The sequence below is a fragment of the Lathyrus oleraceus genome, chromosome 6, assembly GCF_024323335.1.
Source record: "Lathyrus oleraceus cultivar Zhongwan6 chromosome 6, CAAS_Psat_ZW6_1.0, whole genome shotgun sequence".
NCBI classification, from domain to species: domain Eukaryota; kingdom Viridiplantae; phylum Streptophyta; class Magnoliopsida; order Fabales; family Fabaceae; genus Lathyrus; species Lathyrus oleraceus.
The window spans coordinates 236,285,879-236,430,057 of record NC_066584.1 but is presented as its reverse complement, the minus strand read 5'-3'; the positions used below and the strand labels follow the sequence as shown (position 1 = coordinate 236,430,057).

General features: G+C 36.5%; 1 protein-coding gene across 4 annotated transcripts; it reads right to left on the bottom strand.

Annotated features, from left to right (window-relative positions):
• Positions 1-24,710: 24,710 nt before the first annotated feature.
• LOC127098514 (serine/threonine-protein kinase TIO) lies at positions 24,711-141,541 on the bottom strand. Of its 4 annotated transcripts, none has more exons than XM_051037123.1 (22): positions 141,286-141,541; positions 49,428-49,502; positions 48,898-48,990; positions 48,641-48,715; positions 48,472-48,564; positions 47,704-47,767; positions 47,509-47,593; positions 46,990-47,062; positions 46,833-46,901; positions 46,647-46,727; positions 46,443-46,524; positions 46,173-46,316; positions 39,393-39,531; positions 38,983-39,154; positions 32,057-32,155; positions 31,314-31,841; positions 29,935-31,092; positions 29,154-29,387; positions 27,413-27,556; positions 26,991-27,071; positions 26,647-26,835; positions 24,711-25,201 (listed from the first exon to the last, which is right to left on the bottom strand). In XM_051037123.1, the coding sequence occupies exons 1-22, from the start codon at positions 141,376-141,378 to the stop codon at positions 24,956-24,958; spliced, it is 4,017 nt and encodes a 1,338-aa protein (XP_050893080.1). In that variant the 5' UTR covers positions 141,379-141,541; the 3' UTR covers positions 24,711-24,955. The 4 variants fall into 4 exon arrangements, with proteins under 4 accessions (XP_050893080.1, XP_050893078.1, XP_050893082.1 ...); XM_051037121.1 differs by lacking the exon at positions 141,286-141,541 and adding an exon at positions 49,582-49,791; XM_051037124.1 differs by lacking the exons at positions 24,711-25,201; positions 26,647-26,835; positions 26,991-27,071; ... (16 more) ...; positions 48,898-48,990; positions 49,428-49,502 and adding exons at positions 123,369-123,996; positions 124,931-125,119; positions 125,303-125,383; ... (16 more) ...; positions 140,042-140,134; positions 141,132-141,206 and having other exon boundaries at positions 141,286-141,526.
• Between the last annotated feature and the right edge of the window lie 2,638 nt (positions 141,542-144,179).

Below are 144,179 nucleotides of genomic sequence, written 5' to 3'. Positions count from 1 at the left end.
TTGTTTAAGTCATTCTTTGGAGAATACTCAATCATCCACTCACAAGCATAAAGATATGAACCAAGACATCATCCATGAGAAGGGCTCCAACTTGGATAAATCAAGAAGTATGCCACTAGCTCTCACAAATGTAAAAAAGGTTAAATCTTCACACAATAGCATGAGAAATGGGAGACTTACAATCTCACTTACAAAAATGATATGCCTTTGGGACAAATTTAGCTCTATGTTAAGCAAACGTAATTGGACTTATGTAGAAGTCACAACTATCTGAGGATGAGCAATAATAATATTGGTGTTAATGCATGCTAGAGACAAGGTATAAAGACCAAACTCCTAAAGAATACCACAAACAAAAATAAGATGAGATAGACCTATCTCAATCAAGCTCATGTTGATTCATCTAACACAAAATCATTGATGAATCAACTAAAATTTTGATCCTATGAGAAGTCATTGACCAAGGAGGGAATGGGGAATAAGAGAGATGAAGATGAGAAGGTGAAGTGAAATATAACCCCAAATTGATTAAGGGAGGAACTTCATCTAATCAATACTATTCATTCATCTTAAAGGATGAAGTTTACACTAAATCAACCCCCTAAATCCAATAGTATTGATCAAATTAGAGATCAAATTAACCAAGATCAAGGCCAAACACAAGATGAAACAACACAAAGTCAATTAAATAACTTAACATAATTTTAAAGCAATTAATCAAATTAAAATCAATTTAAAAATGAATAAAAATACATTTAAAAAGGGGAAAACCCTCAAATCCCTTCAAATTACCAAATATATGATCAATGGATTTATCCTAGGTCAAATAAGGTCAAAGGATCTTAGACAATTTGTTTTGGAATTTTTGAAAAGTCAGAAGTATTTAAAAGCAATTAAAAACAAGTCAAAAATAAGTAAATTCATAAAAAATATCAAATCCAATCCAAAAAATGATTTTAATTCAAAAAATGGAAGAAGAAATCATTTAATAATTTTTTTTGAAAGTCCCATATTTTTTGAATTAAAAATAAAATTAATATGAATTTAACAAGAAAATGGTATTTTAAAAATTAAAACAGAAAACTAATTAAATCCAACAAAAGCAAGGGTCATTATCAAATCTCCCTCATTAATTGAGGTGACAGATTTGATGGCCATGCACATCATGTCCATGGTGTTCTACGGTCAACGCATGTGTACACATGGTAATCAGAATGGAGAGACGGGATTAGAACATGGACCAAGGATCAGATGGCCTGGACACTGCCAGCGCACCACGGGAGCCCTAGCTTCGGTCATCTTCTCCGGTCACCCTCACCGGACTAGTCCAACAAAATGCTCATAAAAATGAAAGAACCATACACTATTTTAAAGAGAAAAATGCCAGGATTTCGAATCTGACCTCCATTTTCTCCAATTCTCACTATATAAAAAGATATGTGGAATTGAAAAATGAGGTTCCAAAACTGAGTTGCTTCGATTCAACCTCAAAGCAATTCAATCTTGTTGCTTACATTGGTAGGACTTCAGCCAACCACAAATCAAGCAAAAAATGGAGAAATGAGAGAGAACCGGAGACTTGAAAATCTGGAAAAATCACCTACGGGTTGCAGTGATTTGGCTTGTTCTCGATGTAATTCTTCTTGGATTTGCTTCCTCTTGCTTGCTGGAGATGATTAGAACAAAAATGGATGTGAACCCTTAGAGTTCTAGCTCAAAAACAAAAAGTTAACTAAAACTTGATTTCAATGAAATCTTCAATATTGTTCTTTCAATGGAGGTTAAGGGAATTGTAGGGCATAACTTGGGCAAGGGTCCTCCAATTCTGAGGCAATGGACATGTATATATAGCCTCTTAAATTCATTTCCACGCCAATTCAAAATTTGGCCAAAAATAGCAATGTTGTGCATGGGTGCATGGGCATGTAATTAGGCCCAAACAATTATGCAATCCACTTCCAATTCGTGTACAAATGTTGCTGAAGTCACTACATAGAAGCATGCAAAGGTGTGTAGCAAATGAGTTCAAATGTTTCCAAATAGGGCCATGCAAAGTAACCATACGCAAGTCCCTCAATTTTAATCCAAATGCAATGATCTTGGACTATTTGGAAAGATATCATCAAGGGTAACAACTTTGTTGTTGGAACTTTTTCCATTTGAAGCTTGGATCATGATGAATTTTGGTGTTGAAGTTGGAGGAATCAATCATACTTGAAAATTTTCTAAGTTAAAAGTCAAACGACCCCTTTTTCCACCTTGAATAAATTTTGCTATGAACTTTAAATAACTTTGGTTCCTTCTTTAAAGTTATAGCTCTTTCAATCATCTTAAATTTGGTCAAAAATTTGACACCATTTGGTAGCATGATAGAGTTATGTATATTTGAAGTTGAGGAAAATTGCTTGTTCAATGGTAAGGACCCAAATGGATCTATAATGTTTCCTCATGGCACATGACCTTACAAGTGGAATTTGACCTTTCTCAAAGAATAAAAGTTGGATAAGACATCTTTAAATTAATCTTGAAACTTGGATGACCTTCATATCATAAAAGTTGAGGAGGTTATGGCTCTTGGAAGTTGACCTTCTATCTAGGGCACAAACAAAATGACCTATAATCTTTCACCATAAAATATGAATTTCCAAGAAAAATTAGATCTTGATGCCAACATGGAAGTTGTTTGGAATATCATAAAGAGTAAATTTTCTCTTAGAATAATTTTCATATGATACAAATTGTAGGAGATATGGTCTATGGAACCCTAGATTTGACTAGTTGACTTTTCTGGTCAAACTCCTTGAACTAACTTGCAAACCTGAAGTTCTCTTGCTCTTTGGGGCTCATGGAAGATCATATATGCTTGTGATGATGTTAAATGGAGTAACCATTTATATCTTTGACTAGTTGTTGAAGAAACTTGTTGAGGAAGGCACACAAGATACCCAGATGAATTAGGGCTTCCTTGACAAATAAGCTTCAAACTCTTGATGAATTATTGATCAAAATGACAAATAAAGAACACGGGGATCCATATATAATGCTTTGAACCAATGTGGACCTTTGCTAACTTAGTCCCTTGCATTGAGGGTCTCAAACCCTAATTGTGGGCGTGATGAGGCACAGGTGGACACACACACTACCTACAAAAGAAACAAAGCTACACATAGACATATTTTTGGTATTTTGGTTAGTACACAAAGAAAAATAAAGTATGATACAATCAAATATGCTTGGTAATCTCTCCCAATGCAAACCCAATGAATGATAGGTGGGGAGGATACCAAGATGTGATCCCAATGTTAATGTGAAGTTATAAGATGTCATGCGGTATCTTAGGGGTCCCCTATTTAAGGTCATTCTATCCGGGGATGTGAAGGTAAAAATCTTTGTATCAACGCGGTAGAAGGGACTTAAATAACAACAACAAGAAACAAATTTTGGCCCGTAAGAGACTTCATGATGCATATGATATGAATGCAAAAATAATATTTGTCGGGAATATATTGCCACAAAGGAAAAGAATCCAGGAGAGACTGAAAGTCCACAGGAGTATAATGCGTTCCATAAGGAAAACTCGTTGAGGAGACAAAGACTCTGGTGGATAAACGTTATGTGTAGGTCAAGCTACAAATTAAAACTACTGTAGACATGAGGGGATTTCCATTAAAATAAATCAATGGAAAGACTCAGACTAGGGAGAAGAAGAACCTGCATGTATCGGAATAAAACAAACACAACAAGAAACAAACACTAGGGCAATGCATAAATCAGAGCGAAGCTGAAATACCCAAACTCCAAAAGGAAATTCAATTTCACAAAGAAACATGAATCCAGATTCAACTGGGGAGGCAAAAACTTTAACACATGAGTAAAGAGATATATTATCTACCACCTGTTACTAGGTAGGAAGATAATACACTCGGGTAGAGAGACATCCATTACCGGTTAAGGTAAACATATCAAGGATGACTCACTGAGGAAAATGAGGAATATTCATTACCGATTACTGGGTAAGAATAGCCTATTATGTAAAATGAAGAAATAGGACTTACGACTATCTGTGGGGATAGAATGCCAAAATAGAGAATATTTGTCATCGGCTAAGATGAACATATCAAGGATAAACTCAACATGAAGCATATTCGTCAATGGTTAAGATAAACATATCAAGGATAGACTGCCAGGGAGAAAATGGGATTTACAACTACCAGTTGCTGGGTAGAAGATCGAAAAGAGAATATTTGTCACCGGTTAAGGTGAACATATCAAGGATAAACTCACCACAAATAAAGTCTATTACCAGTTAAGGTAAACATATCAAGGATAGACTTGGTTGAAAAGAAGGATTTACAACTACCGGTTACTGGGCAAAAGACCAAAGATAGAGAATATCTGTTATCGGTTAAAATGAACATATCAAGGATAAACTCAGAAGGAGGAATATATGTCACCGGTTAAGGTGAATATATCAAGGATAAACCACAAGAAAGAAATAGGATTTACAACTACCAGTTACTGGGCAAAAGACCAAAGATGGAGAATATTCGTCACCGGTTAAGATGAACACATCAAGGATAAACTCGTTGTAGAAACGAAATGAATCCGCAGGGGAAATCAAAGAAGTAAATTATCTTTTACCGGTTACTGGGTAAATTAACACAAGTAAAGTACTCAACATCAAGAAGTATATTACCAATTACTAGGTAATAAACTCTCGGAGGACCAAAAGATCTATTTATGTAAAAACTAGAAAGAAACGGTGAAACAAGGCTCAATCCAATGGGGATATAACTCAAAGGGAGCGGTTCCATCCAGATAATGAACTGGGGAGAAAACAAAAATAATAATCATCCATGAGGAAATAACTCAGTGGGGAAGAAGAAAGGATAAACTCTTTCTACTTAAGGGGTTGACACTCTTCATTGAAGGAAGACAGACACACCAAATCTGCATGGGAAATGATATTACCAGAGCAGGGGATCAGAAAAAAAAGGTTAATGTGTAAGAAATGCACAATGAAATGTCTGATGCTATGTTTATGTATGTTTATGCATAAGTATGATTATGCTGACGAACGAGCACAGATGATACAAACATGAAAATCCAATCATCATAACTAGATACTCAGCTAATCTCAACAAGATTGGAATACCGACTGGAGAGCCTGCTAGGGATGAAAATAAATCATCAAGGATATAAATCATATCTTCAAATATTCAATTCCCTGGGATAGCATACAACCACGTACTCAAGGAAGACTGAGGATATAACAATCCAAAACAAAAGCTCAACTTCGGTTGGGGAAAACATGGAGAACATGCATCCAACCACAAACTGTTGAGAACTCAGCGCTCAGAGTAAATGAAGAATATATATCAGCAGCAATCAAGGGGATGAAAACAAATCCAATTCAAAACTCAAATCTTGGGAGAGAAGGAAATAACCTCTAGGATATAAGCAAAGATTGACAAAGATCTTGCTTAAAGCTCAAACTCTCTTGGAGAGGAGAAAATATAGCTTGGCAACTCCGCGGGGAACGAAAGCAATGTTGAGGAAATCAACCAATATACTGAGGATAAGAGAGATCTGTCGAGGATCCACATCTCATATATATAGTTGATATATATATATATATATATATATATATATATATATATATATATATATATATATATATATATATATATATATATATATATATATATATATATATATATATATATATATATATATATATATATATATATATATACTTCAAAGTCACAAGTCAACATTGCGGGGTATTTTAGCTCAACACCATATCAAATGGGAGACCACCCTACAAGGGACAACTTCATCAATACTGCTCAAAATTAAACACTATGTTCAAATCAGAATATGGAAATCCGATAGGGATCCACGTCACAACAAGAGGCAAAACTCTAAGTGTCGAACCAGACAACCTACTGGGGGTTCCATATATTAATATCAACTATATGGGTACCTCACTGGGGAATAAAAATTTTCTAGGACAAATCACAAGCCACACGAGGATGCAATCAACAACATATTCCTCAAAGGGAAAACATCAGCCATAAGACTCTTCTTCGAGATTGAGAAATAAATCAATTCCAAGGTACTAAAGATAATCAGCCAACACCTGCAGGAACTCACAAAGGGGAAATACTGCCACGACTATGTAACAACCAAATAAAGGTGTTAGGGATCTAGAAAACCAAATAAAGGTTTCACTGGGGATCTAAGGTTCAATCACAAATAAAATGCAAATTGAGAATGAAAATTACAAAGTCTCAGCCGGGGAAGGATGATGAACAACACATCAACTTCCACGGGGATAAATGTTAAACTGCTGGGAGCAAACATCAATCATGCTTGGGGAGAAATGATGAACTGTTGGTGAAACAAAGTCACCAAACAAATGATTCGGGGAATAACAATACTTCACACATCAAGACTTACTGTTCTTAGATTGCTAGTGACACTCCTTTATGAATTCAAAGTTCTTAAAGTAAATGCCTTATGATTTCAGAAAAATGTTTATTCATTGATTTATTTATTTCAAAATTATTATCATAAAAATACAGTTTTATTAAACATAAATAAATAATAATAACAAATAATTAGATAAAGGCTCAACTTTATTTAATAGAATGGTATTCTGCAAATGACAAGACTCCATCGATCTTTACAAATTTGAAATTGGTAATTTACATGGAAAAATGCTACATTGAATGCAATGACCACTAATTTTCCTACCAACTCTGTAATCCATTGTGCTCTTGTTTTCGGATGAGAATAATGAATCAGAACCAAACTGACTTGTTCAAAACCGTTTCAATGATCGGGTCTAGCCGAATGCAGTTACTTGCCATAATCCCTCATTTTTTACTAGATTTCCCCAAGGTGGGGTACTCAATCTACTGGGATAAGTTTTTTGTTTTATGTCTCTAACTTTTGCGTGGAACACCCTTTCGGGTTGTCAATCCACCGAGACGCTCATTTTTGCCTAAGCCGCCCTTTCGGGTTTTCAACTTAGCGAGTTGTTCTTTTCTTTTTCAGGCGAAGTATTTCTTGACTGCATCAGCGTTCATAGGACGAGTGAACTCTTCACCATCCATAGTTAGGAGTCCATTCCCCCCACAGAATTAGGTTTGAAAGATAAGATCTTCTTGAGCACGATGTTACCTTCTCGGAACACACGTGGCTTGAAATTATTATCAAAGGATTTCTTCATTCTCTGCTGATATAACTGACCATGCCACATGTCAGTTACTCTCTCCTCTTAAATCAAGTTGAGCTGGTCAAACTTGGTCTGACACCATTCAACTTCAGCCAACTTGGCTTCCATCAGCACGCACAATGATGGGATCGCAACCTCCACGGGAAGCATAACTTCCACGCCATAAATAAGAGAGAAATGGGTTGCCCATGTTGAAGTACGGACGGATGTACGGTACCCATGCAAAGCAAACAGGAGCATCTCCTGCCAATCTTTGTACGTCACAACCATCTTATGGATAATCTTCTTGATATTCTTGTTCGCAGCTTCAATAGCCTCATTCATCTTGGGTCTGTAGGAAGAAGAATTACGATGTTCTATCTTGAAGTCTTTGTAAAGAGCTTCCACCGTATTGCTATTCAAGTTCGATCCATTATCAGTAATGATCTTACTTGCCACACCATACCAGCATATAATCTGATTCTTAATAAACCTTACAACAACTTTCTTGGTCACATTTGCATATGATGTCGTTTCAACCTACTTTGTGAAGTAATCAATATTCACTAAAATGAAACGATGTCCATTTAAAGCTTTGGGCTCAATCATGTCAATCATATCAATTCACCACATTAAGGAGGGCCTTGGAGAGAAAATGACATTTAATTAGTGTTGGAGGAACATGAATCTTATCTGCATAAATTTGACACTTGTGGCATTTCTTCACAAACTTGCAACAATCAGATTCCATTGTCAGCCAATAGTAACCTGCTCTTAACATCTTCTTTGTCATAGCATGTCCGTTGGAATGAGTACCAAAGGAACCTTCATGGACTTCTGTCATCAATAGGTCTACTTCGTGTCTATCCATGCATCTGAGCAAAACCATATCGAAGTTTATATTATAAAGCACATCATCGTTCAAGTAGAAGTTGCCAGGTAATCTTCTCAAAGTCTTCTTATCTTTCAAAGATGCCCCAGGCGGGTAAATTTGACTTTGTAGGAAACATTTGATATCATGGTACCATGGCTTATCATCTTTGATTTCTTCAACAACAAATACATGAGTTGGCCTATCAAGATGCATCACAGTCAGATTAGGAACTTCATTCCAAAACTTCACCATGATCATGGAAGCCAATGTTGCAAGAGCATCTTCCATCCGGTTTTCATCTCGAGGGATATGATGAAACTCAACCTTTATAAAGAAAGTTGATATCCTCTTCGCATAATCTTTATATGGTATCAAACCGGGTTGATTCATCTCCCATTCACCTTTGATCTGGTTAACCACCAGAGCTGAATCTCCATAGACGTTAAGATATTTTATCCTAAGATCAATGGCTTCTTCGAGCCCCATAATGCAAGCTTTATGCTCATCCATATTATTTGTACATTTGAAGGTCAAGCTAGTTGTAAACGGAAAATGAGTGCCTTAAGGAGTAATAATCACTGCCCAAATGCCATTACCATACAAATTAACAACTCCATCAAATACCATGCCCCAACAGGAACCAGGTTCTGGGCATTCTTCAAGCAATGGTTCATCACAATATTTCATCTTCAAATACAAAATCTCTTCTTCAGGGAAATCAAACTACACTGACTGATGATCATCAATAGGTTAGTGAGTCAAATGGCCAGACACTACCTTTAGTAGCCTTCTGAGCTCGGTAATCAATATCATACTCAGATAACAACATTTGCCAACGGGAAATCCTCCCAGTTAAAGCAGGCTTTTCAAATAAATACTTGATTGGATCCATTTTGGATATCAACCAAGTAGTATAATTCAACATATACTGGCTCAGACGCTTAGCAGCCCAAGCTAAAGCACAACATGTCTTCTCAAGCATAGAATACCGAGACTCATAATCGATGAACTTCTTACTGAGGTAGTAAATAACATATTCTTTCTTACCAGATTCATCTTGCTGACCAAGAACACGGTCCGTACTCTCTTCAACCACATTCAAATACATGATTAAAGGTCTTCCTTCAACAAGCGGAGACAGAATCGGAGGCTCAAGCATATATTCTTTGATAATGTCAAAAGCTTTCTGGCAATCCTCGGTCCAATCACAATACTGATCTTTTTGAAGGAGCTTGATAATAGGCGCACATGTGGCAGTCATATGCGATATAAATCTTGAGATATAGTTCAAGCGGCTAAGAAAACCTCTGACTTCCTTCTTAGTTTTGGGTGCAAGCATCTCTTGTATTACTTTAACCTTAGCAAGATCAACTTCAATACCTTTTTCGCTGACAATAAAGCCCAACAACTTACAAGAGCGAACACCAAATGTACATTTATTAGGATTCAAGCGGAGTTTATACTTCCTCAAATGCTGGAATAACTTCAATAAATGCTCAACATGCTCATCTTAAGTCCTTGATTTGGCAATCATATCATCAACATGGACCTCAATCTCTTTATGCATCATATCATGGAAAAAAATGGTCATGGCTCTCTGGTATGTTGCACCAGCATTCTTCAAACCGAAGGGCATCACTCGATAACAGAATGTTCCCCAAGGTGTAATGAATTTGGTTTTCTCCATATCTTCAGGTGTCATCTTAATCTGATTATAACTGGAAAATCCATCCATAAAAGAAAAGATATTGAACTTAATTGTATTGTCTACCAACATATTAATGTGTGGCAGAGGAAAATCATCTTTCGGGCTAACTTTGTTCAAATATCTATAATCAACACACATGCATACTTTTCCATCCTTCATAGGAACATGCACAATATTGGCCATCCACTGTGGATACTCGGAGGTGACAAGGAAACCAGTATCAATCTACTTCTGCACTTCCTCCTTGATCTTCACTACCATATCAGGATGAGTTCTTATCAACTTCTGATTGACTGGCGGGAATTCTGGCTTCAATGACAATCTATTCTCCACAATATCAATATCAAAACTTGGCATATCTTGATAAGACCAAGCAAACACATCAGAATATTTTTGGAGAAGCTCAACCAACCCCTTCTTAACATTTGGACGAAGCTGCGACCCAATCTTGACTTCCTTGATATCATCCTCAGAACCCAAACTGACTAATTCAATCTTCTCTTCAAACGGCTGAATGGTTCTTCCCTCGTGCTCCAATAGCCGGGACAACTCATCAGGAACTTCTTCATCGTCATTCTCTTCCCCAGCTTCAAACACAAGAAAATCAAAGTTTGGAGAGGGAGTAGGATCATTATGTTCAATGGGTTTGAGAAGCAACCTGCATAATGATTTGATATTTTCATTTTAGAAATATGAAGTACAATCAAACATTATGTAGATATGGCAAAAAAATTATTACTTATTTATGTTTTTTGTGATTACCATTTTCAGAAAAAGCAAAAAGGAAAAACAACATAAATTTGGATGAATAAAATTGTATTTTATTGATGATAATTTGAAAATGCCCAACAATGTTTCACTTCTCCCTTAGGCATATGGGAAAGATTTTTCATAACAATAAGCCATATTACTTTGAATGAAGTACTACAATAGGAACATCAACAACAACCTAATTGTTGCAAGTCTGTCTATGTGTCACAAAGTTGGCGTTGTCTCATTCGTCTTCATCTTCAATGATAGCAGCTGAGTGTTGTTCTTCTTCATGAATGAATCGTCCACTACGGAAAACTTGTTGCATAGCCTTCGCATCGCCTTTGAGCAGACCTTGCTAACATCCCAGACCAGCCCTATTCTTGTTCCCAATAACTTCTATGACACAACCTCACTTGTTGGTGGCACCAGCCTGAACAACTTCCCTTGCATCTTTCAAAGAATACATGGATGCCCCCGTCTTCTGAACTTCATCATCTATGGACAAAGCTTGGAATGGAGTTCCAACTTCCTCTTCAACTTCAACATAAGTGAAGGAAGACAAATGGCTAACCAATAACGCTTTCTCTCCTCCCACAACAACGAGCTTTCCGCTCTTAACAAATTTAAGTTTTTGATGCAGAGTCAACGTGACAACACCAACTTCGTCAATCCACGGCCTTCCCAGTAAACAGATGTAGGCCAGGCGAATGTCTATTACTTGAAAAGTAATCTGAAACTCACTTAGACCAATCTTAACTGAAAGGTCTACTTCTCCGATGATAGTTTTACGAGAATCATCAACCGCTTTCACAACCACATTGTTGTACCTCATAGGTGCGCCTGGATAAGGCAACCTTGCCAAAGTAGATTTGGGTAGCACATTCAATGACGAACCAGTGTCTACCAAAACATTTGATAAAGAACCTTATTTATAATTCATGGATATATGGAGTGCCAAGTTGTGATTTTTGCCTTCCTCAGGAAGCTTTTCATCACAGAAACTCAAATTGTTGCAAGGAGTGATATTAGCAGCGATATGATCAAACTGATCCATTATGAGATGTTATTCCACATATGCTTACTCAAGCACCTTCTGCAACGCCTCTCGGTGTTCCTCAGAGTTCATCAATAGAGATAAGACAGAGATCTTTGATGGTGTTTGGAGCATATGCTCCATAACATTAAACTCACTCTTCTTGATCAACTGGAGAACCTCATCATCATCATCCTTAACCTTCAACCTGTTGGATTCACCAGACTTACAAGTTGGAGCATTCACAGGAACATCCGGTGTCTTACCTACCACAACATCCTCCACAACCTTCGGAGATACTGGGCCAAATACACAACCACTACGAGTCACCTTTACAACATCTGCAATGCTTACTACTGAATTTGCTGTTGGAAGAGGAACCTCTTTCCCATTCTTAATCATAATAGCATTATTTTTATAAGGTATAACTTTATCGGATGCATATAATACTGGGCCCGCTAACCGTATTACCAACATCGAAACCGATTTATTATCTCTTTTGCTGATGCTGTCAAATTAGATCACTACTGGCTCCAGATTCTTAAATACCGGTACAATTATATTCACATCATTACTCATGTCTCTGGACTGTTGACTTTAGATCACATCTTCATCCACCAACTTCTGAATATCTCTCTAGAAAATCATACATCCTCGAGGGTTGACACTGCATAGAACACAACCATCATGGTCATGTTCACAATCACTGATCAAACACAAAGTCCTATGTATCTCCACCAAAGATTATCGTATATGACGAACATCAAAAACCCTGAAATTACCAGGACATCCATCTACCATATTCACAGAAGCATTGCTATGAGCAGGCAAAGGATTAGCTTTGACATTTGGCGCGCGGTCCTCGAAGGACACCATACCACTCTTGATCAACTTCGGTACCTCATACTTCAAGAGATATCAATTCTCGATGTCATGGCTGGGAGCCCCTAATGAAAAGCACAGTGCAGATCGGGCTTGTACCACCATGGAAGAGGTTCGGTTGTATGCGGAGGATTCCTTGGTTGAATCAAATTTTTGACGACCATGGAAGGATAAAGTTTGGCATATGTCATCGGAATGGGATCAAAAGTGACCTTCTTCCTTTCAAAATTTTGAGGTTAATTGTTGTTGTAGTTATGGTTGTTGTGGGTACGTTGTTGTTGTTGTTGTTGAACTGGTATCGATTGAATAGAATTGTTGGTAAATACCAGAATAACTGACGATACTTGATGATGTTGGAGAGATCTGGAATTCTTCCTCACATGAGGCCTCTTTTGCCTCCCTACATATATTGCATTGGCTTCTTCCTCCTTATTCTTGGAGAAACTACCACCATACTTCTTGCTCGTGGATGCTTTTTCTTTAGACAAACATCCCTCTCAGACACCCTCTTCTAACCGTATCCCTATGTTCACCATTTCAGTGAAGTCATTAGGAGCACTTGCAATCATAAGTTCATAATAGAATGAACTCATGGTTTTGAGGAAGATCTTAGTCATTTCCTTCTCCTCCAATGATGGGCTAGTTTGAGCAGCAAGCTCTCTCCACCTTTGTGCGTACTCTTTGAACGTCTATTTATCCTTCTAAGACATAGACCTTAATTGATCACTATCGGGAGCCATGTCTATGTTGTACTTATATTGCTTGACGAAGGCCTCACCGAAGTCATTGAAAGTACAGACACTAGCACTGTCTAAACCCATATACCACCAAAGCGTTGCACCAGTCAGACTGTCTTGAAAGTAGTGGATGGGCAGTTGATCGTTATCAGTTTGAGTAGATATCTTGTGAGCGTACATTACAATATGACTCAAAGGACAAGTATTTCCCTTATACTTCTCAAAGTCAGGGACTTTGAATTTGACAGGGATTTTCACGTTGAGCATTAAGCATAACTCAACAGTACTCTTTCCAAACAGATCTTTACCCCTCATGGTCTTCAATTCTTTTCTCAACTTTAGAAATTGGTCCTTCATCTCATCCATTTTCTCATACACATCAGGGCCCTCAGATGGTTCAGAATGATAAACGGTTTCCTCAACAAGAGGCAAAGTATGTACAACAGGAGGAGGAACTGATATGACTGGGCTAGATGCCGGCATATGAGCAAAAGTTGGAGCATAACCTTCAGGCATAAAGTTTGGAGGCATTCCCCACGGGAACCCGACAGGCATAACTGGTGCAAACTGGCCGACAGGAACTAAAGGCACTGACGTTGAAATAATCTCATAGATGACAATCATTTAAGGAGGAGTTACAGGAGTTAGAGATGGTTGATTCTGAGTAGCAATGACAGACTCCATCAGAGCAGTGAGTCTGACAACTTCTTCCTTGAACTCTTTGTTCTCTTGTTCTAGATGATTCATTCTTCTTTGACGATTAGTTCGAGTATCGTAGTGATGAGTCAGCTTGTCTGATACAAAGATGAAGAACAATAAGACATATGGATGAAGAAACCTGCTATGAAAATGATGCATGAAAATGCAATGTTTTTATTTTAATTTTCAAGGAACATTTAAGGCCATTACTTGCAAATATTTTAATTATAATAATTAATAATAACATTTTGATTGACCATAAAAATCTTTTTTTATTCATGTAAATTTGGAAAGATTACACTGAGTACAAATTTCAGAAACCAAAAATACGAATACAAGATAAAAGGAAAGTATCATCCTAAGGATACCTAGCAACTGAATCAGCTGAACTGGCCAAGGGAGTATACTTCCTTCAAATGCGTATGATCTCTAACTCATAAGAGGTTTTCATCTGAGCTTTCTCAATGACGAGTTAATCGATGATCTTCTTCCAAGCACATGAAGGCTGAGGAATATTATACGAAAATAAATCCTCTGGCTCTCTCTGGCTCTTCATTATATGCTCCTCAAGGATCTCAATGAGTGCATCTTTGTCTTTCAACTGAAGTTGCAACTCCATTTTCTTTCGGTTCAAAGCATGGAACCGTTCTTCCCACAGGTCCCTCTCTTGCTTCATCTTGACGAGTGCGTCTTCCAACTCCTCTACATCATGTTTAGGGAGAGTTGATGGCTCATCCACAACCATAAACGTAGGTCTTTCGCAGGCGTATGGCATCTTAAGCTCCAAAGCTCTCTTCTTCACCCAACTAGTGTAAACTTCCAAAGGTACACAATTGCGTGGACCAAGCTTGGCTATTCCCTTTCTATGAACATTATGCAAAGCATGCACCATTCTACTCTTCAAATTTTGGGGATATTTACCCTCTTGATAAAACAGACCTTCTAACTTAACGTTATTAGGTTTATCCTTCAAGGGGAACCCAAGCTGACGACGAGTCAAAGCGGGGTTGTAGTTGATTCTTCCTTGTGTACCAATGAGAGGCACATTAGAGAACTCACCGCATCTGTCAATAATCTCCAAGCCATCCAATGCATAATCATACCAAAGAATATCATCATTAGTGAGAGACATAAGTCTCTGAGACCACCGTAGACATTGTCAGTTCTCCAAGAAGATTGGTGTTTGCGGCAAGTGTGAAATAAACCACTTGTACAGAAGAGGAATACATCCCACAATGGTTCCTGCACCCTTAGAATTCCTTAAATACGGAGAGAAATACGTGTCACCCAACAAAGTCGGAATAAAATTCCCAATCAAGAAGATCCTAATGGTGTTAACATCAACAAAGCTGTCAATGTTAGGGAATAAAGCTAAACCATAAATGAGCAAGACAAAGATGGATTCAAAAGCGTCCATACTACCAGCTTGAGCAAAAGCAGTGTCTCTACTAATGAGAAACTCAGAAGTCAACCCCCGGATTCCTCCTTTCTTCGTCATATTAGCATCGATCTCGGACTTCTTCAAATGAAGGGCATTAGCAATGATTTGAGATCTCAGAATCTCTTCTAATCCATTGAAATTCACTTTGTTAGATACGGGTATACCCAAGAGATGGACATACTCTTCTAACATGAGCATGAGCTGATAATCAGGAAAAGTGAAACACTGATAAAGAGGATCATAAAACTGGACCAAGACACTCAAGAGTCCTTCAACCACATGAGTAGACAACACGGATAAAGACTGTTGGTGTAAGCCCTAGAGGCCAATACTTTTGGTACTTGTATCGAATTATTTATTAATAATAAAAGGCTTTTTCTTTATTACGTTTGTTTAATAAAGTCCCTAGAATAGCTAGTCTGTTTAATGTATTAAGTATGACTTAATCATGAGATCACATTAAACCTAAGGACACTATTCTTAAAGTATCCGTAGTCGAGCTTTATTGTGAAGTGGGATGACATTAAAGCATTAAGACTATTATGTATATAGACTGATGATCACATCTCATGGATCATGGATAAGGAGTTATCAAGTCTTAAACATAGGTATGAATATTAAGAGTAATATTTATACCGGATTGACCCGCTATGAGAATACTATATAGAAAGTTATGCAAAGTGTCATAAGTTATTCTCATGGTGATAATGGTGTATACCACTCTTCGACCTGAAACCACTATGGACCCTAGATGTAGAGTCGAGTGCTTTATTGCTGATCAAACGTTGTCCGTAACTGGATAACCATAAAGACAGTTGATGGGTACTCCACGAAGCATGCTGAGGGACATGAGTGACCTAGATGGAATTTGCCCATCCTGCATAACAGGATAAATGTCTATGGGCCCAATATTGAACTAGACAAGGATGACACGGTCTATGCCTTGTGTTCAATATAAACATAAGGGCAAAAGGGTAATTATACACATAAGTATTATCACAGAAGGAATTGTCAGATCACTTGACATTTTCGTGTCTTGGGTAGCAGTGATGTGTTGCTAGATACCGCTCACTGTTTATTATGTTAAATACATGATTTAATATAATTGCCAATGCCGCGAAAACCTACAGGGTCACACACAAAGGACGGATTGATGAGAGATAGAGTAACTAAGGAATACCGTAAGGTACGGTGCCCTTAAGTGAATTATAGAACATCGTAAGGTACGGTGTACTTGAGTAGAATACGAAATATGGTAAGGTACCATGGGCTTAAGTGATTTTGGGCATATTATAAGATATGGGCCAAAATACACTTAAGTGGGCCTTTTAGCTTGAAGCCCACACAAGTGGTTCTATAAATAGAACCCTTGTGCAGAAGCATTCATTGCGGTTGCATTATTTTCGTTTTCTCTCTCTCTCTCTCTCTCACACACACACACACTCAAAGCCTTCATTCGTACCAGCTAGCACTGAGATTGAAGGAATCCGTTCGTGTGGACTGAGTAGAGACGTTGTCATCGTTCAACGTTCGTGATCGCTCCGTGGATCTGCATCAAAGGTTTTGATCGTCACAAGAGATTTGCACCAAAGGTTTCAATCGACACAAGAGGTAAATATTTTATCACTGATCATGACCATTCGTAAGGATCTCTAAAGGAGAAAATTTTAATTTCCGCTGCGTTTTGGATCATAAAACAGACCAAGACACTCAAGAGTCCTTCAACCACATGAGTAGACAACACGGATAAAGACTTCCCATGATGTTTCTTGAAATCCAAGGGATCAACTACAAAGGATGCTAGCTTCCTTAGCTCTTTCAAGTCGGGACATCTGAAACTGTACTTCTTAGTGTTCCTTCGTCCACAATCCAGAGTCTGAAAATATTTGCATACAACCTTAGTTCCTTGAAAATTTTATTGTTGTGATGAATGTTATGATGCACATGTATGCATGAATGCAACAATCACACACAAGGCAAACACAAACAAATGTCAAGGGATGGTTACACCGCACTTTTATTGTTTCCAAAGGAAAAGGGAAAAAGTATGAAAAAAAACCCAAAGATAAGATGTTTTCAAATTAAAACTAATAAAATGTCAGAGATTACATGTAAGGGGGTTGGTTACACAGAGGGAAGGTATCAGCACCCAAAGTGTCCTAGGTATTCCTAGAGAGCCCTTTTTTGTTTGCAAGTGTTTTAGTTGAAAAGATGCTTGTTGAAAATTGAATGTGGGGATGATAAAAGAATTCATTTATTATATTTTTGTGTTTGACAAGACCTTTGGTGTTATGCCTACGTACCAACATAAAAATGAGGGATCAAAACCTCGTAGTTCATGGTAAAAATTTCGAAGATTGGTGGATTGATTTTAACAAAAGCTTAAAGATTTTTTGTTATCAATTGGAGAATACTCAACCAAACATCCACCGATAATGAGGGCTTTATAACATTTAAGAGGGAGGGCTCCAACTTGGATTCAATCAACAAGTATGCCACTAACCCCTAATAAATGGAAAGACTTATAATCAAAATATCATAGTATGGGAGAATTATATCTCAACCAAAGATAACTCAAATCTAAATGCTCTCTTTTGGAAAGTTTAAAAGAAAAAGGCACAAAGTGGCCAAAAGGATTAGATGAGGTTGTTATTTCTATTTGTCTTTTTAAAATTTAAGTCAATATGATTAAGTTTATTCACAAGCTTGATTAAGAAATGTTTTGAAAATCAATGGGATAAGGTCAAGGTTTCTACTCATTAAAACAAGTCTAAGTTGAAAACACAAACAAAGAAGGTTTTGAAATGAGAGAGAGATTTTTAAATTAAAGAAGGAGAGGAGAAGATGAAGGGACTATCCTAGACAATATTTAAAAGTTTAGAGTTGAAAATATCTAACCAATGGGATGCATCCATAAGACAAGAATGTCAGATAGAAATCCATATCCTTTGGACTTTTAAGCAAGCAACAGGCATAATCATCCAATCAAATAATAATAATACCAAATGGCATCAAATAAAGATAGCCAAACATCCAAGCAAGCAGTCTTCAATGTCTTCAATTGTATCAGATGAATATTCCTTGTAGCAAACTCATAGAGACAATCATCAGATAGAAACAATAAGATCAAAATAACAACTTAAGCACAGAGACAAAGTAACATATAAATCAATGGAGTACTCAAGGCTTTTATTATATGAATGGCATTGGCCAAGAAAGGTCTCCAATAATGGCATTGGCCAATTTTCCTTCAAAGCATAGGGATGTTGCCTACTATAGGTCCAAAAGTTCAGATCAAGTCAAGGGCAGAGGTCCAACAATCCACCAATATATTTTTTTAAAGTTTTTGTTTTTATTAAGTATTTTAAGGTGATAAGACCACAAACAAAAAAAAGTCACAAACACACAATATAATACAAGCACAAAATATGGCTCAGGTGAGAAAAGTGAAAATGACTGAAACATAAACAAATTGCATGAATGTAAATGGAAATGAATGATAAAGTGCAAGAATTGAAATTGCATTAAAGTAAATGACATTAAAAATAAAGTCAATACAAAGAAATGTTAGTGGAATGAGCAATTATTTACGTTATTCTTTGGATAAGACTCAATCATCCACTCACAAGCATGAAGATATGAACCAAGACATCATCCATGAGAAGGGCTTCAACTTGGATAAATCAACAAGTATGCCACTAGCTCTCACAAATGGAAAAAGGGTTAAATCTTCACATAATACCATGAGGAATGAGAGACTTACAATCTCACTTACAAAAATGTTATGCCTTTGGGACAAATTTAGCTCTATGTTAAGCAATTGTAATTGCACTTATGTAGAAGTCACAACTATCTGAGGTTGGGCAATAATAATATTGGTGTTAATTCATGATAGAGACAAGGTATAGAGACCAAGCTCCTAAAGCATGCCACACACAAAAATAAGATGGGGTGAACCTATCTCAATCAAGCTCATGTTGATTCATCTGACACAAGGTCATTAATGAATCAACTAGCATTTTGATCCTATGAGAAGTCATTGGCCATGGAGGGAATGGGGAAGATGATAAGGTGAAGTGAAATAGAATCCCAAATTGATCAAGGGAGGAACTTCATCTGATTAATATTATCCATTCATCTTGAGGGGTCAAGTTTCACTTCATCAACCCCCTAAATCCAATAGTATTGATCAAATTGGAGCTCAAATCAATCAAGATCAAGGTCAAACAGAAGATGAAACAACACAAGGTCAATCAAATAGCTTAACATAATTTTAAAGCAATTAATCAATTTAAAAATGAATAAAAATACATTTAAAAAGGAGAAAAACCTCAAATCCCTTCAAATCACCAAATCAATGGCCAAGGGATTTATCCTATGTCAAATAAGGACAAAGGACCTTAGACAAAAAAATTTGGAATTTTTGAAAAGTCAGAAGTATTTAAAATTAATTAAAAATAAGTCAAAAATCATTAAATTCACAAAAAATATCAAATCCAATCCAAAAAATTAGTTTAATTCAAATAAATGGAAGACAAAATTATTTAAGAAATTTTGGTGAAAACCCCATATTTTTAGATTAAAAATGAAACTAATATGAATTTAACAAGAAAATGGTATTTTAAAAATTAAAACAGAAAGCTAATTAAATCCAAAAAAACAAGGGTCATCAAATCTCCCTCATTAACTGAGGTGGAAGATCTGATGGCCACGCGCATCACGTCCATGGTGTTCCAAGGTCAACGCGTGCGTACACATGGTAATCAAAATGGATGGACAAGATTAGAACATGGACCAAGGATCAGATGGCCTGAACACTGTCAGCGCACCACCGGAGCCCTAACTCCGGTCATCTTCTCCGTTCACCCTCATCGGACTGGTCCAACCAAAATGTTCATAAAAATGAAAGAACCATAAACTATTTTGAAGAGAAAAATGTCAGGATCTCGAATCTGGCCTCCATTTTTTCCAATTCTCACTATATAGAAAGTTATGTGGAATTAAAAAATGAGGTTCCATAACTAAGTTTCTTCGATTCAACCTCAAAGAAACTCAATCTTGTTGCCTACATTGGTAGGACTTTTGCTAACTGCAAATCAAGCAAAATTGTGGAGAAATGAGAGAGAATCGAAGACTTGAAAATCTGAAAAAATCACTTTCGGGTTGCAATAATTTGGCTTGATCTCGATGCAATTCTTCTTGGATTTGCTTCGTCTTGCTTGCAGGAGATGATTAGAACAAAAATGGATGTGAACCCCTGGAGTTCTAGCTCAAAAACAGAAAGTGAACTAAAACTCAATTTCAATGAAATCTTCAAGGTTGTTCTTTCAATGGAGGTTAGGGGAATTGCATGGCAGAGCTTAGGCAAGGGTCCTCCAATGCTGAGGCAGTGGACATGTATATATAACCTCTTGAATTCATTTCCATACCAATTCAAAATTTGGCCAAAAACAACAATGTTGTGCATGGGTGTATGGGCATGTAATTAGGCCCAAACAATGATGCAATCCACTTCCAATTCGTGTACAAATATTGTTGAAGTCACTACATGGAAGCATGCAAAGGTGTGTAGCAAATGAGTTCAAATGTTTCCAAATAGGGTCATGCAAAGTAACCATGCGTAAGTCCCTCTTTGGAAAGCTATCATCAAGGGGAACAAATTTGTTGTTGGAACTTTTTCCATTTGAATCTTGGATCATGATGAATTTTGGTGTTGGAGTTGGAGGAATCAATCATACTTGAAAATTTTCTAAGTTAAAAGTAAAATGACCCCTTTTTCCATCTTGAATAACTTTTGTTATGAGCTTCAAATAACTTTGGTTCCTTCTTAAAAGTTGTAGTTCTTTAAATAATATTCAATTTAGTCACCTTTTTTACACCATTTGGAGCTATCATGATGGAGGTATGGATTTTAGAAGTTGAGAAAAATTGCTTGGTCAATGGTAAGGATCAAAATGGACCTATATTGTTTCCTCATTGCACATGATCTTGAAAGTGGAATTTTACCTTTATCAAAGAATAAAAGTTGGAGAAGATATATTTAAATTAATCATGAAAGTTGGATGACCTTCATATCATAAAAATTGAGGAAGCTATGGCTCCTGGAAGTTGACCTTTTATCTAGGGCACAGACAAAATGACCTATAATCTTTCACCATACAAAATGAATTTACAAGCAAAATTAGATCTTAATTCCAACATGAAAGTTGTTTGAAATGTCGTAAAGAGTAACTTTGATCTTGGGATTATTTTAATATGATAAAGAGTGTAGGAGATAGGGTCTAGGGAACTCTAGATTTGACCAGTTGACTTTTCTGGTCAAACTCCTTGAACTAACTTGCAAACTTGAAGTTCTCTTGCTCTTTGGGGATTATGAAAGATCATATATGTTTGTGATAATGTTAAATGGAGTACCCCTTGATATCTTTGACCAATTGTTGAAGAAACTTGCTAAGGAAGGCACACAAGATACCCAGATGAATTAGGGCTTCCTTGATAGACAAGCTTCAAACTCTTGATGAATTCTTGATCAAAATGACAAATAAAGAACATGGGGATCCATATATATTATGATTTGAACCAATGTGGACCTTTTCTAACTTGGTCCCTTGCATTTATGGTCTTAAACCCTAATTGTGAGCTTGATGAGGCACGGGTGGACACACACGCTACCTACAAAAGAAACAAAGATACACATAGACATATTTGTCGTATTTTGGTTATTACACAAAGAAAAATAAAGTATGATACAATCAAAGATGCTTGGTAATCTCTCCCAATGCAAATCCAATGAGTGATAGGCGGTGAGGATACCAAGATGTGATCTCAATGCTAATGTCAAGTTATGAGATGGCATGAGGGATCTTAGGGGTCAAATTTGAGGTCTTACAGAAAACATGTGAATTATTAGTGTGCGCAACCAAAGTAGTAAAACCTGAGTTCTTATTATTTTGACACCACCTAAGAAAATCTTTGTAGGTTGATGTAAAGCTACGAGGAAAAAATGTTGTTTAAAAAATATATAGAGGATCAACTTTAGTCGCATTCACCTAACATGGAGTCAGTTATAATGGTCACACTTGGGACGGGTTTGGGTTTAGATGGCTCTCCTGCCATGCGAAATTGATTGTTGACAGGTGATGCAATGGAAGTAGTTTCATCTAGTACATTGGCAACAAAAGGCTCAAGTAAATTCTTGGCATGCACTCAGAGAAGGATAATATGTATGGTAGATATATCTGGAACAATGGTTGAACCCAAAATATGATATAGAACAATGAGTATAAGGTGTTGCATTTTGTACGTGTCTTCTCTTGTTTAACGGAAGTGCTTCTTACAAGAGGTCTACGCTCATCATCATTATGAAGTGCATAATAAACATTACTAATATATGTAGACATGGACTCAACTATCTTTTTCAGAGTAATAATATTTATCAGTTTGTGACAAACCCCATAAAGACATTGAGTGTCATTAGTGTAGAGTTATTTTGCCTGTTTTCAAATTTATTCACACATGATATGGGGAAGGAATATTGATTTAATATCAAGTTGAAGGGTGGACTTGATAACACTACATAGTTGAGCATTAATTTGTTGCCAATTTGGTTTTTTAGCAATATCCACACTATCGGACATTGTAGTGATATGATCCTTGTAGTCTTGACCAAAAACCCTTAATTTAATGTTTGAGGCCCAACTATCATAATTGGAACCATTAAACTTCACTCTAGAGAGTGAAGATGGAAAATAATTGGTGAAAATACTCTTTGAACTGGAAGTTTCTCCAATACCAGCAAAGAGTATTTGAGAGAAAAGTAATGCGTGACCTATGAAAATATGAGTTGATTAAACATGTATTTTTCGTGGATGAAAAATAAAATGAGGATAATGTATGTAACCAAGAAAAAAAAGGAGTGAACGACAAAAATGACAATAGAATCTATAGTCAAGTGTGTTGTCACGCATAGCATGTATGGCGGCACATGAAGCTCACATGTTGGCGTTGGGTGACACTTGAGAAGCATAGATAGGTAATTGGCAGCATGATTTTGATGACAGGTTAGATCAGAGGAGGAAATTCGGATGATGGGGTAACTCACCAAAAAATCAAAGGAATCATCTGACAGTTGCGGTAGTAATGACGGTTGTGATCCCAAAAAGAAAAAGAAAATAGTGTAAATGAACCATGACAATGAATGAGGCAAAGTAGAGTTATAACACACTTTGTCATAAAAAGAACTCGCTAGAAAACAAAGATTCAACCACCGTCAAATATTGTATCTCAATAAACTCTATATACCATATTGAAATAAGAGAGAACGAAAATTTAAAAAACTCGTACTATTGAATAGCACATCAAAAATTCTGTTATATAGTGAATTACCCGGTTAATTAGATTAATTACGTAAACAATATAGCAATGTTTTAGAAACCGGACTGAACCGCTCAGTTCAACCGGTTGGACCGGGAACCGGAGATAATTTGGTTGGGTCAACCTTTCAAAATCATTAGTGGGTCAAAATCGGAGTAAAACCGAAAAAATCAGATTGAACCGTCCAAAACCATTTGAACCAAAGAACCGGAATCGGTTTTAAAAAACCGGCTGGTTCAAAAAAATGCATCAAATTGATCATTTTTAAAAATTTTAAAATTTTTTAATATTCAATATCAAAATTTAACCTACATTCTCAATCACAAAAAAAATTATGTATCTTTTTATAACCATACGAACTTCTAAGTTGTCATTTCATTATAGTTTTCCTTTCAATCATACTCCATCATCATCACATTGTCCCTTTCAAACGTAGTCACAATATTCAATTCAATATTGATTATCATTTAACTCAATATTGTTTTTTTGTTGTCAATTAAGATTTATTTATCGTAATTCAACTCAAATTCATTTTTTTAAATAAATTATATTATATTATATTATATTATTTATTCTTGGTATTTTATCTTATTTAATTTAGATATTCTTAATTATTTGAATATTATTTTAGTTATTATATTCTATTATTTAAATTTTGGTTTGAATTAATTTAACTTAGTTTATTATAATTCTTTAATTTGGTTCAATTATTCTTAAATGAATGTTAAAATGAAGTGTATAACTATGTTATGTTATTATATATATTATTGATATTGTTGTATTAAATTTATAATGAATTTTTGAAATAATTATTTTATTAACTTGTGAACATATAACTATGTGTGACATATTTATGAAATTTAATTTTATATTATTAGTTAATTTAATAAAAAGTTCGACAGTAAGTTTAACCGGTTGAACCAATTGAATTTTAAACTGAAAGTTTCATCGGTTCAATCTCCGATCCGATTTTTAAGATAATACAATATAAAAAAATATTTAAGGAATATTATATAAAATATTTTATTTTAAATATATTTACAAATATCAACAGAAAGACTCAATTAACATACTATATTACTGATTCTTTCCATCTACCAAAACAAAGCATAACTTGACAAAATCACTTATGTGCAGTTTTACGGTCTAGCTACAAGTAGTCAAGGGTGAAACGAATGACTTCAGTGGAAGTCAATCAAAATAGTGATACAACCATCATCGAGACTTTGAACGTCAAGGTTCAGCAACTTTGTTAATGATCACTGATGCATATTTGGCAATGGATGATTCTGGAGACTGTAGAAGCCTTCCAATTACAGGGAACAAATGTGATGAACTGATGAACTGCCTGCAGAGTGGATGAGCACACATCTTTGCAAGGGAAAAGAGAGCAATCTTTAAAGGAGACTCGTTTGTTGAATCATTTCTGCTTGGATTTAGTGCTGATACCGCATAATCGGAAATTAACTTCAGGAGAGACTGCAAAGGAAAAGGCCACATCAAAGATATACATCAAATTGGTTACAAAAATAGCTGGTAGTATTGGCAGTAATTGATTGTTGTAACATGTCAAAGCTTGAAGGGAGACATATAAGTAACTTATCATCTTTCATCCTCAAGAGGAATGAGATAAAATCTGCACATACTCTTCAAAGTTACTGCAACCATTATATTCTAACTATCCCCTATCTCAATTTTTTATTATAAGTTGTTTTGAAAAAATATTATAAGTCGTTTTATAAAAATATCAATGAATCATTAATGATATTTTTCCTATTATACCCTTAAATATTTATTATTCTCTTTTATTCAATTATGTCAATTTCTCTTTTCAATACCATTAATAAAGGATAATTTTGTAAAATCCTTCATAATTTCTCTTTTTCATACCACAATTATTATATTTCTTAATACGTGTGAAAAATCAAAAACGACTTATAATAAAAAATGGAGGGAGTAACTATTAAACTTTAGCTACTGCAACTACTTGATAATGCCATTAGGCACTGACAGTGTAAATTACATTGTCAACCAATAGCAACCATGCATTCCGTCAAGTCAGACTGAAAATTTTAAAATAATTGTATGACATGACAAAATGATATATTCTTATTGAATGACATGTTAGAGCATCATCATTAAAACCATAATTATTATGTCCAACTAACAGCTGCAATTTCTAATTAAACTTTTTTGTTCAGGCGTGACTGGCTAGTTGCTGGTAGAGATGGATTTACATCAGCAAGCAGTTAATTTTAAAAACTTATTTTATTATAGGATAGAATGGTCATAGTATAGTAACTGCAAACTTAAAACTAAAATGTGATATGGAAGTCAAAAGGTATAAAATGAGGAAATTATTAGAACAACAACTTTATCATTTGAACCGTGTAACCATAATTTTCTCTTTAATATGCAAGTGTTTTTCATTTTAAAATTAGAAAACTTTTTATGATTACGAATTAATAAAAATTAAAATTGAATTTGCATAAATTTTAAAAAGAAAATTTGTGTAATCATCTTAAATTCTAAGGCTCTGTTTGCGAGTTAGGACGGGAGGGGAGAAGAAGGGAGGGATTCAGAAAGAGAAAATAAAAATAAATAAATAAATAGAGAAATCTTTAAATTGAAAGAATGATTTTTTATAGAATGATAAATAAATATTTATCATTAATATATTTTAATTTTCAGAATAATATAACAACATAGATCATATCTAAACTCCAAAACAAAGGCTAAAGGAAACTAAAAAAAGTTTAGGTAAAAATCTAAAGTGAATCTGACTAAATTTGATGATTCAGGCGAAAAACAGTTTAGTGCTAACTTATTTAGATGTGAAGACTAATGAAGTTGCATTTGACTGTATAACCAGAATAATAGTGTAAATTATTTCAAAATATTTACAAAATGCAGTGTGCACGTACCTGAACGGCTCCTTCAGACAAAATGTCTTCACAAAGTCTGTCAGAGTTGCGAACCAGATTGCTAAGTGCACCTGCTGCATTTGCCTTGGTCTTGTCCTCCTCTGTTTTTTGCAACAAATTTGCCAGATGAGGAATCGACCTCCTCAGCTCTTCATACAGCACATCATTGTGGTAAGCCGCATTTCCGATCTAAACTCGGGTATGGGACAGAAGATTAGAAGACAAGAAAAATTATAATTACAGTACATACATGGTATGGAAAAGCATATGTGTGATGGTATATGTTCTAAAAACAGGGATGACAACATAACATAACATATGCTATCATACAGTATAAAACTTACAGCAAAACAAGCAAATTTCCTTGTTCGTTTGTCCGGATCAGAGCATCGGTCAATAAGGATACTAACTATTTGATATCTTGCCTGCAAACTCCAAATATATTATAAATGAATTCAAAATATGATAGCTGCAAAAAGTTAAGTGTCAGATTTTGGTTTTTCATATTTGATTCAGTATCTGAATTTTTGTGTAATGAAACTGTGTGTTCACTCATTGAAAAAGGAAAACTTATTTTTCCTTTTAGGTAAGGGCTATATTGTAGATCATAAAAAAAATTGTCTGTATTTAGGATTTAAGCATGTCATGATAGGCAAAAAAATGAGAAGGATGACATAAAAATTATAAAAACAAGTCCACATATTTGCTTTGATAGTTTGATCATACAAAATACATTGTTTATGTATTCTTCATTTATTATACTTACAAGAGAACTGTAAAAAAAGGCATTGTGACGGCACATGTTTCCAAGAGCACTGCAAGCTTTGGCACGCATATTTGGATCCTCGTGTGAAAGAAAACTTTTTAAGAACTCCAAAACAGAAGCACATTTAATGTATTCATAGAACCCCTGAACACCAGGAAACAGAATAATAATCATTTTGCAAACTATCATTATGGAACATCCAAAAAGAAAATACATGTGACACAACTATACTGGTCCAAATAAAAAATAACCCAAATTATGCTATGCATTGTATGCCAGAAACCATAAAGAATGTTTCTTCAAATGGACATTTTGACATTACAAGAACAAATTCCTTAAACTAAGCCTTAAAACACTAAATGGATTCATCTATAAGGGTTGAATGAGATCATTGGAGCTATATATATGTAGAACATATTATAGGAACTTAGGAGATATCTTATTCTAATAAAAGAGTCCTCCTTTTATAGGAGAGAGTACACAAAGTCAACTTCTTAAATCAAGGAGTGATATACAAAATTGAAATAAAACAAAATAGATAACTAACTGATATCAATAATTAGATTGTTAAACTCGGCCGGAACGGCCGACAACACAGTTGCCAAAAACGCGTCAGACCGCGCCGGAATGGCACAGCCGGGCGATGCGGCTGGAAGGGCTGAGAAATCAGTAACAGAAATGGCGCAGAACAGTGGTGACGCGACTTGGAATGGCCGAGATTGCCATGATTTAATATATGGCTAAGATTCATTCCCCTCACTTTCAGGTTATCAGTGAGCTCTAAGAATCAACTCCCTAATACCTTCACCAAATCTCTACTGGAACCTCGCATAGCACAACAAATTGGATGCATAAGCTGTATATTCTCCAACTTGAGTTTTTGTTATAGTCATAATTATAATTATTCTCTCTATTTCTATTATCGTTGATACGATTTCCTTAGTTTCTTATTTTTCCTTTTTTTTTAGAGATTCTCCCAAGAATATATATTTGTTTGTATACATCCCCATTGTGTAATTCCTGTTTGTTATTCTAAACTATTTAACAATATATCATTTGGGAATCAAATTTAGAATGACGCAACAAGAGGAATACCAAAATGAGGATTATCTAATATAACACATAAAAACACATTCCATTCCAACAATTCGTTACTTTAACATGATACATTTTCTTAAAATAGTCTCACATCTGCTTTTCAAAACACGGTTTATTCAAATATCTCTTAGTCTCTTGTATTTCAAGATTTATAAACACAACACAAGTCATATTTCTAAATAATGTGGGACTAAATCCATCCCTCAAACCAAACACAATGTAGGTGTTGGAGGCTGCAAGGCAATACACAAATGCCCCAATTAGGCAAATAGGGGCAGACTACACATTTTTGTTATTTTTGATAATTATTTTCCCTTTTCTTGTAATACTCTTAACTTTTAGTTATCACATTCTACCATTTCTCTCTCTATGATAAATAGTTAGAGGTAACTTTAATATAACAATTATATTACTTTGAACTTTGAAAATGAAAAAGTAAATAAGAAAAAAAAAACTTATAAAATATAATACTTAAAAAGGAATGGAGAGAGTAATATGTTCCGTAATATGTCCACAAATCTATCTCTTTCCTTTAATGTGTCCACTACCTTTTGTCTCTAAACTGAATAGAAATAATAAAGGCAATAACCGATCAATTTAGCACTCACATAATGAAACCATTTGGTGAAGAATCAAAACTAACCTTGTCCATACGAGCAAGATCGGAAATGATCATAAGAGCATCCAGCATAACCTCTTTTGGTGCCGAAAGGTCGAACAACCTTTTCATCCTATTTGGATCCAAAAGACCTTTACTCACAAGTTGGACTGCTAAAGGTCGTTGGCACACCATTTTAGCAAGAAAGGCCACAGGCCTGCCCAAATCATTCAACTCCATATGATCTAGGCATTGAAGGATAATACTAGGCACACCAACCTGTAAACTTCAAAGCAATTGCTTAGGAGCATGGATGTTGTAAGATAGCAATTCAACTAGTAATCAAGTGCAGTATTATCAAATATCCGTCATGGCAGCGCTATGGTGGATATACATTGCATTTTTTTGGGCTCACGGCAATGGCAAATATTGGCCGATATTGCAGGTTTTTCCACTATAACGGTGCTGCAAAGCGGTATGGTGGGATTTTGGCTCTACCCCACGGACCACCGTCCGCCATCAACAACACTTAAAGTAAAATGATAAATAGCAGGCCACTGAATCAACTATAAATTTCTATTACTGAAAACGACAGATAAAATAATGCCAAAGATAAAATTGTCATCACAGAAACTAGTAATTGGTGCATTAGATAGTGTACTAGTGTGCTTTTTCAAAAAAAAGTAACCTGCCATCAGCTACTGCTTAATAACAAACATAAATAGCATGCAGTTGCATATTGGTAGCCCATGAAAAACAGTATTTGTTTGAAGCCACTTCCAATACTCCGAATAAACTACCAAAGGGGATGGAAAGAGGATTGTACCTCCATAAGGATCTTAATGTATTTTCCCATGTCTTCTTCTATTGCCTTAACTGTATCATTGTCTTCCACGCATACTCTCTGACCAGGGGAACCAACATTAAGAAGAAACCCACTGCTAACAGAAGCAGTGGCTGATGGCAAGCCATGTGCATTTTGAAGAGCAACAAAAGGAAATGCTAAGAGATCTATGACTGCATTTATTAGATCTCTGACTCCTGCATTCCCTCCACCAGGTCCAGTCCAGAATTTTATCAACTTAAGATGAACATCGCATATTAAGTTGGATATGAGCTTAACATGTTCACTCCTAATTAAAATCTGACGAAAAATCAAAGTGCCGCCAGAGAGACAACGACATAATGACGAAATTGTGCACACAACACCAATAGGAGACAATCCACCTTTATCGTTTTGGCACTCGTTTTCTTGATAAGCATTTAAAAACCCATTGCTTAATAAGCCTATAAGAAGAAGAGGTATACCACTTGCACACAACTGCTGAACAGCTAATGGTCCTCCCCACTTGAGTTTGGAATCTAAAAGACCAACAGACCCATCTTTTACCCTTAGCCAATATGGGAGCTTCCCATTAAAATTTCCATGGTCCTGTTGATTTTCATTTCCTGGTGAAAACTTAAGATGGTCACTTAGTGTAGAAGTTCGGGGAATTAAGGGCATGGCAATTTCAGATATCGAAGACTCAACCGAAGTTCCAGATTCGAGGGAAAGAATGGACGCCAAAGCCAACATAGCTGATGCACTTTGAAGTTGGAAAGAGGCTTTTGTTTTATCATCATAAGAAACGTGACGAGCAAGAACAGAGAGTCGAGCAAGCTGCTTCTTTGGTGAGGTGGTGAGCATAAAAATTGCAGAATTTCTTCCAGTTGACTTCAAACATTGTGCAATTATTGTGAGAATGGTACATGAATGACAAATCAGAGCAGAAGGATTTGCTAATTTGCATTTAGTGTTACTTGGTTCTACAGTGTGTGCATCTTTGTTGAGAGAGGAACTGCATATTGACAAAACTGAGAAAATCTCTGAAACAATAGTTCGGTCACCACCACCACTTACAACAGTAGTCACAGGAAGGGAACCGGGCAGACCACAAAGGACGGATGGAACAATTCCATTATGGAGGCAGCACCTTGACAAAAGCTGAAAAGGAAAAAGAACTATGGAATAAAAATTTGGAATTACCTTCAAATATGCCATTCTACAACTATAACCTTTGTACCAATAACAATTAAGCATTATAACTTTATTAGAGAAACAATAAAAAAAATGTTGGAAAGGTCTACTTTATGCAGCCAATATGAAACATCCAACTCGATGTCATAACAGTAATCCCTAAAACAAGGGCAGGCGTACAGAAGTACCTGAAGACCACAAATTGTTGCAGACTCAATCCGTTGGTGAAAACAGTAGTACACAGCAACCTGAACAGCTTTGGATCTCAGAAATGCTCTTGCCATTACATCAACCATTTTTGTTGATTCTTCATCAAACAAGGGATCTTTTATGTGATCCATAATTTCTGTCCTCTGCGAAAAATGACTCTGCAATGCACTAATGGGAAACAAAATGGCACTTTTTCTCATAAAAAGGACATCCAGAGCATCAATCAAAGACCACGCAGCCCTGCATGCTTCAGAAGCAGCCTGTAGCATATTGGAAGAACCTGCAATAAGACCCGAACCAGAAGTTGCTAAGCACGAGCACAAATGGTCAATTAAACCAGATGTTTTTGCATGCTCTATAATTCTGTTAGCCGTTTCGTTCAGTGTCTCTGAGCTTGAAATTTGAGATGATCTAAGCACCTGAGCAACTTTAGACAACATGACTGTAATGCAGGCACTTGACTCATACAGAACTCTTCCAGAAGCATCATTTGTCAAAGTTACAACCTGCAATTACACATTAATAAATGAGTGCTGCAAAATATTTAACAAGATTTTTTTCACCTATCTGTTGCCCAAGCTAACATTTAAGGTAAGCTGGGAATAGGTTATGAAGGTATGAATACTGAAAAAACTAAAGCATGTAGTTTAGATTTACATTGTCACTTTCAATATAAATTTCCAACAAGTTGAAAATTTTTACATGATAGTAAGAGTATCACCTGAGAATAGATTTCAACCAATTCAACCCATTGATTTAAATATGAGTTTGAAAAGAATTTCCCACCATTATCTAGCAAAATTTTGGTGATAGAGAAACCCTGCACAAAACAAAATGCCTGAAGTTTAACTAGCTAATCTTGGGAGAAAAGGTTGTCAATTAATTTCACAAAAATATCCACCAAAAAATAGGGGAAAATTGATTAATCAAAGAGCATGAAATGAGAGGCACATACTAAATTTATGTATGTTGTAAATAAAAGTTATTAAAAGAAAACAATGCTAAAATAATGTAGGCTCTCCAACAAGTTCATTTGTAATCTCATCTATCTCTATATCTGAGGTGTTGCTTACAGTTGTATGATCATCAATAATCAATCTATACAGGTTCATTTTACCCTCTCTATATCTGTTTTTGCATTTACGTCTCTACCATATTTGTAATAATTTGATACTCATGCTGAACAGTCAGGTTACCTACGCTACGCATAAGGGAACCCTTCGCAGTATTGCTTGTTCAATGAGAATAGCTTGTAACAAGGACATTGTCAAAAGTTCAAGTGCTGAAGCAAAATATCAAGTGAGAACTCATTCGGCTCAAAAAGTTGCTTCAGAAAACTAGATTTGAAGAGGTTTCACAACTGAAACTTATTTGTGATGTGGGATAATCAAGCTGTACCACATTTCTCCTATAATCGAGTGTTCCATGGAAGGGTCAATCATCATTTATCTTTTAAGGAGGGATCATCACTTTCTTTGATGATTCAAATTACCGGTAAGCATTGTTTCACTTGCATGATATCTTCAAATAAGTTAAATATTTTAAAAGCTTGGTAGTGTGAGAGGTCCTCAAATGACCAGTAAGCATATGCTCTAGCTTGAGGGATTGTTGAAAAGCATGTAAATATGTTCAAATAAAATGTGAGGAAACCTATGAAGCACGGATACCGGAAACACGACACCTACACTGACACATTGACACCGATAATAATTTAAAAAACAAATAAACTAAACGTAATCACAAGTATCGGTGTCAATTTTGGACACTGGCACAGACACACTTTTTTTAGAGGTGTTGGTACTACATAGGAGAGGAGGTAACACGGTATCATGCAACTTCAGTAGCTAAAGCAACTGATGGGTATATTACTATTATCAGTCTACATATTCAGCTCATCGTGTAGTTGAGATATATAGACTTAATCATGAAGCACAGACACATCAAATACTAGGTGTATCCCTGTGTTAGATAAGTCAGTTATAGTTTTCACACTTAGCCTGTAATTCAGGCATGTGCTAAAATTAGTATGCCAGCCGTTGTAATTGCCATAACAGAATTAGTTATGGGTGGCATAGTCTATAAATAGATGCTATTGGATCATAACTCAATACAATGTAATAATTTTATCTTTTCAATCAATAGAATTTCGGATTCTCTCCTCAATTCAGTTGCACTTTAAGACCCTGTGTCCGATAAGTGTTCCAAAAAAGATTTTTTCTTTGCTTCGACACACTTTAGACACTTCAACGGGAGTTAAAGATGCGTTAAAGTGATGACTAGTGAGGATTTGAAGATATTAAATTTGATTGCATCATTTTTAACTTTTGAGTATGAATGAAGATGAAAAATGTCATATTTTGTTTAACTTTTTTTCTAATGAATCAAATTGATCAATTTAGAGTTGGTATTCCTAGTTTTAGATTCAAATAATTTTCTAAATTGAGCAATTTATCACACTTCTTAGTTTTAAATATCATATAAGAGGAAAAGAATACAATTCTTAAAGGAAGAAAACAGTAGGTCGGTTGAAATGCGAGAGACTAAGAGGCATTTGAATAAACCGTGTGTTTTGAAAAGCACTACGGAGACATTATTATATTTAGAGAGATTACAACTAATTATATGATATAGGCGATGTGGGATATTCTATATACAAATATTCTTTAACACTATATATTTACAAATATCAATACTCCCCCTCAAGCTTGAGCATATAAGTCAAATGCACCAATTGATCATTAAAATTGACAAAGCTTGTGAGGATGTCACCTGACTCGATCTTCTCTCTGACAAAGTACCTGACCCGATCTTCTCTTTGACAAAGAGACAGTCTATCTCAATATGTTTGGTCTTCTCATTAAAGAATGAATTTGAAGCAATGTGCAATGCAGCTTGATTATCACAAATAATTGTTATTGGTCTTGCTTCTTCAATTTGAAGTTCCTTGAGCAACTATTTTAACCAATAAGTTCACATGTTGTCATTGCCATGGTCCTATACTTTGCCTCGGCGCTTGATCTTGCAACTACGTTTTGTTTGTTACTTTTCCAGGATATAAGGTTTCCTCCAACAAATACACAATACTCAGAGGTGGATCGTCTATCAATGGGTGACCCTGCCCAATCAGCATCGGAGTATCCAACTATCTAAGTATGTCATTTATCTTCATACACTAAACCTTTTCCTAGAGTATATTTGATGTATCTAAGAATCTGGATAACACCACCATGTGTTCCTGACAAGGGGAATTTAAGAACTGACTTACCACACTGACTGCAAAAGAAATGTATGAACGAGTGACTGTGAGATAATTAAATTTTCCAACCAATCTCTTATACCCTTCTGAGTCAGATAGAGGCTCCCCCTGATTGGGTAGTAGTTTGACATTTGGATCCATAGGAGTATCAACTGGTTTAGCATTCAACAAACTTATTTCTTCCAAAATATCCATAGCATATTTCCGTTGAGAAATCACCGAACCATCTTTAGATTGGGCTACCTCAATATCCAAGAAATAGCGGAGTCTACCAGGATCTTTTGTCTGAAATTGATTCGAGAGACGTTGTTTTAACTTGAGTATTCTCTGTTGATCACTACCAGTTATGACAATATCATCTACATACACAATAAGATAAATACACTCTTGGGCTGAATGACGATAAAAAACAGAATGGTCAGCTTCGCTACAGACCATACCAAATTGTTGTACTGCAATGCTGAATCTCCCGAATCAAATTCTCGGAGATTGGTTAAGACCATAAAGAGATATGTGTAGCCTACACGCCATATTCGATGACTCCCCCTGAGCAACAAACTCAGGTGGTTGCTCCATATATACTTCCTCTTCAAGATCACCATGTAAAAAGACATTTTTGATGTCAAGTTGATGAAGAGGCCAATGTCGAATAGCTGCAATGGCTAGAATAAGTCGAACAGATGTCATCTTGGCTATAGGCGAGAAGGTATCACTATAATCCAACCCAAAAATCTGAGTTTATCCTTTGCCTACCAAGCAAGCTTTAAATCGATCAATCTTACCATTTGGGCCAACCTTCACTGTATAAAGCCAACGACAACCTACTAAAGATTTCTCAGGGGGTAGAGAAACCAGTTCCCAGGTACCACCGCTTTGAAGAGCACACATTTCATCAATCATTGTTTGCCTCCACTCAGGATGAGATAATGTTTCACCTGGAGTTTTAGGAATAGAAACAGAAGACAAAGAAAACAAACAAGTATACTACAAAGGGGAAAGACGATAATAACATAGATCAATATAATGTGGAGAAGAATTTCGTGTTTAACGTATACCTTTTCGAAGGGCAATCGGAAGATTGAACTCAGGTTGCAGGATCGGATCCGGTGATGGCGAGAGCGTCCGAGGAGAGTCTGCAATGACCTCAAGGAAAGGTACGACCTCAGGGATAGATATGACCTCAGGGACAGGTGCGACAGATGTTAGTTGACGACGGTGATATGTTTGAAGTGGGCGAGAAATTGGGGGGTTAGGGTCAGGTTCCCTAGAATGATTGGGGACAATGGCAGATGGGACTTTCGAAAGAGGTGTGGGAGTACTTTCCTGAAGGGGTTCCAGAGTTGCTTGGTTGGACTCGAAATATGGAACAGACTCGAAGAAGGTAACATCGGCCAATACGAGGTATCGTTGTAGAGTAGGTGAATAGCAATGATAATCTTTTTAGGATCGATGATAACCAAGAAAGACACTTTAATGATCGAGTTGATAGTTTATCAAGTCCTGGGGAGAGATTGTGTACAAAACATGTAGACCCAAAGACTCGAGGAGGAATTGGGTGAAGGTGAGAGTGTGGAAAAAGGATTGAATGAGGGGTTTTATTATTAAGGGCATGCCATTTATAAGGTAATATGTCGTGAGCATAGCATCTCCCCTAAACCAGAGTGGAACATTACCATGGAGAAGTAGGATCCGAGTGGTTTCTACGAGATGCCGATTTTTGTGTTCGGCTACCCCGTTTTGTTGAGGTGTATGAGGGCAAGATGTTTGGTGCAGAATACCATTGGATGACATAAAAGTTTGAAATTGTTGGGATAAAAATATTCACGGGCATTGTCACTTCTTAAGGTACGAATAGACAAACCAAATTGGATTTTTATTTCTCGATAGAATTGTTCAAAAATAGAAAATAATTCAGATTTATTCTTCATTAAAAATAACCAAGTGCACCATGAAAAATTATCAATAAATGTTACAAAATACCTAGACTCAAAAGTAAAAACAGTACGCGAGGGACCCCAAACATCGGAGTGAAAGCAAAAGGGGACGAAACCCGTTTATTGACTCGATCGGGAAAGTGACTACAGGTATGTTTCCCTAACTGACAAGACTCATAATGTAAATTAGATAATTTTGTTAAACTAGGCACCAACTTTTGTAATTTGGGAAGACATGGATGACCTAACTGCGCATGTATAGTGAGAGGAGAATCTGTTGTTGAGCATGTGGTAGATGACGCAGAGAAGTAGTAGAGGCCTTGAGACTCACATCCGATGCCAATCGTCTGTCCCGAACTCCGATCCTGCAGGATAGCATTACTGTTAGTAAAGGTGATAGAACAATCAAGGGGACGAGTTAAACGACTGACTGAAAGTAAATTAAATAGGCAATTAGGTACATATAGAACAGAAGTAATAGAGAGAAAGAGATGGTAGAATTTGAACAGTACCAATCTCTTGGGGTCGGGTTTGAGAATCATTTGCAGCAGATATACTAGGTAAGAAATCAGAGGTAGAGAGAGAAGAGATAAGACCTTTATTACCAGTAACATGATCAGACGCACCAGAATCAAGGACCCAAGGGTCAAAAGGAGATGATTGAGAGAAGCAAACAGACGAATTATCAGTGTGTGCAACCGAAGCCGTGGAACCAGAGTTCTGATTAGTCTGACACCACCTGAGAAAATCATCGTAGCTTGGTGTAGAGCTCTGAAGAGAAGGTGAGGTTTGCAGAGTGTCAGAATGACCTATTTGAGTTGCATTCACCTGGCGGGGAGGTTTTCCATGCAACTTCTAGCAACGGTCAATAGTATGCCCAAGCCGGTTACAATGGTCACACTTGGGACGAGGTTTGGAGTTGGATGACCCCCCTCGAAAGTGATTTTGGTTGTTGCCAAGGGACGCAATGGCAAATGTGTCAGGGGGTCGGGCAACAATAGATGGAGGGGAGACCGGACAAAAAGCATGAGGTGTAGTCAAGCGCAACAGGTTCACTAACTGTGTCATAGTTAGGAACAGTCGTACCGAATAAAATTTGGTTACGAACGGACTCGAGTTCTGATGATAGTCCGATAAGTGTCATGATCATGAAAAACTTACTTTGTTGTTCGGCATGAGTTGTTGCGTCTTTTGTGTAAGGCAATAGGGTTGCGTAATTTGCTTTCAAGGCATCAAGCTTACTCAGATAAGCTTGCAAATCCATATTCCCCAACTTCAGAGAGTTGAGTTTGAGGATGACATTGTATAGACAATGAACATCGTCGGAGAAGACTTTCGTAGTTTTTTCCCATACCTCATAGCAAGTGGTGAAGGCTTGATATTGTGCTTGGAGATTAGGTGCTATGGAATACCATAACACAATGCATAGAGAGGCATCGGTTTGTTTCCATTTAGTGAGTTTTTCGGCGGCAACAACATCCAATTTTGTGGTTAGGTGATCTTCAAATCCTTGACCGTGAAACCACATCTTGACAGCATCAGCCCATATGTTATAATTAGTTGTTCCGGTTAGTTTTTCACATAGGATAAGCGGAACATTTGTAAATGAGTCTCCCATAGTTTGAAAATATCAAAAAATTGTATTTTTGCAGATGGGAAAAATATCGGAGGACAGATCTGGAAGCCTAACGAAAAACTGAGTCACGTGGTGAAAGTGACAAAAGCGGAATATCACACGAAGGGCAGATTTGTAGCACACTTTCGGTGAGTCGGAAATAAAAACTGATGCCCGGTTTGGAACCGGGCAGAGAGACGACCGGGACAGCGAAAAACGGTGCAGGAAAACGACGTCAGACGCGCTGGTACGCGCGCTTCAAATGGTGACGCCTGAATCCCACACGCGGAGGTGTAGACGGCGCGTGGTGGGGTGTTTGGAGGCGTGGTACTGAGGGTGGGTCGGATCGGGGAAAACGCTCCTATTTGCAGGGGTGGTTTGCCGGAAATCGCCAGAATCGATGGCAGGAGGTGGTGGTGGACGAAGGTTGACGAAAATCTAATGTCAGAAAAACAAACCAGAGTGATGACACGGTTTGTCAGAAATTTTTCTCACCGGAAGATAGTGGATCAACCGTGTAAAGCACGGTATAGAAAAACAAACCAGAGTGATGACACGGTTTGTCAGAAATTTTTCTCACCGGAAGATAGTGGATCAACCGTGTAAAGCACGGTATAGGGTTGTCTCTCAATAGACTCTGGATACCATGTTGAAATTCAAGAGACTAAGAGGCATTTGAATAAACCGTGTGTTTTGAAAAGCACTACGGAGACATTATTATATAGATAGAGATTACAACTAATTACATGATATAGTCGATGTGGGACTATTCTATATACATATATTCTTTTAACACTATATATTTACAAATATCAACAGGATTAAATGCGTAAGTGACGTACCTTTGTTAACAGGTCAAAAACTTCAGCAGATTTCGTTGATACAACAGATCTGCTAAACAAAAGAAGCTCGCTTATGAGCTCGTCTATTTGCCCAGTAGAACTGAAGACACCGGCAGCAACTAGTTTTGAGAGAATTCTTAATGACTGGTTTGAAGCAGGAAGATCTTGATCACTGTAGATTATAAAAGAAGACTTCAGAGATAAATAATTTTGAAATAAAACAAAAAACTTAGTAGGGCGTTGAAGTCAAAAGAAGGTTCCCTATAAGATAATGAACAAAATCTCATTAAATAAAAATATTCAATAATGTTGAGTAAGCTCAAGACATTAAAACCAATTCAATTTTAAGTGGAATTCATGAGGAGACCAAATGCAAAATCAAAGTTTTTGAGTCTGCCTCACAAACATACCTGCAAATATTTTGAGATCCCTTCGACCATCTTTTCAGAGGTTGCAGAACAAATCCCAATGCTTCATTGTCTTGACCAATTACTTTTGCACCTTCGACAGTTTGAGAGTTACTTTCAAGTCTGTCCAGTCTTTGGCAGCCTGCTCAGAGTCATTCACAATCACATCAATCCAGGTGTTTATGTAAGATAAAGAGTATACTAATAATGATAATGTATATGTGTGTTTATGTGTGTTAAAGGATATATTTGAGAATTCACTTTGCAAAGCAAAAAGAGCAAAACTGCAATTTGACTCCATACTAAAGTCAATAAAATCCCTAAATGTGCACTAATCTGATTCTTACGTCCATTATTCATTGATTTCAGTTCTACACAAAAGGAGAGAAAGTTTTAGGAGGCTTTAGCTTAATATGCAGAATTATCTGATTCAATCTTGTTAAGGAGTATCATGCCATTCTTTTCCCAATTATCACAAGGACCAGTACAAAGGAACCATGGGCCAGATGCACGAATATTTTTATATTTTGGATTTAATTGACCGTTAGACATTATGTGTGGTTCGTGAAAGTGTCATTTCCAATTCTAAACAGCAAAAGCTATGACACAACTAATACATTCATTCAAATTAAAGGATACGGAAAGAAGTGCAATCTTGACTGTAGAAAGCACTTGCAAGTGCCATACTGTATAAATTTGTAATTGTGACACGTTGCATGCATTCGCTAGTATTAGTAAGAATATGTATGAGAATGACGCCTTATCTATTTAGGCCAGGATTAGTATATATTTATTGGCCAGGATCAGTTTGATGCAACATCTGGTTTACAGCTGAGATTAATTGTCATGTCATTAGAAAACAGATGCAGCGCTGATTCATTCTACCTGTTTGTGAAGAATGGAAAGCTGCTGCTAAACTTTTTTATATTTCCAAGTTAAGAATGATCAACACTTATGTTCTGGCTTGAGTATAGGCTGAGTAATTAGAATACATGAGTTTGACCATTCACGTTAGAATTAGTAAATGCTAAGGGCATGCATGGGTATATACAAAATACTGTATCTGATAATATAAAAACCAGTTATATATCTTCACCCAACAGCTGGATTTTGTGATATGTGATTAATGGTATCAAAGTCATTCCTAAACCTTATAATGACTGCCTAAAGCCTCTCATAAAGGTAAACATACTACACATAATCCGCTTTTTTTAATGGCAAATTGTTAGTTGGTTTGTGTTAACTCAGAAAGATTTATTCAAAAAACTGTATATATTTTCCATTCTGATGTATGATATAAATAGTATAGTTACAAGCTGTCAGGTTGAATTTAAACCCACTAAATTAGCTAAACTGTCCTAGGTACATTTACAACTAATTATGTTAATTAAGAGAATAACTATTACAAATAAATGTACAATCTCAACAGAATCATTTCTAATAATAGCTAATTATTACCAATAATTTTGTTGACATCCCCCCTCAAATTGATGCTGGTAAATCTACAAGCATCAATTTGCCAAGCAAAAAATTGTGTCACTGACGTGTCAAGGTTTTAGTGAAAATGTCAGCTATTTGAACAGATGTTGAGACATGTGGTAGATAGATAACTCTTCTATCATAGACTTCCCGAATAGAGTGACAATCAACTTCGATGTGTTTCGTCCGCTTATGGTAAATTGGATTTGCTGCAATTTGAATGGCACTGGTATTGTCAGCATGAAGCGGAGTTGGTTGTTGTTGAGAGAATCCAAGCTCAGTAAGAAGACCACGCAACCATATTATTTCAGAACAAGTGGCAGACATTGCGCGATATTCTGCTTCAGTGGACGACTTTGAGACTGAATCTTGTTTCTTACATTTCCATGAAATAGGAGCATTCCCTAGGAACATACACCAGCCGGTAGTAGATTTTCTTGTATCTGGACATCCAGCTCAATCAGCATCACTATATGCTTGGAGTTTGATTGATGAATCAACAGGAAAAAATAAACCACGCTTTGGGGTGCCAAAGAGGTATCTAATGATTCGTTGTACCGCTGAAAGATGGAAATGTCGTGGAGCTTGCATGAACTTACTAACTGTGTGTACAGCGAAAGAAATATTTGGGCGAGTGATAGTTACATAGATAAGACTTCCTACCAATTTGCGATATTTAGTGGGATCATCAAGAAGGTCACCTTCATCTCTTCTATATTTAACATTAACTTCCATGGGAGTGTCTACAAGGGTTGCATTTGTGAGTCCAGCTAGTTGGGCCAAGTCTTGAATATACTTTTGTTGATTTAGAAAAACACCCTCATGATGATAATGCACCTCCAAACCCAACAAATAAGTGAGATAGCCTAACTCTTTCATTTGAAAAGTTGAATGCAGCAAGTGTTTGATTCTAGAAATAACATCTTGATCAGAACCTGTCACGACAATGTCATCCACATAAACAAGAAGCACCATTATGCCTCTAGGAGTCCTTTGTAGGAAAAAAGATGGATCATACTGACTTTGATTGATTCAAAACCAAGTAGTGTCGATCGAAACTTTTCAAACCAAACTCTTGGTGCCTGTTTCAATCCATATAAAGAGCGTTTTAGTTTGCAAATAGTATTAGGTGAAGGTGTAGGCATACCATTAGGAAGTTTGATGTAAACTTCCTCCTGAAGATCACCGTGGCGGAATGCGTTTTTAACATCTATTTGATGTAGTGGTCAAGCTTGTGACGCAGCAATAGCAAGAATAGTGCGTACGGCTGTCATCTTGGCAACCGGAGAAAACATCTCCTCATAGTCAAGTCCATATTCTTGCTTATTTCCAAGCACAACTAAACGAGCCTTGTATCGATCTATGGATCCATCTGAACGCAGCTTTATGGAGAACATAAACTTATTGCCTAAAGGTTTAACCGATGAGGGACATGGCACTATATCCCAAGTTTGATTTTCTTCCAGGGCAAGGAATTCTGTTTCAATAGCTTTCTGCCAACAATCATTCTCCATGGCCTGTTTATAAGATGAAGGAATAGGAATCGAAGATAAAGATGTTGTCATGCAATTGATATACCTTTCTGGGGGCTTTTTATCGCGCAAGTTACGTCGTAGAGGAGCTAGTTCTGATTCTTCTTCTACTGGACCAGCAACCAAGGAAATATCTTGAGGGGGCCCATCCATTGGTTGATTTTGAGTGACAGTACGTCTTTTGTAAGTCAAGAGAGGTTTAGAAGATTGTTGACCTGAATGAGAGTTAGAAAACAATGGCAAAACAGAAATGGGAGAAGAGACGAGGTCATGATGTGATGCAAAAAAATATATATTTTCTAGAAAAATGACATTTCTAGATACACGAATCCTACGAAGGTTAGGCTCATAACATAGAAAGCCCTTTTGATGAGGAGAATATCCGAGAAAAGCACATTCAACTAATTGTGCAGTGAGCTTGGTGCGTTCTTGTGGAGTAAGAAGAACATAACACACGCAACCGAAGATACAAAGAGTGGAATAATTTGGTGGGTGACCATATAACCGAATGAAAGGGGATTCGTTACCTATTGATGGAGATGGCATTCTGTTTATAAGATGGTCAGCGGTAGAAAGGGCTTCACACCAAAATCGTGAAGGCACATGAGACTCCAACAAAAGGGTGCGGACAACATCGAGCAAATGGCAGTTTTTTTCTCTCCGCTACTCCATTTTGTTGTGGAGTTGAGGGGCATGACCTTTGAGATATAATTCCATTGGATTGCAAATATTCCTGAAATGAATGTGACATGTATTCCCCTCCATTGTCAAAGCGCAATATTTTTATTTTTGAAGAAAATTGGGTCTGAACATAAGCATGAAAAAATTTGAAAGTGGAAAAGACTTCATCTTTTGATCGCAAAAAATAGACCCACATGAAACGACTATAATCATCAATAAAAGTTACAAAATATTTGTAATTAGCATGAGATAAAATCGGTGCCATGCCCCAAACATCATTGTGGATGATATCAAAAAGTTGGGTTACATTAGACTGATGTGCTGGAAAAGGCAAAATTTTACTTTTACCAAACTTACAAGGAATACAATCAAAATGAATAGAATTAAGAGAAGGAATGTGTTTATTTCCAAGAAAATTAGATTTTAGCAAGTCATGAAGTGCATTTGCGTTTGGATGTCCAAGACGCTTATGCCACACTTGGTAATCAACAATAGCAGAGTTACACGAAATTAAAGGTAAAGAAAGACTTAGAGGTAGTGAGAACTGAATTGGAAAAAGACGTCCAACTTTAGGCCCCTTCGCGATTATCTTCCCTGATTGTTGGTCCTGCACAAGACAACCAGATTGTGAGAATTGTACTTGACAATCATTCTCGACTAATTGACCAACTGAAATGAGATTACTAGTGAGACCAGGAGAGATAAAAACATTTGTTAGAGATGAAGAAATATCACCAATGACTGTGATAGGCAATTGATTTCCATCAGCCGTATGTATCTTGAGATTTCCAAAATATTTTTTGATATTAGTAAGAAATTGGGCATTGCTGGTCATATGTGGTTGGAAGTCCCCGAATCAAAGTACCAAGAGGAAGAGGATTTACCTGAGAATCGTAGAGCAAAGAATGCTGAAACGATCATTTGTTGAACCATTTCAGGGGTCACCGTTGAAGTAGTAGTATAAGCATTTTGTTGAATCGGTGTTGAATTGGCTGAATTGTTAGGAATAGATGAATCAACCGAGGCTGTAAAAACTGTGACATTTCTCTTTGGTGGCCTTATTGGGGATTCCTTAAGAATATGTCCATCTTTTTTGCAATAGTTGCAAAAAAAAAATTGGGCAGTTTGAAGCATAATGTCCCAATTGCTTGCAACAAAAACATTGAACAGCACTCGTGTCATGACTTTTTGATTTTCCTCTTGTTACATATGCCACTAGAACAGTAGATAATTTTTTATCTTCAATGTTAGACTGCGTAAGGAGACGTTGTTCTTCACGTAACAGATCATTGAAACACGCATCCAATGATGGTACAGGGTTTCTAAGCATGAGATTGGATTGAATGCCTTCAAACTAGGATCTCAATTTCATAAGAAATTGATCTCGTTTAGTAGTTTCATGAACAGATTGTACAAAACTTAGACTTTCAGAAGCCAAGTCTGCATAAACTATATCAGTGTATTCAACCCACAGATTCATGAATTGAGAGTAAAAATCAGAGATGGAGAGACTATCTTGTTTAAAGAGAGCTATGTCGTGTTCAAGCTGGAATCTTCGAGCGGCGTTGTTCTGATTGTAAACTTTCTTCAAATAATTTCACATTGTGGCTGCTGTTTTGTAAGGTCGAAGATTTAGGACAATGTTGGGATTAACAGAACCTAGGACCCAGGACATGACTTGAGCATCTTTGACTATCCATTTGGCATGTGCAACTTTATCTTTGTCTTTGTCAGGGGCTGGAATGTTGCCATTGACATGACCCCACAAATCTTTTCCTGTGACGAAAATCTCGAAATGGAATGCCCAAATTTAGTAGTTTTTGCCATTAAGACGAACCAACAGGACTTCATGCTTTTCGGTAGACATGGAGCTATGGAAATAGGAATTGAACAAGAACGAGGAATTGAACGAAAAACAAGAGAAAAAACGAGAACAGGAATAAAAGTGAAACAAGATCGTGAAAAAAAAACAGACTAGGTTCTTGGATTTTAACCTAGGCTGATACCATGTTAACTCAGAAATATTTGTTCAAAAAACTGTATATGTTTTCCATTCTGATCTATAATATAAATAGTGTAGTTACAAGCTGTCAGGTTGAATTTCAACCCACTAAATTAGCTAAACTATCATAGATACATTTACAGGTAATTATGTTAATTAAGAGAATAACTATTACAAATAAATGTACAATCTCAACAGAATTATTTCTAATAATTAACTAATTATTGCCAATAATTCTGTTGACAGTTTGAACCCATGACCTCCAACTCCTTTAACCCTTAGCTCAACTAGCTTAAACAAATTGAGCTACCCCTCCCACCCCCATATAATCCTAATTTAATTTATAACTTCCTAAGCTGTCACTGTTTATCCCCAACCCATTTTCAGTATACCTTTGTTTTATTATATATTCTATTTGTTTTGATTTTGATTTGTAAAATTGTCCATACAATGTTCAATCCAGGACTTGTGCCATGCTATGATTAAGAGATGACCGCCCTTGATTTCCATCACACATGAGCTCCTGCTCCTTCAACTACTAAGAAATTTTCAATTTGTAGTCACTAGTTCTTTTGGACTCAATGTTGTATGTAATGCAAATGTAGATAGCACTGAGTCAACAATAGTTTTCAATCCCTTCATTTGAAATGGAGTATACATGCTACCTCCCTTCATATAAGCATGCATGTAAGGTAGACCAAACCATAATTACAAACCAAAATCAATAATACCCTATTAAATTTAAATCAATTACGAGATCATATTATTTAAATTTTAGTAAATGTTTAAAACAGTAAATACATGTGTAGTTGGAGCACTTCATAGATTTTCAAGAGTAGACTGAAAAAGCACTTTATAGTTAAAAGTATTTCCCCTTAAAATAAAATGCAAAGAGACAATAACTGAACCTCTCATGAGTATTTGGAGTAAAAATATTTCTAATTTTAAGATTAATTTGAATTTATTTTAAGAATGCAGCCAATATTCAGAAATATGTAAAAAGGGTTAGATGTCTTCTAACAAGTTACAACCAAAAAAATATTTACATACAAATAAGCATTAGAATGGAATAAAAGAGAGACGACAAACCTGACTCTACTACATCATTTTGATTTGAAAATCCAGGAGACTCGTCAAGCACTTTAGAATTGGTTTTTTTCATGTTAGGACCATTTAACTGAGTTTCATTCTGAAGTGGTGAAGCAATATGCTCCACTAAACCTGTTGTGCGTTCTGTGACAAAGGTAGATTATCATATTAAGTGAAAGGGGGAAAATGTGGAGAAATCTAATAGACAATTTATTGATACATAATAGTAGAGTAGGTACTATCGGCCTGCAATACTAGAAGTTGCTGAACCTGTTGAAGTTTGAATAATTTTTCTTTCGACCCCCTGTGTTGTATCGCTGTCCTTTGGCGAACAACTTATCTCATGCCGTTCCTGAAGTAGTTCGATCCATATTTTACTAAACTAATTAACTGAGAATACTCAATTGTGTTACGATTCCAATGTGCATCTTTGCCCAATGCTGAATTATCTGGATTAAAGTTTAGTATACCTACCCTGGCCTCAATTTCGTTGTTAGTTTCTTTAACAAATGGGTGTTCAAGAAGCGCAGGCCAAGTTAGTCGACTTTCGGGTGCCTGCTTAGAATAAATTTTGGAAATCAAAGTGAATGAATTCATTGTGGTTAAAGTAAAATCTCACAAGGTAGAAATGAAAATGAGAAATGGTCAGTAGTGAACAACCTTGTTAAGCAAACCCTTTAAAAAGCTTTTGAAATTTGGAGTCATGCTATCAGGATATTTAACCGGATCCTGGATTATTCAATTAGTGAATAGTCAATCCTTCAGTAAAATAACATAAGTGATTGTATAACAAATCTTGTCCGATTGAAAAATGTACGTTAACAATGCGCCTGACGAGAGTATAAACATAATTTGTGTAAAATGGTGGTTGGCCTACAAATAACTCGTACCTGTTATAGGCATAAAAAAGCAGGCTTCAATTCAATGTGAATAACAAAGAACATTGAGAGTGTGAAAGCCATGTTTAAACAACACTTGCTATATAACTAATAGTTAGATAATGTCATCAATCAAAACACTTGCAAATTGCAACAGGTCTGGTCCATCACTAAAAATGGGAAAGGCAGAGTTTGAGTTACCACAATTACGAAGTTTGGTAGAGAATATGATGTTAGAAAAAATAAATTTAATGCAAATAGAAAATAAACTATAAATAAAATTAGGGTCTATTTGGTTTGTGAGAAAATGAATGGCCAACTTAAATCATGTAAAGGCATCTGATATCAAGACATTAGGCCTTATTTACATTGATAACTACCATCTCCAAATGAATAACTGAATACCAGTAAATGAGTTATTAGATGCATATAAAACTAGATAGAGATATTCAACATACAATATAACACCAAGAGACCATAAATCTACTGTGTGGTTGTAAGGTTGTTCCCGGACAAGTTCTGGAGCCATGTATAATGGAGTGCCTGAAAAACATAAAACAAATTCTGTTCCTCATAATACAAGCAGCTACACACAAGCTACATTACTACAATTGAGATTAAAAGCCATTAAATTGTGTTCTAATGAGCCAAACCTTTTATAGATCGCAAAACAACTGTGTTTGTGGACATTGCACGTGCAAACCCAAAATCACAAAGCTATTGGATATTCAGAAAATATATATAAATCAGATTGTGATCAATTGTACTTAAAGAAAACTAGAAATGAAAGCCATACCATCAGTGAGTATGATTAAAAATTAATATGATGAGTGTTTGAATTAACTTATCAACTATCAAGAGATGTACATTATATTCAATTTCATTCCTTGAAATAACTTCCCCACGTTAACAATGATGGGATTCTTATTCCTAGGTATTTTTCAAAAAAAAAGTGTTTGGGTAACACTTTCAACATTACACGGAATTATTTGTGGGGTATAGAGGTTGTTACACAAATTTCATTCCCCCATGGGAATCTTGTTTCCCAACCCCTCCCTTGAGAACAAAACCATAGGAATGTGTAAGTTACTTCTTTCATGAGAATCATTCATACTCATGGAATGCAAATTTTGCAGCTTTGTAATAAACATGGGAATACACATTCCCTACCCATATATTCCTGAAAATATAGTCATGATACTTGAAACAAGCATTCTGATTTAGCCTTCTTAGAGAGATTTCGAAGACAAATATAATTTCACTTTAGAAGATGAAAAGAAAACATGTATGTGATTCCCCCATGGAGGAAGTGTGTTTACAGGAAATCGGTGTATTATAAGTCGTAACAATAACAACAGAGTGTGGCAAATTTCTCCTGCAACAAGCAAAAAGAAATGTCTGGTGTATAGAGTTAAATCAACCTTGACAATAGATTCAGAACCGATGAGGATATTTTGGGGCTTCATATCACGATGGATGATCCGGTTGGAATGCAAATAATGTAAGGCTCTTACCTGCATAACCCAAACCAAAAAGATAAGACACGTATCCTTGTGATTCTTCCCCTAAATTTTGTTAAGACAAAAGTACCAATTGCTTTGCAATTGCTTGAACTTGTTCTTCGGGAAGGCATTTGTCATCCTCAATTATCTCAAATAGCTCGCCCTGATAAATATAAATTATGATCAGCATGTCTCGTGATTCAAACTTCCTTGTTCCACTATCTGCTGGTTGTGCATACTTAAATCAACCATTAAGGTGGTAACTTTCATAGATTTAGAGTACTGCAAATCCAAAATCAGTCAAACAATAAGCTGAAAAAAGGGCAGAACATATAGATGGTTTACTTGTGCGAATTCTGTGACAACACAAAACTCTTGCGGGCTTTCAAAGGAATCAAGCATTTGAATAATATTTCCATGCTTCAACTTCCTTAATATCTGCAAAATTCATGAATATCAAATGTCAACAGCTACCACAGCAATATATAAGTAGTAATTAGAAACAATTGTTATCTATGTGGAAGAGACAAAAAACCGCCGTCAATATCCGACATGGTCGACACATGACATCACTGGTAGAACAATGATCATATTATTTATGGAAATCACTAATCAGGACAAACAATAATGGCAGACCAAATCCATGAACTCGAAATTAATTATGATTTTTATTTTTACATTTTTCGGAAACATTAATAATGATTTTAACGAATTACACATACATTAATAGAAGCCCTAACTACTGCAACCCAATTGGTATCGAGGCTTCCAATAACAAATTACACAAAAATTTGTTAACACGTATGAGTTGATAACAAAGAGAAAACAAAGAATCAAAAACGAAAACAAAATTTATGAATGAATTAACGAATCACCTCGATTTCTTGCCTCAAATTGTGAATATCCTTTTCAGTTTTACCGTGCTTCATTATGAACTTCATCGCAACAGTCTAAAACGAAGAAGAATGAAAATCAGAAGTTAGAAAATGGAAGGAAGTGGGAATGGTTGGTTTTAGAGATAGGAGTAACCTGTCCAGTGTGCTTGCGTCTCCCTTTGTAGACTTTGCCGAAGGAGCCTTCGCCGACTAGCTCGATCACATGATAGTTCTCCACCGAGCCCATTGTTGAATCGGATTCAAAAAGAATGTGGAACTGTGAGAGAGATAGAGATTTGAAAATGGAAATGTAGAATCAGAGATGACAAACTTCGAATTTTCTTTTCCCGCTACACTGAACCCTTTTCCGTTATTATTTTTTATTTTTACTCTTTTAAAATAATACAATAATATATATATATATATATATATATATATTAAAAGAGTTAAATATATGTCACCCCGTCAATGTAGCGAGTTTTGATTTCATAGCTGTAGCACCTCAAATTTGCACCCTACCATTTTGTACATTCATTTCATATTAGGTCATAACATAACATAGGCCACTGCATAACATTGCATTGTCCATTTGCCCAAGTGCAAGCTCAGCTGACCGATTGGGTCAAACTGATCAGGAGAATCAGTCAAACAAGCAAGCATGTGCTATTTTCATTGAGACAAAGCCCTAGGGTGGATTTATCAAGCTCATATGGTCTAAGGATCATTGTGAAGTGATTTGGCCAAAGATTGGATGCTCAGAAGTCATCGGTCATTGTTCAGTCAACCAGAAACCCTAGAAAGTCAATTGTGGTCAACTGTGCCTGATTTTATGAATTGGAAGGTGGGAGATGGTTTGAAAGGCCTCATTCATGTCCATACAAGATGGTTTGAAAGGCCTCATTCATGTCCATACAAGTCTCATTTGACATATCAAAGACCAAGGTTGAAGATTTGGAGGTCAGATCAAAAGTTTCCAAAAATGGCAGGTGACCTGTAATTTCAGCTGCCCAAAATGGAAAGTTTTTCTCCTCAAGATTACTTCATCATACAAGCTTCAAATGGAATTTTGTCCAACATGAAAGTTGAAGATCTTGATCTCACCATTCCAAAAAGTCCAAGAACTTGAAATTCCCATGTGTGGTTAGCAAGATATGGTCCAATCATTTTCAGAAAATGCCCGAATTCAAAGTGGCATAACTCTCACATGGAGTGGCCAAATTGGATGGTTTTTCTTTGAGCAAATCACATTTAATGTGTACTTTTATAATCCATCATCACATTTTGCCAAAAGCCTTCACGCAAAAAGGCCATTTTTCAAGTGCACTAATTAAAATCCAAGGGCAAAATGGTCCAATTTGAGAAATACTTGGAATTTTGGCATGAGGCTTTTTGCAACACTTTCTAAATGTCATTTGTGACCTGTTGGAACCAAGTTTGGACAGAAAAATCAGCTGCATTAACCAAGGGCATTTTGGCCAAAAGTGGTGAAATTGCACATTAACACTAATTCTCCAATTTTGCTTAATCTTAATTAATTTTGGATTAGGGAGAGGTATAAATAGATAATTGTAACTGTATTCATTAAGCACTAATCATTTTTTCAGATCCAATCCAAAAACTCTCCAATTCTCTCAAAAATTTCACAATTCTCATTCACTTTTTCATCAAATTCTTCAATAATTCTCCATTGTTTTGGCAATTTCTTGGTGATTTCTTCATGTGCAGGTGATTATGTGATTTTGTTTTTGGAGATTAAAGCAAAATTCGTGCAAGAACACCAACTGTCCAAGCATCACTCATCAATGGCAATTGGCGAATCTTCATGATCCAAGCATCGTCGAGCTGAAAGTTCTTCACCAATCATCTTCTTGAGCAACATTCTTCATCTGTTTTCAAGAATTGAAGCCAAAAACATCATGAATCGCGAGCTGCTCATCCAAGAGGTAAGATTTCGAACTCATTAATTCACGCAATTGTTATATGGATTTGATAGTGCGTTGAACGTAGAGTAGTTTGGCATTCGAATCATGCGATTTCATTGAATATTCATCAAGATATTTGAGATTAAAGTTTGTGTAGTAAAACTTCATTCGATTGGATCTTCGTGTACATTGATCTTTATATATTTTCGTCGCCATAACTGTGATCTACGTTGAGAGACGGAGAGAACGGTATAAGGCTCGTGTCGTTTGGTGAAGAAAATCTCGTAACCGCATCCGGCAATGATGAATACGTTGAAGCTCGCGAAGAACGTGAAATTTCTGGAAAATTCTGCTGTTCAATCTGTTAATTCGCATGGCCAATTCAAAATGTGTTTCCCTCCTAAGTCCACCAACCACACAGCGCCACGTAGTTAATGAAGTATTGTACCGCGTTTTGGACTGGCTAGGCTAATTCACGTTACTGCTATTGTTATAATTCATTAATCCATAATTAATTCGTATAACAATTAAATAATTATTTCATGATATTAACAAATCTTTAAAAATTCATAAAAAATCCATTATTAGTCCAAATTAGGTGGGATTTTTTTGTTAGTTTCCAAATTTTATCTACTTTTTTTTAGGCATAGTAGTGTAAGTTGTGCCTGGTAAAATTTTGGAATGGTATATTGATCTTTGACATGTGTGACATAATTGTATGTTTTACCATTTTAATCACCAAATGCTCATACATTATCCAAAATTAATGAAATTTCATATGGTGATTCTTGACACATTCCTGGAGATTTTCATGTATCATTTGTGATTTTTGGACCTCTGGATTGGTAGATATGATTTATTCAATTTGAGTGTGACAATATGTGTCACACTATGCCATGCTGAGTTCATGAATTAATTTATCATGCTTCCCCTAGGCCTATGGCCCTGATTTTTTGCATGAGATATGTAACACCCTTCTAAATACCCCAAATATTTAATTAAAACAACAGCATATAAATCAATATCAGAGTAATCATGCACCAAGGGTGTCACATAATACTTCACATAATTCACCGTAAAAATCAGTCATGCTCATTATTTAATCCAACATAAACACTTCTTTAAAAATTCGCAGCGGATAGAAACATTCAACATCTGTAATATCTTAAAATTAACATTTATTCAACAAATAAAACATCCCGTCCCGATGTTACATCTATCAGAGCATGACCCACTAAAACCACTCTAGACTTCAAGCACTAGCTTCTACTCAACTCACTGCTCGTTACCTGAAAAATATAACTGTAAGGGTGAGTTCCTCAATCGACATAACAATTATTATAAATCATCATGTTATGTTAAGTAACTTTACACGTTAATCACCCACATCATATCATGCATTCGGTAGCAGCATATGCAACTCAACATCATATTCAAACACAACGTAAATGCAACTCAAATGAGACTCGACTCTTCATGCATGTGGTACCATTTGGAGTAAAACTCCCAACTTAAAATCATTGCCAGTTTAGTGGGCATCAAGGCATAAGCCTTCAACTTTCAACTTAAAATTTTTGCCAATCCAGGCCAACGTGGTGTGAGCAAAAGCCCCATAATTTTGCCAATCCAGGCCAACGTGGTGTGAGCAAAAGCCCCATAATTTTGCCAATCCAGGCCAACGTGGTGTGAGCGAAAGCCCCGACTTAATGCATATGAATGTATATGGCATGTACGACTTGAAAGTTCCACAACATAATAACAACGACAACATAACCGCTTTTTCAGCAACAACAACTAAAAAAATCAACTTTGGCTCATCAGCCTACAACTCAGCATTTTCAACAAAACAACTTATATTCAACTTTGGCTCATCAGCCTACAATTTAATATTTTCCACAAAAACAACTTATCAACATATTTGCATCAACATTTCGCAACATAGACTCCACGAATTTATTTATCACAATTGGATACAATAGGCCAATCACCAATTACACTTACATCATAAAAATCAACCATTTTTACATACTGCAACAGTGTTAACCGGTTAACGCTATAGGTTAACCGGTTAACGCAGGAAAATTACACTTCCAGGCAAAACGCAACAGTGTTAACCGGTTAACGCTATAGGTTAACCGGTTAACGCAGGCAAAACTCAACATTTTTCACAATTTATAACAGTGTTAACCGGTTAACGCCCTGGGTTAACCGGTTAACGCAGACAAAACAGCAGTTCCTGCGCTAACACAAGGCAGAATGCAGAGTTTCCGCATTTTCCGCCGTTGGAGGACTTCCGGACCTCCGATTCAACTTCCGTAAAAAGCTATACGCTCAGAAATTCACAATACACTCAAACACAAATTCAATTTCAGCTTTAATACAACTTATTCGACATAATTTCTCAGCATTCTAAATCCCAATTAGGGTCAATCGACGGCTTATCACTACCCATTACATGTTAATCGATAATACCCATTAAACGACGATAAACCCCCTTACCTTAACAATCCGGCAACTCTTCGAGCTTCAAGCTTTTCCGTTCTCCAACCTTTGCTCTTGCTCCTTCTCTTGCCCTTTTCCTCTTTCACGATGCTTCTCTGCTTTTTCACGTAAACCCTTCTGTTCCAAAATGAGACTCTTTCTCTTATTTCCAACTTATATATATTTTCCAAATAATTATTATTCCAAAATAATAATAATAATAATCCAATAATTCAATTTATTTAATTAAATTATTAAATATATTATTAACTTAATTAAATAATTCTTTTACTTTATTTGGGGTGTTACAACTCTCCCCCACTAAAAGAGTTTTCGTCCTCGAAAACATACCTCAAACAAATAACTCTGGATAGGACTCCTTCATCTGACTCTCCCGTTCCCAAGTCACATTGCCACCTGCTGGTCCTCCCCAAGCTACCTTCACTAAGGCAATCTCTTTACCCCGCAACTGCTTCAACTCTCGATCCTCGATCCTCATAGGCGATGTTTCAATAGTCAGGTTATCTCTCACCTGTACATCATCCACTTGGACTACATGCGACGGATCATGAATGTACCTCCTCAACTGAGACACATGAAAAACCTCATGCAAATTCGCAAGTGACGGCGGTAAAGCGATACGATAGGCTACCTCTCCTATCCTCTCTAAAATCTGATAAGGACCAATAAATCGAGGTGTCAACTTCTTCGACTTCAAAGCCCGACCCACACCTGTTATCGGAGTAACACGAAGAAACACATGATCTCCCTCTTGAAACTCAAGTGACTTCCTCCTCTTGTCATGATAACTCTTCTGACGACTCTGAGCCATCCTCATCTTCTCCTGAATCATCTTAATCTTTTCTGTAGTCTGTTGAACAATTTCCGGTCCGACCACAGCACTCTCACCGGACTCACACCAACATAACGGTGTCCGACATCTCCTACCATACAAAGCTTCAAACGGCGCCATACCAATGCTCGAATGAAAACTATTGTTGTAGGTAAACTCAATCAACGGTAAATAACAATCCCAACCACCTCCTTTTTCCAAAACACAAGCTCTCAAAAGATCTTCTAATGACTGAATCGTCCTCTCAGTCTGACCGTCAGTCTGCGGATGATATGCAGAACTCAATCTCAGCTTAGTTCCCAAAGCTCTCTGCAAACCTTCCCAGAACTTCGATGTAAATCTAGGATCTCTGTCCGAAACAATACTCGACGGAATACCATGCAAACTTACAATCTTCTCAATATACAACTCAGCCAATTTTTCTAACGGATAATCCATTCTAATCGGAATGAAATGAGCCGACTTTGTTAATCTGTCAACAATCACCCAAATAGCTTCAAAATTCTTACTTGTCCTCGGTAAACCAGAAACAAAATCCATACTGATACTATCCCACTTCCACTCTGGAATAGCCAACGGTTGCATTAGCCCAGACGGCTTCTGATGCTCAATCTTTGACTTCTGACAAGTCAAACAAGAATAGACAAAACTCGCAATTTCTCTTTTCATTCCCGGCCACCAAAATAACTTCTTCAAATCATGATACATCTTCGTAGCTCCAGGATGAATACTCAGACCACTACGATGTCCTTCCTCAAGAATACTCTTCTTAAGCTCGGTAACATCCGGAATACACACCCGACTACCAAACTTCAAAATACCATTCTCATCAACTCTGAATTCGCCACCTTGACCTTGATTCACTAGAGTCAACTTATCAACCAAAAGCATATCAGATTTCTGACCCTCTCTGATCTCATCCAGAATACCACTCGTCAACTTCAACATTCCCAATTTAACACTATTGTGAGTACTCTCACACACCAAACTCAAGTCTCTAAACTGTTCAATTAAATCCAATTCCTTAACCATTAACATAGACATATGTAATGATTTTCGACTCAATGCATCAGCCACTACGTTTGCTTTACCCGGATGGTAATTCAAACCAAAGTCATAATCCTTCAGAAACTCTAACCATCTTCTCTGCCTCATATTCAGCTCTTTCTGATCAAACAAATACTTTAAACTTTTGTGGTCACTGAAAACCTCAAATCTTGACCCGTACAAGTAATGTCTCCATAACTTCAGAACAAACACCACAGCTGCCAACTCTAAATCGTGCGTCGGATAGTTCCTCTCATGAACCCTCAGCTGTCTTGAAGCATAAGCTATAACCTGCTTATTCTGCATCAACACGCCACCCAAACCCAACAATGAAGCATCGCAATAAACTTCAAATGATTCCGACGAACTCGGTAATATCAGAATAGGAGCAGTAGTCAACCTTCTCTTTAGCTCTTGGAAACCTTCTTCACATTTTGAGTCCCAAACAAACGCTTGCCCCTTTCTAGTCAACATCGTCAACGGTAACGCCAACTTAGAAAATCCCTCAATGAACTTCCTATAATAACCAGCCAAACCAAGGAAACTTCGAATCTCAGCAACAGACTTCGGAGCTTCCCACTTAGATACCGCTTCTATCTTAGAAGGATCAACAGCAACACCACCTCTTGAAATCACATGACCAAGAAAACTAACCTCTTCTAACCAAAATTCACATTTGGATAGTTTAGCAAATAACTTCTTTTCTCGTAGAATTTCTAAAACCACTCTCAAATGTTCAGCATGTTCTTCTTCAGATTTCGAATACACCAAAATATCATCAATAAACACCACAACAAACTTGTCTAGGTACGGATGGAAAATCCTATTCATATATTCCATAAATACTCCAGGTGCATTAGTCACACCAAAAGGCATTACAGAATACTCATAATGTCCATACCTTGTTCTGAAAGCAGTCTTCTGAATATCCTCTGTTTTCACACGGATCTGATGATACCCAGATCTCAAATCTATTTTACTGAACACACTTGCACCAACCAACTGATCCATCAAATCATCAATCCTCGGCAAAGGATACCGATTCTTGATCGTCACTTTATTCAGTTGCCTGTAGTCCACACACAACCTCATAGTACCTTCTTTCTTCTTAACCAATAGCACTGGTGCACCCCACGGTGACACACTCGGACGAATAAATTTCTTATCCAACAGGTCTTCCAACTGACTCTTCAATTCAGTCAACTCAACAGCAGACATACAGTACGGAGCCATCGATATCGGCCTAGTACCAGGTACCAAGTCAATAGAGAACTCCACTTCACGCTCTGGCGGCAATTCATTCACTTCTTCCGGAAACACATCAGGAAAATCACACACCACAGCTAGATCGCAAATCACCAGTTTATCTTTAGCCTCCAAAGTCGCTAACAGCATAAACAACTCTGCCCCATCAGCTACTTCCTCATCCACTTGCCTTGCTGATAGAAACAAACTCTTTCCCTCCTCAATCTCAGGAAAGGCCACCGTCTTATCAAAACAGTTGATAGAAACTCGGTTAAACACCAACCAGTTCATACCCAGAATAACATCAATCTGCACTAGTGGAAGACACACTAGGTCCATCCCAAAGTCTCTACCAAAAATACTCAAAGGACAATTTAAACAAACCGAAGTAGTAGTCACTGAACCCTTCGTAGGAGTATCAATCACCATACTACCAAACATCTCAGATATCTCTAACTTAAGTTTCACAGCACAATCCAAAGATATAAAGGAATGAGTCACACCTGTGTCAATAATAGCTACAAGAGGAAAGCCATTAATATAACACGTACCTCGGATCAAACGATCATCTGCAGAAGTCTCAGAACCCGATAAAGCAAAGACCTTGCCTCCTGACTGATTCCCTTTCTTCGGCTTCTGACACTGACTTCCAATATGCCCCTCTTCTCCGCAATTAAAACAAATCACTTCCTTGTGCTTGCAATCAGCTATTGCATGGCCAATCTTACCACAGCGAAAACACCTCTTTACTTCAGCAGTGCATACATTACTCTTATGACCAGCCTGACCACACTTGAAGCAAACTATACCAGTAGGAGCACCTCCCCCACTAGCTCTCTGAGCCGGAGCAGCTCTTTGTCTCCCTTTTCCAGCTGGAACATCATACGGCTTGCCACGGTTTTGATGTTGCCTGCCTCTGCGGTCACTGACAATCTTGTAATGAGCATTATTGTCTTCTTCAAATATCCTGCAGCTATCAACCAAATCAGTAAAAATGCGTATCTTCTAATACCCAACAGCCTTCTTAATTTCAGAGCGCAATCCGTTCTCAAACTTGATGCACTTCGAAAATTCAGCACCACCACCAGTGTAATGAGGATAAAATTTGGACAACTCCACAAATTTCGCAGCATAATCAGTGACAGACATGTTTCCTTGCTTCAGCTCAAGGAATTCAATTTCCTTCTTACCACTGACATCTTCCGGATAATACTTCCTCAGAAATTCCCTACGGAATACATCCCAAGTAATGACTTCACCTGCCACGGTCAACCTCTCGTGAGTCTCTAGCCACCAGTCATCAGCTTCGACTGCTAGCATGTGAGTACCATACTGAACCTTCTGAGCTGGAGTGCAATCCATAACACGGAAGATTCTCTCAATCTCTTTCAACCATCCCAAGGCTGCATCTGGATCATGCTTCCCTTTAAACACCGGCAGATTCTCTCTCTGAAAAGTCGCCAAGCTACGTGATCCAGCATCACCACCAGCATTTGGCAAGTTCTGCACCGCTTGTGCCATTGCTTGCATTGCGGCAGCCATTGCAGCGTCATTCCTTCCAGCCATTTCAACTTATCAATACAACACAACTTAACGTTAGATTAATAACAATTACGCAATTGTTAGACAGTAACGACACGACAACTGGCCGGATAGACCAACCTGTTCTGATACCACTAATGTAACACCCTTCTAAATACCCCAAATATTTAATTAAAACAACAGCATATAAATCAATATCAGAGTAATCATGCACCAAGGGTGTCACATAATACTTCACATAATTCACCGTAAAAATCAGTCATGCTCATTATTTAATCCAACATAAACACTTCTTTAAAAATTCGCAGCGGATAGAAACATTCAACATCTGTAATATCTTAAAATTAACATTTATTCAACAAATAAAACATCCCGTCCCGATGTTACATCTATCAGAGCATGACCCACTAAAACCACTCTAGACTTCAAGCACTAGCTTCTACTCAACTCACTGCTCGTTACCTGAAAAATATAACTGTAAGGGTGAGTTCCTCAATCGATATAACAATTATTATAAATCATCATGTTATGTTAAGTAACTTTACACGTTAATCACCCACATCATATCATGCATTCGGTAGCAGCATATGCAACTCAACATCATATTCAAACACAACGTAAATGCAACTCAAATGAGACTCGACTCTTCATGCATGTGGTACCATTTGGAGTAAAACTCCCAACTTAAAATCATTGCCAGTTTAGTGGGCATCAAGGCATAAGCCTTCAACTTTCAACTTAAAATTTTTGCCAATCCAGGCCAACGTGGTGTGAGCAAAAGCCCCATAATTTTGCCAATCCAGGCCAACGTGGTGTGAGCAAAAGCCCCATAATTTTGCCAATCCAGGCCAACGTGGTGTGAGCGAAAGCCCCGACTTAATGCATATGAATGTATATAGCATGTACGACTTGAAAGTTCCACAACATAATAACAACGACAACATAACCGCTTTTTCAGCAACAACAACTAAAAAAATCAACTTTGGCTCATCAGCCTACAACTCAGCATTTTCAACAAAACAACTTATATTCAACTTTGGCTCATCAGCCTACAATTTAATATTTTCCACAAAAACAACTTATCAACATATTTGCATCAACATTTCGCAACATAGACTCCACGAATTTATTTATCACAATTGGATACAATAGGCCAATCACCAATTACACTTACATCATAAAAATCAACCATTTTTACATACTGCAACAGTGTTAACCGGTTAACGCTATAGGTTAACCGGTTAACGCAGGAAAATTACACTTCCAGGCAAAACGCAACAGTGTTAACCGGTTAACGCTATAGGTTAACCGGTTAACGCAGGCAAAACTCAACATTTTTCACAATTTATAACAGTGTTAACCGGTTAACGCCCTGGGTTAACCGGTTAACGCAGACAAAACAGCAGTTCCTGCACTAACACAAGGCAGAATGCAGAGTTTCCGCATTTTCCGCCGTTGGAGGACTTCCGGACCTCCGATTCAACTTCCGTAAAAAGCTATACGCTCAGAAATTCACAATACACTCAAACACAAATTCAATTTCAGCTTTAATACAACTTATTCGACATAATTTCTCAGCATTCTAAATCCCAATTAGGGTCAATCGACGGCTTATCACTACCCATTACATGTTAATCGATAATACCCATTAAACGACGATAAACCCCCCTTACCTTAACAATCCGGCAACTCTTCGAGCTTCAAGCTTTTCCGTTCTCCAACCTTTGCTCTTGCTCCTTCTCTTGCCCTTTTCCTCTTTCACGATGCTTCTCTGCTTTTTCACGTAAAACCCTTCTGTTCCAAAATGAGACTCTTTCTCTTATTTCCAACTTATATATATTTTCCAAATAATTATTATTCCAAAATAATAATAATAATAATCCAATAATTCAATTTATTTAATTAAATTATTAAATATATTATTAACTTAATTAAATAATTCTTTTACTTTATTTGGGGTGTTACAAGATACAATATGTATGTTAACTTTCAACATGATTTTTTGTGGATTTAATTGGTCCATTCCTAATTGATTTGGATTTTTGATTGCTGTTTAGCATCTTTGGGTTGTTTCTTGTGTAACAAACTTTACATGTGTTGTTGAATGCTCATACCATATCATATGAATGTGAAATTTGATGGAGTGATTCATAACATGTTTAGGTGTAGTTTGGCTTTGGTCCCTCTAATTTCTTAATTGTTTTCACTGTTTGGCATGTGATTGAAGTTGATGCTCATTTTGCTACCATGTGTTGACTTGTTTGGATTGCTGCTGACTTCTTGATTTTCATTGACCTATTTCCTTTTGTCCAACTGAGCTGAAAATTGACATGATATACATTGAATGTGTCCTGTTTAGGTGTGAATTTTTGTGGAATTAATTGAATTGATTTGATATGCTTTTGAGTGAGATAGTTCTGTTTGGTCATTTGAAGTTGCAAATTGCATGATTGATGTTAAATGGTGCATAAAATGAATATGGTGAATGATATGAGCATGGGATCAATTGCATTTGCTTTTGAATTGTTTTAATGTGATTTTGGGTGAATATTACTTGCTGTTTAGAATTTTTTATCCCTTTTGGACCCTAGGCTTGGCCTAGTGGTCTAGTTTCTCACATTTGGTTTGGATTTTCAGGTTAAAAGTGCAAAAGGCTTAAGGAGAGAAATGGAAATTGAAAATTGAATTTGTTTGATGTTGTCCACTAACATGTCTTTGTTTTGTAGGGATTGATGCTTGAGCTTGAGCTTATAGCTTGCACTTGTGTGCATTAACTTGTGTTGCTTTGTACAGATTAACTGATTAACAATTTGCTGTTTACTGTTGGCTTGTCTGAGTACTGATGATACTTGATTGATTTCAGGTACATTTAGTTGCTTACAGTTCTTTAAGAACTTGCTTGCTGCTGCTTGGTTTTTAAACCATTTGAGGTAGGACTTCTATTCTTCATGTAGTCTGGAAGACCTGGCCTGTTACTTGGCCAGGGAACTGTCTGAAGTCCTCCTTAAGAGGCGATGTTTGTGGTTGTTTACATTTGTGCCCAAGCAGGTGAAGACCTCTATGAGGCAATTGGCGGAACCCAAGGGATATGCAATCTATCCCCCGCTATTCTGTTGAGTCGTCCCTCTGCTCACACGGCTGTGTGTTGATGCATTGGGACACAAACCCAAGATCTTGTGTTGTTGCACAATCGAGTCAGAGTCTTGAGCGTAGAAGGGTCCCTCCATTCTGGACCCACGCTCCTTTGTCTGAAGCTCTCCCTGGTCAGGGATAAGAGCTGTGAAGTCTAATCTTCACTCACCTTTCATCAGCTTCACCTTAGCCCCTCAATGGCAAGGTTAAGAGCTAACCTTACCCCGATATAGAGGCTTGTTTGTTGAGGTTGATATGACCCCTCGACTAAAGCCTAGCCCTGATGTTTGAGCCCCTTGTTGGTGTGTTTATTTCATGCTGTATATGTTTGTGTGGTGTGATTGTATCCCCTAGGTTTGCTAGACTCCGCGTAGTCTCGTTTGCATGTCAATTAAGGTAGCACGGTTCCTTCGTATAGGACTTCCTTTCTTGCTTGAGCTTTCCTAAAACACAAACAAACATTATCCCCTCTTAAGGATACGTCAACTCCTTCTACTACAGGTGAGTAAGTCTCCAAAGGTCGAGCATCCGGTAGATTGCGTAGTGACGTTGTCCACTTAAAAAACACAAACCAACAGGAATAGTTTAGCCGAACTACGGCAACTCTGATTCTCATGTCCAGATGAGATACGTAGGCACGAGATGCGATGTCTTGTCGAGTTTGACTAACAACTAACACTAATTCTTTTCTCTCGCCCTCGTTGCGATTGAGACCTTCCCTTTCTCTTGCCCTAGTTGCAATCGAGACCCTTCTTCTTCCTGTGTTGGTGTTAGGAGATGGATGTAAGCCCAGCGATTGGCGTTCCGTATCCAGTTGTTTGTTGTGTGCTTGGAAGCTGATGTAAGTCCACCGAGTGGCATTCGGGTTCCAGTGTGCGTGTGTTTGGTTCGGATGCTGATGTAAGTCCAGTGATTGGCATTCAGGCTCCACGTTTGCCTTTGCCTGTGTTTGTTTGTGTGCGTGTTAGCCGAGCTACGAATGCTCTGATTCTCCTTCGTCCAAAGGAGATATGTATGCATAGGATGCGATATCCTAGCGAGCATGTGTTTTCCCCAGTTCGAACTACTTTGACTCTGACGTCTATGCCTGATAGACTAAGTAGGCCCAGGATGCGATGTCCTGCCGAGTCAGTCTTGTCTGTTTTCTTGTGTCTCTTTCAGCCAGTGTGTGTGTGTGAGCAGTGTTTTAGCAACCATTTCCCTTCCTTTTGTGCGTGGATCCCGTCGAGTACGACGGATGCGTAGGGGTGCTAATACCTTCCCTTCGCATAACCGACTCCCGATCCCATTCTCTTTGGTCGCGAGACCATGCTTTTTCCAGGTTTACTCTGAGCGTTTCCTTTCCCTCTTTTGGGATAAATAATGCACGGTGGCGGCTCTGTTGTTCTTGTTTTCCCGCCGGTTTTTCGCGTAATGCGACAGCTGGCGACTCTGCTGGCGAGTTTTGATTTCATTTCTATAAGATTTGTTTTTTGTGATTCTCCCCTTACCAAATCTAGATTCCCTCAATAAAGATTTTGGGTCACATTTTCGTTCAGAATCTGAAAATATGTCCTACGTGGCATTGGGCAACTTGCTGACTATGTAAGTTTTCACATGTTGTATTAGTTTTTGATTTACCCCTCGTGAAATCTAGGGCTCACAAATCCAATTCACGTTTTCGTTATCTTTTTCTTCCACTCGTGTATACATTCTTCTTCTTCTCCGTGGTACGAATTTGCTTAGAAATAACATGGTTCGAAGCAACACAGTTGAAAGCAGCATCACGCCTTTCGTTGGATTTTCATCTCTACCCAGGTGTGGATGCGATCGTGCAATGAAGATGTGGGTTGCCAACACTGTTCAAAACCGTAATAGGAAATTCCAGAGATGTCGTAACTCAGGTGTAAGAAAGTTAATAATGTTGCACAACATAAAATCCAATATGTGATATTTGTGTGTAAATGTTGTTTGTGTTTGTATAATGGGAATAAGTGTGACTTGTTTGTGTGGAATGATGATATTAAACATTGTATGAATGAGAATACAAATATTCTAGCAAGTTGCAATAACTATGAGATTGCAAATGTGAAGTTAGAAATCACAACAAAGAAGTTAGAAAGAGCAAAGACGAAGATTGATGTTCAGAAGAAGAAATATTTCAATTTGAAGATGGCACTTGTGATCTTGTAGTTTATGTTTGCAATATTGTGCAAGTTTATGTAATTTTCATTTTGTTGTAATTTGTTATAGCTTGATGTATTTTGAAGTTTATGCAGAAAATGCATTATTGTATTTTGAAGATTATGCAGACAGTGGAAAATGTTTTTGTATTAATGAAATGTTTCATTTTGTCGTCATTCAATAATTGTGGTAAAAAAATAATGAGATTAATAGTTCATAAGATGATTATAAAATGGCACAAAAAATGTGCATTAGTTGTCATACCCCAAAATTCACCATACCATTCACAGTGACCATCTAGGTCACTAACACTAAGCATTTACATATCCTGATAAACATTCATCTATCTACATATCCATAATATCGTAGTACATTTCACATGCATTGAAAAACTCAAAATCATGGATTCAAGGGCATCGATCACACAAGACATGGAAGGAAAGTTGACTTCCCAGGATAGGGTTCATGTGATGGACATGGTTGTATTAGAACTTTTCATCTTATAAGTATCATCATGATCAATTGACTTCACAGGATAGGGTTCATGTGATGGACATGGTTGTATTAGAACTTTTCATCTTATAAGTATCATCATGATCAATTCACATCGGTATGTAAGGATCGTCGTTCCGACGGGATTTGGTAATAATTAATGATAATTTTTATGAGTTATTTTTCTGACTCTGGTTTCCAATTCTAATTTAAAAAGGTTTTTGCACGAGAGTGAAAAATCAATAAGGTTATAAATCAACAGAGCGAGAGTTTGAGATTTTAATCAGATAGTGGTTTATAGGCATTAATCCTAAACACAGCGAGAGCGCTTTAGGATTTATCAATTTCCAAATATTACTTTTAATTCAGGTGGGTGAGCGAGAGCAGAATATTTTGGCTTAAGAGTATATCATGAGCCAATAACACGAGAGTGTGAGCAAAATCTTTTAATTTGATATTTTCTATTGAAAAATAATTTACCTTATTTTAATGTTAATTGTTTACCGAATCCTTGAAGAATGATGTGATTTACATATCGATGCCTCTTTATTGAATATTTTAATTATATTATTATTTCCAGTTAAATTTTATTTCCTCGTTTCTTTTAATCAATCTAAAAAAAACAATCATTAACTTTAGCTTTACATAGTAAATGTAGATAACAATAGTTTGATTTTTGGTCATTTGGGTTCGATATCTTTTTAAAACTACACGATACGACTGTGCACTTGCAGTTAGCCATTTCGATAGACATACTAAGTTGCGATCAAGTTTTTGGCGTCGTTGTCGGGGACCAATTAAGTCAATATCGTAACTCCGTTTTTGCACTGGTATAGACTAAGGCACTATTGTCTCTATTACTATGTATCACCAAAATTTTCTCTACGATTACCACTCCCAGTATTTTGAGGAACCCCAAGATTTCCATAAATCCGACCTCGAAATATTAATGAAGGATTTCATTGCGACACAAACTCACTCTAGGATAGAATTTATGATGGAACGTTTTATGGCTACACACACTCTTCAGAATGAAGAGTTTTGAAAAAAGTATTTATACCAATGAAACCCTTAGGCAGCTGAACATTGTGGTCGAGTCTCTCGCCACTCACAACGAGGCATTGAAGACTCAAATCTTCCTGCTTGCACAGACACCTCTAGGACCCTTCCCAAAGAAATATGTGGATGTTGTTGTTGGTGTAAGCCCTAGAGGCCATACTTTTGGTACTTGTATCGAATTATTTATTAATAATAAAAGGCATTTTCTTTATTATGGTTGATTAATAAAGTCCCTGGAATAGACAATCCGTTTAATATATTAAGTGTGACTTAATCATTAGAGCACATTAATCATAAGGACACTATTCTTAAAGTATCCGTAGTCGAGCTTTAGTGTGAAGTGGGATAACATTAAAGCATTAAGACTATTATGTTTGTAGACTGATGATCACATCTCATGGATCATGGATAAAGAGTTATCAAGTCTTAAACATAGGTATGAATATTAAGAGTAATATTTATACCGGATTGACCCGCTATGAGAATACTATATAGAAAGTTATGCAAAGTGTCATAAGTTATTCTCATGGTGATAATAGTGTATACCACTCTTCGACCTGAAACCACTATGGATCCTAGATGTAGAGTCGAGTGCTTTATTGCTGATTCAACGTTGTCCGTAACTGGATAACCATAAAGACAGTTGATGGGTACTCCACAAAGCATGCTGAGGGACATGAGTGTCCTAGATGGAATTTGCCCATCCTGCGTAACAGGATAAATATCTATGGGCCCAATATTGAACAGGACAAGGGTGACACGGTCTATACCTTGTGTTCAATATAGACATAAGGGCAAAGGGGTAATTATACACATAATTATTATCACAGGAGGTTTTGTCAGATCACATGATATTTTCGTGACTTGGGTAGCAGTGATGTGTTGCTAGATACCGCTCACTGTTTATTATGTTAAATGTGTGATTTAATATAATTGTCAACGCCGCGAAAACCTATAGGGTCACACACAAAGGACGGATTGATGAGAGATAGAGTAACTAAGGAACATCGTAAGGTACGGTGTACTTAAGTGGAATACGAAATATGGTAAGGTACCAAATACTTAAGTGATTTTGGCATATTATGAGATATGGGCAAAATGCACTTAAGTGGGCTTTTTGACTTGAAGCCCACACAAGTGGTTCTTTAAATAGAACTCTTGTGCAGAAGCATTATATGGGAATACAACACAACTGAAGAGTTGAAATTTCGTATCTCTCTTTCTCTCACTCACAGCCTTCATTCATAACAGCTAGCACTGCGATTGAAGGAATCCGTTCGTGTGGACTGAGTAGATACGTTGTCATCGTTCAACGTTCGTGATCGCCCCGTGGATTTGTATCCAAGGTTTTGATCGTTACAAGAGATCTGCACCAAAGGTTTGAATCACCATAAGAGGTAACGATTCTATCACTGATCATGCCCATTCGTAAGGATCACTAAATGGAGAAATTTTTAAATTCCGCTGCGCCTTGGATGGCAATTCTCCTTCAGTGGTATCAGAGCCACTTACGAAACCATGAATCTAATAACTGTTTTTTGTTTTGTATTAATATGATTAAAGACAGAATAAATCAAAAATTTAATTGAGATCGATCAAGTTACATATATATGATATATGTAATCCTGATGCAAAATACATTATATATGATATAGTGTTCTCGTTTCGTTCATTCAAACACTCAATGATTGTTTTCCTTTGAGCGATTAATGGTCGTTTGCTTCTTGATCCGACATTAGTATGATGAAGCAATGATGTGTTGATCAATCATACTGAATTAACAATCGAGATGTGTTTGACGATCTGAAATTGATGCATCAGGGTTAGTGACGGTACAAGGGTTGTGTTGTCAGAGAGTTATGCGATTGGGGTTTGACTGCACAAGAGTTGTGCTTTCTAAACACTTTTTGGAACAGTGTTAACCGGTTAACGCAATACGAAATAAAATTTTGAGTTTTTCAAACAGTGTTAACCGGTTAACGCTTTTGGTTAACCGGTTAACGCAAGGCGGAAAACAGTTTTCCAAGACATTTTCAAACAGTGTTAACCGGTTAACGCATTTGGTTAACCGGTTAACGCAAGGCAGAAAAGAATTTTTTGAACAGATTTCAAACAGTGTTAACCGGTTAACGCATATGGTTAACCGGTTAACGCAAGGCAAAATTCACCCGTTCGGCTAACTCAGTGCTTTAAAAGTATCAAGTGTTGATGCGAAAAGCAACATTGATTTTAAATGAATTATTCATTAAAATGTGGTGATCGGTCGTCGAGATTTAATTTGATTTTAATTAATTAAAGTAATTAATAATAATAATAATAATAATAATAATAAAGTGTTTATTATTGTCTTGTGGTGATCGATTATGGCCTTAGTTTTCCTTTATTCTGCTTTGGGTTTTAAAATACGACCTGCGTGTCGTGCCTCTCTCTTAATATCCCAAATGTAACTTCTTTTCTCATCTCACTCCCTCGTATGTAAAACGAGTTTCTTTTGTAATGTAATGATATGAAGAAAGCAAAGAAGTCAGTGCCAAAGGAGGACAACCTTGAAGATCTTGCTTGGAGAAGCTTAGATCGCTGTTAGGTTAGCTTAGGTTCTCTCATTGGCTTGGGAGAATAATTGCGCTAGGGGCCATAACTGTTTCATTATGTTTGTATGTATGTTGATGCATGTGAATGTATGTTGATGCATGTGAGAGACGGTTTATATGATAAACAAGCCGGTGAGATCATAAAAATTGCAATTCCCTCAAAATAAATATTAAGTTTATGCTTTCCAAGTTTTAACACTCATCAAGACTAGTATCGAATAATGTAGGTTTCGCCTACGCGAGGTGCATGTTCTATATTAATAAGGTGCGATGGGATAATTGTAATATCCAACTGTTAAAACAATGGGTCAAACTTAACTAAACAAATTATAATAAGATTATATATATGTTTAGAAGCAAGAGTTGGGAATGATCCATATGATGGATTGGAATAAGGAGTTATTCACCCAACTGAAATTTTCGAGAATTGTATGAGATACAATTGGAAGGAGTTCCTACCTAAATAACCTAGTTTTGTGTAATCCGCCTACGCGGACTTAGAACGAAGTGAAATATGGATCTCGACCCACTAGAAAGTCTTCCAACGGGATTTTCCGAATCAAATGATGAGGGTCATTTGTTTTGAATAAAATAGTGGGATCATGTTTAATTAAAGGCCTAATTAAATATGTCAATAATACTTATATTTTCATTAATCCTTATGTAGATAACCATGACAACAAACACCTCTAACAACATATTACGATCAAACCTTGAGAAGGAAAAATTGTCTGGGACAAATTTTCTCGATTGGTACCGAAACATGAGGATTGTCCTCAAACATGATAAAGGGAAAGGCAAGGAAGTTGCCAAACCTAAACCCACTATTGCTGCTTTAAAGCCTAGTGGAAGCATAGAAAAGGAAGGCACCTGCTTCCATTGCGGTAAGACCGCACACTGGAAGAGGAACTACCCAAAGTACCTGGAAGATAGGAAGAATGGAGTAGAGACTCCAACTTCAGGTGTTTTTGTTATTGAAATTAATTTATCTACTTCTGCATCATGGGTATTAGATATTGGATGCGGTTCTCACATTTGTATAAATGTGCATGGACTAAAAAGGAGTAGAGATTTGGAAAAAGGTGAAGTCGACCTACGAGTTGGCAATGGAGCAAAGGTTGCTGCCTTAGCCGTAGGAACTTATGAATTGACTTTACCTAGTGGTTTAATAATTCAGTTAGAGAACTGTTATTATGTACCAGCAATTAGCAGGAATATTATTTCCGTTTCTTGTTTGGACAAGTTCGGTTTTTCATTCATAATAAAGAACAATTGTTGTTCAATTTATTTGAATGATATTGAAATTCTGGCGTAGTCAGAGTTCAGATGTTCTACTCCAAGTCATGACATCTGATCCAACATTGTAACTAATACAGCAAGACAATTATACAAATTAAACCCTGTACTAATATGCTCACGTTCACAGATGTCACGACATCTGCTTCTATATCACCCTAGAATGGAGGAACACCTAGTTCTATGTGTAAGACCCCAATTTTGTCCCTAAGATCCCTCATGGCATCATATCATACCATATCATTGCCTCAAGGATCTTTGTGCACCTTTGCTTGCCTCCTAGTGGGTGGGTTATCTTGTGAGTGTGGTTCTTGATCACCAAGCATGTTTTGCATTTGTGTATCATTGCTTTTCATATGTTTATCAACCAAAGGTACAAAAATATTGTCATCTAACCATGTTACTTGCAGATGAAGCAAATTAGGTCAAATCAGTCAAAGTCAGTCATTGAGATAGATGGTGGCCATTCTTGAAGAATTTGGGCACCATGATCATTCATCAAGAGTTCATATGAGTTGTGACATCATTTTGAATCAAGATATCAAGTGGTAGGGGCTTGGAATTCATCAGAACATGGTTCAGTCAACAAAAACCCTAACAAAGTCAACTGAAGTCAATTGTGGTCAACTGTGCATTTAATCAGTGATTTGATGGTGGGAATTGGTCTGAGAGGTCTCATTCATGTCCATATAAGCCTCATATAACATGTCAAACATCCACAGTGAAGAATTTGAGGTCAAACAAGAAATTTCCAAAAATAGAAAGTTGACCTGTTATTGGAATTTGCCAGAAATGGAAAGTTCTTCTCCTCAAAATTACATCATCATACAAGCTTCAAATGAATTTTTGTCCAACATGAAAGTTGAAGATCTTGTTCTCCCATTTCCAAAAAGTCCAAGAACACTCATTTCTCATGTGTGGTTGGCAAGTTATGATCAAATCATTCTCAAAAAATTTTGAACTTCAAAGTGGCATATCTTCCAAACCATTTGGCCAAATTGAGTGAGGTTTCTTGCTACAAGTCATATTTGATGTGCTCTATCCAAATCCTTCATCACAATTCACCAAAAATCAACCAATCAAAATGGCCTTTTTCAAGTGCATTAAATTAAAAATGAGGGAGGTGAAAAATGAACTTTCAAAATAATCATTTCCAATGCATTATACCAATTACAAGTGTTCAGAAATCATGTTTTGGATGAGGTTTAGGCCCATATTTCGCACTGTAGTGCCATGCCCTTGTCATTTGAGTGAATTTCACTAATTGCCAAAAACACTTCATTTAAGTTAATTCCAATTACCACTCAATTAACAAAACTTAAGCAATGCTAAACAGAGTATATATGCTGCATTCTGATTGAGAAAACCCTAGCCACTATTCACCAAAACAGATAAAACTTCATTTTCTCTCAAAAACACTCTCATTCTCCATTTGAATTTTTTTTCTGAAAACCTTCAAAGAACCCTTGCTATTCTCCATCGTGCCATCATTCACCAACATTTTGGAAGCTTTAGCAAGTATTATTTCTTAGCTGTACAGCAAGAACACAACACTGTTGCATTGAACCATTTCCATGGCAGTTGGATCTTTGAGCTGGAATTGAGGTAACTGGGCTTTCAATACTCATACATTCATCATCTGGAGCATCATTGGACATATGTTTCGTGCATACACAGCCAAACAACTACCAAATCATCACTGTTCTGCAAATCTGGTAAAAATTCGAATCACACTATTCTTAAAATCATGCTATGCCTTATAAAGATCTTGCCATGCTGATTATTTTGAACTTTGAATTGTGAAAAATGGTTGTGTATTGAGAGAGAAACATGGATTTAAAGTTTGATATTCAAATGTGTTTTTGCTTGGTTCTTCCTTGTTAGCTCGAGTTAATGAAATTTAAGGTTAGATTATTGATGAGCATGTTGAGATGATTTGAATGGTATGTCGATTTTTGAGTTTTGTTGCATTTTGTTTTTGCTGCAAATTTGGAAATGATGAACAAGATGAACATGATGCACTGTAGCCAAAACCCTAATTGCTAAACCCAGAACTCGTGTTTTGGTTGCTGGAATCGTGTTTTGCATGAGAGTTACTATTTCATTGCCATGAGCCAGTAAGAGGACGACACCTCCTTAAGTGAAACGCAGAGTTTCACTTAAGGGACCGGGTTATTACGGTTATGCCATTGTCGGTTTAATTATTTAATTAAATCATTTCATTTTGCAATTTTTATTTCATTTTGTATGCCAAACTTGAAAAAATCATAAGTCCTTCATTTTTTATCCAAATTTGATGGGATTTTTTGTGAAATGCTCCTATTGACCTCTAGTTTTTTATGATGATTTTTCCAGATTTTTTGCATGTGTGGATTTTAAAATGTGCTAGGGTTTGTTCATGTTGTCCATTTTATGTATGCCTTGCCAAATTGCTTGTGAAATGATGATACATAATCCAATGCCTCTGAAATTTTTTGTGCTTAAACTAGACATGTTCATGGTGATTCTGGTGTAGAGTTTGTGAATTTATCATTGCTGGTTGATGAGATATGATTTTTTGAATAGAGGTGTGACAATTTGTGTCACACCATTCATGTCCAACTTCATGATTTTAATTACCATGCTTATTGAACTCAAATTGGTCTGAATTTTTGCATGAACATACTTGTGGATGTTGAAAGTACATGTGAATTTTTCTGGAATTATTGATGGCATTTCCTATTTGATTAGAATTTTCTCCCCTGTTTGACCAAATTGTTGACCCCTTATGATACATGTTTGTATTTGATTTGTGAAATTCTAATGCTTTATTGGATGGACTTGAAATTTGACATGTGAATTGTAGACATCTTAATCTTTGTCATGGTTTTGATACCATTCATTTATCATGTGTTGTCACTGTTTTATGATTTATTGAAGTTGGTGCATGTTTTGATGCTTTGTATGAGTTGGTTTGAACTTGCTTTGACTTTCTGATTTTCATTGACCTACTTCCCTTGATCCAAATGAGCTGAAATTTGGTATGCTTAACATGTTATGGATGATATTTGATCATGAATTATTTGAGGATTTATTGAAATGTTTGTGATTGGATTTGACTTGAATATTTCTGTTGACTTCTATGAGCTTCTATATGACATGTTTTGACCTAATTTGTTTGTGAAATGATAATGATGAATGATATGAACATGAAACCACTTGGGTTTGTTTCTTAATTGTTTGAACTTGATTTTGGATATCTTTCACTTGCTGTTTTGGATTTCTTATCTCTTTTTGACCCTAGGCTTGTCCTAGTGGTCTTATTTCTCATGTTTAAGTTTGCTTTTCAGGTTAAAAAGCAAATGCCTTAAGGAGACTTGTGCAAGTTGATTAAGTTTGATTGATTATCATGAACTAACTTGTTTGTTTTGTAGGATGCTTAGCTCATATGCTTTGAGCTTTGTGCATTGCACATTTGACTGATTGTCTTGATCCTTATCTTATATTGGTTTTGAATTTGAGTCGTATACTGATTTTGTTTGACTGGTTTCAGGTACCATTAGTTGCTCAGTTATTTTAAGAACTTGCTTTGCTTTGCTTGATAGCATTTGCATTGAGGTAGAATCCTTTTTCTTCATGTAGTCTGGAAGACCTGGCCTGTTACTTGGCCAGGCAACTGTCTGAAGTCCTCCTTAAGAGGCAATGTTTGTGATTGTTTACTTTTGTCCCAAGCAGGAAAAGTCCTCATGTGAGGCAATTGGTAGACAAAAGAGATATGTAACCTATCTCCTACTATTCTGTGAGTCACTCACCTTGATCACACTACTTGTGTTGATGCATAGTGAGTAAAAACCCAAGATCTATAGAGTCTAATTTGTGGAGAGAGTTCCATCTTTCTGAACTCCCACACTTTCTGATATTCAAAGCTCTCCCTGACCAGGGATAAGAGCATGAGGCACACCCCTCATATCCTTTCATCTGCTTCACCTTGGCTCTCAATGTCAAGGTTAAGAGCACCATTAACCCTATTCCAGTTGGCTTCAATGCCCACCCTTTGTATGAGCCTTATTGCTTGGTTATAGTGTGTGTTGAATGACTTCATTTGATTGATTACTTACTTCATATGCACATGTCTGCTTGCATGCTTTGTGCATTTATCATCATTAATTGCTCATTAGTGCATGATCATTTCATTTGTCCTTGTGACATATCTTTGTTAATTGCCCATTGAGGACAATTGTAAGACCATTCATTGGCCATTGTTCCTAGGATATGGAAGTGAGTATAAGACCATTTCATTGGCCACTCATCATCTCTTTGCTTGATGCATTTGTTTGTTTTATGTGAGGATGCAATTGTAAGTCCGTGTAATTTGGCATTTGTTTTCCTATGATCATATGTTGGAAGTTAGAGTAAGCCCAGATAGATTGGCATCTGACATCCAAGTGTTTGCTTTGTTGTTGGAGATTGGTATAAGTCCAGATAGATTGGCATCCGGTATCTACTTTTTATTTTTCTTTGTTGAGGAGATTGGTATAAGTCCATAGAGTGGCCTCTGATATCCGGTTCTGTTTTAGGAGATTGGTATAAGTCCAGTGATTGGCATCCGGCATCCGCTTTTGTTGACCTTCCTCTTTTGCTTTGCTTGTTTGTTATTGTTCATTGTTTATTCCAAAGGACACACTCAAATCATCTTCTATATGATTTCAAGAGGTGAACCTTTTAGGAAGTTTTACACTCCATCTTCATCCATTCATCCATTTTGTCCTAAACCTTTTCACACTACTTTCAAAACTTGAGATAAATATTGTGCAAACATTTTCATGCTTTTAAATTAAAAAACCTGGACCCCAAGTCCTTGACTTTTTCAAACTCCATTTCATAATACTTCTTTTGAATCAATCTTAATCATACTTTGACCCTCCTTTTGTGAATAATCATAATCAATTAACTTCACCCATTCAATTGTTTTGTGGCTTTGTCCATTCTTGTTAAGTTTTCATGCATTAGCCATAGGTTTGATTTATTCTAGTTGGTTGATGTCAATCTCACCTATTTGTCCTTAGTTGATTGAATTGTAAGTCTTCCTTGCTTATTATAGGGTTAACCCCTCACTAGCAAGTTGAAGCTTTTCTCACATGGTGGACTTGTTGTTTGTATAAGGTTGAGTTTTCTCCCGTGCATAACGTAAGACCTTAGGACTTGTGTTTAAAATTGAATCCACTAACTTTTGGAAATCTTTTAGCCGAACTACGGCGTTTTGATCCTTACCTTTGATGGAAGGTACGTAGGCAACGGGTTCATCCGTTCGAACACAAAAACAATAAAAATTGTATATTCTTTTCTCATCATCCCAATCATGTTTGCACAATAAATATTTCATAACAAATAACAATTTTATACAACAAGTGTGAAAAGGGCTCCCTAGGAGTACCTAGGACGTTTTGGGTGCCTAACACCTTCCCATTGCGTAATTTACCCCTTACCCAGATTCTCTGATCTTTTAATTAGTTTTCTACGTGTAAAACTTCTTAGGCTTTTGTTCGCTTTTTAGCCAGTCCTTTGGATAAATAAAAGTGCGGTGGCGACTCGAATTCATTGTATGCTTTGCTTATGGTTTAATCAATAAATCATATAGCGACGAATACACCGCTACACTATGCATCTGGTAGAAAGACTCAGCAGAGATCAACCATAGCACTAACTTCTGTTATTTTTCTACACAGTAATCAGCAAGATGTCTCAATAGTGATTTGAACATCATCTGTTACATTATTCCAGTTTGCTGGCCTTGTACTTGTATTTCCTAAAATAAAGGTTGAACAAGTTAATCTAATTTCCACTTAGTAGGGTGCTAACAAATAGGCTATTTGTTAGGTTCATTTAATGTAGTACAGTTGTTAGTTTCCTGGATTTTAGCTCAGCTGTTGGATTCCTGAAGAATAGCCTGAGAAAATTACTGAAACAGAAAAACTAATCACCCTACAATTCAGCACATGCTGTCAGGAATGAATGTCACAACATTCCGTTTGACAGTCAGAACATATACCTCATGCTGATTCAGTTATATTCCTGAAAACAGTCTGTGCTAAATTTGTTGTACTGTAAAAGACTAACCAGCCTCTACTTCAGTATCAGCATACATGACTAACTGTCAAGGCATCCAGTTTGACAGTTTCACAATGATCCTTTGGCCAGGTCTGTTATCCTCTTGGAGACCAGGCTGAAATACTGAACTGAAGCAGAAAAACTAACTTGCCTATTATTCAGTATGTGCTGTTAATGATGAATGTCAAAACATTCTGATTGACATTCAAACAGAAGGCTATGTACCAGGTCTGATATTATCTTGATAAGCAGACTGAAATACAAGCTAAGTTAAGGCAGACAGGATTATAACATGCAGAAGGAAAACAAACACAGGAAATTGTTAACCTAGTTCGGTGCAACATCACCTACTCTGGGGGCATACCAAGCCAGGAAGAAGATCCACTATCAGCAGTATTAATTCAGAGTTAAACTCCCCCGTTTACAACTCTTCACTTAATCCCTACCCAATGCAATCTATACCTAGGAACTCCTAGATAGAAACCTCCAGTTTCCATTCCTATCACTACAAAAACAATGTAATGTTAAAGAACTTGAACGTGCTTCACAGCTTTGTTCAAGACCATAACAACTCTTGCCTACAGGCTTTGAGTTATAAATACTCTCAGCTTTGAACACTGAGAAACACATGGTAACCTTCCCACAGGTTGGGAGGTTTACCTCACACACACCCCTAATTTTTCATTCTAAGAGGCTTACAAAAACTAGGTTACAATATTCTATTTATAACCTAATCACCCAACTGGATTTGGGCCTTCAGAAATCGCAGCAAACTTCTTCTTTGCTGTTACAAAGTTAGCAGAAAATTTCTGCTACAACTAAGGTCTTCAATCTTTTAGTTCCTAAAATCTCTCCATATATATCTCCATATTTAGAGCCTCTATATTATGATTGAGTCTTTAAGACCTCCACAAGGAAGTTAGGATATTCACCAAATATCCTCACTAATCCTAGAATATATATTGAATTAATTAATTCAGTTTTCTACACATGTACGATGTCACATGCATGATGTCGTGACATCGTACATGACATGTTGGTCCAGATGTTGAACTTCTTCAACCCAACATATTAAAACAACAGAGATGATTACATTATTTGTTTTATAAAATTAATGCCAATCCTAAGGTATTAACAATCTCCCCCTTTGGCAAATTTTAGCTAAAACAAATAAGCCTCTGTCATTATCTCCACCACCACAAACACCAAAGTTAGTGTACATGAGGAAGTAGAGGTACAAGATGCAGCTGCATCACAACCCTTCCCCTCAACAGGAGGGCTTCCTGAAGAATATGTAATGCTGAGTACATAGACAATGTAACTCAGATCACAAGACACAACTGTCTTCTTAACTCAGATCACACGACACAAGAGGTATACACAGTTAGTGACTTTAGTGCCTGAAGCCAACTTCTGTTTGCTACCACATTTTGCTTGCTTGCTTGCTTCTGGTACATTCTCAGGACAATATTTCTCTCCCCTTTTTTAGCTAAACATTTGTAAATGAACCCTTCACAAAACCAGATCCAGGCGCAGTTTGCCCAAACCTTAACATACCCCATGGTTTAGAGGGAATGGAATGTTTCTCTTGTGAGAAGAGGAGTGTTGTTACATCCTTTAAATAGTCCAGCCCGTGCTTAGGAATTAACGGTAGGAATAAATGCTTGGTCAAGATTCATTAATATTTGCTGAGAAACAGTCAGAGAATCACCAACAAAATCTCAGACTATCTTTGAATACCTTTTATAGCTCTTGACTGTTTCTTTTCCAAAACAACAGTTCCAGTGCATGGAGACTATTCCATATATGCAGTCAGACACGTTGCACGCGATGTCTTGACATTCAACGCGGCTTTTGCCTGTATTCTTCATGTATTCTTCCTATCAACATTTCCTAAGACCACTTTCCTACCTCCAGTAGAAACTTGACATTTGGCACCACTAAAGCCAAAATCACAAACACTAGTAGATGGTTACTCCCCCTGTACCACACAATTGTAACACTCAGGCTTATTCTAATTTATCATAATTAGACACACCACATCCATATTTCCTCATGACTTTAAGATTCAGAAGGAAATAACAGTATTGTCCAAGGCAATGTCATGACATCCAGTCAGACATTCTTCTGCTCACTCAGCCTTGACATACACCAGATCATTCTAATAACTAACAAGGTGCCATACCCAATTATCTGAGAGCACATAGACCACAAGCTTGATGATTACTTGCAACGCAACGACAGAGCTCCCCCTGTCATGAACAACCAACTCTCCTCCTGAAACATGGAGATCACATATGAACATATCCAACACCCCAAAGTTGGACCTTTACAAACTTCCTGATTCAAGGAGAACCCAGACCACTTGATGAATGGAAAACATAAGACGCATCTTCATGTCTTCAAGATCACACCCTCTGTTCAACCCTCTTGGCTGAACACATCCACACTCTGTGTCAATCTCTCTTCTAACCAGAACAGAAAACCACTTCACAAAATGTTCTAACATAAGTTAGGACATCCTTCACAACATAACAAAGAACACCATCTGATAATCTTCAGATATCACTGAGTCACCAGCTTGATCCAAAAGAAACCAGACACAAATTGGGACATATACATTCTCATCCCATTACAAGAGATAATCTTCTATAGATAGCTCAGAACTCCTACCACAAGCTCCAAGAGATGAATAGAAAACACCTCCTTTTGTCTTCAACTTACTACTTTTCTGCTCAAAAGTAATTTGTCTCAGGCTTTCCTCAAGAATAATCAGCTGCCATATGTTGATTATCTTGATTCTTCGAACTCACTTCTGAGATAGACCAAATGCCACTGGTTGATTACCTCCTTCATGAATCCTCATATGAAAAAGTTAAATGCCACTTTTTGACCTCTCCAAGTTTATCAGACTTCTCCCAAAGATATTCTGACCTTCCAAGTGAGACTTGAACTTCAAGCTACATGTTAAACAAAACTTAGATTCTCTAAGACATGAACATGTAACATCTTCTCCATCCAGCAACTCCAAAGAACTGCAATGAGAACGATCTTTTTGAAGTACCCAATCTACAACTCTGTAGACCCTTCTATCTTAAGTTGATGTGCCACTTCACAAACTAAGATTCTGATGTTGAACCAAATGTCACAACATTGTGTTTTAACATCTAGCTGTTGAATTCAGCTCCTTCTTCTGCCACTTGAAAGAACTTCCTCCCTACATAGAACAAGAGTTCAACGCTCTCATAGACTTGATTGTGGAACCAAGTTTGAGTAAACAACCTCCATCCTGCAGGTTTGCAGTTAAGTCATCCAAGCTCACACCTTGATGAATCCTTGCTTCTTCTCCAAAGACATCAAACACTCTGATGCATGAGTCTTCAGAAGGACCAGTTAGAGGCTAACCCTTCAGCTATACCAAGAATTCCACTTCCTAAAGCAAGGTTGTTTCCATGATGTCAAGAGTGTTGTCACTTGTTCTTAACTCCACAGTGTGCATTAGCCAGTGCACTTTCTTACCTAGATCAGACATAAACTGATCCAAGTAACCATCATCAAGACTATGATGTCTTCTTCTTCTTGTACACACCAAGGCTGAACATGTTTCTTGCCAGGAAACCTTTTCAGAGATCATATGCTTTTGCTGCCACCAAAGAGATAGATCATAAACCAATGTACTATCCTTCTTGTGATTCTGCACAGGGTCTTGAAGAAGAGATGTTCCAACATCTTTAAGAACATCAATTATCTTGAGCTCCAAGGATAATCAATTAAATACTTGTACTTGGCACAAGTGGACATGGATCTTAAATCCTTTCCCAATTATCCTTTTAGATACTTCCACCATAAGAATACTTTGGAAATACTCTTCTTGTGTCAACATCATCTGCTTGCGAGCACCTCAACAGTCTTGAGAATCTTTCCGGATTAGATTCACCCTTAGGAATGAGAGAGATGAATCCTTCCCTGCATATGTGTCACACAACAGCCAGAACCCATGTGACACAGGTCAACAGCCAACCAGACCCTAGGCTGACCAAACGTGAGGAGGTTAGCTAAAACTCCCCCTCAAATTAACAATCATGGAGACTCCACACCACTATCCATGCATTGTACACACATGTCTCACCATGACATACACCACCCCTACCAGTGGCAACTAACTCTATGAGTTATACCTATACTTACTCCAATCACACCAATCAGACCCCAGCTGACCATAAGTACTAGTGAAAGACACCAACACCAGTCCATAGTTGATATGCATTGCCAGAGCATACTACCTCAACCAACCTCTGAGTCTTCATATTCTCACTCTTTGAAAGAACTGCTACTTCTGATCGTGGTGTTTGAATAACAAGATTCATGGTCCCAATCCTTTTAAATGAATTAACAGTCAGGTTACCCCATTATTGCCTTCTATCATCCAAGGGACTTGTCTTCCAGCACAACATAGTACTTCAAGGATCAACTATCCAACCCTGATCAAGTTACAGGAATAAGGCAAATAGCAGGCAATTGCACAATGTCACATCTCAACCGGCTCCACTTCTAGAGAATAGATTTCTAAAAGTGACCTTCTTGAGCATACACACAGTTGACCCTACCCTTGTCAACTTAGCACACACAGATGTCTCCTCTTCCAGGTCTGGAGTAGGTTCCAAACAAAAATATCTCTTTGTTTGACACCTAAAAACATCTGGTTTTCAACCAGTAGCTGCATACTTGTTGAACAACATGTTCTAACATCACATAGAACATTAGTTCCACCTCCTTGGAACAACCCTCCTTGAAAATCTTCAAGGTCTTCATATACACTACCCAAGAGAGTAAAAGAATCGGTGATCAGGTGATTCGTACCATCCTGAAGTGGGAACGCCATGATGAGTGGACTTGAGGAGACTCAAGTATCTTTGACATCTTCAGTAGGTTATGATGAAATCTTGAGTACAGCAGCCTTTCATCCACATGAGGGGAAACTACATCAGAGTTTGAGTTTTGCCAGGTATTATGCAGCGGAAATCATAATATAACTCAACCTATGAACACACACTTCACCAGATCAGCCTCCAATAACATACCAAGTTTGAATATGATTCAATACTAGCACAGCTGTCCCACACACAGGCCAATAGTCAATCTCCATAGGCAGGTGCACACAGTTCCTGTCAGGAATAGTCCATCCACCTACTTCAAGGGACCATTCAGGGACATCACAGAACCTTCCACAGGTTCCAACCTCAGTACTAACATAACTCCTTGCAAGATACCAGAAATTATCACCCATGGATCTCATCCAGAAACAGAACAGGATGCCTGCTCTGATACCATTTGAAATTCTGGTGTAGTCAGAGTTCAAATGTTCTACTCCAAGTCATGACATCCGATCCAACATTGTAACTAATACAGCAAGACAGTTATACAAATTAAACCCTGTACTAATATACTCACGTTAATAGATGTCACGACATCTGCTTCTATATCACCCTAGAATGGAGGAACACCTAGTTATGTGCATCTGGTAGAAAGACTCAGCAGAGATCAACCATAACACTAACTTCTGTTATTTTCCTACACAGTAATCAGCAAGATGTCTCAATAGTGATTTGAACATCATCTGTTACATTATTCCAGTCTGCTGGCCTTGTACTTGTATTTCCTAAAATAAAGATTGAACAAGTTAATCTAATTTCCACTTAGTAGGGTGCTAACAAATAGGCTATTTGTTAGGTTCATTTAATGTAGTACAGTTGTTAGTTTCCTGGATTTTAGCTCAGCTGTTGGATTCCTGAAGAATAGCCTGAGAAAATTACTGAAACAGAAAAACTAATCACCCTACAATTCAGCACATGCTGTCAGGAATGAATGTCACAACATTCCGTTTGACAGTCAGAACATATACCTCATGCTGATTCAGTTATGTTCCTGAAAACAGTCTGTGCTAAATTTGTTGTATTGTAAAAGACTAACCAGTCTCTACTTCAGTATCAGCATACATGACTAACTGTCAAGGCATCCAGTTTGACAGTTTCACAATGATCCTTTGGCCAGGTCTGTTATCCTCTTGGAGACCAGACTGAAATACTGAACTGAAGCAGAAAAACCAACTTGCCTATTATTCAGTATGTGCTGTTAATGATGAATGTCAAAAAATTCTGATTGACATTCAAACAGAAGGCTATGTACCAGATCTGATATTATCTTGATAAGCAGACTGAAATACAAGCTAAGTTAAGGCAGACAGGATTATAACATGCAGAAGGAAAACAAACACAGGAAATTGTTAACCCAGTTCGGTGCAACATCACCTACTCTGGGGGCATACCAAGTCAGGAAGAAGATCCACTATCAGCAGTATTAATTCAGAGTTAAACTCCCCCGTTTACAACTCTTCACTTAATCCCTACCCAATGCAATCTATACCTAGGAACTCCTAGATAGAAACCTCCAGTTTCCATTCCTATCACTATAAAAACAATGTAATGTTAAACAACTTGAACTTGCTTCACAGCTTCGTTCAAGACCATAACAACTCTTGCCTACAGGCTTTAAGTTACAAATACTCTCAGTTTTGAACACTGAGAAACACATGGTAACCTTCCCACAGGTTGGGAGGTTTACCTCACACACACCCCTAATTTTTCATTCTAAGAGGCTTACAAAAACTAGGTTACAATATGCTATTTATAACCTAATCACCCAACTGGATTTGGGTCTTCAGAAATCGCAGCAAACTTCTTCTTTGCTGTTACAAAGTCAGTAGAAAATTTCTGCTACAAATAAGGTCTTCAATCTTTTAGTTCCTAAAATCTCTCCATATATATCTCCATATTTAGAGCCTCTATATTCTGATTGAGTCTTTAAGACCTCCACAAGGAAGTTAGGATATTCACCAAATATCCTCACTAATCCTAGAATATATACTGAATTAATTAATTCAGTTTTCTACACATGTACGATGTCACAGGCATGATGTCGTGACATCGTACATGACATGTTGGTCCAGATGTTGAACTTCTTCAACCCAACATATTAAAACAACAGAGATGATTACATTATTTGTTTTACAAAATTAATGCCAATCCTAAGGTATTAACAGATATATTCTATGCTACTGCTCAAATGAACAATGGATTATATGTCCTTGATCTTGAAATGTCAGTTTATAACATTAATACTAAAAGGATGAAACCTAATGAGTTAAATCCAACTTACCTTTGGCATTGTCGATTAGGTCACATAAATGAGAAACACATTTCCAAACTCCATAAAGATGGACTGTTGGACTCTTTTGATTATGAATCATATGAGACATGCAGATCTTGTTTAATTGGAAATATGACAAAGTCTCCATTCACAGGAAAAGGTGAAAGAGATAATGATCTTTTGGCCCTCATACATACTGATGTATATGGACCACTGAACATACCAGCCAGAGGAGGTTTTCAATACTTCATCACATTTACTGATGATTTCAGTAGATATGGTTATGTGTATTTAATGAAACACAAATCAGAGTCCTTTGAAAAGTTCAAGGAATTCAAGAATGAAGTACAAAACCAACTAGGTAAGAATATTAAAACTCTTCGATCAGATCGAGGTGGTGAGTATTTAAGCATAGAGTTGGATGACCATCTGAAAGAGTGTGGGATCCTATCCCAACTTACTCCTCCTAGAACACCCCAATGGAATGGTGTATCTGAGAGAAGAAATCGAACCTTATTGGACATGGTCTGATCCATGATGTGTCACGCCGATCTTCCAAACTCCTTTTGAGGACATGCACTATTGACAGCAGCTTACACACTTAACCGTGTTCCATCCAAAAGGTTGAGAAGACACCATATGAGATATGGAGTGGTAAGAAACCACATATGTCTTACATGAAGATTTGGGGTTGCGAAGTTTATGTGAAACGACAAATTTCAACTAAGCTTGAGCCCAAATCTGACAAATGCTTATTTGTGGGGTATCCTAAAGAAACAAGAGGGTATTACTTCTACAATCCTTCTGAGGGAAAAGTGTTTGCTGCTCGAACTGAAGTATTCCTAGAAAAGGATTTTATTTCCAAAGGAACCAGTGGGAGGAAAGTAGAGCTTGAAGAAATTCAAGAATCACAAAGCATTGATACACCTATGGAGGAATTAGAGCAGGAAACACAAGTAGTTGTGTAAGAACAACCTGCTCAAGTAGAACAAGACCAACGTAGGTCAAGCAGGATACGTCACCTACCTGAGAGATATGGATATCTCATAACAGATCAAGGTGATGTATTACTCATGGATCAAGATGATCATGTGACCTACTCATGGAATCTTCGTTTTGATGAAACAGTAAAATGATATGGATTCATCAAGAACGAAGATGAGCCTTGTGTCTACAAGAAGGTTAGTGGGAGCATGATCGTTTTCTTGGTATTATATGTAGATGACATATTACTCATTGGAAACGATGTCCCTACCCTGCAACAAGTAAAGACTTGGTTGGGGAAATGCTTTTCTATGAAGGACCTAGGTAAAGCAGCCTATATATTAGGAATCAGAATCTATTGAGATAGATCACGAAAACTGCTTGGCCTAAGTCAGAGTACATACATAGACAAAATGCTGAGACGCTTTAATATGCACGATTCCAAGAAAGGATTCATACATATGCAACATGGCATGTGTTTATCGAAAACACAATCCCCTTCAACTAAGGTAGAAAGGGAACGCATGAATAAGATTCCATATGCATTTGCAATAGGATCTATCATGTATGCCATGTTATGTACTCGACCAGATGTCTCGTATGCTTTAAGTGCAACGAGTAGGTACCAATCTAATCCTGGTGATGCCCATTGGGTAGCTGTCAAGAATATCCTTAAGTACTTGAGAAGGACTAAGGACTCATTCTTGATGTATGGAGGTCAGGAAGAATTGGCTGTAATTGGTTACACCGATGCTAGCTTCCAGACAGATAAGGATGACTTTAGATCGCAATCTGGTTATGTGTTTTGCTTAAATGGTGGCGCTGTGAGCTTGAAAAGTTCAAAGCAAGATACAGTTGTTGATTCTACAACCGAGGTCGAGTATATTGCTGCCTCAAGTGCAGCAAAGGAAGCTGTTTGGATCAGGAAGTTCATTAGTGAACTTGGCATAGTCCCTAGCATTGTGGAACCCATTGGTCTCTATTGTGATAACAATGGTGCTATCGCACAAGCTAAGGAGCCTAGATCTCACCAACGATCCAAACACATACTTAGGCGTTATCATCTCATTCGAGAGATAATAGATAGAGGAGATGTGAAAATATGTAAAGTACCTACACTTGACAATATTGCTGACCCACTGACAAAGCCTCTTGCGTAGCAGAAGCATGATGGCTATACTAGATCAATGGGCATAAGGGGTATGCCTGATTGGCTCTAGTGCTAGTGGGAGATTGTTGGTGTAAGCCCTAGAGGCCAATACTTTTGGTACTTGTATCGAATTATTTATTAATAATAAAAGGCATTTTCTTTATTATGGTTGATTAATAAAGTCCCTGGAATAGACAGTCCGTTTAATGTATTAAGTGTGACTTAATCATGAGAGCACATTAAACATAAGGACACTATTCTTAAAGTATCCATAGTCGAGCTTTAGTGTGAAGTGGGATAACATTAAAGCATTAAGACTATTATGTTTGTAGACTGATGATCACATCTCATGGATCATGGATAAAGAGTTATCAAGTCTTAAACATAGGTATGAATATTAAGAGTAATATTTATACCGGATTGACCCGCTATGAGAATACTATATAGAAAGTTATGCAAAGTGTCATAAGTTATTCTCATGGTGATAATAGTGTATACCACTCTTCGACCTGAAACCACTATGGATCCTAGATGTAGAGTCGAGTGCTTTATTGTTGATCCAACGTTGTCCGTAACTGGATAACCATAAATACAGTTGATGGGTACTCCACAAAGCATGCTGAGGGACATGAGTGTCCTAGATGGAATTTGCCCATCCTGCGTAACAGGATAAATATCTATGGGCCCAATATTAAACTGGACAAGGGTGACACGGTATATACCTTGTGTTCAATATAGACATAAGGGCAAAGGGGTAATTATACACATAATTATTATCACAGGAGGTTTTGTCAGATCACATGACATTTTCGTGACTTGGGTAGCAGTGATGTGTTGCTAGATACCGCTCACTGTTTATTATGTTAAATGTGTGATTTAATATAATTGTCAACGCCGCGAAAACCTATAGGGTCACACACAAAGGACGGATTGATGAGAGATAGACTAACTAAGGAACATCGTAAGGTACGGTGTACTTAAGTGGAATACGAAATATGGTAAGGTACCAAATACTTAAGTGATTTTGGCATATTATGAGATACAGGCAAAATGCACTTAAGTGGGCTTTTTGGCTTGAAGCCCACACAAGTGGTTCTATAAGTAGAACTCTTGTGCAGAAGCATTATATGGGAATACAACACAACTGAAGAGTTGAAATTTCATATCTCTCTTTCTCTCACTCAAAGCCTTCATTCATAACAGCTAGCACTGCGATTGAAGGAATCCTTCGTGTGGACTGAGTAGAGACGTTGTCATCGTTCAATGTTCGTGATCGCCCCGTGGATTTGTATCAAAGGTTTTAATCGTTACAAGAGATCTGCACCAAAGGTTTGAATCGCCACAAGAGGTAACAATTATATCACTGATCATGCCCATTCGTAAGGATCACTAAATGGAGAAATTTTTAAATTCCGCTGCGCCTTGGATGGTAATTCTCCTTCAGTTGTAACAACCACCAGTGAAAAATCTATCGAAAATCCTAAGAAGAGTGATAATGAGGAGGGTTCAGGTGAGAAAAGAGTCGAGATTGAGAAAGATCCACCGACACCACCTGAAAGGGAGGTTGTCGAAGAGGTAGAGAAGGAAGCATTATACGTTGTTCCTCCTCCCTATAAATCACTGATTCCTTTCCCGCGAAGGTCTGTGGAAGTTAAGGTAGACTCCAAATCCAAAAGGTATGAGGAGCTATTGGAAAATATCCACACCAATGCACCTTTGTTTGAGATCCTGAATAAGAAGAGAAAATTAGAAGACCGTAAAACTAGGAAACTCATTAGTATTAAGTGGGGCAAGTTGGACTTTGAGGTGGTGGATGAAAAAATTGAACCCAAACCTAAAAAGCTAGTTCTCAGGATAGAGCCTGAACAACCACCACAAGTTTAGAAGGATAAACTACCTCGCAGGAAAAAAAAGGTGATGGATATGAGAGATGACTTGATAAGTGGCCATGGAAATCTAGGATAATTAAAAGTTTGACCGAGGATTCATTCTCGAAAGAACCACCATGAGTACTTACACTCCTGAGCCGTCGAGCTACCGACGTAAAACATGGCGAATATTTCAATTTTTTTAATGTCATTTTCTATCTATCCATATATGCATGTTTTACTTTATTGGTTCGTTGTATTTTATTTTTTTGATTGATTAGTTATTTTTGAGGCTATGTGTTTCATTAAGTATCAATATATCACTTAGAAGCCTTTAAAAATAATTTGCAACCCCCATTATTCCTTTTTTCTAAGCCATAAAACAAACAAAAAAATGTTTATGAAGCTTGTGGCATTCGCCACAGCCCTCCTGGCGTTTGCTAGAGAGTTCAAACAAATTTTTTCTTATTTTAGCCTCGTGGCGTTCGCCACAGCCCTATGGCATTCGCCACAAACATCAAAAACCAAAAATATTGTTTTTTAACACGCAACCCCACGTTTTTCCCACTCTTTCAACTTCCAAAACTCATTTTCTCCATATTAACTCACCTTAACTCCCACCCACTCACACCCTTCATATCCAATCTTTCAAACTCCCACTCTCATCTAACTATTTAAAACTTCATCATCCAATTACAACCCCATTCTAAAAATTCTTCTCCTTATCACCATGCCTCAAAGAGCTCAAGGTAAAACGAAAAGGCCATCGGCAGATTTATCAAACCTCAACTTCAGTGAGGGTGAAGTTGGAAATATACAAAAAGAGAGGTACTTGAAGTTTTATGAAAGTTCAGTAACTCCAACAAGGTATGTCAACGAATCTTATATACGTAAGTTAGGACTACTCGATAGTGTACAATGGATACTAGATAGACTAGATTGAATGCATTTCTACTCGTTAAATGACGCTACCTACGAGAGGATGACTTTGGAATTTTTAAGTTCTTTCACTTACTATACACCTATGGTAGATCAATACTCTTCCGGCACTGTGAGGTTTAGAATGTTTAATATGGATTACGAATTCAGCCAAGATACTCTTAGAGATATGTTGTATTTTCCCCATGGGAATGGTATAGCTTATGCATGTACCTTGGAAGAGGAATGGTAGTATGATGCGTTCTGTTTTTGGGAACAGTTGACAGGTGAGAGAACTTCCGACTGGGAAGGGATAAAAGCTTCACATATCCATAGCCCAGCCATACGCTATGTGCGTCGCATATTAGCCAACACAATTTTTGGTAGAATAAACAACGGTAGGGTGAATTCTAAAGAGCTTTTCTTTTTACACGCCTCATTCGCACCGACATGAGTCAATTCGACTCCTTTCATGCTGACACACTTGAAGTTGCTTTGCGCAAGAGGGACCACCCCTTTTTGTATAGGAGGTCTAGTTACCTCCATAGCCCGCGCACTAGGCTTAGATAATGAGCTTGCAACTCTACAGCCCCTACCAACGCCCTCCCTGGATATCGATTCCTGTCGAGCCCAACATTTAAATAAGGCCAAGAGGGACAGCAAATACGCTCTCATGGTTGGAAACCGCAAGATTAGGAGTATCATTTTACCCTGTCACACATGCACAAATGTGCGTAATAGGAACAATTGGATTTATGATCTGACCGCCCCTGAACTCAGTCATCCTGCCCCTAATGACATACCTGTGTAGGATAACCAAGGTGGTCAAACCGATAATGAATATGATGAGATTGAGCAAGATGCTCCCACTTTTTCTGACCTTACTACACATGCACACATCACACCTGAACCTTCTAACACTTTTGCAGGTACCTCTCCCTGACACCAGTCTCGAGAGGAATATGATCATGTCGGCATCAAGACCTCACTTGACGATGTCCTCTATGATCTACGGCACCATAACAATGTAGGCGCCGAATGCAACCAACTGTTGCAAGATATATAGAGACAGCAGGTCGACATGATGGCACATATCCAACTGATACAAGAGCAGCAACACGACTACGCAGGAAGGACCGAACAAAACTTATCGATCCTGATTAAAGAAATGCAGGGAATGCGTGTAGGTACCGAGGACCTGCTTGAGTACATGTAGCATGTAGGTATACCACCTCCTCAGCATGGTATGTATGAACGAGCACGAGGCCGAGGCCGTCATTGAGCACTCCATCCAGGTTTTGTCTTCCTTTTCCATCTTTTATCGGAACATTGGGGACAATGTTCGGTTTAAGTGTGGGGGAGGAACTTTATCGCTTTTATTTACAACTTTCTTAGGTAGATTTATTGTTTTATCCATTTCCATTTCTATTTAATTGTTTGGTGTCAATTGAGTCAATGCATGTATTGTCGAGTCTTTATGCGTGGTTTCCACTATTTATTGATCTTCCCGTTTCTTGAGCCATAACAAAAAAAAATCATGAAAATCATTTCATAATTATAAAGTTCTAAGTTACAAATGACATTGAGGTTTAATTGTAAAATCTTGGGAAATTTGTGTGCAATATTGGTATCGTTTTAACGCCTTGAGTCTCCTAAACATGCAAATTAATTTGAATATTTATTATGTCAAAAACCTTATATCCTTACCTAATGAAATAGTTCAGGCAGTCAGCACCATCTTGGTCATGCTTTATGTAGGATATTGGTGCAAATAAGTGTTTGGTCCAAAGAATAAAAATGACATTGAATGAAATATGTTAAGACTTGAATTACAAATACCAATCATAGTTGGTTTAGTGGTATTTGACGCTAAACTTGGTATGACGGACTACGATCTGATCCCCCGCGATTACGAACTGAGAGGGGGCTTAAACCACTTAGATGCCATAATCAACCCCCGAATCGGAAAACCGACGGTAAAAGAAAGACCAAAGTCACTAACAACTTTTCCTACTATAACTGTGAAAGATAACAGGCTTAATGTGGCCACACTTGAACGGAAAAATAAAAGGTGAGTTGACAGGTTTGAGATATAATGACATCATTTATATTTGCTTGCATGTAGGGAGACTCATGACCGCAATTGCGGAATAGCATTATTATGATATCCTTAGTGTACCGATTAGTACCTAGTTAAGAAATTATAACCAAAGAGAAGTTTGTAGCTTTAGAATGATTAATTGATTGTTTATGTGCTTTTTCATGGATCTACATGCTACGAGTCTCCGAATTTTCATATCACAAGAATACCATTTGCTTGAGGACAGACAAATGTTCATATGTGGGGGAGTTTGATAACGTGAAACTATACCATTTATTTTACTCGATTCACATGCATTTTAGTATGATTTTGTGTACGTTTTATTGTATTATGTCGGTGTTGGTGCCTTGTTTCAAGTATTTGTTGATGCAAAAGTCATGTGTGAGAAAGAAGTAAAGAAAAGAGAAGAAACGGAGAAAGAGGGAAGAAAAGAAGAAAATTCTGAAAATGCAAGTTTTGGGCTTGTGGCGTTCACCACGCCCCTTGCCACGTCACTTCAGAGTTTAAGTACCATGGTGTTCGCCACAAACACGCAGTACTGTTTTTTAGCAACTACATAGAACATGGTCAAGAACCCTTCCTATTTTCCCTCCACCACTTCCACACGAATTTAGGAAAGTTCAAGCTCCTTTCACCAATATAAAAATGTTGAATCAGAAGAAAAAAATATCCGAGTTTTTATCGTGTAATTTTGATTCTTAGTTTTAAGCAAAAATACTCTAAAAAGTGATAGTTCTTCCACATCGGGAGGCTATTGCACCTTTGTTCTTAAATTTACGAGTTGCTTGGATCAAGCATGCTGACATCGTTGTATTTTCCAGTTGTTATTTGTACTCGAAGAATCCTTCGAAGTTTAATCCAACTATTATTATTCATCAGGTTTCTTTTAATTGCTTAATTCTTTACTTTCCTCTTTAATTTACAATTCTGAATTTTGATTATGTTTATGTTTAAGGATTGTATGTGTATGATTAAGTTTTAAACCATGTCCGGCTAAACCTTTCGACATCGGTATATAAGGACCATCGTTCCGACAGGATTCAGTAATAATTAGTGATAATTTTTATGAGTTATTTTTCCGGCTCTGGTTTCCAATTCTAATTTAAAAAGGTTTTTGCATGAGAGTGAAAAGTCAATAAGGTTATAAATCAACAAAGCGAGAGTTTGAGATTTTAACTGGATACTGGTTTCTAGGCGTTAATCTTAAACACAACGAGAGCGCTGTAGGATTAATTAGGATTTATCAATTTCCAAAAGTTACTTTTAATTCAGGTGGGTGAGCGAGAGCAAAATATTTTGGCTTAAGAGTATAGCCCGAGTCAATAACACGAGAGTGTATGGCAAAATCTTTTAATTTGATATTTTATACTAAAAAGTGATTTACCTTATTTTAATGTTAATTATTTACCGAATCCTCGAAGAATGATGTGATTTACATACCGATACCTCTTTATTGAATATTTTAATTATATTATTATTTTCAGTTAAATTTTGTTTCCCCATTTCTCTTAATAAATCTAAAAAAACTATAAGAAAAAAATCATTAGCCTTAGCTTTACATAGTAACTTTAGATAACAATAATTTGATTTTTGGTCCTTTGGGTTCAATATCTTTTTAAAACTACGCGATACGATTGTGCACTTGCAATTAGCCATTTCGATAGACATACTAAGTCGCTATCAGAATGCTTTAGACCTCTATTGAGCAGGGGTAAGCCACTTCTTGTGATCACACCAGAGCAGAATGTCTGAAGACTCTGTTGAGTAAAAAGACAAGTTGCTTCAAGATTCAATCAATATGAAGTAGTTACGTCGAGAAATATATACAAGATTCAGTCAATCTGAGGTAGTTACGTTGAGATTCGATAAATCTCTCCAAAGATTAATTAGTCAGGGACATTCCCTCAAAGATCAGCCAGCCAGAGGCATAAATACTTCAAGGCTCGTACTAGGGCAGGCCACCCCAAGAGAACGAGAAGTCAATCTCCCTGAGATGGTTAATTAGAGGAATATGGTTCCAAGACACTAGGGCAAGTCATATTAAGATAATCTATGACAAAGTTGCTTAGTAGCTTGTGACTGGGGCAATCCGTGTAGATACCCAACAAATTAGGGTAAGACGGTCCGAAGAGAGGAAGGTTCTCTCTCTGCCTGTGAAAGCTTTTCAGATCCAGCCTGGGGCATCAGAAGGTCCATGTCAGATTCTTCCTCCAGCAATATCCAGCAGTACATATATGTCGAGAAGTCAGGCTAGACGCAGCCCATACCCTATAAATCAGAAGCCTTGCAACCCAAGCAATTTTGTCTCAGTATTCATTACACCATACCCAAGTTTGGGGCAGTTGTAGACCCTCATATCATTGCATCAATTTGTCATGCATAATTCATATCATCCTATTTTATGCATATCATCCGGCATAACATAAAACTCTCTAACAAGAAAGAAGCAAGCCCAAAACTCTCTTGGCACTGCTCAACAACCCATTTTTCTTGGCACTTTTCCATAGCCCACCCCGTTGGTATTGCAAAAAATTAAAATACACGACCTTTTTGTTTGACCCTTGAAAAACTCCTAGTTGGCAACCCCGACAAGATTTTTCAAGTCATTCCTTTTTGCTTACCCGTCATAAGCCTTTTGCCTCATTTATGGAGACGATTTCATTGAGATAACTCTCCTTCGTGAGTTTATTTCTTTACTTGGTGCACGAAATCACGTCTCCCCCTGGTTTCCTTTTTCACGAGAAGGGTTGTCTTTGTCAAGACTTTGCCTTTCAATTTGTTTTGAAATACCCAGTGTAGGTTTGGTGAGTCCCGGGAAGGGTAGCCATGTTTCGAAAACTTCACCCCCGACGTTGTGCCAGTGGGACCCCCTGAGGTTTTCGTGCCTACAACGAAGTGTCCAATTGACATAACTTGCTAAAGCTCATACCTTATTTGGAAAACCTCTTGCAAAGTCCAAACCCCATTGGCAAAACCCAGTTCCAAACCAAGTTCCTTCATGGTAACCCCTATCTCTCAAATCCGAAAAACCAGTTAAGCAATCATCAATGTCTATCACTTTTTTCAATACCCGTCAATATTGATATCCCTTTGCTCATTAGTGTCTATCACTCTTTTTCAATACTTGCATGCATTAATGTCCCTTCACTCGTCAGTGTCTATCACCTTTTTTTCAATACCCATCGGTATTGATATCCCTTTTCTCCAACCGCAAAGTTGTAGATGATCACCCTTTTTCCATTTTCAGACCTGATGATACTGTTACCTCCAACCCCAGAGTTGAGAGGTTGTTCTATACCCGACCTCATAGTTGATGTTAGTTCCTACTCCAACACCAGAATTGTTTCTCCTACCTTATTTCCAACCCCAAAGTTGTTGTCTTTTCCTTATATCCAATCTCAGAGTTGTATGTTTCTCATTCCCAACCCCAGAGTTGAAGACAACCTTTCTTATTTCCAACCTTAGAGTTGTTTCCCTTTTACAACCTCAGAGTTGTTTCCTATTTTGTAGCCTCAGAGTTGTTTCCCCTTTTGCGGCCTCAGAGTTGTTGCCCTTTTTTCAGTCTCAAAGTTGTTTGCCCTTTTCCAACCTCAGAGTTGTTGCCCATTTTTCAGCCTCAAAGTTGTTTTCCCTTTTGCAGCCTTGTAGTTGTTCCTCCTTTTGCAGCCTCAGAGTTGTTTCCCGTCTTTCAGCCTCAGAGTTGTTATCACTTTTCTTATTTTCCAGCCTCAAAGTTGTTATTTATTGTTTATCTTTCAACCTCAGAGTTGAGTATCTACCTTTTTCCAACCTTAGATTTAACGATTACCATTCTTTTTTAGGCCTCAAAGTCGAGTATCTACCTTTTTCCCACTTCGGAGTGGATGTACCGTTTTACCCTTAGCCTCAGAGCTGAACGTCTACCTTCTTTTTCAACTTCGGAGTTGATGTAATTTTTTACCCCCAGTCTCAGAGCTGAGTGACTACCTTTTTCCCAACTTTTGAGTTGGTGTAACATTTTCTTATCCCCTAGCCTCAAAACCGATGTCTTTTAATCCAACCTCAGAGTTAACGTCTACCATTTTATACCTAGCCCCAGAGTTGACGCCTATCTTTTTTCCAGCCTCGGAATCGATGTTGATTATGTTTTGTTTCCAACCGTAGAGTTGAGCATGTCCAATTTTACCCTATTCACAATATTGAGATCAAAACATTCCAATCTCCAGGAGTTAGTGTTGGTCATATTTTTGTCCTCAACCTCAGAGTTGACGACCAACTATTTACCTTCCAATTCCTATATTGTCTTCCTCAGCGAAGTTATCTATCACCCCAAAGCCTAGGTTTTGCCTGGCAAACCATTTCCAAAAAATATATCCCATAATATATCCCCCAGCGGAAAAACTTCTTTCTTAGTGCTTGTTAAAACTTGTTAGTAGAGATAAAACAAAAAAATAAATTGATCAACCATATTGCATTAGCATATTGTATATGTCATGCATATCTAACTGTCCATAGCTATCCACTTACCCAAATAACTTTTCAATACCCCAATAGCTACCCTGTACAAAAGCTATTTTGTTCATCCTATACCCCAGTGGAGGATTTCTTTGTGACCTATCTTCACATTTCATTTATTCTTGGTGGGCAATTTTTTTGATATTCTAATATTTAATCCTCTCCTACCTTGAATGTTTGGAAGCAATCATTATCCATACATTCAGGTTTGAGAAGATAAAATATGGGCAACTGTCATACCCTAAAATTCACCATATCTTTCACAATGATCATCTAGGTCACTAACACTAAGTAGTTACATATCTTGATAAACATTCATCTCATCTACATATCCATAATACCATAGTACATTCCACGTGCATTGAAAAGCTCAAAATCTTGGATTCAAGGGCCTCGATCACACAAGACATGGAAGGAAGGTTGAGTTCCCAGGCTAGGTTTCATGTGATGGACATGGTTGTATTAGAACTTTTCATCAATGATCAATTTAAGTCCCTTAAACCCTAGTTTCTGACTATGGCATCTTCATCAGTGGTGTGTACATTCAAGATTGAGGTTTCATCTACTTCATCTGGTCCATAATGAATGGTTCATTTGCTTGATTAATATTCATGGTCTTGATTCATTGATTGATATCTATTCAAAACCTCACATGTTCATGACCTTTTGTTTGATTGGTATTCATATGGTTTGATTCATGGCATAGTATATGTCGTTTGGTTCAGAGGTATTGTGTCCCATATTCTATTGTCTATACAATACATGTCCATGTCCAAAGTCAACCATCTAACCAAAGTCAACCATCTAACCAAAGTCAACCATCTTTTCCAACTTTTTTCTTTTTCAATACAATACATGTCCATGTCCATTTCCAAGTTCACTTTAAACCACTTTGAATCATGTTTATTATCCATCTTTTAGACCATGTTCAATCTTATACAACACATAATCTTTTCTTTTTAACCAAGACCTAATTCACATTCCAAATCTCATGTTCATGATCATTTGTAAACCTTGATTCATTGCACCATTCATTTGATTCATTTTCACATCATAACCATTATTAACCATCCAATTTCAAATTTCAAACGCATTTGAGTTCCATACATCATGCTAATCTCAAAAACATAAACCATGTTCTTTAAGCCTTTTTTTAATTTCGATTTCAATCCAAAGTTACAAGATTACAACCATTCATTCCAATACATAAGCATACATACATTCAATTTCAATTTTTATTCATTTTCCAATATTCACCATGAACCATAATACATCATTACAATTACAATTTCGAATCTCCAAATATTTCTACATAAATTCAATTTCCAAACTACAAAAATATCTCAAATTCCATTCAAGTTAATTACGTTGCATTTCAATTCAATTTTATTCAATTTCCAAAACTCCAAAACCATTCATAAAGCATTTCATATACATTCAATACATCATTACAATTGCAATTCCAAATTTCCGACTACACCTAATCACAACCATGTCCAATTGATTATTCATTACATTAAACCATTACAATATCCTACATAACACTACGATACAACAAACTGAACAACACAATAAAACAAATTCAAGAACTTCTAAAAGTCAACTTCCAACAACCGAACTTCTCATAATCATAACACCCTCGAACCTTCAACCGATTTTCAACTCCCAATAACCGAAAATCATAACCCTCCAACAATTTCTAACCGACTGTAACAAACTCCATAACAACTTCCTCAACTGTGATAACAGAATATCCAAAAACTCCTCAATTCAAAAAACCATAACTTTGCTTGCTAACTGATAAATTCCCAACCTCTTCAATCAACCTCTTAACAGAACTCCACTCTCCATTCTTCTATCCCCAAAAACCAACCATTTAAAATAACTTCCAGAAACAGACATAAAAGAAAAAACTTCTCAACGACTTCTGAACCAAGCTTCATCATAACCAAAAAAAGTCTCCATAACCAACTCAACAGATGGATGATAACAGAAAACCCCTCAGAAGCTTCCAACTGAATGGAACCGAATCAATAACAAACTCACTCCTTCAAAATCACAACAAAAACTTCATTTTGCTTCCTCTTCCAATCTTCAACAAACTCAAAACCTCTCTCAAAATCCAACAACTTAACTGAGTTCCAATAAACTGTTTTAACAAACCTAATCGAATTTCTACAACTCCTACACTCTAACAACCTCTCCAACCGACATTGAAAAACACAACAGCAAGAACATAAGTGAATAATAAGTGAAGGATATTCAAAGAGAAGTACAATGGGTTTCATCAGAAAGACATGAATCGGTGCAACTTCGCTCTTCATCCCTGTATCTGTCATACCCCGATTTTGTCCGAACATTTTTGTACCACAATGCATGCATCATAACTTTAAAACTTCTTAGCATTTTGAAACTTTACTAGCGTGCACCTAGGGTTTAGGATTCACCAAGATCCTCTAAATGAAAGGCTCATTCTACGTATACTTAGTAGCCATATAGGGTCATTATTGATGTATATGCAAGTGAACTCTAACTGGACGTGATTGGAGGCTCGATTGGTTGTTGGTTATCCGTTCATAATGGTATGCACTATCCTAAGCCATATCCTCACTTACTTTGCCCGTAAGTCGTTTTGAAAGCCTGCACCTCATTAATTCAAGGTCTTAAAAGCAACGCGTGATTCACAGGTATAAGTTATACTTTACAAAAAATCCTCTTAAGGAATTGGTGTACAAGTAGGTGTGTAAATTTGGTTTATTACATCCCGTTTGGAGCATTAGTGATTGGTATCTTGTTGACCAAAGTCAACCAACTAATGATGAGTGGCTTGAGAGAGGTTCACAACTTTTCTCTGAACTTGATAATTACCACTGTTGATATGTTTAGGTCATACCATGAGAAATTTTATTTAATTGACATTTAAGATCCATATTATTTTTTGCTAATTGTTTCCAAGTGAGATTTAGGCCACCCTGTACACTTTCATACATAATCATGCATTTAATTAGTAAAAAATAAAGGAAGAATATTCATTTGATCTTGGAACTACTAACTCTAATATAAGATTTCACATGCTTCCAATTCACAAGCATATCACGATATGAGCCTATATTTATCTCTTTATTAACACATAAACATCAATCAATTCCTGGATTTCATTACAAATGTTTAAAGTACATAGACCATATGCATAATTACAGTACATGTTCTGCTGCATTTACATAATTTGAGGCAAAAAGAGAACAAGATGAGTATCCCGACAAGGAGGCTCATCCACGTACGCTCAGGGGGCTTCCAAATGCTGTCTTGATTCGTGCAATCCGATTTGTTTTACCACGTGCCGACAGACACTTCATGTTGAGTGAAAAGGGCTGAAGGAAGAGTCACATTCGTCTTTAAAATCATATGTTGGAACCCGCTGATGGTCAAATACATCCATCGATTAAGAGGTCACCGTCCCTTCCCGTTGTTCTTCCAGGAGAGGTGTCCAAGAGTACCTGATAAAGAAAAAAAACAAACCAAGTCATAATACGAGAGATGACCGTGTAATTTGGTACACCACACGTGCAAGCTTCGTAATGCATACAATGCAAGCCACAAGAACCATAATTTCTAGCTGCGAATACAAGAGCTAAGCTAGGTTGCACCAAAAACAAAAGACATAATGGATGCCTCAAGCTTCCATAACTAAGTCTGATTCATAAATAGAGCCTGCTATTAAATTGCTGGTGTAAATCAAACGGAAAGATATATGATAAATAGACGTATGATGTAGTTTTATAAAACCAAAAACCTAATACCAAGCCAAGGCTAAGATAGCAACTGGAACAAGCAGGACCAATGTATATATCGAAGAAGTGTGTCACGGTAAAGTCACAAGGTGCTTACCAAAACCACCCTGCTATATCAGTTAATAATATCACCCTACATTGAAACGAAATTGAAGCATCAAAATAAGTCTATCAAAATACTCACACAGAAAAAAATAAATCCAGATGATAATAGTATAACAAAATGGGGACCACCAGAACTCAGAAGATCCGAAAATCTCAATCACTACAGACAAAAGAAACAAATTCAATCCTAACAAATTGGTGAGATTCACCAAATCTAAAGGGGATTCGAATCTAACTGAACGATCCTTTAATTCCTGCCAACTCATAACAAAAAGGACCACATACACCCATCTATAAGAGGAGGCGCTCAATCATTGAAGAGGAGGACCGTTATTCTGCAAAAATTCCCAAGAACCCTTTTCAGAAAAGCTCACAATTTTTTAAATCTATATTAGAGTTTCACGCCGAAACTCTAACGTAGATGAGCTCAGACCAACACAAAAACTAATAGCAAACAGAGAAGAATAGAGAAGAAGAAGAAGGAGAAAATTCGAAGGAAGGACTTATCTGAACCGCGCCGAAGAAGATCTCGCCGTCGGATCCGCTCCGACCAAGTAGCCTTCTTCTCCCTCTTTTACTTGAAACCTTTAAGCCATTATATTTGCCTTTTCAAACTGAGTAGAAGCCCTTTAATGATTTTTGTATATTGCAACTGTGAAGGTTTTAAGTTTGAAATTAGGGTTTCTTGTTTGAACCGTTTCTCGCTATTGTTTTGTTTTGAGTCGCCTGTTAGAACGAATTAAGGGTTTTTGCTGGTTGCGTGGAAGGTCGTTTCGGTTGTGGTTTGAGTTTACGTTTTTTGAGCGTCGATCCGGTCGGAGGGAGACCGTTTTGTTAAATCCAAAGTCGGATTTGTGGTCATCGGCCAGTTTGAGGTAGGGTTGGTGTTTGAGTTGTGGTGGTTTGAGGTAGTGTTTGGCCGGAGAATAAGGTGGCGCCGCCGCCAGCGGTCGACCACCACCGTCTTCTCCGATGGTTTCTCATCAGGTAGGCGAAGCACTTGCAGAGCGATATGAGCCTCTAAAGTGAAGAGAGAGAGTAGAGTTCACAAACTAAACTCTGGTTCTCAAAAGCTGGGTTTAAGTACCCACGCTTGGCCTGGCGTACGCACCCCAAGTGTCGCCGTTATGACAGGCCTCATCAGCATTGACTAACGGTCAACCAGGCGTTCCTGTGTGGATTCCCCATGATACCTTATCGCGATCCCCCGCTGGATATGCCCCATTTGTTTGACCAAGTCAAGCCTAGGGATCTGACGGCCGAGAGCTTCCTTGTGAAGTCAACCAGCTTGACCGGGCCTCAGTTGGGTCTCCCTTGTGATTTTGGGGCTCCGAATTGGGCCCAAAGGCATGTTTGGCTAGTTAACCCCTCCTTTACTATAATGCAGTGCGCCCAGATTTGGGCTTTTTCTCACTTTAAGCCCATTTCCTTTTACTTCTTGCTTATTGATTTATTTCTTTATTTTTTTTATGGATACATGTAAGACATATATTCGAGTATTATTGCTACAAAAATAATGTTTTTATTTGATCAACTTTTATTTTAATGCTTTAATTATTAATTTAAAATCAATCATTATCTTGATTTGTAGAATTTGTTTGAGATATCACCTTGAACGTGCTTGATTAAACTCACTTGTGTAATTCCTAAGTTCATTTAAACCATGATAAGTTATATTTTCATAATGACCTTCATCCTTTAATCAATCTAATCGTTATATTAAATCATTTAAAATTTCATATCTCTCAATTCAATGTTGAGATCATCCTTCCATAACCTTGTAAGTCGATCGCTTTCACGCATCGCCATCAATCTCACATAGCTTACTCTTGGGCTTTCTTACAATGAGACCTATTCGATTTTAATTAATTGAGTAGATGATCGATTCACTAATAAAATTCACTTCATTCGTAAACACCAAATTAAAACCTCGACCCAATATCGAGTATTTTCTTTCAAATTAAATTAAAGTACCTAATCACAATCAAATACCATTTCATTTGGGAAATGAAAAGGGGGGATGGCTTTGAGTTTTCAACTCCTCTCCTCGAGTATTTGAATACGAGTTCTCTTACTCGGTTAGTCAAATAGTTGTCATTTCTAAATCACCTAAACACAATTAAATCAATTTATTCTCATAACAATGGAATGAAAAAGGGAGATGGTTTTGAGTTTTCAACTCTTCTCCTCGATTGTTTGAATATAAGTTTTCTCCTCGTACTCAAGCAGACGGGTAATCTCATCAGGAATATCTTCAACATCATCTTCTTATGCCTTATAGGGAATTCAAAGTTGGGAGATGGTGTTGTATCATTATGTTCAATGGGTTTGATCAACCTGCATAATGATTTTGAGTATAAAAGAGATTTCAGAATTTAAACAAGGCAAATCATTATGCAGATGGAAAAATTGATTTTATTCTCTTTTTTAGGGTTTTATGGTGATCACCAATTTCATGCGAAAAAGCAAAAAATGAAAAATAATTTGGAAAACAAACATTTAACATGCGACAATTGAATGAATATCATTGTATTAACCAATTGTGCCAACAATGTCTTCACTTCTCCCTTTGGCATGGGAGAAGGGTTTTAAACAGGAATGAACATATTACGTTGACTTATGGATAACTGTTGGAACATCCACAACGACCCAATTATTGCAAATCCCGCCAGGTATGACAAAGTTGTTGAGGTCTTCCTCTTCATCTTCTTCAATGATGGCGGCAGCTTCTTGATCTTCATCGGTGTGGATGAAACCTCCACTCTGAAACAGCCCAAGATCATTAGAAACACCGGAAGAATACCCTATACCAGCCTGAGATTTATTATCTTCCATCTTTATCATTTTCCCTAAACCAACAGTTGCGTCGTGCTCAATGGCCAACTTTGCATCTTTGTAAGAGACGAATGAAGAAAGTCCTTTCCTAGAAGGCTCAGCAATAGATAAGGCTTGGAATGGAGTTCTAACCTCATCCTCAACATCGATGTAGGAAAAGGAAGATAAATGGTTGACCAAGAGATCCTTCTCTCCCCCTATCACCACCAACTTCTTGTTCTTGACGAACTTCAACTTTTGGTGTAGGGTGGATGTCACGGCACCTGCCTCGTGAATCCATGGTCTACCAAGTAAACAGCTGTACGACGGATGTATGTCCATAACTTGGAAAGTGATCTGAAAATCACTAGGTCCAATTTTGATTGGGAGGTCTAATTCACCGATCACTGTCTTACGCGATCCATCAAAAGCTTTTACTACCACTCCATTCTGCCTCATGGGAGGTCCTTGATATGAAAGTTTGGCGAGAGTGGATTTTGGAAATACATTAAGTGATGACCCTGTGTCCACCAACATATTGGACAGGGCATCGTCTTTGCAGTTCATAGAGATATGTAGGGCCAAATTATGGTCTTTTCCCTCCTTGGGAAGATCATCATCGCAGAAGCTCAAATGGTTGCAGACATTTATATTTGCAACAATGCTATAAAACTGTTCAATTGTGACATCGTGATCCACATATGCCACGTCCAACACCCTTTGCAACGCTTCACGGTGTGGCTCTGAATTCATCAATAAAGACAGGACAAATATCTTTGATGGAGTTTGAAGCAACTGCTCCACAATGTTGTACTCGCTCCTCTTGATGAGCCTCAGCATCTCATCACATCCTCTCTCAATATGCCAGATTGGCCAACTAGGACAAGAGCTGTATCGGCTTTGACAATAATAGGGTAAACACCCTTCACAACAGGAATAGAATGATTTGAAGAAGAGGTCCCCACGGGACTAACAACATCTCTCTTCACGACGTTTTCGTGGGATTTCGGCTGAGCCAAGAAAACACGACCACTACGGGTCAATCCACTAACATCGGATATGCTTACAACAGAGGTTGAGGGCAACGACACCTCCTTCCCATCTTCCAGCATAACAACATTGTACCGGTACGAGACCGCTTTATCTGACACATACGGGACAGGGACCACTGGCTTTATCACAAGAGTTGGCACCACCTTCCTTTTGCTACCATCATACTTGATGACAACAGGATCAGGAATATTGAACACAAGGGTAATAACATCAACTTCATCCTCATCAAGATTTTGAAGTATCTCGATCATCCCTTGGTCTAGCATCTCTTAGATGTCCCTTATTATCTTGCGTCATCCTCTTTCATTGACAGTGCACACATGGCACCTATCGTGATCGTGCTCATAGTGACCGTGCTCACACAACAGCCTATGCATTTCTACCAGGGACTGCCTTATATCATTCACATAGAGGACCTTATACTTGCCAGGGCAACCCTGAACCATGTTAACATCCGCCTTCCTATGCTCAGGCAATGGGTTCTTCTTAACATTTGGGCATACATCCTTAAAGAATAGTATCTCACTCCTCACAAGGTCTTGCACCTTCGTCTTAAACGGAAAGCAGTTCTCCACATCATGTTCGAGCGTGCCGGGATGATACACACAATAAAGTTCAGGCTTGTACCACCATTGAGGATTGGATGGCACAACAGGAGGATCACGTGGAGTTATCAATTTCCTATCAATCAAGGAAGGGTACAATTCAGCGTAGGTCATAGGAACTGGGTCAAAAGTCACCCTCTTCCTCTCGTAAGTGCTGGTGCTGTTGTTGTTATTGTTGCCACGAGGCTGGTAAGCCTGTTGTTATTGACGAGATTGTTGTTGTGGTTGTTGACCTTCTTTGTAAGTAGGTGCTATATGAGCCACCTGGTGTTGGTTGACGACCGATCGAACTTCCTTCCTCCTCACAGAGGGTCTTCTTTTACTATGGGAATAAACAACATGAGTCTCCCCTTTCTTCTTTATGGCAAATCCTCCATATTTCTTTGCCGAAGAACTATCATCACGGGACAGACGTCCTTCACGGACTCCCTCTTCTAGCCACATCCCCATATTTACCATTTCGGTAAAGTCTGAGGGAGCACTAACAATAATGCGCTCATAATAGAAAGAGCTCAAAGTCTTTAAAAAGATATTTGTCATCTCCTTCTCCTCCAATGGTGGCACTATCTGAGCTGCCAATTCTCTCCATCTCTGGGCATACTCCTTGAATTCCTTATCTTTTTAGGACATCGCCCTCAGTTGATCTCTGCCCGGAGCCATATCCATGTTATACTTATACTGCCTTACAAAAGCCTCACCGAGGTCATTTAAAGTGCGCACAAAGCCACAGTCAAGACCCATATACCATTTCAAGGCAGCGCCAGACAGGCTGTCTTGAAAATAATGGATGAGCAGTTGATCATTGTTGGTATGCATAGACATTTTTCTAGCATACATGACCAAATGGCTGAGTGGACAGTTATTCCCCTTGTATTTTTCAAAGTCAGGGACCTTGAACTTCACCGGAATCTTTACATTTGGGACCAAACAGAGCTCAGAGGCGCTCTTCCCAAACAAGTCTTTCCCTCGAAGGGCCTTCATTTTCTTCCTCAAGTCAGAGAACTGGTCTCTCATCTCGTCTAACTTGTCATACACATCCGGGTTCTCAAAGGCCTCGGAATGGTAGATAGTCTCGTCAACACGGACTTGAGGAATGGGAGCTGGAGTAGGAACAGAATTAACCACCGGGGGTGGCACCACAGAGACCAGGCTAGATGCCGGCTGAACTTGCACTTGCGGATAATGTCCTTCAGGCATGAAATTATGGGGCATCCCCAAGGGTAACCGGAAGGCATAACATTGGCTGATCCCATAGCAGGGGCTGGTATAGAGGTAAGAGCTATCTCAGGCGCTTGATTCGACGCAGACGCTTGCACATTTACAGCTTGCTTTTGAGCCTGGAGTAGAGACTCCACCAGAGCAGATAACTGATTGACTTCTTCTTTGAGCTCTTTGTTCTCGTTCTCTAGTTGTTCGGCCATCGCTTTGACGTTTGCACGAGTGCGGTACGGATGCGTCAACTTGTCTTCAAAATGAATGAAGAGCAAAGAGTTAGACCACTGTATCAAGAGCTCGGAACCAAAACCTGCTTATGCATATGATGCATGCAATGCTCATACATATGCTTTTGTTTTTTATCAGAGGAACTTTATAAGGATCTATTTGCAAATGTTTTGAAAATGTGGAATACTCATAGCAATAATATTTGGAAACTTTTTACACCAAAGAAGTAGTACAGTCTCGGTAACCAAATACAATACAAGAGAAAAGGAGAATAAACATCCTATGGAACCATAGAAGCAGTCTTCTAAATCCTTCGAGATTGGAAGATAAGTCACATGAAGCTTCTTCACCTCTCTCTCATAAGTTGCTTCCATGTCGGCCTTCTCCTTGGCGAGCTGATCATATCTCTTCTTCCAAAACCTAGACGAGTGAGGTAGGAGAGAAGTAACCACATCATCGGGCTCATCAATAACCTGATGCTCTAGAAACTCGATCGTTGCATCCTTATCCTTGAGCTGCTGAAGAAGCTCCTCACGCTCACGAACCCAAGCACGCGAATAGTCTTCGTCTCTTAACTCCTATACTCCTTGATTAGGGAGGGTTGAATGCCCAACCATAACCATATGGGTAGATCTTGGATACTCATACGACATGCGGTACTCGAGGGCTCTCTTCCTTACCCAAGAGGTGTAAGGCTCCAAAGCAACACAGTTCTTTGGACCAAGCTCATTCCTCCATTTCCTATGAACCTTGCGCCAGACGCGGACCATCCTATCCTTTAGGTTTTGGGGATCTTTACCCTCTTGAAATAATAAGCATTCCAACAAAATGTTGTTAGGTTTATCCTTTAAGGGGAACCCAAGCTGACGGCGAGCCAAAGCAGGGTTGTAGTTAATTCCACCATATGTACCAAGAAGAGGTACATTGGAGAACTCACCACAAGAATCAATAATCTTAATGCCATCATAAACACAATTATACCAAGTGATATCACCATTAGTGAGAGACATAAGTCTCGTGGACCACCGTAGACATCCCTTGTTCTCCTTGAAGGCAAGCGTCTGAGGCAAGTGCGAAATAAACCACTTGTATAGCAGAGACAGACAACATACAATGGAACCACCACCCTTTGCATTCCTCATATGCAAATAAAAATAAGTGTCACCCAACAGAGTCGGAACAGGATTAAGAGAAGAGAAAATCCTAATAGCGTTCACATCCACGAAGTTGTCGATGTTGGGAAATAACACTAGCCCATAGATGAGGAGTACAAATATGGCTTCAAAAGCTTCCTTACTCATGGCCTTCCCAAACAAGGTAGCTTTGGCAATCATAAAATCAGACGGGAGACCTTGAATTCCACCCTTGGTAGTCATATTGGTAACAATGTCAGATACCTCCACGTGAATCATGTCAGCAATCTCTTGAGAAGACGAAATCTTCTCCAAACCACTGAACGATAATTGGTCAAGAATAGGTATGCCCATATGATAAGCGTACTCCTCTAATGTAGGCAAAAGCTGGAAATTTGGAAAAGTGAAGCACCGATACAGAGGATCGTAGAACTGCACCAACACACTCATCATACCCTCATCCACCTTGGTAGAGAGAATAGCTAGAAGCTTCCCGTGGCGAGCTTTGAACTCCAAGGGCTCTAATACATAAGATGTCAGACGCCTTAACTCTCTCAAGTAGGGTTTTCTGAAACTCTACTTCTTCGTATTCCTTCTTTGCTTATCCATGTCTGAAAATTTGCAAATAGACCTTTTAAGTTCCTTGCAACAATCTTATTGTCGATGACATGAATGCGGATGAATGCATGGACGCATGGATGCAATAAACACACTCAAGGATCAAGCAAGTCACACCATACAAAGGTTACGGGATGGCTCAAGTCATCGTCAATATCAATCATCCATTTTGGTGGATTATGGTTTACACCTTATCAACATCCAAGTTCCATTGATATTGAGGATATACGAGAACGGATCAACCGCGAATCACGGGTTTGTTGTGAGTCACGAGCATGGAGTCTCGGTTAAGAACCACCCAACGGGAGTGTACTATGGTTAAACCTGATAATCACGTTCTAAAAGGTTCCCATAGTCATCATTCCATCTTTCAGATATTACCGGATAAAACGACTACTCGTCCTCCAAAAATATTCTCAAGAGAGACTCTTATGAGTGTAGTATCACATAACAATCGCATCAAGTCTTACACTTGAACGACCTTCGCGCTACGTCCTAAAATAGGCCAAGATGGGCTAGGTATCTAAGGTCCTTGGTTTCTAGGGTTTATATTGGAAAGAGTAATGCCTAACCACGACTACTCGTGTGACATTAGTGATCCCAATAAAACCTCCACCAAGTGAATGGACTTGCAAGTTAACTTGTTAAGGAATAACTCCACACAAGTCAACAAGACTATGCCATTCTCCTATCATAAGTGCACTCGAGTTCGGGTATAAAACTCATCTCACAAGAAACCACCAAGCATACAAGCAATTAATATGTCAAGCAATTCATACATTACAAACAATACATTCGTCCCAAATTTGCACAAAAATATGCCACAAATAAATATAAACATACAACGCATACAAGCAAAAAAAGTAGGCTAAACCCACGGGGCTTTTGTGTCCCCAGCAGAGTCGCCACTTTTCTGTAGCGGAGTTTTTATTACCTTTAGGTTTATTAATTAAACTAAAAGTCAACATACAATTCGAGTCGCCACCGCACTTTTATTTGTCCAAAGGAAAGGCTAAAAAGCGAACAAAAGCCAAGTAAGAAGTTTTTCAAATCAAAAACTAATAAAAATGTCAGAGATCTAGGTAAGGGGGTTGGTTATGAAATGGGAAGGTTTTACGCATCCAAAACATCCTTAGTACTCTAAGGGAACCTCTTTTTGCAAATATGTGTTGTAGGTTGATATTTGTGAAAAGATTTGTGCAAAAGATTAGAGGGATGAGAAGAGAATAGGTTATATTTACAATTTTTGTTGTTTGAATGGATGAACCCATTGCCTACGTACCATCACAAAGGACGACCAAAACCTCGTAGTTCATGGTAAAAATTTCAAAAAAGATTGGTGAATTAATTTTAATCAAAAGAGGTATTTTGTTATCAAAGGGAGAAAACTCAACCTAAACCAACAATCCACCATGTGAGGAAGGCTTCAACATGCTAGTGAGGGGTTATCCCTATAATAAGCATGGAAGGCTTATAATCCAACACTAAGGATGAGGTGAGATTTACATCAACCACTACGATAACTCAAACCTATGACTAATGTTTTTGAAAAGATTTTAACAAGTGGCCATTGGAACCACAAAACAACCTGAAATGGGTTATATTAACAAGTTAAGTTTATTTACAAAATGAGGTCAAAGTTGGATTAAAGTTTATTTACAATGAGTATTTATGAAAATGGTTTTTAAAAGTCAAAGGCCTAAGGCCTAGGTTTCTAATTTGAAATAAAGTCAAAGTTTTGAAAATGATTTTTGGCTTGGTTAGAGTGGGGAGAAGAAAGAAAGGTTATTCCTAAAGCATACAAAGATAGAAGGGGAAAGATAACCCTTGGAGTTCCTTTTCTTGGAGTCATAGAGATGACTCAAGATGCTCCTTTCCTTTGGATTTAGCACACAAAACAAGCACTCGACAATTTGAATTTAAACTCCTAGGATCTCCATTTGGCTTGTCTCCTAACTTGGCTACTCATGACAATGGTCCTCTTTTCACAATCTTAAGATGAGGTTCCTATCACACAAAAGCACACATCAAAAAGCTCATAACACAATAAAGGGAATGGATAAAGAATAAGTTTCAAGATAAGTCCTTTGAGGTCAACTTTGAATTTTTAGCATTCTAAAGGCAAGAGGCCTAGTTGCTCTTCAACATATTTTGCATTCTAAAGGCATGAGGCCTAGTTACTCTTGAACTCCTTTAAGCATGGGTGAATCTTAATTCTAAGTCCTTTCTCATTTTGCATTTTTGTTCACATCAAAACAAACACAAAACAACACAAAATAACAATATATTTATATACAATAATGGGCTCAAATGAGCAAAAGAAAAATGACATAAACATAAAATACGTGCTCAAGTGAGCAAAATTAAAATCAAGATGAATAATGAGCAAGAAATAAATGACATTAAAAGTAAATGACAAGAATTTAAAAGCTCAAATTAAAGTTAGTAGTTAGTAGAGTTATATTAGCTTGTCATAAGACAATGTAGCGCTATGTTAAGCAATCGTAAGTGGACTAATATAGTAGTCACACCTATCTGACTAGTAATCCAAGCTCCATAAACTTGCCATGCCAAACAAAAGGGGAAGGACCTTGTATTGACTTTTGGTTACTTGCTTGACCAAGAAGCAACCTATCTTTGACACAAAATAACTCACTTGATCATGGATCAAGTTGAGTTTGGTTTGGATCAAAGAAGATTAAAATCCTATTTGTCAAGACCAACCTCAAGACTTTAACTCATTGGCCATTGAGGGAAAGAAAGGGATGAAGATGAAAGATCCCAATTGATCAAGGGATAACTCATCCTTGATCAAATTCATTCATCTTTCTAGGTGATGATCCTTAAGGATTCTTAAACCACAAGATCCAATGAATTTGATCAAAGTTGAACCAATTCAACCTTAATCAACACCAAACAGAAGAGGAATGAATATAACAAGTCAAGAAGTCAATGATATTTTTTTGGTATTTTTTGAATTAAAAGAAAATAAAAATAAAAAACAAACAAACAAGGTTGAACCTCTAATTCTATTCAAAACAACTTCGATGAGTCCAATTAAATTCTCATAGGTTCAACATAGTCAAACAAACTTTGACTAATTTTCTCACAAATTTTTAAAGTCATAAAGTAATTAAAATCAATTAAAAACAACAAAAAATAGCATAATATGAATTAAAATCTCAAATAATCTCAAAGTAAACAAGAAACTGTTGAGACTATTTTTCATTGACTTATCATGATCCATAGATGCTATGAAAATATTTTTGTATTTTTTAAAAGTCAGAAAGTATTTTAAAATGAATTAAAATCATTAAAAATCAAATAATTCATGAAAAATACCAAATGAAGTCACAAAAATAATTAAAAATCATAATATGAAACTAGATTTTTCAAGAAAAATTTCAAAGTTGGTCTCATATTTTTCTGACTTCATATGAATTTTTAATGAATTTTTGAAAATAGAATGAATTAAAGGAAAATAAAAAGAAAAATGAAATAAGCGAAAAATGTTGAGCCACTAGATCTAATTCATTAATTGACGTGGTAGTGGTGCACGGCTTGGATCTGAGGACACACAATACACTCAAGTCAACAACGCCACATGATGAATTAAAACAAGTAATTAAAACGGACGTGTGAGATTAGATCGTGAGAGAGAGATCCAAAGGTTCTGGTAAACACACGTGGTGGTGGTGGTGGAAACCACCGTCTTCTCCGGCCAACCAACAGATTCCGGCCAGATTTGCAGAAAAATAAATCTTAACAAAAATGAAAAACGAGGACATGGAAATGAAGCTCGTGCGATGTAGATCATCACTATACCATTGGATTTCTTTCATTCTTCCTATATTGAGAGAAAGATGAAGGAGAAAATCATGGTGTCCACATGGATTATTCATGAAACGGCAAATTAAATGCACCAATAGCTTACCTCAAGTATGAGCACTTCAGAGAACCACCAAAACACAAGAAAACTACATTGAATTAAGAGTTTTAGATCCAAACAGTTTGAGTTGATACCTTCAAAATGATGAGTTTTTGGCCATGAATTCTTCAAGCTCTTTGCTCCTCTTTGATCTCTGAATGTAGGGAAGATGATTGGCTAAGGAATCTGGCTTTCAAATTCAACTAATGTTGCTGAATTTCAAGCTCGAAAATGTGAAGAATAGTGAATGATTCCTTTGGTGAGGGTTATGGTTTCAGTTCTGCAGCATAAGAGATCTCCAAAAGGTTATCAAATGAAGCCCATGAGGCTCTTATTTATAGTTGAATGTATCTGAATTCACACTTTGCTCATGTGCATGGGATTTGAAAATTTGAGTGCATGGGCCTTTGTGGACGTATGAGAGGCCCATGAATGGCTGAAGAAGCTTGATAAGATCATAAGGAAGGCGTGTGGTCGTGCACTTGGAATGAAAGAAGCTTGCATTTCAAGTTATAACATAAAATATCAAAAATGCACATAAATGAAAAGAAATTTGAATCTCCCAAATGGTAGATCCAAGTGACTATTATGAGTAATGGTTGGAAAGCTTTTGAAATAAGTAAAAAAAGTCATGTTGGACAAAAAATCATTTGACATGTGCAAATTGATCAAAACTGGTTTGGAAAGTTCAAGTATAAAACATGTTCAAATCATTTTGAAAAAGTTCACCAAAAGTAAGCTTGATCAAACCCCTTTGTACTTATAATATAAGCTTCAAATGAAAACATCTCCAACATTAAAGTTGTATATACTTTCAAGTTAGTCAATTTAGACTCAAAGTTTGCATCATTTGGATTTTTTATGACAAAGTTATGAACATTTGAAGTTGGGTACTTTTTCAAATTCAATGAATTAGGTCCAAGATGACCTATAATGTATTGCAATATCACATGTATTTCCTTTAGTATTATGAAATTTTATCCAACATAACATTTTAAATAGACATCTCAATATTTCCAATGCCTTTGGTCCCACCTCAAAATCACAAAAATTGAGAAAGTCATGCCCTTGGCAAGTTGACCCAAAATTAGGGTTTCAGTAAAAATGACCTATAATGTTTTGAAATGAATGATGACCTTACAAGCTTCAAATGGTCTTTTTATGAACATTAAAGTTGTTCATATGGTCCGTAGGGACATATTTTCTTTTGAGGTCATCTTCATTTGACAAACACATCAAGAATTATAGCTCGTTGAACCTCAGCTTAGTCAGATGACTTGACCGGTCAACTTTTCAAAGTCAAACTTCCAATCTTGATGAATAAATGATTGAGGGGCCTCAAATAAGCTCATATATGCATAAAATGATAAATTAAAGAACTTCCCTTGATTAAATTTGATCAGAGGTTGAGATTGCTTCATGGGCAAGGCACATTCAAAGCATTGTGAAATTAGGGTTTCCTTGGGAAACAATCTTCAAGCCCATTGGGTTATCTTGATCAATTTGGAAAATTGAGATGCTTGGGAGACATATATGATGATTAGGAACTTTGTGGACCATTGTCATGCTTTTTCTCTTCTTCATCTAGCCATTGCATTGGGCTTAGGAGCCTCCTAGGAGCATTGTGGAGCACATGATCACTTGAGCTTCAAAATAAAAAGAGTTAGTGACATATTTTTGTGATTTTGGTTAGTAATCAAATAAGAAATGCAATAACATATAATACAAACATGCTCGGTGATCTCAAATCACTCACACAAGTCCCAACCCTTGGGTTAAGGAGACAAACATGTTATGATCCTTGAGGCAATGCACTTGTGCAATAACATGATGTCATGAGGGATCTTAGGGTCAAAATTAGGGTCTTACACACGCAAATTCACTCTTCATCTCCGTCGCCACACGACTTCACTATTCATCAACATCGTCACTATCCTTCACTCTTCGTCATCCAACATCAGCACGATCCTCAACGATGCAACAACACAAACTTCGCACAAGGACGCTCACGAAGAAGATCCGAACGCCGACGATGAGATTTCATTTTGTGATTGGATTTTCCCTCTTCTCGTTATGGACATGAAGAATGATGGGTTGTTTGAACCTGATTTTTCTTTGTTTGGTGAGGGAAAACTTAGGCCTTCGGCCCAAGCAAGTACAAAGGAACTGTTCCCAACAGTCACACCTCCTTTCATTATTCACACACCCCTGCCCCATTAATCTATTAGTTTTGCCATTAATCTTTGTTAATCCTTTTTATTTATTATAATCTTAGTTGATTTTTAGTTTATCAAGCTTCTGACTTTTTTTTACCATGTTAGAATTGGGTAAATTTTCTTGATTTTAGATTTTAGATTTAGCATAATTTAAGTTTAATCCATAATTAGGTTGGATTAAGAATTTAGTTAGAAATTAGGTTTAATCAATTTTTTTTCTTTTGATTAGATTTAGTTGTCTTAATTTTCAATAATTAGTTCATGATTAATTAACCATGCCATGATTAGGATTTTAATCATAAGGTCTTGATATTTCTTTTTTTGTGGATTTTATTTGGATTAATATGCTTAATGGTTGATTTTACCATGATTTGTTCTTTAGTTAATTTTCCATCCCGTTCCGTATATCACATTATGATTGTCATGATCATATTCATTAAATGAAGTTGTGATTTAGATTTTAACTTCCCATTTCTTTTGATTGATCTTAATCCATTTTGTTCACTTTATTCATTATTTGGATAACATGCTTAAGTGTAGATTTTTTCCATGATTCGTTTTTTAGGTTAATTTTGCTATACTTGGATTATAATTGACCATTAGATTTGTGAATTGACTATTTTTCCCTTAGGTTTAGAAATAGCTTGATTTTGCATGCTCCTCTAGTTTTAGGACTTGTAGCAATTTTCTAATTGATTATTTAACCCTTTAGGTTGTTACATATTCATTTTCAAATGTTATTTCCCACTTGATTCAGTTGATCAAAGTACGTTTTGATCAACTAAATCCTTTAATTGTGCTTAATTCCCCAAGCCTATTCAACGGATCAAAGATCCTTGATCACTTGATAAGACAAGTCCTTGTGTTCAACTTGTATTGGATACTGGATCTCAAGACTTCAATCAAGATTCAAATACTAAGAGTTCATGCAATTCAAATCAGTACAAGACAGGACTACTAATCAAGCACTACAAAGGTCAAATTCAATGTTTGTCGATCATGAGCCAAATTATGTGCCATGAGTCTTAAGCAATAGAGAAGGAATGAGAGTGGAGAATTCATATCATCATTCTGAATATCTTTGGGCACGGGACGAATGACCCAGTTGCTCATCATATTCACCTCTATTCATAGACTTTAGCACAATTTGATTCAAGTTGATTGTCAAGTCTCTTCTTTCTTCAAAGACAACCCTTCATCACGGAAAGCTGTAAGGAAATTCAACTTTAATGCTCATCAGTTATGATGCAAATTGCACGTCATGAGCCTTAAGTAATAGAGAAGGAGTGAGAGTGGAGGATTCCTATCCTCATTTTGAATATCTTTGGGTACGGGACGAATGACCCAGTTGTTCATTGTATTTTCTTATATTCATAGACTTTAGTGCAATTTAAATTAGATAATTGATAAGTCTTTCTACACATACATGGAATGCCGACTGAAGATCAGAATTCCGACCTTCCCATTTTTTTCTTCTTTTCCTTTTGTTCTCTATCAGTAAAACCAAAACCATTTTGATAATAAACTCAAAAAAACAATTAACAATACGATTAGGATGGTATGTTATGAGCCTTAAACAATGGAGAATGGGTTGGAGTGGAGAATTTTTATCCTCATTTTGAATATCTTTGGGTATGGGACGAATGACCCAATTGCTCACTGTATTCACCTCCATTCATAGACTTTAGTATGATTTAAATCATGACTCTTTTTTCAGAATAAAAGCAAATTCACCTCATCAAACTCAGTTTTGCCTTTGGGCTTCATTTTCAGTTTAAAATCTTTTCAGAAAGGATGTGTTACTTCCATTCTACCGTGAACGACGCTAAGTCTCCATGTGCGAGCAAACAATGTTTAACTACTAGAGTGCGATTCGAGTTCATCCCTTCTACCACAAGCATATAGACGCTTAAGACTCTCATGCTCGAGCATACAAGCAAGTTGATAGTAGAACACGAACATTAATATTGTTCATTAAAAATAACTAATGCATCCGTCCTAGTTCCACGAACTAAGGAGCTCTGATTTGCTCTTTGCACAAATGAGGATATGTAGGCACGAGGGATCAAATCCTTGACGAGCACAATTATCTATTTCTTTATTTTTTCACATTTATTTATCACCTTTTTTCACATCTATTTGTTAACCCTCGTTCCCATTTCGTGAGTAATCTTCAGATAATAACATATATTCTTGCAAAGAACATTGAAAACGGTTTCCATGGAGTACCATGGATGTTATGAGTGTTACTACCTTCCCCTTGCATACCCGACTTCCTTACCCATTTCTCTTTCCCCCGGGTTTTATCGATGCTTTCCCTTTCCTTCAGGAATAAATAAAGTTTGATGGCGACTCTGTTGTGTCTTTGAGCATGCGATGCGCTCAGATATTATTCATGTAGCTTCATTAGTCATTACAAAATGGCACAAAAAGTGTGCATAAGTCATTACAAAATGGCACAAGGCATTACAAAAGGACACAATAAAAGGACATAAGTCATTACATAAGAACATAAGTGATTATAAAAGGACATATTAAAAGGACATAAAACTACTTCTTTGATTTCTTCTTTGGAGATTTCTATGTTATCTTCTTTGAATTTTGAGATCCATTGCCTTATTGTGTCAGAATACCTCTTTCATCTTCTGTCAAATACATTGGCTGGTTAGGGTTTGAACTAGGCCATATGATTGGCTTTTGAAACCATTTCAGCTTAATTCTCTCACTTGACCTCTTTCTCATTGCTTTGCCTTCTTGTTTAAATTTAACTTTGCCTTTCTTTTTGGCACTGGTTGTGTTGATGTCACTTTCTGTCTGCATAGCTAGATTTGTTGTGTTTATGTCCGTTTCAGTTTTTGTTCCTTCTTTGCTGCCACTTTAGTTTATATTATCTGCATCAGCCTTGACCTTTTTCTACAACAATCCAAATGACAGACAATATCAGATTCATCTGTTGACAGAGAAACCAAATAACATGATTGAACAAACAAATAACATACCTTTATTTTCAAGGCATTTGGATCTTGTTTTTTGCTATTGCATGGCTGAACATTGTGTCCAGACTTATCACATTTTGTACACCTATAAGATACACCGGGAAATCTTCTTCTAGTAATATCCTCACCACACTCCCTAATTCTTAATTTTCTTGGTCTTCTAGGACCTTTTTTGTACAAAGGAGGTATAAGCTCTTCACTTTGAACTTCAGATCACATTTTCTGTCCATTTATGAGACTCACAGCAAAACCATAACAAAGGGCATATTTTCCCTAGAATAACACTCATCAACAAACAATTCTGGATTTTATTGTCGATAACCTAAAGCTGCAATATCATGCCTACAAGGAATGCCAACCAACTCCTAGAAATTACATGTACAAGACCTATTGGCAATGTCAACTATGAATTCCTGTGTGTTATAAGAATGAGTAATCTGAAATTTTTTATCCATAGCCCAAGTTGGCATCCAATGACCACTTATAGCCCCCTCATTATCTAATATCTTCCTAGGAATTGGCATAACATTGTGGGGCCACTTATCAAATTTGATGGTGGAATTAGAGCACCTATTCATTAAGTACTTTCTAATCCACTCACACATGGTTAGTATATGTTTATTCCTAGCTACTAAAATTGTCGCATTAAAAGACTCAGCAATATTTTTCATCAGTACATCACATTTAGGATAAAAACTAAATGCATGCTTGCACCAATAATTTGGAGGTACTCCCATTAGCCATGTCCAAGCCTTGAGATCTACTTGCTTCAGCTCATTCAGTTTTTGCATCCATCCTTGATAGTAAATTGTCTTAGTAGCTCCCATCATGAGATCTCTTATTAATGATCCACCTCCAAACTTTTTCTTGAAATTTGCATGCAAGTGTCTTAACACAACCTATGCTCTATTCTTTCAAACCTTTCTTCAAATACTGCTACCAAACCCTGTAATAAATATGAAAATCACACACCTTTAAATACAACTAACAATAGATAATCTAAAACATAACAAAAACTACACACCTTTTGCTGATCTGAAATAAAGACATAATTATTGTCTTGTTCAACATCTTCCATTAACAACTGTAGAAACCACATCTAGTTATCTTTTGTTTCAGTTTCCTCAACACCAAAGGCCAATGGGAAGCATTGGTCATTGGGGTCCCTATCCACAACAATTAAAAGTTGGCCACCATATTTTGTCTTCAAATGACATCCATCAACCCCAACAAATGGTCTGCATCCATTTATGAATCCTTTTTTACAATCATCAAAACAAAAGTAAAAAGATCCAAACCTTGGTTGAATTGATGGGTTTGGTCTATCAACCTTGATCTTCATAGTATTTTCGACATTTATCCTTTGCAACTCAAAAACATATCTCCATAAATTTGCATATTGCTTGTTTGTATCTCCTTCAATTATCTTCTTTGCTATCAACTTTGCCTTCCATACCCTAGCCACAGTAATTCCCACAGAGTAATTATGTCTTTGTCTTGAATAATATCACAAATCCTTTCTATCTCAGATGTTTGCATTTTCTTCACAACTACCTTGGCCATCTACCTTGAGTTTGTAGATCTATTATCCAAGACCCTAGCACATGTGTGGTTGTCTATTATTGTATTTATATCATAAGTGTGCTTATGGACTACTTTATAGCATAGCATTAGAAAACCACGTTTAGCCTTGCATCCTACCCTTACCCTGTAACTCTCATTTTTCACAAAAGTAATTTCCCTACCATTTAATACTAATCACTCACAAATTGCCTCTCTAAAGTCATCTAGATAATTGAATTGCATACGTGGCCCATTATCAAACTTAGGCCCATTATCGTCATCAGAAACATATGGATCAGAGTTGTCTAGCTCATCACTAACATATTCGTCATTTTCCCATTTCTTCTTTTTGGATCCAGTTAACATTCCAACACCTATGGTACCCTCATTAATGGATAGATAAACATTAAATCCATCTGCAATAGTAGTGGTTTTTTCATCCTCACTATCACTAAACCCTTCAACTCCCTCATCATCACATCCATTTAACTTTACCATCTCATTCACACACCTATGACTCTTTACTGTAACTTTTATACCAGTGACATCATGTTCCACAAACATTTCCCCATCTACTTGGGTCACACAAGCGTATGTAGCAAAATCGTAAGCATCATCATTATTCCTAGTATGGAATTTTTTTTCATCTATGTCAAGAATTTTGGTGCATATTTTGTACGCCCTTTCCATGTAACCCCACCCATTCACCAACTTATGAATGTTAACCATTTACCACATATCAATAAGTTGCCCAAACACTATGGTCGAAACATCACCCATGTATATCGTATCACCGTCATTCACCCTTATAAATTCCCATCTATAGTAAAATACAACATTAAACACTTGCATGTTCTGAAATTACAGATAACATAAACTTTAAACCAAAGTACAGTGCGAAATTAGTTAAGAGCGACGTTTAAACGAAACTTCCAAACAAACCCGTGACATTTGCGATTCGTCTGCGTCTTCTTCAGGATGGAGACCGTCCTTCGCTTTGCTCCACCGTGACTGCACTGTAACTTCGTCTTCTCCGATTTCTATTTTGGATAAAATGAACAATTGTGAGCCCAAGGTTTTCACAGGGGGTAAATAAGAAACTGATTAAATTGTAAGTTCTTTTTTCTTTTAAATAAAATACTAAATACTATATATATATATATATATATATATATTATATATATATATATATATATAATCAAGAATATATAGAAATAGCAGAATGACAAGCAACAATCTACATCGTAACCTCTTTTGGATGGAAAAATCAATCATCTTAAAAACTACATTTATTGTCCTAGACGACACAACATTGTTATACACGAGCCTTTGCACTCTCTGTAAAAGATACATTGGTAGGGGGTAACATATATTACATCTTTTTAAAATGAACAATTGATCATATATATATATATATATATATATATATATATATTATATATATATATATATATATATATATATATATATATATATATATATATATATATATATATATAAATCAAGATTATATAGAAATAGCAGAATGACATGCAACAATCTACATCGTGACCCTTTTTGGATGAAAAAATCAATCATCTTAAAAACTACATTTATTGTCCTAGACGACACAACATTGTTATACAAGAGCCTTTGCACTCTCTGTAAAAGATACATTGGTAGGGGTAACATATATTACATCTTTTTAAAATGAACAATTGATCATATATATAATATATATATATATATATATATATATATATATATATATATATATGTACATATATATATGTACATATATATATATATATATATATATATATATATATATGTATATATGTATATATATATATATATATATATATATGTATATATATATATATATATATATATATATATATATATATATATATATATATATATATATATATATATATATTATATATATATATATATATATATATATATATATATATATATATATATATGTATATATATATACATATATATACATATATATACATATATATATATATATATATATATATATATATATATATATATATATATATATATACATGTATAACCAAAAGTGTCAAAGGCAAATGGTATGAAAGCATGTTAATTGTCGAAACACGTTTTCTCATGTTTGACCACTTTACATGAAGCAAATTTGAGAGCTGTTTGTCCCACAGTAAAACCTTGAGTCCTCAGTCCACTAGTAGGGAAACCCGAGTTAAGTCTACACGAGCATGTTTCCCTCATACCCACCCATAAACTAGAACATTTATTGGCATAAGAGTCGATCTCCCCTCCTGTGGATTAGTCAAGGTATTCACAAGCGTCTTTTTCTTCACAGATATCCATGCACGCCTGAAAATATCAAATATGACATCACTAACAAAGTCATGTCGGTATTTGAATCCTAGAAACTTCTTGTAATGAATAGTTTGTTTCTCAAATGTATCCAAACACGTCTTGCGGAAAATAGGAGAAACCTCATCAATAGGAAATAAGAGATTTATAAGTCTGTATTTAAGGATGGTACGTCAATAGGGATAGTAAGGAGAAAATCTTGAGCATGTGTTACTTGCAAACCACCAAAAATTGCTTTTTATCTTGAGCATGTACTGAACACTTTTACTAAAAAAAAGGCACTTTCCAAAACATGTTATGCTTTAGGAAGGATGATATCCTTCCTAGTAAAACCGTTAAGGTCAAAATCTGGAATCACGACACTAAGACCATCCAAATCTCTCTCAAAATCAATGTTCATACCATATATCTCACTGTCTCTCAATATATGATCATGTAACATCCAAGATCGAGCCCGAAAAGCCATAAAAGTGTATGAAACAACCTCTACTGCATAGTACAAACTCAATATTCCAACTCTAATAGGTAAAGAAGCCACCATTCATTGTGGGAAATTTTTGTTGGTTTGAAAGATGGTTACTTTGATATTTTGTCACCCGTCAATGGTCGTTGGAGACAAAACTATATTGAAGATGCAAAAGCATGAGAATTAGCATATGCAGGATGAATTAGACACTAGAAAGAGGAAGTTAGGAAATCATCATAAGTAGTGTTGCAATCTTGTATGTAAAACATCTTTTGTGGTAAATATGTATCTATTATATGTGATGACTTTTTAATCGAATAATTTATGCAGGCCGTAACACCCAAAAAATCGAGATTTTATGTTTTTGAGAATTTTGAGAGTATATTGAAAATTTGGCATAATTTAAAATTTCCGGTATATTGAAAATTCAAAATTTATGGTATACCGGAAATTCAAAAATTCCGGAACTTTGAACCATTTTAAGCAAAAGTTATGATTTTCAGTATAACTCTTTTGAAATTTTCGGTACATACCTTTCGGAAATTTAAAATTTCCAGTATCCGTCTTACAACAGCGGTAAAAACATGTAAAATCACAAAATTCTTAGTATCCACTTAAAATTTCCGATACGAAATTGAAAATTTAAAGTTTTCTAAATTTTTACTCTAAATGGAGAGCTGTCAAATTTAATTAGGAGGTATCAAATTAAATGCTCATGGTTTAGTTCCATTACAACTATTAATATTGTGAAGATAAATAGTCTCTAAGAGCTCAAAAGCAAAAATAAGAATTGATTATATAACCATTGATAGATAGATGCTAAAATAAATAAATAAGAAAGACACAAACATTTTAATATCCATATGCAGAGCAATAGAAAAAAATAACACATTTGAATTCACATGTGAGTTATTGGAGTCAAAATAGCATAATCAATTACCAATAACTATGAAATCGCATGTATGAAAAATGCCAAATCATCACAAGCCAAACCACTCAAAACATAAGTGTGCTTTTTTCTCCAGATCCCCCGTGGTTTTTCATCGTAATATGATTCAACTTGTCCTTTGGAATTTGCAGAAATGCTTTCCCTTTGATGTGTGATTTCCAAACCATGTAAAACACAAAAGTAACAAAACTATAGTTGATTCTCAACACTAAGATGAACATGAAAGAGAAACATAGCAACAGTTAAGTAGAACAAAATATTTTTATCGCGTTAATTAGATAGCTGTGAAGAGAAATTAGATACAGAGACGCGATTTCGAACCTATAACATCGCATTTATTCATCTTTAAAAGATAAATTTCAGTTAATAAACTGCTTGACACAACAAAAATATAACAAAATATCCCTTACGAAGGACACAATATTGACAAGAAAAACATCATATATCGTAACAAAGTTGATAAATTTACAATCGACATCAAACAGATGCCAAAAAAGTTCAAATTATACAATAATTATATCCAATTTTTTGGTGTGTTGGGGCTGAAAGTGTTGGTTAAATTAAAAAAAAACATAAGAGCATGAAAATACGTCTTTCTTAAAGAAACATCCGCCAATATTTATAAATATAATACATCCACTAGTTCTCTAGTACTGAGAGATTATTTTTCAACAATGACATCTTGTCTTATTACGCATTTTACAAATCAATCTCATGCCATGAGAGATTATTTTTCAACAATGACATCTTGTCTTATTACGCGTTTTACAAATCAATCTCATTCCATACTTGTCTTCATCGCGTTCTCTCGAGTCTTCAGTGTCATTATTTCATCACCTTTTTGTGTTCTTACCCAAACATTGTTTCACATTTCAAAAGTACACAAACAATTATATTTGCTAGATATTTTAAATTTTGTCACTATAGTCCACAAACCACATAGTTTTATATCATTTGTATGTTTATTAGTCCACCCTTTTGTTTGTTGATATTCTTATTTCATCACCTATGTTAAATCCATGTTCCTAATATTGATATATCATACACCGATAAGCCAAATCCAAATCTAAAGAACATGTTTCTTCCCTACCTAGTAACTCCACTCACCTTATATAGACATACGTGTATTTATAGGGGCTACTTTAACATCCTAAATCCCAAAACAATTAAGAATTATACGACAACAATTTGTCACCAACGATAAATTTCTAAAATCATTCAATGTTAATAAACATACAACTGAATATAATAACGTCATACAAGATCCGTCATCGCACAATCACCTTCACTTAGGGTATCATTGTGGCAGTATCGATCCTAATCGAATATATAAATATAAATTCAACATTTAATCTTTAAAACTCATTTAAACGAAATTTCTCCAAAAACAAAAGTTATTAAACTCAACTCATAAACACTTCAACATAAGCCAATGAACTATTAAACTTCAACAGAATAATCAAATAAAACATTCTCGACCCCGTTGTTACAAAATCAGAGCAAGACTTCTAAAACAATGAACTAAAGAAGTAACTCATTGAGCTAACTTCACTTACTGCAGCAATTACTCATGCGTATCTACACGATATCCATGTAAATGCAATATTCAAACATAGGGGATAAGAAATACATTCAAATAATAAATGACGCATAAATAATCAAAGTAGACTAAATACAATACAGTTCAAACATAATCCACATGCATGCACTTCAACATCTATGTTGATCACCTTCAGTCGCGATCATTTGACGAGATTATGATATACCCTGGATGGTTGGTCTCTGGATCGCGTCTCACTACTCCCTATCTCCCTGAGTGCGTCTTGCGGCAGTTCGACTGCACTCAAACCATTCCCAGACACCCTGTTGTATATGCTCCTCATGCCTTGACTCGTAGACAGATAAATGGCATGTTTGATGATTATGAGAGACATCTCGTACCGGAGGAGACACAAAGTATCATATCCGTAAACAATTAGAGCTACGTCGAAGGGTATATCAGATGGTTCTTCAAGGTGTCACATTCGTACATGGTGCAAGCTGTCTCAAGAGACCCACCTAGGTCAGCTCATCAAAAGATACTAAAGGAGGACTTGACACATTTAGATCATGTTGAAGATGTCTTGCCTAGATATCGTTGCATTGTGGGGATTGCACAAATAGACATTGACAAAGGTATCTTCCTTGATAGGTCTGATAAGAGGAAAGTCCCAGATGTCATCATGACAGAGGCACGCTGGGCATTGATGTATCGTAGACAGCGTCGGGGGACGGGGGGATTAATGGTCGAGGAGGTAGATGAGAGATAGTCAGACATACACAATAATATATTAGTATATAACAATAGTATTATGATATGTATTTTATTTTGACATCATTATACTTTATTGATCTCGTTGTATGGTATTTTTGACATTTATTGGTCTTATATATATATATATATATATATATATATATAATATATATTATATTATATATATATATATATATATATATATATATATATATATATATATATATATATATATAATATATAATATATATATATATTATATATATATATATATATATATATATATATATATATATATATGACATTTTTGGATTATCTGAATTTATGTACGTCTATTTTTTATTTTCGATTGTATGGTATAGTTTAAATCTGCATTTAAATACACGTAAACATAAAAAAAACATGAAATTTTTTGTTCTGATACATTACGAAGATGTATCTCCGGATTATTCACGGAGATGCATCACTGACCAAATTCATGTGTGTAATGGTTTTTGAGTATAATGTATCATATATTTTAAATTATTACGGAAATTTATTTCCAAAATATTTCAACGTCCGTTTAGAATTTGGTGTGTCCGGCGATGTATTTCCAAAATCTAGAAGTATTTAAATAATTTAGCTAAGAAATAAATGATAAGCAATCATGTTATTTTTATTGGAAAGAAGTGGGTGAAGGAATATACTTTGATGTTATTTAATGTCTTATATAGGATAATGTGAAAGATTTTGAAATTAGAATTTAATTTCAAATAACGAATATTCAATCAAAGAAGCCTATAATTTAAAATAAATTGATACCCTTAAATTATCATTATGTGAGGATTGTTGATATTTTACTTGCAAAAGACAATTTGGTGAATGAGACATTGCTTTGCCAAATAGAAATTTGTGTAAGTTAGTGATGTTCAACAGTTGATCAAGTTTGCCAATTAAGCGACTTGTGTTTTCGTCGAATTTATAAGATGAGAAACTAACCCCATAGTTCGGCAAAAAGTTTTTAACTATTTTTTATGGAAATTTTTAAGACATTATGGTTATGGCAAAAATACAAAGATAAGAAGCTTTGACTGCAGAATTAATCAATGGACAGATCCTCTTTGGTGTCGGAGCAGTTAGATGGAGTCATTTGTTTTGTTTCTTTAGGTTGTCAAGCAAGAAATTTTGCATTGGCTATTAGTTTGCGGTGTGGAACGTATATCTTGTGTCTGTCCTTTCTCCATAGGGTCGATGTTGCTATTATACTATAAGTCTAGGGATATATGCAGTTTTACAGTCTACTTACAAATATTCAAGGGTGAACAGAATGACTTCAGTGGAAGTCAATCAAAATTGCAGTACAACCATCATCGAGACTTCGAACATTACGGTTCAGCAACTTTGTTAATGATCACTGATACATATTTGGCAATGGATGATTCTGGAGACTGCTGAAGTCTTCCAATTACAGGGAACAAAGGTGATGAACGGATGAACTGTCTGCAGAGCGGATGGGCACACATCTTTGCAAGGGAAAAGAGAGCAATCTTTAAAGGAGACTCGTTTGTTGAATCATTTCTGCTTGGGTTTAGTGCTGATGCCGCATAATCGGAAATTAACTTCAGGAGAGACTGCAAAGGGAAAGGCCATCAAAGCTATACATCAAATTGCTTACAAAAATAGCTGGCAGTATAGTAAAGGCCGCAGTTTTACTGAAACTGATAACTTTTTATCATTTTTCATCCTCAAGAGAAAACAGGATAAAATTTGCAAATTCTCTTCATAGCTACTGCAACCATTATATTCTAACTATCTAACCACTACCTCCAGTTTTATTTATAAGAAAAAATTTACTTTTTAGGTTCATTGAATAATCAATGTATCTGGACTGTATAATAAACTAGATACATTGATTATTCAATGAATCTAAAAAGTCAACTTTCTCTTATAAATAGGACCAGAGGGAGTATTAAACTTTAGCTACTGCAACTACTTGATAATGCCATTAGTTATTATGTCCACTAGCATCTGCTATTCTTACACTTTTTGTTCAGGTGTGGCTGGCTAGCTGCTGGTAGAGATGGATTCACATCAGCAAGCAGTTAAGTTTAAAACATATTTTCTAATAGGATAGAATGGTCACAACTCACAGTAGAGTAACTACTAACTTCAAATTAAAATATGATATGGAATTCAAAAAGTTAAAATTCAGGAAGTTATTTGAAGAATGATTTTATCATTTGAACCGTGTAATCACAATTTTCTCTTTAATACGCAAGTTTTTTTTCATTTAAAATTATAAAACTTTTTATGATTACGATTTAATAAAAATTTAAAGTGAATTTGCATAGATTTTTAAAGGAAAATTTGTCTAGTCATCTTAAATTCTAAAGGAAACTAAAAATATTTAAGTAAAAACCTAAAGTGAATCTTACTAAATTTATTGATTCCTGTGAAAAACAGATGAGTGTTAACTTATATAGAAATGAAAACAGATGAAGTTGCATTTCACTGTATAAATAGAATAAAAGAAAACTATTTCAAAGTGAAAACTAATGCACGTACCTGAACCGCTCCTTTAGACACAATGTCTTCACAAAGTCTGTCAGAGTTGCGAACCAGATTGCTAAGTGCACCTGCTGCATTTGCCTTGGTCTTGTCCTCCTCTGCTTTTTGCAACAAATTTGCCAGATGAGGAATCGACCTCCTCAGCTCTTCATACAGCACATCATTGTGGTAAGCCGCATTTCCAATCTAAACTCGGGTATGGGACAGAAGATTAAAAGACATAAGAAAATTATAATTACAGTACATACATGGTATGGAAAAGCATATGTGTGATGGTATATGTTCTAAAAACATGGATGACAACAGGACATAACATATGCTATCATACAGTATAAATTTTGGGCATTAGAAGTGGAAGCTAAAACTTACAGCAAAACAAGCAAACTTCCTTGTTCGTTTGTCTGGATCAGAGCATCGGTCAATAAGGATACTAACGATTTGATATCTTGCCTGCAAGTTCCAAATGTATTATAAGTGAATTCAAAATATGATAGCTGCAATAAGTTAAGTGTCAGATTTTGGTTTTTCATTTTTGATTCACTGTCTGAATTTTTCTGAGTAATGAAAATGTATTCACTCATTGAAAATTATTGATAGCTGCAATAAGTTAGGTATCGGGTATATTGTAGATCCAAGTTAGAAAATTGTCTATATCTAGGATTTAAGCATGTCATGATCGAAAAATGAGAAGTACGACATAAGAAAAATTATAAAAACGAGTCCACAAATTTGCTTTGATAGTTAGATCATACAAAATACATTGTTTCTAAATTCTTCATTATTATACTTACAAGAGAACTGTAAAAAAAGGCACTGTGACGGCACATGTTTCCAAGAGCACTGCAAGCTTTGGCACGCACATTCGGATCCTCATGTGAAAGAAAACTTTTTAAGAACTCCAAAACAGAAGCACCTTTAATGTACTCATAGAATCCCTGAACACCAGGAAACAGAAAATAATAACCATTTGGCAAGCTATCATTATGGAACACCCAAAAAGCAAATACATGTGAAAGAACTATACAGGTCCAAATAAAAAAACTCAAACCATGCTATGCATTGTACGCCAGAGACCATAAAAGAATGTCTCTTCAAATGGACATTTTGACCTTACAAGAAAAAATTCCTTAAACTAAGCCTTAAAACACTAAATAGATTCATCTATAACGATTAAATGAGACCATAGGAGCTATATATTTTTTGAAAATATTATAGGAACTTAGAAGATGTATTATTCTAATAAAAGAGTCCTCCTTTTATAGAAAGGAGAGAGAGTACACAAAGTCAACTTCTTAAATCAAGGAGTGATATACGAAATTGAAATAAAACAAAATACAGAACCATATGATATCAGTAATAATAACCAATAAGCTATTTCAACAATATATAGGAGATGTATCAAGTAAGAGGAGTCTTAATATGAGAGGGTGAAAGAGTAAATCTGGTCCACACAACCAAATACGGATGGTCATGATTTAAAGTTACTTAAAAAACTCAAATAACTTTTTGTTCTAATCATAATCATTCATGATTTAATCTATGGCTAAGATTCACTCCCCTCACTTTCCAGTTATCAGTGAGCTCTAATAATCAATTCTCTAATACCTTCACCAAATCTCTACGGGAACCTAGGTTGATTTTATACATAACAAGTTGGACGCATAAGGTGTATATTCTTCAACTTGACAGTGAGTGTTAGTTATAGTCATAATTAGAATCATTCTCTATATTTATTATCGTTGATGTTAAGAATGTGTGATTGGGCCTAACTCAGCCCTACAAAACCAGTTGGTAGAGTGAGGACTGCCCCCACTTATAAACACATGTTCATGCCATATACTGTCCGATGTGGGACTCTTAACACACCCCCTCACGCCCAGGACTGGACATCTGGAGCGTGGAAATAAATGGTGGGTGGCCCGATAGCGGAAACCATAGTAGGTGGCCCACCGGATCTTAAACGAGACTCTGATACCATAACAGAATTGTTCTGAGATGGAAAATGTCATGTATTGCATTGAGTCCTCATATGCTATATATAATTACAAGATTGAATGGAAATAGCTAATCATTCCAAAAATAGTTTCCTAATATTAAAGGACATTGATGTTATAGATACTAAATTGAATATATGTACAGCTGGTACATAATTGAATATCTTCATGATGTTATTGGCAATTAACAGCAAGATATCATGTCTGACAGTGAAGGTGAAAGTTCTCCTGTGAAGGAATCTTCCAAGTCAGTCAACAATGGCGATGGAGCAGTCATCCGAAAAACCATCTCTCCCTATGATATCACTTCCAATGATAATCCTGGGAGTTTGATAACACAGATTCAATTAAAGGGAGAAAACTATGACGAATGGGCTCGTTCACTTAGAACGGCACTTCGAGCAAGAAAGAAATTTGGTTTTGTTGATGGATCAATCAGCAAACCTGATGAGGAATCTTCAGATCTTGAAGATTGGTGGACTAACAACTCCTTGTTGGTCTCTTGGATCATGAACACAATTGAACCTTCATTGCGATCAACTATGTCGCATATGGAGGTAGCCATGGATCTTTGGGAAGACATTAAGGAGCGGTCTTCCATTGTTAATGGACCACGTATTCAACAGTTCAAAGCAGAGCTCGTTGAATGCAAACAAAAAGGACTGACCATTGTGACATATTATGGGAAACTGAAGAAGTTGTGGGAAGAATTGGCGAATTACGATCAGATCCCGGCATGCAAGTGTGGGCGTTGCAAGTGCAATCTTAGCTCTGTGTTGCAAAAGAAACGCGAAGAAGAGAAAATCCATCAATTCCTCATGGGATTAGATGACGCTCTCTATGGAACAGTACGGTCCAATCTTCTCGCTCAGGATCCTCTGCCTACATTGAACAAAGTTTATGCGACATTAATTCAGGAGGAACGGTTGCGCACTGTGACCCGTACGGCCGAAGATCGTGGTGAGGTCATGGTGTTTGCAGTGCAGTCCAACTTCAAACGTAAAGAAAAAGGAGGAATGTGCAGTCATTGCAATCGAACGGGCCATGATTCAGATGGTTGTTTTCAAGTAATAGGATATCCTGATTGGTGGGGAGATCGACAACGCGGACAATTGAAAGGAACCGGGCGTGGGAAACCAAAACAATATAACGTTGTTTCTAACAACAAAAAACGTGGAGGAGCTGTTAAGGCTCATGTAGCACAAGCAAAACCATCTAAAGAAGAGGTTGCTTCTGAAACGTCAAGTTCCGATATTTGTAATCCAAGAAATATTACTAGTGATCAATGGCAAGCATTGGTCAGCCTTTTGAACAATGTAAAGCTAGGTGCAACCGAGAAGCTAAGTGGTAAGTGTTCCTTTTTGCCATGGATTATTGATACAGGTGCATCAAATCATATGACCGGTCAACTGGAATGCTTAACCAATGTGCACAATATTTTTGAGTGCTCTGTTGGACTACCAAACGGTGAAGAGACAATGGCGACAAAGGAAGGAATTGTGATGCTCAATGAAAGAATAAGATTAACTAATGTCTTATATGTGCCTAGTCTACACTGCAATCTTATCTCAGTATCGCAGTTGCTAAAAGATTCTAACTACACTGTTAAATTTACTGATAAGTTTTGTCTTATACAGGACCCCACTTTGAGGACGCCGATTGGAGCGGGTGAACAAAGAGAAGGGCTATATTATCTTAAAGAGATGGTCAAAGCAGCTGCAGTGAAAACAAATAAGGAAATTCCTTTGGACCTGTTACATCGCAGACTAGGACACGCATCTTTGAAGGCTCTGCAAATGTTTCCGAATGTTAATTCTAATAGAAACAATTATCTATGTACCCAATCATGTGAAATATATCTTAGAGCAAAACAGTCTCGAGATACTTTTCCAATTAGTGAAAATAAAGCAACTTCTGCATTTCATTTAATCCATTGTGATTTATGGGGGCCTTATCGCAACCCAACATTTTGTGGCGCTAGATATTTTTTAACCATTGTTGATGACTACTCGAGAGCGGTGTGGATTTATCTCATTGTTGAGAAAACAGAAGTCTCTAAATATCTTTGTCAATTCTTTGCAATGGTTGAGCGACAATTCAATAAACAAGTAAAGATTGTTCGGAGTGATAATGGGATCGAATTTACTTGCATGAAAACATATTTTCGTGACAATGGTATAATTCACGAAACTTCATGTGTTGGGACACCACAACAAAATGGAAGAGTGGAGCGGAAGCATAGACATATTCTCAATGTTGCTCGTGCCTTGCGCTTTCAAGCTCAATTTCCAATTCAATTTTGGGGTGAATGTGCTCTTGTTGCGTGTTATTTGATCAATCGCACTCCTACAAGGAACTTGGATGGTAAGACTCCATTTGAACTCTTGTATGATAAACGTCCCTCTCTTGAGCACCTCCGTGTCATTGGTTGCCTAGCTTATGTGCATAATCAACATCATAAGGGTGATAAATTTGCTGCTAGAAGTCGAAAATGTGTATTTGTGGGCTATCCATATGGCACCAAGGGATGGCGTATGTATGATTTAGAGTTGGGCGTTTTCTTTAACTCAAGAGATGTTGTTTTCTGTGAAAATGAATTTCCTTTTGCTGACGAAATTCCGTCTGAAAATGATCACATCTTGCCTGGTGCATCTTTCAGTAATGCTATTGAAGACGATTTTTTCCAGCTTGTTCCTACTATACCTGCTGTCCCCTCAACTCCAGCAATTGAAACTGCAACATTACTTGATAAAGATGTGTCAAGTGTCACGCCACCTGTTTCAATTGAATCTCCTGCTGGATCTTCTTCATTTGACTCCCAAAATATGTCATCATTTGTTGAAACCAGTGAGGAACCACAGGCTGCAGACACTATCGAAAATTTGGAACGTGGTCATCGTATCAAATTGCCTTCTACCAAGCTGCAAGACTTTGTGACCAATACCATCACTAAGATATGCCCCTCAAATTGTTCTACTGCTTCGTCACATCCCTCAGGTACACCTTATCCTTTAGCCAAGTATGTAAATTATGCTAACTTTTCACCACGACACAGGAAATTTTTAGCCGCTGTTTCTGCAGCTACAGAACCTCAAAACTTTGCTGAAGCCGTCAAAAATATTCGACGGCGAGATGCCATGAAGCTGGAAATTGAAGCTCTTGAAAATAATGGCACTTGGACAGTAGAAACGCTTCCTCCAAACAAAAAGGCTATTGGTAGCAAATGGGTGTATCGGATTAAATATCATTCAGATGGAATTATCGAGCGTTATAAGGCAAGACTTGTTATTATGGGGAACAACCAAGTTGAGGGGCTGGATTATCATGAAACCTTTGCACCAGTGGTGAAAATGGTAACTGTGAGAACATTTCTCGCTGTTGTGGCTGCCAAGCGCTGGGAACTTCACCAAATGGATGTTCACAATGCTTTTTTACACGGTGAGCTTGATGAAGAAGTATATATGAAATTACCTCCCGGTTTCAAGACCTCTACACCAAATCAAGTATGCCGCTTGCACAAATCTTTATATGGATTGAAACAGGCACCTCGATGTTGGTTTGCCAAACTCAAAAATGCTCTGCTACGGTATGGTTTTATACAGTGCTACTCTGACTATTCTCTCTTTACTCTACATCGTGACTATGTAGAGCTGTATGTGTTAGTCTATGTGGATGATCTTATCATTTTTGGAAACAACAACAAATCAATTGAGTCCTTCAAATCCTACTTGAACACATGCTTTCATATGAAAGATCTTGGCCCTTTAAAATATTTTCTTGGCCTTGAGGTGGCTCGCAACTCCAATGGGATTTTCTTGTGTCAAAGGAAATATACACTTGATATCATCACCGAAGTTGGGTTGTTCGGAGCTAAACCCGTTGGTTTTCCCTTAGATCAGAATCATCATCTTCCCTTGGCCACTGGAACTCCTCTTTCTAATCCGGATCGGTATCGAAGACTAGTAGGTCGTTTGGTCTACTTAACTATCACTAGACCAGAACTTTCTTACTCTGTTCATATGTTGGCTCAATTTATGCAAAAACCTTTAGAAGAGCACTGGAACGCAGCTCTCCGTGTCGTCCGTTATCTCAAGGGAAATCCTGGCCAAGGTATTCTTCTCCAAGCTGATTGTGATCTTCAAATTTATGCCTGGTGTGACTCGGATTGGGCAGGATGTCCTTTGACTAGGCGCTCTCTCACTGGATGGATTGTTTTCCTTGGGAATTCTCCTATCTCTTGGAAAACCAAGAAACAACATGTTGTCTCACGTTCCTCGGCTGAGGCGGAATATCGTTCCATGGCCACTACCACATGTGAGCTCAAATGGTTGAAAGCACTTTTGCTCTCTCTCGGTGTCCCCCAATCTCGCCCCATGAAGATATATTGTGACAGTCAATCAGCATTACATATAGCTGCCAATCCAGTCTTCCATGAGCGCACAAAATACATCGAAGTTGATTGTCACTTCTTACGTGATGAGCTTCTCAAAGGCAACATTTCAACTCACCATGTGTCCACTAATATTCAACTAGCTGATATATTTACTAAAGCATTGGGAAAACAACAGTTTGATTATTTTCTAAACAAGTTGGGCATCCACAATCTGCATGCTCCAACTTGAGGGGAGGTTTTAGGCAATTGATATCTTACTGTTAATTGCCAATAACATCATGAAGATATTCAATTATGTACCAGCTGTACATATATTCAATTTAGTATCTATAGCATCAATGTCCTTTAATATTAGGAAACTATTTTTGGAATGATTAGCTATTTCCATTCAATCTTGTAATTATATATAGCATATGAGGACTCAATGCAATACATGACATTTTCCATCTCAGAACAATTCTATTAGTTGATACGGTCTCCTTAGTTTCTTATTTGTTCTTTTTGAGATTCTCTCTAGAATATACATTTGTTTGTACATCCCCATTGTGTAATTCCAGTTTATTATTCTCAACAATTTAACAATATAGCCTTTGGGAATTAAATTGATAATGACACAACACGAAAAATACCAAAATGAGGATTATCCAATATGTATTGAACACATAAAAACACGTCTCAACAAAACTGTACTACTTTCGTTCCTTTAAAACCAATACATTTTGTTGTTTTTTATAATTATTTGCCCGTTTCTTGTAATACTCTTAACTTGTAATTATCACATTCTACCTATTTGTCTCTAGACGATAAATAGTAAGAGGTAACTTTGACATAATAATTAATACAACTTTGATTTTTTAAAATAAAAAGTAAATAAGAACAAAATACTTCTAAAACATGACACTTATAAGAAGGGAGGGAGTAATATGTTCTGCATCATGTCCACAAATCTATCTCTTTTCTTTAATGTGTATCCACTACGTTTTGTCTCTAGACTGAATAGAAATAATAAAGGCAATAACTGATCAATTTAGCACGCACATACTGAAACAATTTGGTGAAGAGTCAATACTAACCTTGTCCATACGAGCAAGATCAGAAATGATCATAAGAGCATCCAGCATAACCTCTTTTGGTCCCGAAAGGTCAAACAACCTTTTCATCCTATTTGGATCCAAAAGACCTTTACTCACAAGTTGGACTGCTAAAGGTCGTTGGCACACCATTTTAGCAAGAAAGGCCACAGGCCTACCCATATCATTCAATTCCATATGATCTAGGCATCGAAGGATAATACTAGGCACACCAACCTGAAAACATCAAGGTAATTACTTAGGAGCACGGATGTTATAAGATACCAATTCAACAAGTAGTCAAGTGAAAGTAAAAGATAAATAGCAGGCTTCTGAATCAAATATAAAATTCTATAACTGAAAACAACAGAAAATAAATAAATAAAGATAAAATTGCCGTCACAGAAACTAGTATTTGGCACATTAAATAGTGTACTAGCTGTGATCTTTCAAAAAATGTAACCTACCATCAGCTACTGCTTAATAACAAAAATTAGTAACATGCAGTGACATATCGGTATCCCGTGAAAAAACAGTATTTGTTTGAAGCCACTTCCAATAGTCCAAATAAATTACCAAAGGGGATTGAAAGAGGATTGTACCTCCATAAGGATCTTAATGTATTTTCCCATGTCTTCTTCTATTGCCTTAACTGTATCCTTGTCTTCCATGCATACTCTCTGACCAGGGGAACCAACATTAAGAAGAAACCCACTGCTAACAGAAGCAGTGGCCGATGGCAAGCCTGGTGCATTTTGAAGAGCAACAAAAGGAAATGCTAAGAGATCTATGACTGCATTTATTAGATCTCGGACTCCTGCTCTCCCTCCACCAGGTCCGGTCCAGCATTTTATCAACTTAAGATGAACATCACATATTAAGTTGGATATGAGCTTAACATGTTCATTCCTAATCAAAATCTGACGAAAAATCAAAGCGCCGCCAGAGAGACAATGACATAATGATGAAACTGTGCACACAACACCGATAGGAGACAATCCAACTTTATCATTTAGGCCCTCTTTTTCTTGAGAAGCATTTAAAAACCCGTTGCTTAATAAGCCGATAAGAAGAAGAGGTATACCACTTGCACACAACTGCTGAACAGCTAATGGTCCTCCCCACTTGAGTTTGGAATCTAAAAGACCAACACACCCATCTTTTACCGCTAGCCAATATGGGAGCTTCCCATTAAAATTTCCAGGGTCCAGTTCATTTTCATTTCCTGATGAAAATTTAAGATAGTCACTTAGTGTAGAAGTTCGAGGAATTAAGGGCATAGCAATTTCGGATATTGAAGACTCAACAGAAGTTCCAGATTCGAGGGAAAGAATGGATGCAAGAGCCAACATGGCTGATGCACTTTGAAGTTGGAAAGAGGCTTTTGTTTTATCATCATAAGAAACGTGATGAGCAAGAACTGAGAGTCGGGCAAGCTGCTTCTTTGGTGAGGTGGTGAGCATAAAAATTGCAGAATTTCTACCAGCTGACTTAAAACATTGTGCAATTATTGTGAGAATGGTACATGAATGACGAATCAGAGCAGAAGGATTTGCTAATTTGCATTTAGTGTTACTTGGTTCTACCATGGGTGCATCTTTGTTGAGAGAGGAACTGCATATTGACAAAACTGAGAAAATCTCTGAAACAATAGTTCCATCACCACCACCACTTACAACAGTAGTTAAAGGAAGGGAACTGGGCAGACCACAAAGGGCAGATGGAACAATTCCACTATGGAGGCAGCACCTTGACAAAAGCTGAAAAGGAATAAGAATTATGGAATAAAATTTTTGAATTACTTTCAAATATGTCATTTTGTAACGAACCTTTGTACCAATAACAATTAAGCACTATAACTTTATTAGAGAAACAATAAAAAATGTTGAAAAGATCTACTTTATGCAGCCAATATAAAACATGCAACTCAATGTCATAATAGGAATCCCTAAAACAAGGGCAAGCGCACAGAAGTACCTGAAGACCACAAATCATTGCAGACTCAATCCTTTGGTGAAAACAATAGTACATGGCAACCTGAACAGCTTTGGATCTCAGGAATGCTCTTGTGATTACATCAACCATTTTTGTTGATTCTTCATCAAACAAGGGATCTTGTCTGTGATCCATAATTTCCGTCCTCTGCAATGCACTGATGGGAAACAAAATGGCACTATTTCTCTTAAAAAGGACATCCAGAGCATTAATCAAAGACCACGCAGCCCTGCATGCTTCAGAAGCAGCCCGTAGCATATTGGAAGAACCTGCAATAAGACCTGAACCTGAAGTCGCTAAGCACGAGCACAAATGGTCAATTAAACCAGATGTTTTCGCATGCTCTATAATTCTGTTAGCTGTTTCGTTCAGTGTCTCTGAGCTTGAAATTTGAGATGATTTAAGCACCTGAGCAACTTTAGACAACATGACTGTAATGCAAGCACTAGACTCATACAGAACTCTTCCAGATGCATCATTTGTAGAAGTTACAACCTGCAATTACACATTAATAAATGAGTGCTGCAAACATGTAACATTTGCACAATTAACAAGATTTTTTTCATGTATCTGTTTAAGGTAATGTTTAAGATATTTTCCCAAGCTAATGTTTAAGGTATGCTAGGAATTGGTTATGAAGATATGAATACAGAAAAAACTAAACCATGAAGTTTAGATTTACATTGTCACACTCAATATAAATTTCCAACAAGTTGCAAATTTACATGATAGTAAGAGTATCACCTGAGAATAGATTTCAACCAATTCAACCCAGTGGTTTGCATATGAGTTTGAACAGAATTTCCCACCAATATCTAGCAAAACTTTGGTGATCGAGAAACCCTGCACAAAACAAAATGCCTGAAGTTTAACTAACTAATCTTGGGAGAAAAGGTTGCCAATTAATTTCACAAAAACATTCATCATAAAAATAGGGCAAAAACGATTAATCAAAGAGCATGAAATGAGATGCACATACTAAGTTTATGTTGTAAATAAAAGTATTAAGAGAAAACAATGCTAATATAATGTGGGCTCTCCAACAAGTTCATTTGTAACCTCGCCTATCTCTATATCTGAGGTGTTGCTTACAGTCGTATGATCATCAATAATCAATTTATACAGGTTCATTTTACTCTCTCTATCTCTGTTCTTGCATTGATGGCTCTACCATATTTGTAATAATTTGACACCTGTGCTGAACATTCAGGTTCCCTACTCATAAGGGATCGCCTTCGCAATATTGCTTGTTCAATGAGATTAGCTTGTAACAAGGACATCGTCACAAGTTCAAGTGCTGAAGTAAAATATCATGTGAGAACTCATTCAGCACAAACAAACAATTGCTTCAAAAAACATGATTTGAAGAGGTTACACAACTGAAACTTATTTGTCAAGTGGGATAATCAAGTTTTACTTCATTTCTCCTTAGTCGAGTTTTCCATGGAAGGGCCAATCATCTTATAAAAGAGATTATCTTTTAAGGAGGGATCATCACTCACTTTGATGATTCAAATTACCAGTAAGCATATGTTTTCACTTGTGTGAGGTCCTCAAATAAGTTATATTATATATTTTAAAAGCACATGTTTCCACATTGGACAATATATGGCCTGAACATGTGCTTATAAGTGGAGGCAATCCTCTCCCTAAAAGCTGGTTTTGTAAGGTTGAGTTATGCCCAACCACAATTCTTAACATGGTATAAAGGGTCTGGGTTTAAGATCCGGTGAGCCACCTGCTAACAGGTTTCCGCTATCGGACCACCCTCCATTTATTTCCACTTTCTAGATGTTCCGTCCTAGGCATGAGGGAGTGTATTAAGAACCCTACAAGTCGGTTTTGTAAGGTTGAGGTAGGCCCAACCACAATTCTTAACATACATCAAAAACCAAATATCTTTCAAGACATTTTTAAAGACTATGAAATACTTTAACGCACCAAATGAAGATCCAAGCATTTAAATTCATCATAGATAATTAAGAGGAAAAGAATACAATTCTTGAAGGAAGAAAGCAATAAATCAAATGTGTAAGTGATGTACCTTTGTTAACAGGTCAAAAACTTCAGCAGACTTCATTGCTACAACAGATCTGGTAAACAAAAGAAGCTCACTTATGAGTTCGTCTATTTGTCCAGTAGAATTGAAGACACCGGCATCAACTAGATTTGAGAGAATTCTTAGTGACTGGTTTGAAGCAGGAAGATCCTGATCACTGTAGATTATAAAAGAAAGACTTCAGAGAGAAATAATTTTGGAACAAAACTAAAAACATACTAGGGCATTGAAGTCAAAAGAAGGTTCCCTATAAGATAATGAACAAAATCTCAATAAATAAAAATATTCAATAATGTTGAGTAAGCTCGAGACATTAAAACCAATTCAATTTTAAGTGGAATTCATGAGGACTCCAAATGCAAAATCAAAAAGTTTTTAAGTCTGCACCACAAACATACCTGCAAATATTTTGAGATCCCTTCGACCATCTTTTCAGGGGTTGTAGAACAAATCCATATGCTTCATTGTCTTGACCAATTACTTTTGCACCTTTAACAGTGCGAGAGTTACTTTCAAGTCTGTCCAGTCTTTGGCAGCCTGCTCAGAAGCATTGACAATCACATAATTCCAGGTGTTTATTTATTTAAGATGAAGAGTATATTAATAATGTGTGTGTGACTATGTGAGTGTATATGTATACATTAATAATATCATTTTGACTTCAATGCCCTAGTATGTTTTTAGTTTTGAAGTCAAAAGAAGGTTCCCATACAAATAAGCAATCATGGAATAAAAGAAAGACAACAATACCTGACTCTGCTACATCATTTTGGTTTGAAAATCCAGGAGACTCATCAAGCACTTTAGAATTGGTTTTGTTCATGTTAGGACCATTTAACTGAGCTTCATTCTGAAGTGGTGAAGAAATATGCTCTGTCAAACCTGTTTTGTGATTGTTTTTTCCTGTGACAATGGTAGATTATTATATGGAGGGAAAGAGGAAAAATGTAGAGACATCTAATAGACAATTTATTGATGCATAATAGTAGAGTAGGAAGTATCATCCTGCAATACTAAAAGTTGCTGAACCTGTTGAAGTTTGAATGGTTTTTCTGTCAACCCTCTGTGTTGTATCACTGTCCTTTGGCGAACCACTTTTCTCATGCAGTTCCTGAAATAGTTCAATGCATATTTTACTAAATTAATTAACTGAGAATACTCAACTTTGTTACAACTCCAATGAACATCTTGCCCAATGCTGAATTGTTTGGCATAAAGTTTAGTATACCTACCCTGTCCTCAATTTCGTTGTTAGTTTCTTTAACAAATGGGTGTTCAAGAAGAGCAGGCCAAGTTAGTCGACTTTCTGGTGCCTGCTTAGAACAAATTAGGAAACTAAAGTGTATGAATTCATTGTGGTTAAAGTAAAATCTCACAAGGTAGAAATGAAAGGGAAATGTTCAGCAGTGAACAACCTTGTTAAGCAAACCCTTTAAAAAGCTTTTGAAGCTTGGAGTCATGCTATCAGGATATTTAACCGGATCCTGGATCATTCAATTAGTGATCAGTACATCCTTCAGTATAATAACATAAGTGATTGTATAACAAACCTTGTCCGATTGAAAAATGTACCTTAACAATGTGTCTGATGAGAGCATAAACAGAGTTTGTGTAAAATGGTGGTTGGCCTACAAATAACTCATACCTGTTATAGGCAACAACAAAAAAAGGCTTCAACTCATGTGAATAACAAACGTTGAGAGTGTGAAAGCCCTGTTCAAACACCACTTGCTACATAACTAATAGTTAGATAATGTCATCATTCAGAACACTTTTGCATATTGCAACAGGTCTGGTCATCACTAAAAATGAGAAAGGCAAAGCTTGAGTACCACAAGCATGAAGTTGGGTAAAGAATCTGATGTTATAAAGAATAAGGATAATACAAATAGAAAGTAACTATATAAAATTCAGGTCTAATTGGTATATGAGAAAATGAATGACCAGCTTAAATCATGTAAAGGCATTTGATATCAAGACACTAGGCCTTATTTACATTGACAACTACCATCCACGAATGCATAACTGAATACCAATAAATGTGTTATTAGATGCAGATAAAAATAGATAGAGATATCCAACATACAATATAACACCAAGAGACCATAAATCTACTGTGTGGTTGTAAGGTTGTTCACGGACAAGTTCTGGAGCCATGTATAATGGAGTGCCTGAAAAGCATAAAACAAATTCCGATCCTCAGAATACAAGCAGCTACACACAAGCTACATTACTACAATTGAGATTAAAATCCAACAAATTGTGTTATGATGAGCCCAACCTTTTATAGATCGCAAAACAACTGTGTTTGTGGACATCGCACGTGCAAACCCAAAATCACAAAGCTATTGGATATTCAGAAAATATATATAAATTAGAGCATGATCAATTGTACTTAAAGAAAACTAGAAATGAAAGTCATGCCATCAGTGAGTAAGATTAAAAATTAATATGATGGGTATTTGAATTAACTTAGTGATAAAAATAAAAATAAAAACTTGTCTTTTAAGGGGCATTTCAACAATCAAGGGATGTATATTATATTCAATGCCACCATTCCTTGAAATAACTTTTTTCCGTAAACAATAATGGGATTCTTATTCGCAGGATTTTTCAAAAAAGTGTTTGGATAACACTTTCAACATCACTCAGAATTATTTGCAAGAGTGGGGTGATAGAGGTTCCTACACAAATTTCATTCCCCATGGGAAATCTTTTTCTCAACCCCTCCCTTGAGAACAAAACCATAGGAATGTGGTAGTTACTTCTTTCATGAGAATCTTCCATACTCAGGAATGCAATTTTGCAGCTTTGCAGTAAACATGGGAATACACATTTCTTACACATATATTCTTGAATATGTAATCAGGATACTTGAAACAAACATTCTGTTCTAACCTTATTGGAGAGCTTTCTCAGACAAATATAATTTCACTTAAAAAGATGAGCAAAACATGTATACAATTCCCCCATGGAGGAGTGTGTTTACAGGAAAATTATGTTAGATTATTCAATGAAAATAAGTCTTAATTCGGTGTGCAATATAAATCGTAACAATAATGACAGAGTGTGACAAATATCTACTGCATGAATCAAAAAGAAATGTTTGGTGCATGTTTCTTCATGTGAACAAAGAGTTAAATCAACCTTGACAATAGATTCGGAACCAATGAGGATATTTTGCGGCTTCATATCACGATGGATGATCCGGTTGGAATGCAAATAATGTAAGGCTCTTACCTGTATAATCCAAACCAAAAAAGATAAGACATTTATCCTTGTAATTCTTCCCCTAAATTGTGATAGGACAAATCGTTTAGAATAAAAATTACCAATTGCTTTGCAATTGCTTGAACTTGTTCTTCTGGAAGGCATTTGTCATCCTCAAGAATCTCAAATAGCTCACCCTGACAAATATAAACTATCATCAGCATGTCTCATGATTCAAACTTCCTTGTTCCACTATAAGCTGGTTGTGCATGCTTAAATCAACTATTAATGGATAAGTGGTGGTAAATTTCATAGATTTAGAGTACAACAAATCCAAAATCACTCAAACTACAAGCTGAAAAATGGCAGAAAATATAGATGGTTTACTTGTGCGAATTCTGTGACAACACAAAACTCCTGTGGGCTTTCAAAAGAATCAAGCATTTGAATAATATTTTCATGCTTCAACTTCCTTAATATCTGCAAAGTTCATGAATATCAAATGTCAACAGTTACCACAGCCATTTATTAGTAACTAGTTAAAACCAGTGTTATCAATGGCGGAGAGCCAAAAAAACAGCCACCGATATCCACCATGTGACAACACTGGTAGATAGAAACAACAAAAGCTAAATCCTGCTAGGTGGAGTCAACTATATATATGAGTGAGCGGGGCTCTATGAAAAACTAGATCTTCAATAAAATCATCTAGAACAAATTCTACTCGTGATCAATTGTTTGTTTCTTCTTTCTCCAAATTTTCCTTCAAGTTTTAACGTTTATTATACAGGTAGAACAAACTTTAAAAACCAATGCACATTGTATATTTTAGTCAACATATTTTATATAAGCAGTCACCAAAAATTGATATCAGGTGTGCCATTGTATTCGTGCACTCCGATGATTTTATTATATTAAAGAGTTATAAGTTCTAGCCTTCTTGATTAAGTTGATTAAACAATATGATTTTCTCACTAGTCACACAAATCATATAATTCACTTTCTACATTAATCCGTTAAAAAAATTCAAAAATTTCCAAAAAAAACACATTTGACATTATCAATATTAGTTCAACATGTGAAATTATTTCCTATTATTGAAGTATATGGAAATCACTATTCAGGACAAAGAATAATGGCAGACCAGATCTATGAACTCAACATTAATAATGATTTCTATTTTTACTTTTTTTTAGGGAAACAGTAGAAATAATGAATTTATTTACTTATTAATTAACTTAATACAAACATAGCAACAGCGATTTAAGAACAATTAGCGGTAGATTCTTAATTCCACACTCCCGTCCTAACGACCCTAACTCTGGCGCAACATTCTCACTCTATATACATTAACAGAAACCCTAACTATTGCAAAATTCTCACTCTATATACATTAACAGAAACCCTAACTATAGCAAAGAATCAAAGAGTATTGTTTAAAACGAAAACAAAATTTATGAATGAATTAACGAATCACCTCGATTTCTTGCCTCAAATTGTGAATATCCTTTTCAGTTTTACCGTGCTTCATTATGAACTTCATCGCAACAGTCTAAAACGAAGAAGAATGAAAATCAGAAGTTAGAAAATGGAAGGAAGTGGGAATGGTTGGTTTTAGAGATAGGAGTAACCTGTCCAGTGTGCTTGCGTCTCCCTTTGTAGACTTTGCCGAAGGAGCCCTCGCCGACTAGCTCTATCACGTGGTAGTTCTCCACAGAACCCATTGTTGAATCGGAAGAATGTGGAGCTCAGAGAGAGGTATTTGAAAATGGGAATGTTGTTGAATGATGAGGGAGAGAGAACAGAGAAGAATCAGAGATCGCAAATTTTGAATTTCTATTCCCGCTCCACTCAACCCTTTCTCGTTATTATCTTTTATTTTTATTCTTTTAAAATAATATAGTATTTCCTCCCTTATTTTCGAATTTATAACATATAACTTAAGCTAATATCACAATTTAGATTTGTTTTGTAAGTAAGAATCTTTTTATATGAATTTATAGTTTATTTTATTAATTTATAATTTATTTTTTATTCGCTATTTTAAATAGTATTTTATCTTATATTTTATAATTTATCATCTTTTCTTCCATTTTTATTTTATTATTTTAATAAAAATTCTTTTATTTTTTATATTGTATTTTAATTTAAATTAAATAAATATATATTAAATGTCTTTTACATTATTTTATATTTATAAGTTAGTTAATTGTTAATTTTATTAAATACTTCAATTAACTTATTAGTTATCCGTTATTAACCATCAACTATAAGCTATCAGTCATCAACCATCAACAATAAACAATAAATTAACTTATCAGTTAAGCACTATTTTTACCAAACATAATCTAAATAAAAAAATATGTTATAAATTATAGACTAGAGACTCGTTTTGTTCCCTCACAAAAATTACAAAAAATCTAAATTAATTCTCCAACAAAAAAAAAAGACCTGATTTAATCTCTTATAAAATTTAACTGAGTCATATTAATCTCTTTATTTTCAAATTGGTTTTTTTCTTACTTTTAAAATGTGACTGGATTGTTACCTTGAATTTTATTATTTATTTTTTAAATACTAAGAATATAAAAATTTAAAAAATATATATAAAAAAATTGTTCCTATAAGAAATCAAACATAGAGACCTTTAAGTTAGGTTATAACCCATGAATCTCCAACACAAAAATTCCTTTGGGTTAAATGGTAGTAATTTTACAGCTAGACCAAACAATATTTATTATTAATATTTTTAATGAAGAATACTTAATTTAATAATTCAGAATAAACATTTACTTACTTACTTGTTTCAAACAATACTCAATTTTTAAAAAAAATGATTTTGATTGACTTTGATAGAAATTTTACAAATTTATTATTAAATGTTTTTTTACATCGATGGTATGATTTCCTTATCAAATTGGGTGACTAAAGGTGAGATGAGAGACAAGTTTAGTATTTATGTTGTTGGAAGAACTTTTCTGAATTAATTGGATTGAAGGAGAGAATAAACATGTTGATCAGAAGAAGAAATGTGACGTTAATTGGTAAGGGTAAGCGATTTGATTCATATGAAATATTCAGTGTGTCGACATGTTATTTGAGGAAAACCAACATAGTAAGTTTCGGATTGTGATGACACTTGATCATTACGTAATATTTGCGAGAAAATTTAGACAAATCACTGAAATTATGAGAAAAAGCCAAACTAAAACGTGGAAGAAGTGAGCCAAAATAACAAAGAGGAAGAAAGTTGGGACTTGGTAAAAATTTGAAGAAAATGGAAGAAAATAAGTGATTTTTCTTATGTTTTTCTCGTGGTCGCGATACTGACACTATGGTTGCGATGATGTCATATCCCGACCGTGATGAAAACCCACACGATTGCGATGCAACGAAATCCTAACACGCTTTTTGAAGCTTTAAAAGGAGATTTTGCCTACATTTTTAGGGGTTTCAAATTTTAGATAGAAAGTGACAGGCAGGAGCTTTGTAACACAAATTTGAAAAGCATTGAAGTCAATGGAGAATATATTTTATTCCATTGATTTTGATGAATACTTTTTATTAACTCATGGTAATTGTTAGTTTCACTATGAGTAACTAAGTTATTTTGTATTAGGTCTTTTGAGACTAACCTATTGTACTATGTTGGACCATACGATTGTTTGTTATTATTTGAATTCCTTTTATGTTATAATAATTATTTAATTGTTCTTGTGTATAATACTTTTTGTATGTTGAAGAGTGCGCAAATTGATATCATATGAGTAGGGATTATTGACTGTAAGTCTACCAATCCGAATTAGGGCAATTATTCAACTCAGTAATTAACTAGGAATAAGTAACTATAAATTGTGGCTTTTGAATTAACGATTTTAGAAATGTCTGATTTTACTTTTAATTAACCTAAGAAATTAGAGAATTATTGTTTAAATTAGTGAGTTGTACACTAACGAATTGGGTATAGTGAATTTGTTAATTTGCCATGAGATTATAACTTAATTGTAATTCATTTGATACATAATTCACCAACAAGTATAATTAGGGGATCGATAAAAAGATATAATCGCTTCTCTTTATCTAGCTTTACTCAGATAATTTTCTCATCTTATTTTTGTACCAAATCACTACTGACCCCTTGATTCTTTAGTTTAAATCACATTGTATTACATTGTTTTGATTCACAACCAATGTGAAGATGAATCATTTTATTACTTTGACGAGACTAGTACACTTGCTAGTTTATCCCATCAGCCCCCTCTTGGGGATGCAAGAGTTTTCTTTGCATAACACCCCCAATACCAAGACAGGAAGGTGTTTGGAAGCTTGAAAGATGGAAAGGCATATGAGTGACTACCTAAAGTTAATCTTTCAGAAGCAGGACATGGTGTCTAAGAATTTTTATATTAATTGCCTTCCACAACTTAGTTTTTACCACGATCCCTCTTAAAGGTTCCACCAGTAGCAGATGAGGACCATTCGCGAGACTTCTTTCTTTGACTCTCATATGGCGGGTGCCCTGTGA

What these genes read in the sequence shown, in the direction of transcription:
- LOC127098514 (XM_051037123.1), bottom strand. Translation starts at nt 141,378, where the DNA reads ATGGGTTCTGTGGAGAACTACCACGTGATAGAGCTAGTCGGCGAGGGC. An exon ending in GGATCTCAAAATATTTGCAG is followed by an intron (nt 39,155 to 39,392) that starts GTATGTTTGTGA and finishes TATAATCTACAG; the next exon opens with TGATCAAGATCTTCCTGCTT. An exon ending in CAACAATTTGTGGTCTTCAG is followed by an intron (nt 31,093 to 31,313) that starts GTACTTCTGTAC and finishes TTTCCTTTTCAG; the next exon opens with CTTTTGTCAAGGTGCTGCCT.